We start from the raw sequence: 144,179 nt of genomic DNA, 5'->3' as shown, positions 1-144,179 counted from the left end.
CATAAGTTATTTATAAATCTGTTATTTAATTTCCAAATATCTTGAGATTTTTCTAAGAGTTTCACTATTGATTTTAAACTTGATTCTACTTTGGAGTCTTTTACTCTTTCTTTTTATTCCCCAGTCTGTCTGCCATTTCTAAAATTAAAAATTGTGATTCCTTACTTGCAACTTTACACCTTTTTCACTTCTCTAGCCAGCAAACTCCTCTGCATTCTTCAATGCCCACCTCTGATATAAATATTCTCTGTAAAATTTTCTCAAACCTTGCCAGAGGAAGCTTGCACTATTCTTTTCTGTGTGTGCCAAGCCCTTTCCATGTACTTGCCTAAGAATTTTCGTCACAGTGGGTGCATTTACAAGTTTGTCTATCCCTTTAAACTCGGAGGGTCTTCATGTGTGGCAATAAAATTCTGTGCAGGTCTGTGTCCAGAAAACCAGCCTACAGAGGCTTCTGGAATGAATGAATGAATGAATGAAGTCAGTAATAAAGTCACTTTTTGATTCCTCACCTCATCCCTCCTGTTCCCAGAATGACTCAGTTACTGAAGACAGAGAGATATGAATATCAAGAAAAAAGAGGGAAGAGTAAGTAAGTTTCTTTTCATGAAAGAACCAGAGACATGAAGCAGGGCCTCTCGGTACGGCAGGATGCCTGCTTTATATCCAGGTTACTCTGTGCCCGCAGGCGCTGGGCTAGCGGTTGCAGGCCTGGCCTGGTCTTACCTATGCAGATGGTAACCAGGCTGCGATGAGTGAGTGCAGCCGATACAAAGCAGACTCATGCAGGTGCTCCCCACTCCAGCTGTGGGAAACCTTGGGGCTGGATTTGGGAAGTCATGTCTACACCAGACTTAGTCCCCAGAATGCAGCAGTTTGTGCACATGTGTATAATGAGGGGGGGGGGCTCTCAGTGACTAATAATATCACAGAAATGTACACTTTCATAGCACCCCGTAGCACAAAAGGGGGGGCCCTTGCACTATAACATGTCCTTTAGAAAATTCATTTTATAAAAAGAGATCAGAATATTGAGTTTCAATGGGCACTTAAGACCTCAGCCACCAAATAGGTGGCTTCCCAGGTCATCACCCTCTGTGTTTTACCATATTCTTTATCAATTATTAAAACTGGCACTTTCTGTTAGTCAATATTAGTTCTAAGTACAAGAGCCACCAGGATACCATCCGCAGAGGGAACATCTTCCTAGCAGTTTTGGACTAGCCATGAGAATGCATACCCAGGACAGCCCAGGAGGAAGCCCACAGAAAAAAATGGCTGGGCCGAGTAGAACCAAACCCTGTATCCCTCTCCACAGCCCCGTCTCCCGCTATTGCTACATGTGCTTCCAGGCTCCTAAAATATCAAACCTTTTACTATTCTGGAAAAAAATGCTTTGTATATTCCCAAGTCTTTGATCAATGTGTAAGATATCCAGGGCAACATCCTGCAAAAAAAAAAAAAAAAATTACAAAGAACTGTCTAATTAATTTGGCCCTTCCAATAGGATGGGGATGGACTCCATCCAGTCCATATCTGGAAAAGCTTTTAGTTCTTTAATTCAAGAGCTAAATCGGGCCCACACACTAGCATGAGAACTTGACAGAATTTATCTGGGTTCCTAAGGATGATGGATGACAGGTGAAGGATAAGGTGGATATATCAGCCTCAGTCCCATGGCCCTTCTCTGAGGAGCTTGAGAGAATCCTTAACCTGTATGACGGAGGTCCAGATGTGTGTGTGAATCCTGTTGCGCATGGTCTGTGTGGGAGCTCCATGAAGTCAGCATGGAGCAGCTTGCTCTTTCCTCTGGGCTCAGTGTTTGAAACCAGATAAGATGCTGTAGCTTTACTCCAACGTGCTTATAAGCATGGCTGCCTTCTAAGAAGGACCCAGAGACCAGATCTGTCCTCTGAAACACTCATGTACATCTGAAGCACAAGAGAAGCAAGACCTTTTCAGTTAGCTCTGAGCACATGACTTACCTGTGCTTCCAGATGCTCACCCTGAACTTGCAGCCTCCTTCTGCATCACTATTCCCAAAGACAACCCTTTATATCTTTCTGTTTATATTTTTATTTCTTTTTTTTTAAGATTTATTTATTTTTATACAAGAGCTGGGGTACAGGCTAGAGGTCCGGGAGAGTGAGAGGATTCACCAGAGACAGAGTGGGGAACAGAACAGGCAGGCAACAAAATACACTGCTGAGGGGAGCAGCAGGCATGATAGGAGAGTTCTGCTGTGCCATGTGGGAATCTCCCTGGCCGGCCGGCTGGGAATCGAACCCGCACTGCAGAGGCTGCAGGCAGCTTCCCAGCGCTGCGCTCCACCCACTGTGCCACTGGGGAGGCCCTATATTTTTATTTCTTAATCATTTTTTTTTACATTTAAAAGGATAGGCTTATTAGGGAAAGGAGAAAGAAAAAGAGAGACAGCTGCCTATTTCTTAATCGTTTTAACAAGAAAACTGATTTGATATCCACATCTAAAAAGCAAAATAAGCCAAAAAGAGAAAGATAAATACCAGATGGTGTCACTTATATGTGTACTATAGAGAACCCAAACAAAGTATTAGACAAAGACAAACTTTAAAACCAACCCTTGAAAACTGACCATGGATCTGAGGCATCCAGGAGAGGAGAGGGAAGGGGTAAGAAGGAGAGGAATAAGAATGAGGGGGTGCCAAGGGACCATGGGTGCTTTGGTGGTGGGAGAGATACAGTGACCACAGCTGAAGGGGAAAATCCTGTATTGTCAAAATATAAACGTATTGTTAAAATATTAACAAGGATGTAAAAAAGGGTACTTCATTAATAAAATTTTAAAAATTAAAATACTCAGAAAACAATGTGCTATTTTTCCCATCATCTTTCAAAGCAAACTGCAATACATTGGAAATATACATTAATGTGAACTTTCACCCAGATGATTTTTAATAAAAGTCCATGAAATGTGGAGTAGCATGAGATAAAAGGGTATTACACAACGTATGTAAATACATAGATCAAAGTTTTGGGCCTAAAAAAAATAAATTCAAATCCTACTACGTGACTTTTTCTGGCCATGGGCAGAGATGAGCAATAAAGGACTTTCAACAAAACAGCACTTTACCAAATGTTTGTTTCATTTACTTGTTTGTTCCTTCACCCAGCATCCATGTGTCTGTTCTGTGCACCAGATACTGTGTGAGACCCTAGCCAGGCAGGGGTGTGCGTACACGGACTCCTGCCTCCCAGGCATCAGCCACCGTGGCCCGCACACGCATACATCAGCCTCTTGGATGTGCCACGCTGGCCCTCCATGGACACAGAGTGGGTCCTGGTTAGAGTCAGGAGTGGGTAATGCAAGCTGGGCAGAATAGGCCCTCAGTTACAGGGACACTTGAGTTAGAGCTCTGGTTCTGCCCCTTCCTAGTTGTGAGATGTTAGGAAAATTATGTAACCTCTCTGCCCTTTGGCTTTATTATCTGGGAAATCAAAATAATTATAATGGACTTTTTCAGAAGATAAAATGAGATCATATTTATAAGTCACTTAGCACCGTTGCTGACACCCGATAAGTGTTCCGTAAACGTGACCTACCCATTAATTTTATCATTATTATTTTCCATGAAGTCTGGGTCAACTTCTGACGCACTGGAAGAGAATCCGTTGTGAAGTTGAGATCCAGGGAGGCAGACAGTGACTTCCTACCCAGATTACAGAGAAGACCTATGTTCTGTTTATTGGGAACTGTCAGTTTGCCTCGGTTTGCTGTAAAACCCACTTCTTTTCCAGTTGCTGGTTGGGAAATCCTACCCCGAGTTATCAGTTTACGAGGTGTGTGACAGAAGCAAGACCACAAACGGGCCGCCACCTTATTGGCTCTCTGCCTTAGCAATGCCCTGTCCTCAATCCTCTCTTCATGCCACACTCAGAGTTTAAAGCAGAGATCGCTGCCATTCCTCCTGTAACTGGCGGGGCTGTGTCTGTCTCCTGGACCACAGCCAGTGGTAAATGTTCTGACTTCCCTCCCATTCAGACCTCTGCTGCATGCACGCCTACCTAGGCCTTTGTTTAAGTAAGAAGAAGGAGGGCATCCAGACAGTACGCGCACAGAATGTTGCCTCGTGGCCAAGAAAATGAGTGTGACTGATAGAAAAGAGGGTGGGGAGTAAGTATTCAGAATCTGAGAAGTTGTGAAGATCCATGTTGTTGTTTGTAAGCCACAGATGTATTCAATATAATGGGAAGGTGGAGGAGCCTGCAGTCCCCAGATACAAACACAAAGCTAGTGAGAGTTTTCACAAATACTCTGTTTATAAATGCATTCAACATGCAAAGTTGCCACCAGCCATTCTTTTCTTTCACAAATCCTAGCAAGGGATGGAGAGAATGGGAAGCTAGGCTTCATCCGAGATCACTCCAGGTCGCCTGGATGCTGGAATCACCTGCAGTCATTGCCCCAAACATACACCCTCTGTCACCTCTAGATCCTGGGTCCCAGGAGTACGACCTTGAAGGACAGTGTCCAGTCATCCCTTCATTCAACCAGCAACAATGGCCTATGACGTCTGTGTAACATTCTATAACAAATACATAAATAAAATCAATCCTGTCTCCAGGGAGCTTGTATTCTGAAGGGGGTTGTGTTTATTATCAGACACAAAGGAATGAAAAAAAAGCTGCAAAGGTGAATCAAGGTTATTAAAAGATTCCTATGTCTATTGTGGTCATATATAGTAAATGAACTATCACTGGCTCATTTTTTAATTGAGCAGATGGAGTGTTAATTATATAACTTTAATAAGTAAACACAAATGGCAACTTGAATGAAAAGTTGCAAGTATAAGCCAAATATTTTGTCTGACATCCAATAGATATTTGCCATGCTAAGAAATAATTTACTCAGATCATCAGAAATATTTCTGGAATACTTTATTGTAAAAGTGTTTTTATGTTAAGTTTTGTATATATGGCGAATATTAATATACAATACATAATGCACTGACATATATTTTAGATTTGGAAGTGTATTAAATTATAAGGCTACAACTTCCAAAATATTCCGTATTTAGAGTTGAGTAGAAATCATTGCTATAGAAAGGAAAGATCAAAATATTTCCCTTTTCCTCAGATTAAAAGTATACAGCATACCAGCCTGAGAGTTGATGAAAATGCAGATTCCTAACACATGCATACACAAAGACCATTTTAAAAAAATGTCTGATATGTTAAGTTAAAACGTGAAGAATACTGAAATCCTCAAGTTTGTCACCAACCGATACCACATATAACCTACCCTGGGAAGCGAAGGACCCCAATGTCCAAGAGCAGAGGCGACAGTGGAAAAAAACTTCAAAATAGGATGACCATATTTACATGACTTGCACATTGTTTTTCTTAATTCTGTTAAATCCTGAGGCTTCTCCTAGCAGACATTTGATGCCGCACCTGGAGCAAAAGAAAGCACAACTGGGACTTGAAAGATAACAGGGTAATATGTCTTTCCTAAAATGAATATAATTCTGACAGACTTGTTCCAAGTTACCCCGGACTGTTGAGGTTTGACCTGATTGAGCCAATGTGACACATTTGCTTTGTCTTGGGGGAGTAGCTTGACCCACTGTGTTCTGTGTAAGGACAGTGCTTTCAAAAGAAATCTCAAAAACAACTGTGAATTCAGCTCATTCCTCCCAAAATCAACCTTGTCAGCTTGTTTGAGATGATCGATTGAAGCAGCCAGTATAAAATCAATGGAGGAGAAAATACACAACATTGTGATACATTCAAATTAGCATTCGTTCTTAAAAATACCAATAATAATAATAATAATACCAAAAATACCAGTAATAGTAATAGTAATGATCTACTTAGGAGAATGTAGAAACAAAAAAGATTAAATTACTAAATGCTGATAACAAGAAAGAGATTCCGAAGGAAGATGAGGACATTGATTATCCTTGAAAACTGTGTAACTGAAGCTTGTGGAACATTAACTCTTTGTTAATTGTGTGAAGGGGTCAAATTTTAGAGTGAGCACTTAAAAACAGCAAAAAAGAGTGTAATTTTCAACCTACTAGAGGAAGAAATAGAAAAAAATATATAACCTATCCAATAAAAACAGGAAAAAAAAAAAAGAAAATACTGTGCTAAATTGAAAATGCAATATTGCTTAAAATATAATAGCACTGTAAATACTTAGAACTGAATTATAATGAAAGCAATATGTATTAGTATGTACCACACAATTATAATTATACTCTTAATTGTGGTGATATGATTATTTTTGTCAGCTATCTGGCATTTAAGTTCTCAGAGGAAAATTTGGTCTTACATTTTCTATTAGAAAAGAATATGGAATGCTAATATGTTTTTAAGCTCTTAAAATAATAAATCCAGAGAAAATTCTAGGAAATCAAAAATAGAGGCAAGAGAGAAAGCTCATAAAAGAAAATTATAGATATTGACAAATGTAAAAGATAATTAAAATAGCAGAAAGAAGGAAAGGTAGAAAGAGAAAGAAGTAAGGAAGGGAAGGAGCAAGAAAGGGGGAGATGGGCCTCTGGCAAGGTTAATCAGGAAAAACAACAAATAAAAGGGAGAAAACAAAATATATATGGGTGAGGCGGACCTCTCCTGTCTTGCCTGCTGCTCCCCTCAGCAGTGTACTTGGGTCCATCTGCCTGTTGTGCTCCCAGCTCTTTCTCTGGTGAATCCTCTCACCCTCCTGCACCTCTGGCCTGTACCCCAGCTCTTGTATAAATAAATTTTTTAAAAATCTTAAATAAAAAATAAAAACCTGTTAAAAAAAAAGCAGAATATATAAACAACATGAGGAATATAAATTATGCCCAAACTATAAATGCTTTAAAAATTACTTTATAAAAGGGTATTTAGATTAACTTTGTCTCAAAAACTTAAAATACATAATAAAGTATTGTCTCAAAGATATGGTAAGTCTTAACTTCATGTATAACAAACTAATTGTACAGGTAGTCAAAGATAAAAAATGCTCCAAACCAAGTCACCATTTCAAAAATTTTATTAAACCTTCAAAAAATTGCTAATTCATATTTTACTAAAAATATACAAAAATAAAAATATATTTATTAAGCTAGCATACATTTAATTCCAAAACAGGAAAATTAAGAACATTATAACCAACCCCACTTACTTAAGTGTTATGACTACCCTAAAAAAAACTATCAAAAGCAGCAGTGTATGTTTTAAATGCATCATGACTAAGTCAAACTTTTTCCAGAGATGCAAGATTGTTTTTCCACACACACAAAAAAAAGAAATGAATTTACCACATTAACACATTAAATGAGAAAAATATATTTAATAGTGGCATTAAATGTATTGGCAAAACAACAAACTACTCATGATTTTAAAAAAAAATCACAAAGCAATCCGCTTGCGAGGAGCAAAAAATAGCTAATTTACCTTGATGAGAAATTAAAATCTAAATTAAAATTTAAAAGCTATATTAAAGCAAATGTTCTACTTACTGGTGAAATGTTACCAGCCCCATTCAGGTCAGGAACAAGACAGAGTCTCCCTATCACAACGTTTAGCTCACTGTATACTCGAGGATCTAGGCTAAGAGAAATGAATGTGTTAAGAATTAATAGAGAAAATGTTCCGACAATGGCATGGTTGGCTATCTAGAAAAATCCAAGAGTGCCAACAGACAAACTACTAAGACAAATAGGAGAAACCAGCAACCTGTGGAGAGTCTTCCATCCATACTGCCCTTCTACTCCAAGTTTCTTCACTCTCTCTTGTGCCTTGTGAAATGAGCTTCGGATGGATGTGGCTGGTGTGAGAGGGCGAATAAGGCAAAGGCAGATCTGTCCGAAGGAAAGAGAGGCCAGAGTATTAGTTCCCCAGAGCTGCCTGCACACTGAGCCCTCCATGGGTAGCTTAGTGCTTATTAGGCAGACCTCCTACTGGGACCTCACTGTCTCTGGTTTCAGTCATGGTTCTCTGCTCTGACCCTAGAAGTAGAGAGCTGGTCAGGGATCCTTGCTAATGTCAGGCATGGACTGCAGCATCAGCCCCTGTGATTTTATATACCCTTGCTCACAACTCTGTAAACAGTTCCTTTACTAAAGTCTCAAATTATTCTAACCTACGTGTTCCATCTGTTTCTTGCCAAGATACTGACTTATATAAGCAAGTCTGTCAAAGAATCAGTAAGTAGAAATCGGTATTTTTCCATCAATCAGCAGGAATAAATCAAGATATGATTTTTTTTAAAGATCCTGGAAAGAGCCAGCAAAAAAATAAAAGTGAAATAGTTGCAAAGAAATCACTTCTACTAGAAGATATTAAAGACAATCTGTAATGTTCACCTTTGGAAAATCCACTCTTGCAAAAATACCAATTGTCTTATCAATTGTCCCCAAAATTTACCTGTAAAATAAAGGTATTGATACCCAAGTTTCAACCAGATATTTATGAAATGAAATATTTCAAATCAATTCTAAAATGCATCAGGAAGTATAAATATTCAAGAAGAGAAAGAAGGATGAGGAGGCAGACCAAGTGGAATCGGAAAAAGGAGATTGCCTACCAGATATCAGAATGTACTTATTTTCTTAATTTTCTATATTTTTCAGAATATGTATAAAAGTCATTTATCATAAAATTTCTCATTTGTCATTTTGGAAGTCCTTTATTGTAAAAACTATTCATTTGCCTGATGACAAAGAGCAGCCACAATTGTGACTGATTATGCTGGGCCTCCACACTGGATAAATTCAGTTTACTTAAAGCTAGAGCACAAACCAAAGTTCAAACTTCTGCTGTTTACAAGAAGCTCACCGTAACAAAAACAAACATAGCCTTAGAGGTAAAGGGTTTTTGGGGTTTTTTTAAGTTTTTTATTTTATTTTATATATTTTTACATCATTTTTCATTTTTGTACAATGTATGCATTTTCACCTCGGTTATTGTCCCCACGAAAAGTTATATAAGCAGTCTCACTCATAGCAGGAATCTAGAATACTTAAATAAGGGACCAGGAAAATGAATAACTATAAGAAAGTGAAAATCAAAATCAACAAAAACTATGAACCAGAGATACTTTTGGGGGGTGGGGGGCGGGAGGGGAGGATTGGGGTCAGAATGGGGGGGCTGCAATTGTATGGGGAATATAAAAATAAAATTTATTAATTAATAAAAAAAAAGAGTAAATGAGAAAAAATAAATAAATAAACCTTAAAAAAACAAAAAAGAAAAGAAAAGTTATATAAGCAACTGGCAACCAAATTAAAAAAAAATCAGGAAGAGCTATACTTACATCTGATAAAATAGACTTCTAATTAATAATGGTAATAAGATAGAGAAGGACAATACATAATGAATAAAGGAGTAATACAACAAGAAGAAATAACATTCATATATATAAGTATATATATGCATCAAATAATGGAGCAATGAAATGCATAAGTCTATTAATAACAAAAATTAGAAGAAATATGATAAAATACAGTAATATCAGAGGACTTTAACATTCCACTTATAACAATGAACAGATCAATAAGACAAAGTATAATAAGGAACCACTAGCTTTATGAGGAGCTAGGCTAAATAAGTAGGCTAAATCTACAGAACACTCCACCCAAAAACCACTGCATACACATTTTTTCAAGTACATCCAGGACATTTTCAAGAATACATCTTATCTTAGTATACAAATCAATTGTCAACAAAACTACAAAGATCACAATTATACCGAATGCATTTCAGACCATAATGCCATAAAATTAGAAATCAACTATAAGAAAAAAACAAAAACAAATCAACTCTAAGAAAAATGATGAGAATTTGGAGATTACACAACATGTTCCCTAATAGCAAGTGGATAAAACAGAAAATCAAAGAAGAAATTTAAAAATACCCTGTGAGGAATGAAAATGATAGAAATTTCCAGAATCACCAGGTTGACTATGATGATCTCAAGTAGATGGAGGGGTCCTTGAAGCAGTTCCAGGAAGAATGCTTAATGAAAGGAGAGGGCAAAAAAGGCCAGTTTGTCTCAGGCAGGGCTGACGTCTATCAAACCTGAGCTCTCCTGAACATCAGATAAGAGACACCTGACATCATGACGATCTTTCCAGATCTAGATTCTTTCTCTAAGTGGGATGCCAAGAGATCCACTAGAGAACTAGACTGAGACTAGATACCTGGATATAGCCACTTCCATCCCAATATATAATGGACATTTCGAAATTTTGAATTTTTTTAATTGATTCAAAACTCTTTTGTGCTCATCTCTCCAACCCCAGATTTTCAAAATTCACTCCCTGTTATGGGAACAGTACGCTTTTATCTAATAAAAAATTCTCTTTACCCTTTAAATATCAAAATTTTCAAACTCCAGAACTGGAAACTAGGTGGAATGTAGAGCATCAAGTATCCTGATTATTTAATCATCTCTCTACCAGCTGTCCTGGTCTCTAAGTTCTAATATGTTCTATGTCTAGGAATCTTCCAGAATTGTCTAGTACTTACCTAGCTGTAGTGGAGCCTCTCAGGTGAAAGTGAGCATCCTTTTGGAGGGTCAGGGTAAGAGAGGAGTCTCACTCTGTGACCTGGATAAGGTCAAAACTTTAGCTGGGGCCTCCCAGGTGGCACAGTGGGTTGAGCACAGCGCTGTGAAGCTGTCCACAGCTCTGCAGCACGGGTTCAATTCCTGGCCAGCCAGCGAGATTCCCACATGGTGTGGCAGACCTCTCCTGTCATACCTGCTGCTCCCCTCAGCAGTGTATTTCATTCCATCTGCCTTTTCTGCTCCCCGCTCTGTCTCTGGTGAATCCGGTCACACTCCCATGCCTCTGGCCTGTACCCCAGCTCTTGTATAAAAATAAATAAAAATCTTAAAAAAAAAAACTAAATAAAATAAAATTTATTTAAAAAAAAAAAAAAACTTTAGCTGGAAAACCTCATGATGGAGGCTGATGAAGCCTTAGACAAAGCCAGATGACAGCCGTAGTTCAGGGTCAAAGGCAAGTGTGTTTGATTCCTTTGTACCTAAAATCAGGACCTGTAAACATGGCCACCAATGTGTTTTCATTCTTTGTTTGTCTGTGTCTAATGTCACCACAGCCCATTACTTCAACATTTACAACAAGCCCATTACAACAAACATTTGGGCTGGCTCATTAGAATACTCACTCTAAGCCACTGTGGAGACTAGAAAACTAGGAGCTGAACTGCCCTCTCCCCTTCATATCACCCCTCCAGCCACCTCTGGCACATCTGCTGTTCTATGTTACTGGATTGCAAGGTGTGAGGCAGGCGGCTCCACTTGAGAACTGGTGAGGGAGCAGAGTGGCTTAGCTGTTCACGTGATTTGATCTGCATTCACTCCCAATGAGCCCCATGGCAGCTGGACAGTCCTTGATGACATTCACTGTACTTGAACATATCTGCTTTTGGTCCAGGGCTGGATGAGGATCATTATTGCAGTAATTGTTAGCTCATTTGCAATGATAGGAATTTGCTCTTTATCATCAAAGCATTAGGCCAACACTCACTTGAGCCTCTAAACACCCTCTACTTGGTCTTTCATACCGGTCAACTATTACATACATTAATCTTAGAACAAAGCCAGGGAATTACCCCCCCCACCCCACCCCGCCGCGTCGTCGCTGTGTTCCATAATGACAATCTTCTGAAGTTGTGGCCGCCCTTTATCTGTTGCTGCCTTCTTTCTGGCATTGTGTTGACTGAATACCAGTTGTACCCTTGCTGATGGGTGCAATGTACAGAACTTAGCAGACCACCTTCCAGTATATATTTTGCAAGTAAAAGTGGCTTCCTGAGTATGCTGGGTTTCATCTGGAAATTTGAATTATAGAGATTAGGAAGAAAGTGGTCACATGGACACGGAAAAAGCCACAAAGCTGCAGAAATAAATGAGGTCTGGGGGCACTAAGCAGCTCAGCTGAAGCATGAAGAAAATCGAACATCGTTTTCAGCCTGCAGTGTGTTTGCACTGGTGAGGAGACCAAATCTACTTTTTAGAGTTTTTTTTTATTTTTTTTTTAGTTTTTTTTTTAGGTTTTTTTTTTTTTTAATTAATCTAAAGGAGAAAAAAAAACTACCTTCACATTTTAATTTTAAAATCTTGATTGGTTCCTCTCAAAGATTTGTTTGATCATTTTATCATTATAGATTTTCATGTAATAAGTTAATTCCTGGGCCTCCCTGGTGGCGCAAGCAGTTGAGCGCCACACTGTGAAGCTGTCCGCAGCCTCTGCAGCACCGGTTCGATCCTGGCCGGCCAGTGAGAATCCCATGTGGTGCGGCAGACCTCTCCTGTCTTGCCCGCTGCTCCCCTCAGCAGTGTATTTCGTCAGTCTGCCTATTCTGTTCCCTGCTCTGTCTCTGGTGAATCCTCTCACCCTCCCACGCATCTGGCCTGTATCCCAATTCTTGTATAAATAAATATTTAAAAAAAAAAAACATTTACTAAGAACATTTTTTAAAAAATATGTTAATTCCAGTAGCCCTTAATGGCACTATGATGCAATATTATCAGGAATAAGGGCCTGATTAGCAACTAAGTTTTAAAATGTGTTTTCCTACACATACTAATACTACCTGCATTTTTTTTTCTTAAGCTGAGTGACATTTTCAACTAACAATTCTATTCTATTTATTTATAGAACATATAATGAAATGTTGGCTATTTCAAATTTAAAATCAGATTTCTTCTTTTAATCTCTTCTTCATAGATCAGGTACATAGTCTCCAAAGGGAAGACACTGTTATGAGAGCTTTGGTTGTTGTGGTGAGTGTAAAGGTCACACTGTCTGCATGTAGCACAGGCACTGGGTAAGCACATCATCCGGAGTGTGGCGGTTTGCTGGAAGAAGGGTGTCCGAGTCTGACATGAATTGGGCGGTCATGAACCTGTTCATCATCTTCTCTACCTTGTCAGGAAGCATCAGGTGGTTCTCCCCAGCAGGTGTCTTGTCCTGCTAGTTCATTCCTGCAAGGTGGCAGGAAGCAGTCCAATGCAGAGATCTGCCTTCAGGTCAGTTTCTGAGCACATGGGGTCGGTGACAACTCCCAGAGCTTCGAGTCAGGAAGCCTCAGTAACCGCTCAGGCTCTGGAACAAGCTCACTCCAGGCCTCAGACAAGACACTTGCCCCCCTGAGCCTCAGTTCTCCATTAATAAAATGCAAAGAGTGCTGGTAAAGATGACATATTTGGCTTTTCTCTAGTACACTTTGTAAGTTTTAACACATCACAAAGATAAATTAATTATAAAAAGAGCAATCCAAAAAGACAGAGTTGGGCTCAAAAATAGAACAGTGTTGCCATGGACTGAAATAGAATTTAAATTCAAAGCAGTGAACCATGATCCAACCAAATCATTGGCATTAACCCAGGGCCCCTTGGTCAATTGGACCAGGAATACCCCAACAAGACAGGAGATTAAAGGTAGTTTCAATACCTGAAGCAAAGTGCTGTAGGGACAATTCCCAACCATGACACAAGAACAAAAGAAGCTGTTATTGGTTCACCCTAGGGCTTTGGCTCTAGGGGATGAGGACCATAGAGGTTTGGGAGAACACAAAGACAAGAAACAGAACCAAACTCCCTGCTGGTGAAGAGACAGGGCTTGATTTTTCATGAGTCAACTAGAGAGGAGGAGCTAAAATACCATTAGAGAAACTGGGTTGAGCTGCAGGATTTTAAAAAGGTGCTAGGCCTCCCTGGTGGCGCAGGTGGTTGAGGATTCACCAGAGACAGAGCGGGGAGCAGAACAGCTGACCTACTGAAGTACACTGCTGAGGGGAGCAGCGGGCAAGGCAGGAGAGCTCTGCCGCATCATGTGGGTAGCTCCCTGGTTGGGGATGGAACTCAGGCCCTAGCAGCAATAGCACTGAGACTTAACCCCTAGGCCACCAGGAGGCCAGTTTTTCCATTCTGATGTGTCCATTTCCACCTTATACACTGTGTTCCACTAGTCAGGATTAGATTATTTAGTACCAACAATCAAATTACACTGGTCTCTGCTGCCCTTAATAGATCACAAGCTTGTTTTGGGAACTTGAGTCAATGAAACCTCTGGGTGCAGAATCAGAGACGGGATTCCAAGTTCAGATCCTCCTAGGGAAACAAGAAGTCTCCGCATCTGTCAATTCCCTGAGGGACTGGGAAAAATCTTTGGGGAACTGTTGTACCCTGATGCTCTTGGCTACTATCAGAGGATCCAGGTGTTTGGTGAGTTGGGGAGAGACTGCCTGGCAGTGACTGACTCAGCAAAATGATTTCCAGGGAAATGCGCTCAGGGTTATGCTTTTGAGACCAGGCTACATAGCACTTAAAAAAAAAAAACTCAGTGGCCCGATTAGATTGGGAAATACATTTCTTGTTCCAGATATTTATTTAAAAGTTTCATTTTCACTTAATAAATCCATAGCCATGGCAACATGGAAGGTTCCCCCCAAGTGGTAATTTATGCTTATTGAAGAATTGCTTTTGAAAGTTCATGTGCTGCCTGTCACTGAGGGAAATTGTGGCCGCTCAGTTTCTAGACTTATTGGCTGTTACAGATTTGGGAGTTGATATATATTTGAAATGTTTATGCCTTCTCCTTCTTGTTAATTATCGATCTAAACCTTTATGGATTCCTCGACATTTGTGAACAAGGCTTTCATTAATCCCCCAGGTTGCCAAGGGGTCTGGGCAATGGAATTCCCAACTCGCAGATATGCAGGAAACTTGGGAAAGAACAGGCTGATTTCCAGGATCACATAGTGGGTCAGGGATGGCCACGCTTACAGTTTATAACAGGGGGCATCTAGCTTGTTCACCCTTTAGGTGCCTCCAGGCACCCAGTCAAGCCTTGCCCTAGAAAACATAAGAGGTGGGCACATCCCTTTATCATCCTGCAGATCGCCCCCAACCTCAGTGCTCCTCTGCTCTGTTCCAACCCCCACCACGTCACCTCCACTTTCTGCTGGGTTTATCCCGCTATTCTGAAGCATCACGGAAACCTCTTACCTTATGCTCCTCTTACCTTATGCTCCTCTTCCCTCTCCCCTCCTGCCCCTCCCCACTCTAAAGCAGTGGAAGGTCATAAAAATACAAACACTGGGGGCCTCCCCGGTGGCACAGCGGTTGAGCGCTGGGTTGTGAAGCTGCCCGCGGCCTCGGAGGCGCCGGTTCGATCCCCAGCTGCTCCCCGGCCACCGGAGGAGGGTCCCACATGGCGCGCAGACCTCTCCTGCCGCCCGCTGCTCCCCTCAGCAGTGTACTTCAGTCCTTCTGCCTGTTCTGCCCTCTGCTCTGGCTCTGGTGAATTCTCTCACCCTCCTGCACTTCTGACTGTACCCAGTGCATGTATAAACAAAAACAAACAAACAAATAAATAAATAATAAAAAAAAATGCCTCTAAAAAAAAAAAAAATACAAACACTGGCTGATATCTCTCAGAACTAATGTCCCCCCGCATTAGAGCATGGGGGGGGGAGCGTCCAAGGGGGGCGTGTTCTTGATTCTCGCCACGGATGAGGCAGAAATGGGAGCTGCATGGCCCACACCAAGTTCTTTATCTCCTTGGCCCGCAGGAGGAAGACAAGATGAGGACGGTGCTTCATAGAATTTTCCATTTCATGTTCCTGAGGGACTTGAGGGGGAGCCTTCAGCTTCTCACTCACTCCCAATGATTTCTGAAGATCTCTCTTGTTAAAGAGAAAAACTGGAATTTGTTTTTTATATTATATGTCAAGACTATCTTCACCTGCCCAGCCCCCAGGAATATTCTAGTGACTCTGAGCTCCGGCTTCAGAATCTCGCTGGCACTTCTCTTACTTTTGTCTCCTTGGAGAGGAAGACTTTGAGGTAAACATGCTGCACTTTGGTGGTAATGATGGAAAGCTGACATTGGGCCGTGAAGTTTACGTTACGATGAAGAAACAATCTCATTAGATGGAGCCCTTTTTCGAAGTTCTTGCTTCAGCCTTTGGGATCCCGCAGAAGACGCAGCCTCCCTCTGTCATGGGCCACAGGCCCGGCAAATCCTCCAGCACGCTGTCCCCTCCCTGAGAAGCAGAAGGAGCCCAGGTCTAGACAGCCGGCCACTCCCTGCCACACACGGGATGTCCCGTCACATGTACGTTGAGGGTGCAGAGGCCCAGTGAGCAGAAAAAGCTTCATCTCTCAATCACATGCTCCTGATTACAAATTCAAGAATGAGGGGCCCTGATGGAGGGCCCCCCTCCAGGAGGCCTGTGGTTTTATGTGTGTGAGCAAACACATTTTGTTTAAGTAGACCTTCCTCCTGCCCCCTCCAGCCCCACCTCCACCACCCCGTCTTTATTCATTGCTAACAGATGCCGCCCGGGCTGTGGCCAGACCAGAGCAGCAGCGCCCGGGCGCCCACGCGGCTAGAAGAGGGGAACTGATGAGCTGCCGAGAGCGCGGCGGGCAAGGGCCTTGGCTTTGAATTTTGATTCCCCCTTTCCTGCTCTCCATCACCCCCATGAACCAGACCTTCTGACAATTTCTGTTCTGTGTCCTTCACATGTGAGCACGGCTGGATGAAAGGAGGCCTTGCAGTGTGGCGAAGAGGGCATGTCTAGTGGCCTCTCTCCGAGGTTCCCAGCTGGCATGAAAGAGAAAGAGGCTCCTGGTGCCAAGGACCAGGTCACCATCATGTGTGGACCACGGATGCCAAAGTGTGCGCTGTCTGGGAGCCAGACCATCCTGAGCCAGAGCCAGAGCAGGCCGAGGCCTGAGAAGGAGGCTAAGAAGGGACGCTGATGAGACTTGAGCACCAGCCTCATGACCCAGGCCCTCAAGACCCCCTTCCCATTCATCTGAATTTAATGTTTGACATTGCACCAGGATGCATGATAGTAATGACCTTTCCTGAACGTGTCATCCGGTAATAATCAGTCCCCTAATCTCAGCCTAACTCCTCGACATCCTCAGGGCATAGTCAAATGACATCTCTCCTTTGATGTCCCCAGCCCCAGTCAGAGTTGGTCGCCTCTGCCTCTGAGCCCTGTGGCTGGGCTTGTACACACGGGGTGTAGTGTCAGGGACTTGCGTTTGCCACGACTACCTGGGGAGCCTCCCCCATGCCACATTCCAGCTCCCTCAGGCAGCGGCTGCCCAGTCAGCCTGAGCTGGGCCCATCACAGCCTGGAAGCTTGAATGGGCCTGTGTCGTAGAGCTGAATTGGGACCCTGGCTCTGCTGTGTACACCTGTTGTGCGGCCCTAAGTCCCGCGGCCACATAAGACTTGGCCTCCTCATCTGCAGCGTGGAATGTTGGCCCCACCCCTGGCTGCTGTCTGTATCTCACTCCTTTGAGATAAATAAGAAAGTGGATCTTAAATGGCTGGCTCGATCAAACCACACAGCACATTAGCAAATGGTGTTACAACTGCTGTGCCTTTGCTGCTTTGATTAGTATTACTCCTCGTTTCATTACTATTAATAATGACTATTGGGAAGGGGACCCTTTGCATGAAATCTGTTTGCATTGCAGAATCATCTCCTCTAGAAAAAAGTTAGTTTCATTCACCCTGCTCTTGAGGTCATTTTCAGAACGGAGTGGAGACTAGACATCTCTCCACTGTAAGGTGAAAAGATTGAGGCAAACTCCCCCCCACCCCCACACACCTACACGCACGCACGCGCGCGCGCGCGCGCACACACACACACACACAGACCCAACCCCACATGAACTGACCCAGCAGGGTGCACTTATAACCTCAGGCACTTCGAGGATTCAAGTGTGAGTAATAATTCTTACTATGGGAAACATCTATCCTCCAATATGTCATGACTGAGCTGTCCCTGCCACCCTGGGCCCCGCATCACCACGTGGACCTCACCCCTGCCCAGGATCCAGGGGCTGTGTTTACATCTCTGACTTCCTCAGCAAACCGTACGCTGCTCGAAGTCAGGGATCCTGCCTGGACGACCGGTTTGTCTCAGCCAGTTTGTGTTGTGACCTATGGGCTAAACAACTAGCAGGTGCTCAGTCGATGACTGTGCCATGAGGGAGCAAACAAAATCTTTAAGGAGCCAGGCAGTCACAACAGAGGTGTGAAGGGCCGCTAGAGCTCCAGGATCCAGGAGGTGTTGTGAAAATAATCAGTAATAATAACATAAACGGATTGACCAACAGACGATGCACACAATATGCACATCACCTAGTGCGTGGTCAGGTTTTCAGACACCATCTCCTTCACCTCCCCTATAGCCCAAGGAAGTTGGGGTGTAACCAGCCTCTGCCACATCATAATGTGGGCTTGGAAATGGAGCTGCTGCCTCCGCCTGGAGTGACCTTGGGGACGATGGCTTCCCTTTCTGATCATCTGAAGACAGCTTGTTGTCTACTGTGTGACCACTGCGTGCCAGCCAACAGCCGAAGAGCTGAGCATGCCACACACACATCTAGAGTCACGGAAGTTCTGGGGAGTTGTATTATTTCACCTGATTTAATAAGTGAAAAAAGCCAAGATTTCAAAAGAGGATGAGAAAAAGCTGCAACAAGCCCAGGCTACAGGCAAGGCCGCAGACTGCTCCATAACTGACACTGACAAAATGTGTATTGAATTAAGTGGAATGGGATTAAATTGAATATTCTCTAGCCACCAAGTCCAAGTCTAATTTAGGGTGTCTCGTGGGAACAGGCCTGGCACACTGCCGCCCTTCATCCCTCTTTAAAAGGCTACCATGAGCCCCAGGAGCCACTGGGAGAAGCGAGAGCAAGGACTGGTACCTCCCACCGTAATGAAAGTGTGTGGTGGTCATGGATTTGGGTTGAAGCTATGGCCTATAGGCCACAAAATCTCATCAGCCTTGTAAAGGGAGATGTATTTATGCAAAAGATTTGCCAGTTGGAATGCACTGAGCTCTTTCTCCCAGAACACCTTAGGAAGGCAGTTCTCGTGGTAGCAAGGGTGGCTGGGAGCCAGCTTCCAGCTGTGTGAGGCCCCCAGAACATAATTGGAATGCTATTTATTATATTTGACATAGCAGCCTATGGAACGTGGATGCCTAGGTCTCCAGCAGTGATCTGGAGAGGAACAGGGTAATCATTTTAAATAACTGAGAATAATTTGCTAAAAAAAAAAAAAAAGTCTATATTGGATGTCTCCTGCCTAGAAATCTCTCTCAGTGAGGCAATGATAATGTTGGATTTCTGCAGCTTGCTTGGAAAAGAGCACTTATAATGTTTTCAGCTGGTGGCACCAAAAGTCTATGTAGTTTAATATCATCAGATTTAATATTTTAATTGGAGCATGAGCTAGACATTCCAGTGCATGAATCCTGAGAGCCTTGCCATCCCCTCACCCAAATAATCGAGTTGTGGAGTTGGTTTCATGTCAACAAAAAAGTCAACGAAGGCCACACCCTTTGGACTGTTTTTCTCTTCTCTTGACTGTCAAAATGTTACAAATGTCAGTTATTCCCATATTCGGGGCTCAGACTGGCTCAATAATGAGTGACTCCCCAGCTGCAGAACAAATGTGGGGGGAGGTAGTTGCAGGGGCGAGGAGAGCTTACGGTCTTGGAAGCGATTACAGTCAAAACAGGTCACCTCTTTTGTTTCTGCAACTCTTGTGCACAAAGTCCTTCGTGGCTACCATTCCCAGGCGCCAAGGCCAGCTTCCCCTTAGAAGCAAGCAACAGCTTGCAGCAAGCTTTGTTGACATGAATTCCATGTTGCCTGGTGCTTTTGTTTGTTTCACACATAATTCACATTTTTCTATCTTTCATGCATTTTTCATAGTCCATCCTGAAGCAATGTCCTAGCTTCCTTCTGGGACTCCCTGTCTAGGGTCACAGCCCTTGCAGATAACTGGGTTAAGGGTGTTGATGGAACTCTAGGCGGGATGGAGATATCACACCAGGAACTAAATTCTTGCAATACGGTGTTTTAAAAGCATCTTGGCTCAGACCCTAAAGCAAACATGAAAATGAGCAACCGTTCAGGTCACCCTGTCTGAAGGGCACTACCAAGAGTCAAATTTGCTTTTTTCTTTTCCTTTTGGAGAGCAGTTTTCACAAAAGTCAGTGTGGGGAGCAAGAGGAAGGTGTCAGTTTTGAATGAGTCTTAGCTGGGTCTCAAGGAGATAAGAAAGGGCAGCCCAAGGGGCCAGCACCTCGCCATGATGGGCCCTCTGATTTGTGCAAGTCACTTAACCTCCCTGCAACCCACTCGCCCCTTTCCTAAGAGGCCACTGCTAAAACCCTGCCGTGAGAGGCGGGATGCAAACACGTGACATGCACACCTGTGCACACCTGTGCACCCGTGGCTCCACGGTGCAGCTCCAGTGCAGGCGTAGGCAACCACTCAGAGCTCCATAGAAGCCTGATGACTAACTTGCATCTGGGCTCTGAATGAAAGATTAGGCGTTGCAGATTGAGAAGGAAAGAGGCTTATTAGATGAGGTTTACCATTTGGCAGGCTTGTCTGGGAGGATAAAGGCCATAGAAAGCAGAAGGTGTGTGTTTGCGCTGCAGGAGGAGGATCTGGGATCTAGGAAAGGATTTGGGTGTTACCTGTTGTAAAAGACCCGGGAGAACAGGAGTGATGAAAAATGCAGCTCTCTGGGCTCCGGAAGGTACTTAGTGGTTGTCTGCGTGGTGCTGATGAAAGAAGCTTGAAGGAGGGAGAAGGAAGGAAGAGCCTCGTGTGTGAGGGAGTCGTGTGTGCCCCGCCATCAGCTTCCTTGGTCCCGCTCTCATTCCCCAAGTTTTGGTTCCTCTTTTAAGATCAAGCTCAAGTTGAACCTTTCCCGGAAATGCTTCCCTCATCCCTGGAACTACAAAAATTTACCTCCTTTTCTATATTTTTTTTAAGATTTATTTTATTTGTTTATGCATACAAGAGCTGGGGTGTAGCCCAGAGGTGTGGAGGGGTGAGAGGACTCACCAGAGACAGAGTGGGGAGCAGGACAGGAGGATCTACTGAAATACATTGACACAGGAGAGGTCTGCTGCGCCATGTGGGTCACCTCCCTGGCTGGGAATCGAACTCATGCTGCAGTGGCTGGCAGCAGCTTCATAGCGCTGGGACTTAACCCCTTGCGCCACCAGGGAGACCCACTTTCTATGATTTCTGTAAGAACTTCGGCCAGATGTGAGTATGAAACATGACTTATTGACAATGTATGTATTACTATCTTGAAATAAGATTATTTTACATTTTACTGGCAAAATACACGCTGTTCCCGTTCGGCCACCTCGCATCTGCTGGAACACGCGTGGGACACTATGAAAGGGGCTTCAGCTCATCTCATTCTGCCCTTCACACTCCCGAGCTTATGGTTTGCTCCTCCACTCTAACTCTTGTGCACATGTCTGAAATAGCAAGCAGCATCCTTTGCTGGCGATGACGTTGCCTCCTCAGTGTCCTTCCCAGGTGTCTCCCAGGAAGCCCCCGTGCCCTGCCCCACCTCCTGGAAAGCTTTCACACCCAGAAAGCAGCCACCTCTGCAGCGTGACTTCCTGCTCTCGGGGAACTCGAGGGCCAGCTCTGGGCCTCTTGTTTCTCTCATCAAGGGGAAAGCAGAGTCCCCACAAGGTAGTCACTAAATAAAGGCTGGTAAGTTTAATTTTCCTTTAAAGGAAGCGACGAAATGTTCGGCGGAAACAGCAGTGGGGAGAATCAGTCTGGGAATGAGTCTGAGGGGTTTCCCTCAGTGAGAACATAGCTCAGTCAATCTCTGGTGATTAATACCTGGAGACTTAAAGCAGAGGAATAAATATTGAACCCCCACGTGGAAAAGTGGGTGGGGCTACAAGAATCAAGAAATGAAGTGTTTACTTGTTGGAGACCCCCTGAGGCATGAGGTGCTGAGACAGGGAGAATGTCGGGGTCATGATTAGAAGACTGGTCAGCACGGGCTGGAAGACTGGCCCGTGGCCAGACCACAATGTCCTTTCTTGTGTCAGCAACGCTAAGTCTGAGAAACAGGCAAGATTAGAAAGGGAGTAGAATATACCTGATAACGCAGAACCTTGGCGGTAAATGTGTGCCCGGACAAGGCTAAATACTGAGAAAATGATTCATTGTCTAGTCACTAACAAGGAGGGGAGGGGAGAGGTTTGTATCAATAAAAATGAGTTGCACCAGGCACTGGGGACGCTTGAGCCTGGAATGAGAGGCCTTGAGTCCCCTGTGTCCTGCTTCTCTTAAACTCTATTTTGTGGGGCCTCCCCAGTGGTGCAGCAGGTTGAGCGCATCATGATGAAGCTGTCTGCAGCCTCTGCAGCATAGGTTCGAGTCCCAGCCGGCCAGGGAGATACCCACATGGTGCGGCAGACCTCTCCTGTCTCGCCCACTGCTCCCCTCAGCAGGTTTTCAGTCTGTCTACCTGTTCTGCTCCCTGCTGTGTCCCTGGTGAGTTTGCTCACCCTCCCGTGCCTCTGGCCTGTACCCCCAGTTCTTGTATAAATAAATAAATCTTAAAAAAAAAAACTCGGGGCCTCCCTGCTGGCTCAAGGGGTTAAGATGGAACCTCTGAAGCTTCTGCGACCTCTGCAGCACGAGTGCAATCCCCAGCCAGCCAGGGAGCAACCCACATGGCACAGCAGACCTCTCCTGTCTCACCTGCTGCTCCCCTCAGCAGTGTATTTCAGTCAGTCTGCCTGTTCTGTTCCCCACTCTGTCTCTGGTGAATCCTCTCACCGACCGCATCTCTGGCCTATACCCCAGCTCTTGTATGCATAAATAAATAAATCTTTTTTAAAAAGAAAAAAAAAGTTTAAAAAAAAAAAACCTCCATTTTGTGACTGTCATTTCATTATTTCCAGGTTCTTGTGGATCCCTCCCCTCAACCTGTTCCCCGGAGATGGCCTCCAGCATTACTGACAATGGAAAAGCCTTGCAGGAGGCAAATGCTCACCTCGGCTCACCGCAAACATGGAGCAGCGTCTGCCTCCTGCCTCCTGGGCCTCCATCCCCCAGGGCCACGGCGCTCCTGGTGCTGCGCTGGCCGCTCCAATTAGGCAGATGGTTAACAGGGGACAAAGAGCAGTCGCCAGGGTGGACCCTCACTCCACCCCACCTTTCCACCTCCCCTTGTGCTAAGACTGGATCTTTCAAGAGGAACACTTTTGAAACAACTGACTCCAACCCTGTTAAAAAGTCACTTTGCTGGAATGCAGGTGCCTGCTGCCTTTGGCAGCCTCTGCCCTAAGAGGTAGGTGATTCATTTGTTCATCACACGGGGGGCTGGGGTGAAGGAGCAGCTAAGACCGGGACTCCTGGAGCCACGGGCAGTGTCCATCCTCAAAAGCTATGGCCGTTCTGAGAAGCCAGCGGCCCGCTTACCTTCCATCTCCACTGCTAACATTCCCAGCCCTCACACGCCCCTGTCAACCTGCCCTTTTTGCACTGGAGCGTGCGTAGCACACATAGACCTCACCTCTAAATGCCAAATTCACATTTTTGTGCCTTCTCCTCACAATTATTTATTAAGTGCTTTCTTCATGCCTGACATAGTGCTAAATGCTTTCTCATATTTTGTATATTTCGCCAATTTAAACACAGAGGTTATATCACTTACCCAAGGTCACACTGCTAATAAAAAAGTTAGAATCCATATTTTCTGAAGCAAAGACCAGATTTCTTTTCATGGCACCACATTTGCCTTTAACAAGGACATCGTATCACTTATGGATTCATAATTATGAATAATATTTGCCAGGTCCACGGTAGGGAAGATGACTATGGTGGTAGGTACTTTGGTTAATTCATTAAAATTATTTTAGTGTTTCAAGAATGGAAACCTGCTGTTGTCTCCATTCTGTATTGTGCAAGAACGCCATTCGTCCAGGCAGCACTTCTGGACACGATGCTTTAGACGTCTGCAGTAAGGTACGCACTGCTTTCCATCTACTCTGCAACGCCTCCTCCTATTACAGGTAAGAACCCCACTGTTTTCTCCAGTTGTAGCCCCCAGGGCTGGTTTGCAGTCTTGGTGGTGGCCATTCACATATATTAGGGGTTAGCCCTACATCCTTGGAACTCTCCCCAGATGAAGCCTATGTTAACGACTCGCCATCTTGGGAAAGATTAGAGTCCCTGGGCTGTTAAAACCAGAAACGACGCAGGTGGAATGTTTAGATCTCGATTTCAATCAGTTTTGACATAGACCTGGGAGTAAGAGGCTATTCCCTGGCCCAATCATCTGGCCTGTAATCTAGTGGGTTTGGAATATGTGCCGTTTGGGCTGAAAAATCCGAAGTGTCCAATAAAAACAAGAGCTTAAAATGGGAGACATTGACATAAAGTAGTGTGAAAACATACTCCGTTCCAATAAAGACAGCTGAAAGAATTCCCCCTTTTGTAACACTGAGGGAAAGTGATGACATATTTGGTCTCACACTGAATTCATGAAAACAGAGAGTTTTTGCAGAGGGTGAAAACATATTATTTGGTGTCCTTTTCCAGCAGCAAATGCTAGCATTTCACAACAGGTGAACTGTGGAAATCTGAGAGGGTGGTGGGAGAGGGCAATCTTTCTAAGAACAGAAATTTGGGTTCTTAATGTTCACATCAGAAATTTCTGGAGCCCTCTTGATTCTTCTACATTGTGCCTGCCTGCTGTAAATTAAGTTTGAAATCCCCTGTCCTGACATGAGGCATTTCACCTCGGTGCTCCTTCTCCATGGAAAGGCTTGCCCATCTGTTTTGAGGCAACTGGGCATCAGAATCTGATTCCTCTTGGCAATGTTGGGAGAGGACTGGCCATCAAAGCACATTAATCTCAAGTGGGCCTGCTGCTGGCCACATGCGTCCAGTGCCTACTGCCCGATGCCAAGCGGGGCCGCCACGCAGCCCTACGGTGGCCTCCCTCCCAGGCCTGGCCCCGCCACCAGCATGAGAGCCCCTGGCTTGTTTGCATATTTTTGCCTGCCCAGGCTCCTGTTTAGCATTTGTTTTTCTTGGCCTTTCAAAGCATTATGTCCATTTTTATTATACCCTTGACAGACCAAACCCTAGTGCCAGCAGACCACAATGAAACCAACACTTAAAATTTATAGAATATATTTTCCATGGAGCCTAGAAGTTTTGTCACCTGGTAAAATACTGCAGGCAGGACAGTTGACTTTAACTGTACTGCTGTGACCTTCAGAACTGCCTCTCATATCTGAATCTCTCTGTTTCTGTTTCTGTCTCTCATACACACACCCCTAGTTGAAATTAACTCTGATCTAGTTCCCTGTTAGCTTTCATAATATGGCCACAATCTACATCCTGAACTTTATAGAACTGGAAGCCAAATGTTATCTTTAAACAGTGACGAAACACTCTGAGTCCCAATCATTTCAACTGTCTCTATGCAAGACACAACCCGGCCTGCCCACTCCCAGGCTTTTCTTTATATTTTTAAAAGATTTATTAATTTATGCATACAGGAACTGGGGTACAGGCCAGAGGTGTGGGAGGTGAGAGGATTCACCAGAGACAGAGTGAGGAGTAGAGCAGGCAGATCAACTGAAATACACTGCTGAGGGGAGCAACAAGCGAGTCTGCTGTGCCATGTGGGTTGCGCCCTGGCCGACCGGGGATTGAACTCGTGCTGCAGAGGCTGAGGATTGCTTCAAAGTGCTGTGCTTAACCCCTTGCACCACGAGGGAGGCCTCTCCCAGTCTTTTCTTTATGATAGATGGTGAGGGAAGTGTGTATCTTCTCATCATGACCTCCTACCCCCTTGACAAATTCCACCTGGGCTTGGAGGCTGTTCCTAGTACCTAGTTGAGTCGTGGACCAGCCCAAAGTGGATGCCATCATGGTGCCTATGCAGTGGCCATTCCTGGACTTAAAGCTACAGGGCCCCGAGAAAATCATGAGACAAGACCATTGCTCTGACAAGAATTCATCTGGTTGAGAAGGAAAATCTTAATATACCTTGACCAATCAATGTTTCACTGACATTCATAATTATATTATTATATTTAGTTAGCACTTTCCAAATGTCTTTGATTATGGCAATAATAAAATAATAAAAGCTCATACAGGAGAAGGAGCTATGATGGGGTTCAGCGATTTCTGGGATGCTAGCGTTGTGTTCTTTAGTAATTCAGGTGAATACCCCATGGGAATTTGCTCCCTAACAACTGGTTAAAATGCACATGTGATTATCTGTTTCCAAGTCCTCTAAATCATCTCTCAAGGTCTGAGAGCTGAGATAAAACTTGATAACTGGCAGGAACATCAGATGACTCTTGTCAGTCCTCCATGTCTGACAAAACTGAGGAGGGCAGGAGTCTTCTTAGATAGGCCACAGGGTCTCCGCTCCTCAGATGCTGGGCTTAGACGCCACATGCAACAGTCAGATGCATCTCCCCAAAGGCTGCTTCTCTCACACGTAGTCTTCTTTAAAAAAAAAAAAAAATTATTTATTTTTATGCAAGAACCGGGGTACAGGCCAGATGCATGGGAGGGTGAGAGGATTCACCAGAGACAGAGCGAGGAACAGAACAGGCAGACTGACGAAATGCACTGCTGAGGGGAGCAGTGGGCGAGACAGGAGAGGTCTGCTGCGCCATGTGGGATTCTCGCCGGCCGGCCGGAATTGACCCCACACTGCAGAGGCTGCGGACAGCTTCACAGCACTGCACTCAACTCGCTGCGCCACCAGGGAGGCCCCACGCGTAGTTTCCTAAGAGCTAGAATGTGCTTTTTCCTGCCCAGGACACTGAATGCCATTTCTCTGAAAGGCACCTTTTAGATGCAATTCACGCCTGTGATGGTCCATTGTGCGTCTCATCCAAATGTGGTTTGGGATGATCAACATTGTTAGCATGAACTGTGACTCAGCAGCTGCCCTCATCCCATCATGTGAAGGGTGGACTAGAACACAAGACCAGCCTCGAGCCGGAGGGCGCGCCCCAGCAGGCTGTCTATGGGCTTCGTCTGCACCTTCATTCCCTGGGGCTCCTCCTGTGGGCCTTGCAACTAGGGCTGCCCCCTGGCTCTTCTGGCCTCCGGCCTGTAGGCCCACACCAGGTATGTTACTCACCAGCCTCCATGATCATGTGGACCAATTCCTTATCTATTTTTCTGCCTCAAAAGTTAGATGGACAGACAGATAGATAGATACAGATATTTTTGTATTTATTATTTGGTTCTGTTTCTCCAGAGAAACCCACCTAATAAAATATGCATTTTTGCATTATATGTGACACCAAAAATCAAAAGAGTAAAACAACACACACTTATTCTCTCACAGTTTCTCTGGCAAGAAATCTGGGCATGGTCCATCCGGACCTTGGGCTGTAGAGTCTCACCAGGCTGCAAGCATGGCCAGGGCTGAGCCTGAGGTCTCACCCAAAGGCCTGCCTGGGGAGGGGTCTCTCCCATTTTCAGTTGGTTGTGAGAGTCCAGTTGCTTGTGTGCTGTTGCAGTGAGGGACTTGGTTATGCCCTGGCTGCTGTCCAGAGGCCTCCCTCACTTCCCAGCCACATGGGCCTCTCACTAGGCAGATCATGACATGCTGGCTTGCTTCATCAGAGCACGCTTGCAAAAGGAGTCAGAGAGGGCTTGCAAGAAGGAAGTCTCAGTCCTTTATAGCCAAATTGTGGGCCTCCCTGGTGGCCTAGGGGTTAAGTCTTATTACTATCACCGCTACACTCTGAGTTCAATCCCCGGGCAAGGAGGTGACCCACATGGCGCAGCAGACCTCTCCTGTCTTGCCTGCAGCTCCCCTCAGCAGTGTATTTCAGTCAGTCTGCCTGTTCTGCTCCCCACTCTGTCTCTGGTGAATCTTCTCACCTCTGGCTTACACCCCAGAGGGCATGTAAGGGCAACACGTCATTTTTTCCAATTTCTATTGTTAAAGCTAGTCCCTTCAAGGGAAGGGGATTGAATGAAGGCGTTTATGCCAGGAGTTCTCAGGAGCCACGTCAGCAGCTTTCTACCCCTCCCATGTAACCTGCTCCCTCTGGTTTTCCACACGGACACACCACACAGCACGGAGAACTCTGAACTGCCACCCGGAACAACTTGCACCTTTGCTGAGCTGTTGTTCCATTCATGAGGTTCTTCCTTTTTTTCCTTAGCAAGTTCTATCCACAAGTCTAGATAGATCTGCATGTCAGGGTTGTCATTCATCTCATGCATCTGAACACTCTGGCTTAAAAAAAAAAAAAAAACATATTCAGAGTTGTGCTATTTATTCTCAGGAGATGTGTAATTTCAATCTGAATAAGCCATCATTAGTGTCACTCACATAAATGTACCTGATTGTATTAGAGAATTGCTGCTCCGGAATGTGGGGATTTGTTTGGGAAGCATCCAGGTCTTCTGGACCATCTGGAAACAGAAAACTGACCATCCTTATCCAATGTCCATTGCTAAAACCATAATACTAGAAACTAGAAACAACTCCAATTTAATTTGAAGGGAAACATTTTCAACCCTCAAGAGAATGACTGGTTTTAGATTCTGGGTTCTGTTTCAAGAAGGCATTTTGTTTTCATATTGCCTTCCATCTGTTCCATGGAGGTCAGTTGCATTTCAAAGAGAATAGTATTTAAGGTTGGTTTTCTGTATGGTAAGGAATTTGTAAGCCACCTCATCATGAAGGTATTTATCTTTCTCAGCAAAGTAAAAAATAAAATGATACCAAGATAGGCTTGCCAAAGAAAGCTAAAAATTCAAATGAAGGATCAGACATACATGATTGCTATAATCCACAGGTTTCTTTCTCTCCATCAGAGAGAGAAAGCATTTATGCTAGAAGGTCTCAGGAGAGAGAGAGAGAGAGAGAGAGAGAGAGAGAGAGAGAGAGATTTTCACTTCCCCATCATTACCTTTTAAAATTAGTTCAGGAATTAACAATTTAATAATATGGGGAGTTCACTTTATTGCTATTATTCATAACATCTTACATTGTTTTTCTCAGGTTTATCATTTCTCAGGTTTATCACATTTATCAAGTCTACTTTTACTTATTTTTCTGGATGAGAAGTGAGTAGAAAAAAAATAGCATTAGTAATAACCCTGAATCACAACCTTGGAGATAAGACATCAAATGGAAATGAGAATAAAATGGTACATAAGTGCACACACAAAGGCAGTGCAACACAAGTGTACAGAGGTATGTATGGAGGAATGAGAAGGATTCACTGACATTAACAGAATTGAGGTGATTTCTTTGGCTCTAGCAACATTTGAGATGATTTTTTTGGCAAGAATTACATTTCTAGGGATGCTAAGAATATAATATTAAAGCTACAGAAAGAGTTAATTCTTCCATTGCTTTGGGAGCCTTCTCCCAGTGGTGGACTATTATAATGTGTCACAAGATTAAGAGTGGAGGGGACTGAAGAGGAGAGGAAGCCAGTCCAGTCAACAGTCAGTTGACTAGAAGCCAGTCCAGTCACAGTCAACATGGAGAAGAACTGTTAAACGTCTAGTTTAACAAGACCCCACGATCACTGCTGGTAGCAGTGACAGTGAGTCAGTCTCTTTCTCTTTTTCAATTGGAAACCACTCAGGTTTAGACTGGGGAAGTCAAGTGCAAAAAAAAGACCATCATCTAATCAGATCTGTTGGAAATGATTTTGTCTTTATTTTCTAAAAAGAATTGTTTTTACATATTTTTGTATTTTTTTTTTTTTGCAGTGACACTGATTTACAACACTGAATATGAGTCAGAGGTATAGGGCCACACCTCTTCAGATGTATGTGACCACATCACACCCACCACGAAGATACTTAGTCCGCCACCACAGTCCATTGGTACCTCTCCCAAATATTTTTGAAGCTTTTTTATTAGCTCCAGTATTTTGAGATTTTGATAACTTCAATATGTAACCAAGAAGCAGTTCTGCATGTAATCTTGTCTTGGTAACAACTGCTAAAGGGCTGCTCAATGAAAATTAAAAATATAAAAAGCTGTAGCATCAAGGGCAGTTGTTAGGGGACTTCAAAAAAACCAAACTCCCTGCCCTCCAATAATAGCTTCACACAAACCAAGGTTATCACATTGTTTTGTTATATTTCTTTGTATCATTTTCTTTCTTCTGAGAGAATTGTAAAAATAAGATCAGTATACTAAAAAGAGATACATAGATGTCTGTGAGAAGTTAGAAGTGATTCTTTACACATTACTTGTTGGGGAGAAAGGGGTTGAAGGATGTGGTCACAAAAGCTGGTAGCAAAAGAAAAACTAGAAATTATTCCCTGCAAAAGTTTCTAGGATATCAAACAAGTCTTCGGAAATTCCCTATCCCAAGATAAAACATCAGTAATAGCTAACTGCTATCCAAAGAACCAGTCTTAGGGCCTCCCCGGTGGCGCAGCGGTTGAGCGCTGGGTTGCGAAGCTGCCCGCGGCCTCTGCGGCGCCGGTTCGATCCCCGGCTGCTCCCCGGCCACCGGCGGAGGATCCCACATGGTGCGCAGACCTCTCCTGCCACCCGCTGCTCCCCTCAGCAGTGTACTTCGGTCCTTCTGCCTGCTCTGCTCCCCGCTCTGGCTCTGGTGAATTCTCTCACCCTCCCGTGCTTCTGACTGTACCCAGTGCATGTATAAACAAAACAAACAAACAAAATAAATAAATAAAACATGCCTCTATAAAATAAAATTAAAAAAAAAAAAAAAAAAAAAAAAAAGAACCAGTCTTAAATTATGGAGGCACTGATATTAAATGATTATTTATGACAAAGATACAAAATTTTACCTACTTGTTGCATTTTCAATAAATGTGCTATAATTACACACTTACTTTATTACTATGTTTTTCTTAAGACAGTCCAATCAGAGTTAAAACAAAAAGTTCTGTGGTATTTCATCTCCAAAACAGAAGGGGGAAGACATGCGTGCAAAAATAAATATTTTTTTAAAAGCCAAACAAATTTTCCAATAATCAGTTTCTTACCCTGAATATTTACTGGAATCTTGGTACAGGGTCAAGCATTTTACGTAGGTTATTTCACTTCACACAAAAACACAAAAAATGTAGTACTATTATCTCATTTTACAGATGGGAAAAATCAAGTTTAGCCTAATTGATGGTCTAATCAAGTATTCCCAGCTGGTGAGTGCAGGTTCTCTGAGGGCTATTTCCTCCTCCCAGCTGTCCAGGTAAGCTCCAAGTCAGAGCACGGACCCTCCACATCATGCGGCTAGACTTGGAGATTTATGCGGTCTTTGATATTTTAACAAATTCAATATGGGGTGAGATCTCTGGAATAGTTCACTGTTTTATTAATTCAATGGGCTATACGCACTCCTACATTCGTTGCAGCACTATTTAAATAAACAAGGCATGGAAACAACACGAGTGCCCAATGATAGATAATTGGTTTGAGAGCACATGGTATTCACACAGGGCGGAATACAACTCAGTAATAAAAAACAAAAACACCACCAAATCCTGCCATTTGTGACAACGTGGATGGAACTGGAAGGAATTATGTTCAGCGAAATAAGTCAGAAGCAGAAGACAAATACTGGAGGGTTTCACTTGTGTGTAGAATATAAAGGAACAGACAAAACTAGATGAAAACAAATCCTAGAAATGTGACTGCAGAGTTGAGTTACCAGGGGGAGGTACAGCATGGCCTGTATCAGGCCAAGGGGGTTCCATGGGCGATGGAGGAGGTTTAGGGGTGCTTAATTGGTGGATGAGGTATGATAATGTACATCTGCAGAGGTGTGAACCTATGTAGGGGAAGGTAAAAAGTATCAGGCCTTTCTGCCCTCCCGCCATTAGGACAGATGATGGAACCCTGCGGTCCCGAACGCATGCCTGATGGCGGGCACCTGGAGTAGGGGGTGGGCCTATGGAGATGGGATTCACCTGGGCTAAGACTGGGCTGTTAAGGGCTGCGTCAAGGGAACACCAGCAGAAGCCAAGAGAAGAAGAACAAACAGAAGCAGAGAAACAAAAGCAGAGAACCACGGGAGAGCGCCCAGAAAGAGTGAAGACCTGCTGGGGGCTGGGAGGCCTGCCAGCCTCCCGGCCCCGCGGCACCCCTGCCTGCCCTGTACCTGGTAAATCCCACTAAAAGCCTGCAAAAGCCACCGAGGGCTCCAGGACTGACTCCTCCCTTACCCCGTCTGCTGGGATCATAGAAAACCTGCGCTGTGGCCCATCCCTGCCCTTACAACCTATAACCCCATATCATAAATAGTATTGTAAACCAATGTTACCTCAATAAAAATAAGACAATTTAAGAATTGTGATGTCATAGGAGATGTTTCAAAGTGCTTGCTCTAATTTAAAAGATTAATAATAATTTAAATAAATACATACATATTCTACTGTTTGATTCCAACTCATTGGTAAGTGAGATGTGTTTGGAACTCAGATTCACATTGAAGGCTTATGTGAAGCCAAAACGGAAGAGCTGCTCCCCACCCTACCATTAGCATAAATGTGCTCTAGGGCAGTGGTCTCTAAATCCCACCACCTGGAACAGTGCCACCCCTGATGAAGTTTTCACCAGTCGGCAGCAAAGTAAGAAAAACAAAGACAATAAATTAGACATATAAAATATCAGTAAGGATGTCAGTCCTTTCACAGGAGATTATATTCTACACTTTCTGGTGGTAAACCATCCTTTCTCATAAAAATAGAGAGAGAATAACGGGGGCAGAGGATGATTGACATTTGTTTTTAAATGTTCTTACTTATTACAATCAAAACTTTCCAATTTTTTTGGCGTACTTCTGTATACTCACTACACTTTTTTTTTAAAGATTTATTTATACAAGAACCGGGTACAGACCAAATGCGAGGGAGGGTGAGAGGATTCACCAGAGGCAGAGTGGGGAACAGAACAGGCAGAATGACAAAAGACACTGCTGAGGGGAGCAGCGGGCGAGACAGGAGAGGTCTAACTGCACCATGTGGGACCCTCACCAGCCCGCCGGGATCGAACCAGCGCTGCAGAGGCTGCGGACAGCTTCACAGTGCGGCGCTCAACTGCCTGCGCCACCAGGGGAGGCCCTACACTTTTATTTTTAGTTTACCTTTTCTACTGGTTCATGAAATCTAAGTCGTAGCATTAATGATTCATGGAGCACAAAAGTTAGCAGCATGGTAGATTGCAAAAATGCCTGAAATTCTCCATTCATCTCTGTATTCATGTCACTTTGACTTTGCAGCTCCTCCCATGGAGAAACAGGAGCATCCCCCATGAATCTGCTCAGTCTTGTGACTTGGCAATACAATGTCATGGAAATAGTGATGTAACAGTTCCAAGTCTAGGTCTCAGGAGACCTTGATCCCATTGCTGTGTCTCTTGGAGCCAGCAGCAACAGCCTGAATAAGTCCAGGCTAGCCTGGAAGAGAGGAGACATCACGTGGTTCCATAACTCCAACAGCCAACAGTCAATTAAGCCCACCCCAGCCCCAAACAGAGTCATCCAGTATAGCCGCCAGTGAGAGTAAGCCCAGCCCAATCACAGAGTCACAAGTTAAACAAATGACTGTTGCTCTCAGCCTATATGTTTTCAGATAGCTTGTTAGGCAGAAATGCCTAATCCATTCAGCAGAATCTAGAGGCATTAAACAGAAATCGGATCCTGTATTAGCAAATCTCATCACTCATCGATAAAACCAACCACTCTTGGATTGTTCCTAAAACCAATTTCAGCATAATTTCTTAACACATACTTTTATTTAAAGGGTAGCTTTGCAGTCACCCTTCTGATCTTACTTTGAAGTTGAAGAGATTTAGGTGTATGGCTTTTATGAGAATCACCTGCAAGTTCACACATCTAATTATTGGTAGAAATAAGCTAGACACCAACAACTATTTCTCTACGTGCAGCAAGGGTGACAACACTGCCTTGTTTACCTATCTCATAGTGAGTGGTGATGCTCTGAGAGACACTATGATTGAGAGAGAGAGAGAGAGAGAGAGAGAGAGAGAGAGAGAGAGAGAGCTCTACTGAATTGAGGGGACCCTGGAGATGTTTATTGGTGATCCAATTAAAGGAACAGAAACCCCTCTCTTCAAGTGCCCCGGTAGCGCCATTTTAAGTCAGAAATGCTTTTAATCTCATCCATCACCTAGAGTAGTTTGGATCTAGAAGACTGAAATTCAGAAGCTTGGGTCCTAGTCCAGCCTGTGATGGTTACTGGCTCTCGGACAAGCTATTTTCCCACTCTGCTTTTCAGATTTCTCATCTGTGAGGTAAGGGGACTCGGTGAACTTTATAGTCCTCACCATTCCAACCGCATCTCAAGCCCTTAATCTGGTCACTCAACGCTGGGAAACAAGGTCCAAAAGATAAATGCATTGAGACCCCCTGGAGACTAAAAGCCTGGTATCGCCTTTAGTGGAGTCAGCCCGCTGTTTTCCCAAACTCAAACAAAAGACAATTTGGTTTACAGGTGTTACTGTTATGAGTTGCGGGTTATTCTTAGAGAAGCAAGGCCTGTACATCTTTTTTCACTAAGGTTGCTGTTGTGCACATTTTGAGCCTGCTTTTCCATGGTCGTTAAATGTATTCTGTGCCGTGAGTTAAAGTGTATTCAAGGATCCACATGAAAATAAAACCAGGCACATTGCAACCTCTATTGTGATATTTATCACTGATGGCGCTCGCTTGACTGCAGAGATCCATAAAACTCTGAAGGGGTTACCTTCCCTTAATGGCGTCCTTCCCTTTCACTCACCAGCCACTTCTTATTGCAAACAGCTGCTTGGAAACGAAAAAACATTTTCTATTTCCAAGGGACATTGTTGGCTCTCAAAGTACTTTGCTCATTTTATTTAACAAATGTTTAAGTTTAATCAAATTTCTAATTCCAAAAATGAGCCAATCTTGCATCTTGAAGCATTAGCTCGTGAGACCCGTGCATTTTAAACAGTATAAAAAGAGTCAGGTTCGAGAGCCAAGAAAAAGTGAAGTGTGTGGCTCCGATGGCTTCAGCTTCTGCATGCCACCCCTTGGACCTGCTGGCTTCAGTCCATTCTGGGATCCTGAGGGGAGGGAGCGACCCAGCTCATAATGAAGGCTCCCCTGCGCTCAGAGAGAAAGTCCTTCTAAACAACCCAGTGAAACTGCATCGGCACCAAAGTAAGGGAGGAAAACAAGCGTCATATAAACTTTATTAGCACCCTTTATTATGAAATAAACTAGGCTTACACTTCTTTTGGAGGGGAAAATGATGAACACAAAAAATATACCGTATTTTTACTTACTAACGTGCACTTGTAAAAGGCATGGCATGCTGTTTTACAGGCAGTAGCATATAAAATACTTTTTCCAGATGTGGATTCATAATTCTCCAAAGACTATAATAGTTATCATAAGATTTATGGAGGATAATTTATTAATCACATTTTTTTCTTTTAGAGATCTGTTTAGTAAGATGAAAGAGAACTTTAAAATGTCATTTTAACCAAATGTAGATGGCATAATATCAAGTTACTCCTTTTGTTCAAATTATTTTTAATGACTTTATTTGTTTTATTGCCTCCACAAGTCAGTACCAACTTGGTGGTAATGATCTATTCAGGAAATCTCTCAAGATTTTTAAAGTAAAATAGCATTGGGTTATTTAAAAAACTAAATGAACTGAACTGTGTGAGTTGATTAGTGTCCATTTATTTGAGAGACACAGGAGCTACTAAAGCTTATTTTTTTATAAGATTTGGAGGAGACAAATCTCGTGAAAACTGCAGCTCACTGCACAATCCTGCAGCTTCCTCAACAGAAACTTAGAAGCCCATGTGTGTCTGAAGTGCTACAAGTAACACGTTGTTAAATAAAACACACATTTCAAACATGGGTCCCTTTAATCTGGCTTAGATTATTAAAAACACAGCTGTGCTAAATCCATATTGAGCACCCAAGTCACATGATGAGTAAAAAAGTCCAAATGTTTCTCACTTTCTGTCATCACTTTATTGGAAGTAAGTTTGGTTTGAAGCTTAGCAGTGCCCAAGAAAAAAGATAATTCTGCAATAGGAAATATCATTAGGTTTCTGTCTAAGGTTACTGTCCTCTCAAACACTGCCCTCTCCTCTCCTATCCACTGCTACTGGTATTTGGGTCAACACTGGCCCCTGGGTACAGACCAAACCCATGTAGGGGTCGTCAACACAGAGAATCACCTTCTTTTTTCTCTAGCCACCATCTTACTACCGCCACGAGAGCTTCCTCGCCTCTCATATAAGGATATTTACTCTGTGAAGTCATCACAGGCTTACACTAAAGTGGCACGTGAAAGTCATTTACAGTCTGGCCCATTGTTGGTGCTCAATAAGTAGGAGTTAGGGGGCCTCCCTGGTAGTCTAAGGGCTAAGTCTTAGCATTGTCACCCAAATGGCTTGAGTTCGAGCCCCGGCCAGGGAGATACCCACATGGTGTAGCAGACCTTTCCTGCCTTGCCCGCTGCTCCCCTCAGCAGTGTATTTCAGTAGATCTGCCTGTTCTGCTCCCCGTCTGTCCCTGGTGAGTCCTCCTATCCTCAGCACCTCTGGCCTACACCCCAATTCTCCTATGCATAAATAAATCTTTAAAAAAAATAAATGGGAGCTATATTATAAGGTGTACAACTTTGTTTTAACTTCAGAAAATCAATCTATTCAAGCAGTATTCATTGATGGATTTAAGGGCAAAAAGCTGTAAGATTATTAGAAGGTGGGAACAGAACCATATTGAGTCACTGCCATGTGCAACCCATTATTCTCAAGACAGCAAAATGCAGGAGAGGAGACCTATGTCCTAAAGTGTTTATGACAAATGAGACAGTTCCAGCACAAGTGGGGAAAGTTCCAGCACCACTTTAAGTCCTTGGCAATGTGAGGCCACAGTAGCAGAGGTAGAGGTGGGGTGTGAGTGACAGTTTCCACATGAAGGGGATGGCAGTGACTCCTGAAAGGCAAGAACAGGTTGAGAATGGACGAGTAGACCTTGAGAAGTCCGTGCAAGTTGGGCTCCAGCGAGCACAAGATGGTGGGGCACCACCGGGAGAAAGAAACTCAGCAGCTTCTGATATTTAAATCAACCAGGTGCTGCCAAAGAGCTGAGGAGTGAAGTCAGGAGGTCAGAGAGTAGAACTGAAAAGCTGAGAACCAAGCTCATTTCTGGGTGGAGATAGTAGGTCTTTCCAGAAGCCTGGGGAACTAAAAGTCGGTCACAGTCCACACCAGTGTCGATCCCCAGGGAGATGGCTCACCCCGGTGAGATGTGTATCCTGAGGGGACCCTGACTACGGTTGTTCTCCATGAGAAAGGACAGCACCCCTAAGGGGAGGCCACCCAGCCTCACTGCACCCCCCCCTGCAACTGTCTCTGCACTCCCAGCTGCCTTCTCCCTGCCTCCTGCCCCCATAGACCGAGCTGCCAGACAGCAGAGGCCATTTTCTGCTTTCTCAACATGGGAGACAGAGTGGTGCTCTCAAAATGTCCGCCAAATGTGTGTCTGGACTGAAAGGCTGGTGGTAGTTGTCAAAATAAGGTGTTTCAAAGTGCCACATAGAAAGAGAAAAAGAGGAGGCAGGGAGGAAGAGAGTCCTAGTGTCCACTTGGGGGGCTGAATTAGAGCTTCCCCCAATCCCTTATTTAATCTAATAGCACAACCTGGAAGCACTCGCCGTGGGGACACTTAACCAGTAGCCAACTGGCCACGTGACCTGCTCACCAGCAAACCAGCTTCCGTCTGGGCACTTCCTCCACGGAAGCAGAGAGGAGAAGCTCTTACTTGACAGTCAGAGAGCCCCACCCAGTGCCTGAGGGGTGTCCCCTGTGGGGGCCAAAGGAGCATCCTCAGCTCCCAGGAGGAGACACTGTCCTACTGGGGCAGCTGCCCCCACCTGGAAGGCAAGCGGACGCTCAGTGCCCACGGCACAGCCGCCCCTCCCTCGCCAGCACAGGGCGGCATCCCCAGGTCTGGTCCATCCCCCTGGAAGACATCTTCCAAGTGTGGGGAGGTGCCCCAAAATGGATATTTCTCCCAAGCCTTGGCTACTCTTACTAAATCCTTCTTAGCTGAGACAGTGCACACAAACCAGACGCTGACAGATCACAGGAAAGCAGGGAGCCGAGTGGGTGGCGGTAGACAGAGCCTCATAGGCTCCCTCAGAAATTCACTTTTGCAATCAGCCCGACCCCAGGACAAATCCACGACCCAGAATGCACGTTAGAGAGTTTCAGAGACAACAGAGAGAGCAAGGCCTGGGTGCACGCTCCCTAAGAGGGCAGCGCGCCCGCCCGTCTTTCCAGAGCCAAACAGGACAAGAACTGTCTCTCCTTTCGCTCATTTGGGGCCCGATCATGGGCGGCCTCGAGCAGTTGCTGAGGGTAGAGGCAGCAGCTAACTCGCCTCCCTGTTGGAACCCCTCCCTCTCCGTTTCCTCAAGGAAACCATAGCTCACACATATATAGCAATTTGTCTCGGGTGATATTCTTATTGCTTTGCTCCCAACCCCCTATCAGCTGTGTCTGTTTTTATTCCCGTTGTCACAGCTGAAGTGCCATGAAGCTTGACAGCCGTCCCAACAGGGAAGCTGGCGTCTCCAAAAGTGATTTAGTTTCTAATGGGCAAATGCGTTCCAGGACCAGAGTTTATGAAAAAAAAAAATACATAAACTAAAAACAAAACAAAATAAAACTGAGTCTCAGCTCACTGCTCTTGAAATGCAGAGAGCGGGGAAAGGCTGGAAGAAGTGGCATTTAACTCATTAGTTTGGAAATAACGCCGCTGCATATTCTCTTCACCAGCTTCAAGAACAGAAGTCAGAGCAAAGGTGGAAGGCAGGGCATAAATTTACCATCTGCGACGAAATGTAAGCAGATCCGAGGAGTTTCTACTTTGAAGTCTTCCTGAATCTGTGTGGGTTACAGGTCTGAACACATCACCAGCTTTGACAGGTGGCTTTATTTTTCATTTCAAAGAGGAAGAAAGAAAGGCAGGGAAACCCAGGAACACATGCACTGTGCGCTTTGAACGTTGCCCCAACGCTCACGGAGGCTTTTCTGAGTTCAGGTCACACGTTCAGAAGAGCAAAAGCTGCTGGGTTTTAGCCCACCCCAGCCTTCGCCCTTCCCAGCTGTGAAATGCCTCCTCCACCCTGGGGTGCCCGTCTTTCTCCAACTTGACCTGAGCTCCCAGAGTCGGGCATCTGCCAGTGGAGCAGTGAGGGGAGGCTCCAGGCTCCAACCCAGCTGCCCACCCCCCAAGCTTTGTGCTCAGGGCCTGCCAGTCACCAGCGGAGCCTGTGACACCCCGAGCAAAGGGTGCGTGTAGCCAGAGGCGCACGTCACTAGCATGCGATTTCAGTCCTACCCACTCCACAAGGATCCCGGTTGTTTATTCATGAAAATGCAGCAAGACAGCCCTTGGTGTTACCAAGCGCTCACTCAGCTCCTCAGATAAGCACCACCATGTCCGGAGCCTCCCAGCATGGTCCCTGGGAAGCCCCTGGAAAAGTCCATGCTGATAATGACCACACATAATGACCACATGGCAGAATCCTGCAACCTTGGGGAGCAAGGAAGCGCCTCTACAAGGTGGTGCGGTGGGTGGGGAAGAACTTTCTCCAGGAGGATGACTCTCCTGTCACACAGGTGACAGCCTCTCCCGCTCAGCTCTCTCTGGGCCAGTAGCAGACCCGGGAGGGTGGGGGGGTGTAGACAAATGTGTTCAAGAGCTGCGTGGGCAGCGCACCAGTGTCAAGTCAACAGCCAAAGCAGCCTGACTCCTGGGGATCCCGGGCTGAGGCGAAAGGGAGGATTTGGCTTTCTATCTTTAATAAATGACATCCGGTTGCTTTTTTATTTTTTTTCCGGTTGCAGAAGTAACACGTATTCAGTACAGGAAAACTGGAGAAAATGGAGACTCACCCAAAAGCATAAAAAAAAAAACAATCACCTATAATCCTATATTTTAGTATCAAGAACAATTTGTTCACCCAATTTCTTAACTGTGAACATACTTTTCAAAAATAAAAATAAATACTGCTTTGTCACCTGTTGCTTCCCTTAACAACAGTCAAGAAGTGCTTGCCCAGCAGCAGTCAGTCTTCACTCCCCCTCCATGTGGCGGTAGGACTGGCAACGGTTCCATAATTTACTCAAACTTCTAAGACCTGGTTTTAGTTCCATGTTTTTTGATATTTTAAATTACACTGACGTAAACATCTCGCACATCTGATTTTGTGTATATCTCAGATTCTATCCCCAGCATAAATCTTTTTTTTTTAAATTTTATTGTTATATTCCCCATACAATTGCAGCCCCCCCCATTCTAACCCCAATCCCTCCCCTCCCGCCCCCGCCCCCTAAAAGTGTCTCTGGTTCATAGTTTTTTGTTGATTTTGATTTTCACTTTCTTATAATAGTTATTCATTTTCCTGGTCCCTTATTTAAGTTTTCTAGATTCCTGCTATGAGTGAGACCATCCGTTATTTTTCTTTTTCTTTCTGGCTTATTTTGCTGAGCATGATCCCTTCCAGTGCCATCCATGTTGCTGCAAATTGCATGTGTTTATCTTTTTTGAATGCTGAGTAATATTCCATGGTGTATATGGACCACATCTTCTTGATCCAGTCATCTATTTTTGGGCATTTGGGTTGTTTCCAAAGCTTAGCTATTGTAAACAGTGCTGCTATAAACATAGGGGTGCAGGTGCTCTTTGGAATGGATGTTTCTGTGTCTTTTGGGTAAATACCTAGGAGTGGAATTGCTGGATCATATGGAAGCTCTATGTTTAGTAGGTCCAGAAATCTCCACACAGCTCTCCATAGTGGTTGGACCAGTTTGCACTCCCACCAACAGTGCAGAAGAGTTCCTTTTTCTCCACACCCTCGCCAACATTTGTTGTTGCTAGTTTTTTTAATATCTTTAATAAATTTTTTAAAATATGACCGTGAGAACAAAGTGTTTACATTTTTTATTTTCAAGATTTGTGTTACAATTCTAAGCCTGCGTGGCTGTTTCACCAGCCTCACCCATTCCTTCCCATGAAAACCAAAATAAAGGCTGTGGCCACGTTTTCCTTTCCTTCGGCTTCCTGGTCAGCGCGGTGCCCTCCACGTGGCCCTGTGTGGCTGTAATGTCTCATCTTCTGGGAAACGAAGCAATCAATCCTTATTTTAAAAAAAAATTGGTACCTATTCTTATTTTGAAATGGCTGCAAAATCCATTTAGGATGACTCAGTTGATGGCCTTGGCTTCATGGAGGCAGGAGCGTCAGAGCCTGAATTTGGGAGTCAGCTAGTCTAGGTCTGGATCTCTGCTTCTCTTCTTGCTGTTTCATGACCTTGAACAAATCTCTTACCTCTTTCAGTTTCCTCTTACACATATTGCTGTTGCTCTGACGGCCTGCTCACCACAACCATCCCCAGCTCCACCCTGAATTTATAGCTTATTGATGATTATCTTATTTTATGATTGAGCTAAAAGTTTTGATGGCTTACTGTATCAGAGCTTGCTGGGTGTCGATGAGCAAGATGGCAATTAAAAGTCAAGGGGAGGGGCCTCCCCGGTGGCGCAGCGGTTGAGCGCTGGGTTGCGAAGGTGCCCGCAGCCTCTGTGGTGCCTGTTCGATCCCCTGCCGCCGGGAGAGGGTCCCACATGGTGCGCAGACCTCTCCTGCCACCCACTGCTCCCCTCAGCAGTATTTCATCAGTCTGCCTGCTCTGGTCCATGCTCTGGCGAATTCTCTCACCCTCCTGCGCTTCCCACTGTACCCAGTGCTTGTAAAAATAAATAAATAAATCTTTAAAAAAAAAAAAGTCAAGGGGAGTCATAGAAAGCACCTCAGGAATCTCTGAACCCCACTCTTTCCTGTGGTTTTGCAATTAGCAAAGGCAAGGAAGGAAAGATGAAAATCAGCCTAGTTTGTTTCACAAGTCCTTGCACTCCCGCTATTTTCAAACTGCCTCCCTCACCAGTAGTAGGTGCCCCTCTAAAGCCACAGAGGAAATGCAAATTGTATTTCTCACATGATTTCAACATGGAAGGATTCGAGGTGTTTGACATGTTCTGATGGGAAATAGTGGGAGAGTGTGAGCTCTCCCCAGGACAAAAGAGGTGCCATCTGAGTCCTATCATTGGCTAGAACTGGCATTTTCTACAAATGAACTGAGCCGAGACAAGGATGGGGAGGGGGGCGGGGCTCAGTAACAAATGACAGGCATGAGCACGCATTACCCTTGGGCATGACTTCAGCTTTTTTTTAAAGATTTATTTATACATAGAAGTACTGGGTTATAGGTCAGAGGTGGGGGGGGGTGGTGAGAGGATTCACCAGAGACAGAGCGGGGGGCAGAACAGGCAGACTGACTGAAATACACTGCTGAGGGGAGCAGCGGGAGAGACAGGAGAGGTCTGCTGCGCCGCCTTGTGGGTTAGCTCCCTGGCAGGGTTTGAACACAGGTCACGTTGGTGCTAACACTAAGACTTAATCCCAAGGAAGCCCAGAAACCACCTCACTATAGGCCTATGTGTCCTGGGCATCCCAATTAAAAATGAAAACTAGTTAAACCTGGGTTCTTGTCAACTATCATAAATCCTATGAAGGCTCACTAGGGTTCAACCTTGAATACATCCAACAGGAAGGTCCTGCTAGTGCGTTGTTTGTCAGGACCTGGTCTGAGTAGTGTGCTCAGGGTGGAAGGGGTGCGTGCTTGCGGGCTGTGAGAGGGACAGAATGCACACAGAAAGGTCTCTTGGATGGAATCCAGAGCAGGAGAGTCTCCACTGAGGCTTTGCAATCATCAGTAGCACTGAGACCTTCCCAGCGTGGCACCTTACAGGGCAAACTTTTAAAGATTTATTTTTATTTATTTACGCGTACAAGGGCTGGGATGTAGGTCAGAGGTGCAGGGGGGTGGGGGTGAGAAGATTCATCAGGGACAGAGTGGGGAGCAGAACAGGCAGATCTGCTGAAATATGCTGCAGTGGGCGAGACAGGAGAGGTCTGCTGCGCCATGTGGGTCATCTCCCTGGCCGGGAATCGAACTCATGCCACAGTAGCTGGCGATAGCTTGATAGCACTGAGACTTCAACCCAAGCACCACCAGGGAGGCCCATACAAGCAAACTTTTAAAGGAAGTGAAGAAGTTGGAGTCTGAAGCTGTAAGTCCATCTGTGCCCATCTATCTTACAAACTAGGGGGATTTGGAATATAGACTCCAAATTGCTTTCAGGGCTCGGGGGAAGGTGGTGCTAGAGGAAGATGCTGATGAACAGCAGGGGGCGTCTGCTGAGAATCCTTCCTTCCTAGTGCAGAGGACCTTGCCAGCCATTTGTGGGCACCCTGAGTCCACTTACAAAGCAAGTCTGGCCTCAGAGCTGAAAGGACCCCCCCCCCCAGAGGTTTCCTGGGCAAAAACGATGACAACTGGCTACATGTCCGTCCTCCAAGACCCCTGGTTCACCGCTGAGGGCAAAAGCAAATTAGTGACACCGAGAAGCTGAGAAATCAGGTCTGCCGGCCCTCAGATGAAGGACTTTGTGTAACTCCACTCCGTTTCCATGGCCTGGGCCTCAGTGTTTGTGGAGGAAACATTAGCCCACAGCGTCAAAACCAGTCACGGGTTCTCAAGCATCACAAATAGAAGCTGCACCATGATTTACCAAGCAACTAGCCTGTGAGCGCCTTGTAAACGCCTCTCCTCTCCTCCCAGCACTTACACACACACACACACACACACACACACACACACACACAGAGAGAGATTTGTATTTTCTTGTCCCTCCTCAGTATCTTCCCAACCAAGCCCACCACAATGGCCTCTCCATTGTCTGAAGGAACTCATTATTCTCTCCGCTAGACACTTCTTGTCACTCCCCAAAGAACCAGAAGCTCTTCACAAAACCCTTCCCTGTCTTTCATTATGTTTTGCATTTAGTTGGCAATTACTTTGTCAAGACTTTCTGACTAATTTCAGCATAGCAAATAAGCACATTGAAGTCACCCTCCTCCTCTCTCATTCCGTGTATATCCCTCCCCCTCAGGCCTCCTGGCTAGTGAGATTTCAGGAGACCAGGTGAGCTGTGTGAACAGAGGTTGGTCCCATCCCCTCTCTGTCCCTCCTGTACTAACATGGAGGGACTTCAGTCTGTCAGAGCCTTTTCCAGTTGAGCCCTATGGTTTTATATGACACTAGACTTCTCAGTTGTTCCTCAGGCAGCAATTTCTTCATTTCACTTTCAACTTTTGAACAAAGATTTTAAAATAAGCTTTTTTCATGTAACTGTTCCTTGAGACCCTTTGTTATTATGATGAGTTCCTTTCTGCCCCTGGAAGGATGTAAAATGCTGTCCTCAGATTATCCTCTGACCTACAAAGAACCCGCTCCCTCTCCTCACACCTGCACCCTGACCCTCCCTGTTGGGAGTCATGCAGAACACCCTCCTCCTTTGCCAGGGCAGGACACCATACCCCACCCAGCCCTCTGCACTGGTCTTCTCCCCCCTTCTGTGGGATGACCCCAGGCTCTCATACTGACCTCAGAATGATGCCATCTTGCATTTGAAAGTTTTATTGCTTCTACAGAGTATTTTTGATTGACCATTTAGTTTTTAATTCATGGGCCTCTCTTGCTTCCCTCTCCACACATGGCTTACCCACCCCTTGCTTTCCCCCACATGCCCACAGGTGCCCCACTGGATCTCAGAAGACCCTCACGCCAAGGTGACCACAGCTGTTTGCTAGGTTTCTGCTCTCCAATCCCCTACCACCCAAAGCAATCAAATGTACCCTTATAACTACATCCTTCCTTCCCAGTGTAATTTCTTTCTGACTGGAAGCTGGAAAGTCAACTGGAATGTCTGCTAACAGCTCATCAACCTACTCAGGAAGGCCTGGTATCTTCCAACGAGGAGTCACAACTGCCCAGATTCCCCTGTCCTGGCCCTGCTGCAGGTCCCCAGGTTATCAGAATGTTCCTGTGATTCTCACAGCCATCCCTGTGACCAACCCAGAGAGTCCCATCCCCCCTAGACTACACATCCCAGAAAACCCCAACTACATCAAAGTCACACTTTCTAGACTGGCACATAGTCATGATCAGCAAACCTGGCTGAGTGAATGAATGAGTGAGTAGCCATGTGGGCCACTGCTCCTTCCTCCACAGCAGACTTCTCATTTCCTCTGCCTCCTAAGCCCATCACACGCGGGCTGTGTGGGCAGTTCTGGCCCTGTCCCTCCCCATTCTGTTCTCACTGTCTGCTGTAATAATATTTGTGAACTGCAAGTTACCCTTTCAGGAGTTACACTAAGCAGTACCAACACTTGTGCCTTTCTTCAAGAAACTTGCCTTTATCTTCCTTCCATTTGGATTCCTTCCAAAGGGTCCACCTCCCTTCTGAGCTGTAAAGCTGAGAGAGAAGTTAGGTTTGGGAGGCCAAACCATTAGGTTTTATCTCCTCCGATGGGAGCCGCTGAGAGTTCGGCCTCTTGCTCTCAGAGGGTATCGCACATTTCAATTAGCCGGACTGACAAAATATTCCCCCCAAACAGCCCCTTCTTCTATGTGGTGTCTTCTCTGGGAGGGAACCCCGCCGGCCATTTCAGGGGCTCTGGGACACGGGGCGGCCATGCCTGCAGCCCAGGTGGGAAGGAGTTGGCGAGAGCGGGAGGATCCAGGATGCTGCTGTGGTCTCAGCGCTTCCACAGAGGGGCTTACCCTCCTCTTCTGCTTACCAAGGTGTTTTACAAACTATTATTAATATTAAACACCTAGGATTGTAGGGTTCATGCGCTGCGTGATAGGAAGGCTTAAGCTCAAGTTGTCTGAGTTGCTTTTGGAAGGGGATCAAAACCCAGGCTGGAGCTCCTTCCCGCCTGGCTCCCTGAGCCGTTGTTATTGTGTTTAGCTTGGGATAAACTCTGCGATGGGAGGAGACTGCGCTCAGCAGTGCACGCGCTTAGATCTGGCTTCACGTGTGAGCGCGGCTGTCATCGTGCCGTCCAGGTCACTCTCCGAAATGAATTTGTCTTTCCTCAACGTTCCTCGGAGCCGGGGAGCAGACATTCCTCCGGCTTTGCCCTCATCCAATTACTTAACACCTGCAGACAAGCAATAACAGTGTGGGTGCCAAGAGCCTTAGAAATGGTTTTCTAGCCCAGTGTAATCTGCTGCCCTGCTATCAGGAGTCACATTACACACCTGCCAGGAGCCCAGCCAAGAAAATAACATTCCCGGTACTCACTGCAGGCGGGAATGCCCAGGGCACCTTAGAGAGACGAGTGACAGGCATGTCAGCCGCTGCCACAGAGCCCATGAAACATTTCGACTTTCTTAGTCATTATATTCAAAGTCATCGGAGGACTAAAAGATGTACAAGAAATTTTCTTGTAGATTTTTCTTCCAGGGACAGTGCAGGCAAAATCATCTCCCCGCAAAATGACTCAACAAGCATGAGGACTCATGCTGACCCCTTGGGGGGGCTTGATGGACCTGGGTGGACAGGATGCCCGAAACAAGAAAGACCTCCCAGCCTGCCCGTGCTTGCTACCGCACACTAAGTGTCTGAATAGCTCAGCTATCCCGAAGCCAAAGACAGATGATTTGCCTAAAGGACTTGAGTTTGAGCCCAAAACTGCCCAGGCCCCCTTCACTAAATACAGCCACCTCAGAAAGAAATGGAGCCAACTCTGGAACATTCTTTTTAAGAACAACCCCAAAGAGACTTGATCAGGAATATTTTTTTCTGAACTGGTTTTGAAAAAATTCTATGGCTGCCTATGGTGAGAATTAAATAAATCATTAGCAGAAATCTCTTGGTTCCATGTTTTTCACAAGAAATAGATGTCTCTGCTCCCAGAGCTGCCAGGTTATTTAATTTTCACCAACCTGAGATCTTAAAAGGTGGGAACAGAGTACGCAGAACCTGTGGCCACATGCCCTGGGAGTTGAGGGACCCCTGGAAATGTCCTGGGTCAAGGGTCATCTCCCACAATGCACCACTTGGACATCCTTTCCCTTGGTCACTTACTCCAGATGGAGAAACCACTGGAAACCTCAGTGACCAGGACCCAGAGAGCAGTGAGCACAGGGCGGGGGTGTTGGCGGGGAGAAGGAGGGAGAGGCCATAATCCCTACACAGCCTCCTTTGAGTTACCCCCCTTGCCTTTGAACAAATCTCACTTTCCACTAAGATTTCCAAACTCTCGCAGACAGTCTGCTACTTTTCACATCAGCGCACTTCAGCAGCAATAAAATATGACAAGTGATTGATCTCTGCATGTGTGTGAGTCTTGTCTCCCCCCTGGAGCACCAGCTCCCCAAGCACGGAAGTGGCATTAGGTTTCCCTCCTCCAGGGTTCTGCCCTGCACAGCACCAGCCGCCAGGCACTGGGTGAACGGAGAGGGTCCTTAGCGTTTGCTCTCTCCTTGGATTTTCTTTCTAGAAAAATACACTGCTCAGAGCCCTCCGCTGATGCTGACATGGTTTCCAGCTAGATGCTACATCCTTGCTGGTTAAAGTGTGTTTTGTGGACCGGCAGTATTGGCATCACCCTGGAGCTTGTTAAAAATACAGATCTTAAGCCCCATATTAAACCCATTAAATCGGCACCTGCATACCTACATTTTAGCAAGATTTCTAGCAGATTCAAATGCATATTAAAGGCTGGGGAGCCAAGTTAAACAATACCTCTCTCTCTCTCTCTCTCTCTCTCTCTCTCTCTCTCTCTCTCTCTCTGTCTGTCTCTCTCTCTCTGTGCAGAGTCCAGAGGATACACTATCTCTGGCAGGGAAGGTCTGAAGGCAGAGTCATTGGTGGGACCCACAAGTTACACAGCTCATTCTAGTTCCCCATCATGGAGAATGACACTGATGACTCAAGAGGTCTGAGCTGGATGAAAGGAGACAGCAAACAACAGTGTCCCCACCCCATGCCGGAGAAGATGCTTTCGTGTCCAGAGAGTACAAGCACGTAGCCCGTGGCCAGGCAGCCAGAGCCGGAAGAGCATTCCAGGCCCGTGGCTCCATCTGCCAGCCCCTCCCGTGCAGCCCAGCACTCCCAGCCCACATGTAACCTTCAGCCCCTGCCCAGAACAGTCAGCGTGACAGTAATAATAGTAGTCACAAGAAAATGCAACCTCGATCACGCTAACAACTTTTGAAAAGTAAAATGCTGGGGATATGATTTCAATTAAAACTCATATTGTCTGACTTGTCTCTTTGCACAGCAAAAGCTCAGCTCCTCTTGCCCTCTTACCTCCTCTTTGCAAAACCAAGGTGGACAGGAGGAGCCAGGTCAGTGCCGGCTGCCACCTCAGGGGTGCTGGGGCCTGTGTGCTCGCTGCTCCCCATGCCCCAGTCAGCAGAGCCCTTCACATAGTGGTCTCTGTGCTAATTCACCCCAGATAAATCCTAACCAGCGATTTGTGGATTCTCTCTCTCTCCCACCTTGCCAGAGCTGGTCTCAAGCAAACAGTCCTAATGATCTACCGCATTTGCACTGAAGGTGAATTTTCCAAATCTATTCTGCTCACCACAGATGAGGACCAGACAGCCAGTGCTGGTGGGGAACACAGGCCTAGTCAGAATCCTGGTGCATAATTTCTGCAAGAAAATAGAGCTGCTGTCATCCTGGGAGCTCTAATGCTCACTTTCAGAAGATACTAAGCAGAATACAACAGACAAGGCCAGCATCACAGCCATGTGGTGATATATAAATGAACAAACATGTTTCCTTAGAGATTCATGAACTGATGCAATGGCTGTTCAGTGGACCCGTGACTCTGAATCTTCACATCTTTTCTTTCCTAAGTCATGTCTACTTATTTTTTACAATTAACTCAAACATTATCTACAGCAAAACTTGTGCACACTTTTCCAAATTTCCCAAAAGCTCTCCCTTTCTGCTTGGAGCAAGGATCCCCCTCCTTGAAGGGGGTTTTCCAAGAAAAAAAATTTAGCAATCATTGCTCAGATGGTATCTGTCTATTACTGTGAGGGGAATTAACTGTGAATCTGAAAAGCAAATGAAGTAATTTTTGTTCTGATATCATATCCATGTTTCTGATAAAGCTCACATTTTGGGAAACCACACATTAAAAGCAGCAGGACATTTTAGGGAAACAAGTTTAATGGCAGACCACTCGAAAGATAGGAAATTTTAGCCAGAGTACTAACATAAAGAGTAACAATTAATAATGCAAATAATAAAGAAGTCAGACAGCCATTGGAACCTGCTCTTGGCATCAAAGTCACCCCATTCTTTGTATCTTTCATTTCTTTAATATAATTTTTAATTTAGTTTCTTTAATTTCTGCCTTTTGAATGTTAGGTCCTGGAGGGCATTTACATCTAGTAGAGACAGAAATAGAGGCAGAAACCCTCTTCAGCAGTTCATTTTTTTAAATGTGCAAATGTATTTGCAACATTCCCATTTGCATTTACAATTTCCCCAAATTGCGTATAACTAAAAAAAAAATTTGTTGACTGGTACTTAAAGTCATCAAGTCAGTCACTGCTTGACCTAAAGCAAAGCATTCTGTGGGATTTTCAGCTTTTATAAGGTCTTTCTATATCTCAAAGTTTTTCTCTTATGATCAAGCTTGCCCTTTTTTTTCTAAACCATTAAAATGTTAAGTTAAAAATCACCATTATGCTAATATCACTTTTCCTATTAAAAGAAAAATGTTGTAGCAGATCAGACTGTACAGACATTTGTGACTAATATGATGTGAATGGGGCCTCCCTGGTGGTGCAGGGGGTTAAGTCGCAACACTATGAAGCTGTCCGCAGCCATTGAAGCACCAGTTCAATCCCCGGCCAGGGAGCAACCCACATGGCGAGGCAGACCTCTCCTGTCTCGCCCCCTGCTCCCCTCGGCAGTGTATTTCAATAGATCTGCCTGTTCTGTTCCCCACTCTGTCTCTGGTGAGTCCTCTCACCACCACCCCCACACCCGTGGCCTGTACCTGAGTTCTTGTATGCATAAATAAATAAATCTTAAAAAAAAAAAAAGATGATGTAAATGCTTCAAATAACAATGAAGTGGTAGACAAAATCATGTCCCTTAAATAGCAAAGGGGAACGGATTGTGCAGATGTGCTTAAGAATGTTAAAATGGGAACATTATCTTGGATTACCTGGGGTGCATCCTAACCAGGAGGGATCGTAAAGAGGGAGATGTGAGGCCACAAACCAAGGCATTGAAGGCACCCTCTAGAAGCCAGAAAAGTAAAAGGAATGGATTCTTCTCTTGGGCCCTCCAGAGGAACACAGTGCTGTTGCCCTCTCTGACACTCTGACCCCCAGAACTATAAGTGAGTAGACCTGTGTTATTTTAAGCTACTTAGTTAATGGTTATTTGTTTCAGCAGCAACAAGAAACTAATACAAACAGTAAAACCATCTCAGTGAGGTCTACATGACTCTCTATTACCTCATCTATCATGTCTGACATCATTGTGCCCCCCAATTTCCCAACTAGGGAAACATTATCAAACTTTTCTCCTATGAGCATACCACCTTAAGAGTTTCTCCAGCATTGTTTCACAGTATAGCCTCATGTATTCAAAGATTGAGATAACAAAATCATAAATAACAATCCAAAGAAAGGGCCTCCCTCATGGCACACGCAGTTGAGCGCAGCACTGTGAAGCTGTCCGCAGCCTCTGCAGTGCAGGTTCTATCCCGACCGGCGCAGAGATACCCACATGGTGCAGCAGACCTCTCCTGTTTCACCCACTGCTCCCCTCAGCAGTGTATTTCAGTCATCTGCCTGTTCTGCTCCCCGCTCTGTCTCTGGTGAATCCTCTCACCCTCCACACATCTGTCTTATACCCCGGTTCTTGTATGCATGAATAAATAAATCTTAAAATAATAATAATAATAATCCAAAGATCTTTGCCAAATATTTAACACAAACTGAATAATCCTTGCACTTAATTGTATGAAGCTCCAAGTTAAATAAATCCTCAATGCAGGGTACTGAGTCATATTTTCAACAAAGGAATTCATCTAACTACTGACTTTAAGGCCTTTCCATGTTATTTTTTATCAATGTTTCTCAGTTACATGCATAATACTGAATTCACTTTTCTCCAGACTGAGAGAAATACTCCTTATGCTTATAAAACTGTGCCCTGCTATTGTCAAAGAAATCTGAAAATCAGGCACAAGCTGGAGGCTCACCCCAGACAGGAGAAATAGGGAGACCACATGCCTTGAATCACCACTCAACTTCACCTCCCTAATCCAAGCCCACATCTCCCGGTGCCTTTTCTTTCGAGAACTAGATGCAAGCAGCTTGCCAAAGTATGTAAAACATAATGCATCCCACAAAGCATTCTTAAACTAACTCCATCAACTCTACTGAAACTCTTTCTAACAAACAAATAGAAAAGATAAATGACAGAGGCCTTTACTACCTCCTCAAGGAAGTTTCTAGGCCATTCTGACTGATCCCTGATTTCATGGTATTCTCTGTGCTGCTCCAGGGGTATTCCAGCATGGAGTTTCCTCTCCTCTTTCCTTTACTTCCATTTTTCTATTTAGAATATATTTATAGTATCATTTTTGGGTATTGGACAGAAAAGCCTCAATTGTCCTCTGAGTTGTGCTTACTCTACGCATTTCCAGATCAAAACTAAACTTTCTGGGTAAGGTAATCAGCAGTCACTCAGCAAACAATATGTGTCCCTGAGCATTTTATGCAAGGTCCAAATAGGAACATGAATTTGACTTATTTAATAGATGTGGGTAGTGACTGGCAGAGCTCAAAATGCATGGCCTTTTCCCACCTCACCCCAATGCCTCATCATTACTGTTTTCAAGTCAGTCTTAGAAGAAATGTAATTCCTTCCTCAAAAGTAGGAAAAGTGAGTTATTTTCTCCTGGAACTCAGAAACCCCCAACCACGCGGACAATCCATTGCAATTCTCTGCAAACATGGAGTTTGGTAGATTGTCTGCAGAGAGGTGTCAAGCCTTCCTCCACCAGGAGGTTGTGTCTCCTCTACTTGAAATGGCTGGTTGCTAGTGATTTGTTTTGATCAATAGAATGTGGTGGAAGTCAGTTCTGGGTCACGTCTAAGAGGCTGGGCAATTTCTGCTCTCTGTCTTTTGGAAGCCACGCTCCGTGTGAAGACACTCAGGTTAACAACTGAATGGTGAGTGGCCACGTGGAGAGATCATGGCCATGTGGAGTGCCAGGTCTCTAGCACACCCACCTGGCATAGAAAGAGATAGCTCACCATGCCCTGCCCACATCACAGAATTATGAACAAATAAACAGTGGCAGCTGATTAGTCATTGCATTTGGGGGTGACTTGTTATGGAGCCTTAGGGAGTCAGGGGTGGTGATTCCCTCCTATCCTAAAATCATTTATTTTTCATTGTTTACCATTATACTGTGCTCATCTGAGACTGCCCAAATGAAGACGGGATAAGCCAAGGGGACTTTAGTTCAAGAGACATTTTGCTACTTCCAGCCCAGAGGAGCTCAGAATTATCCAGCCAGACACAACTGAGTGTTCAAAGACCTAGCTGGTTTCCGTCAAGTCTTGGTCCCCAGCATCTTACCAGGCCAGGAGATGACTATCCCAAGTCAGATGCCCAGTGTTCTTGACTAGGAAAAGAAGAAAGAAGCAACCGTTATGGGAGGGGAGGGAGAGAAGGGCAGATAACTCAAAGAGGATTGCATTTCATAAAATCTTCAGTTCATAAGTTCACGACTGGAAACAAGGTCTCCGCGTGAAGCAGATAGCTCAGCCATCTGGAAAAGCCAGCAGAACGTTGAAATCTCTGCCTTCTCTGCTGTGTGAATACGACCTGATACATGACTGTAGTCCAGCCGGACGCCAGTGGAGAGAACTCTGGCCCAGGCAGCACAGAAAAGCAGCTGCCCACCTGGGGGACTTAGAGACTCAGTCCAGAGAAAGGAGGCAGAGGGTGTGACCCATCCGCAGTGTCCGCAGAGCAAGAAAGCCCGGAGACCAGTCAGATCCCAGGAAAAAGTAAAAACAAAATGAGCATCGACAAAAAGAGGTCAGAAGGGCATTTCAGAAACACCCTCAACACACGTTTACAGTTTAGTGATTTCAGCGTTTAATGATGTCAGAGGTTGTTTCGCGGTTACCTGGCAGAGGTGGGAAGGCAGTGATTTGGGTAATAACAACCACATTGCTCAGGCGGCCCTCACGGGAGGAGAGGAGGCCCTGGGAGCCGCCAGCCTCTGCCCTGGGGCCAGGAGCAGACTCTGCCCGGTCACCACGGTCACCTCGTCCCTCCAGCCTGGGACCAGCCGCCGGGCCGGCACGCAGTGTGCCTGGTCTTTGATTCCTGACAAACTCCTCAAGCAGCAAAAGGCTTGGAAGTGAGGAAGTGAGACCCCACCAGGAGATCGAGGACCAGCCAGATTTTGTTTGCCTTGAGACCTGGGACAAATCCTTTTCGGCTCTGGATCTCCATTCACCAGACTGTAAGAAGAACACGTGGGGGAAAATGATGGCAGAAGCTTTCAAACTCCAGAGTTCTTTTTTAATCCGATGATCTAGTTCTTTCTAAAAAATTAGCGCAAAGTTGCCTGCAGTAACTGTCTATGCTTCACTGCTGGGATCTCCAATTTCGTGATGCTCCCCTTGTAAAGACCGTAACAGCACAAATGAAAGGCTGACATGGTCTGGTTGAAGAGACTAGGGGTTCACGTGGAGAGCTCATCAAACAACCGAGCACTTCCCCCCCGATTTGTTTTTTAAGATTTTAGGCGAAATGTTGTGGGCAGTCCACTTTCTGCTTAGGGCTTGAGAGGTGGTTTTTTATGGAGATGTTCTTTGTGGCATAGTGTAGGAACAATATGATGTTCTAAGCATCCCAAGGACACTTGAAAAGAAGGAACCTTATCTGCAAGGGCATAAAATGAATCAGTCATGTAGACAGTCAACCTTATTCTTAATCTCAGACATCCGGGTTCTTGCTTATGTGTTCCTGTTTCATTTTGGGTTACTGTCTATTCAGACAATGTTATGTTAAAATCCAGCCTAACGGTAGCGTTGATTTTCCCTCAGATGTCTAAGTGTTAGCAGTACCAGTGTGTGATACTAGAATATTATAACACACAAATTCAAGAGCCCCCCGACACTAAAGGGTAAAGGGAAGGGAACGGCAATAACTCTTTTGTTTTATGCTTCCTGATAAAAAATGTTGTTCATCCTTTTTTTAAAATCCTTTTGTGTTATTTTTCTGGACAAGGGTCTTATGGAACATTCCATTAAATTTAAACCAATCTGAGAGTTTTTCTCCCCAGTAACATCCATCTGTTACATTCATTCTCATTGCTGTCATCTTATTTTGTTTCATTTTTTTCTTTCGTTTTTGTGTCATGTCTTCTAACCAGGAAGTTTTGTCTATTATTTATTTTCTTTTATTCTGGCTCCATCTTTAATATTTTCTCTTATGGGAATTCTTACTGTGCTTGGACTTCAAGACATAGTTCCTCTATCTCTTTTTCCATCTCTTATCACTTTCCTTCTAATTTTTCCTCAGAGTTCTGGCAGTTTTTCAAGCTCCTCATGAATTGTTTTCTATCATATCAAACCTGCCATTCACTGCTTCAAAATTTTTAAATTTTCTCATCAAGAACTTCATCTAGATAAGGAATGTGCCCACCTCGACTTGCCCCCTTCTGATGAGCTATTTCAGAGCCCCTGAGTTTAAGACGCCTCATCAAATACTTCCTCAAATATTCTTGGGAGGTTATTTCAGAGCAAGCAGGGACCCTGGCAGCCACCCCCCAACATTCAGAAACCCTCAAGTTTCTATAGCGTTGCTCTTTCTATCAGCTCACAGAATTATGCTCTGTTTTCCTTGCAATTTGTGCCTATTCTCAACCTTAAATGTGTGTGGAGGTCTTTCTACTTACTTTTTCCTCAGGACTACCTGGTTGAAAGAGCAAACTCGTTGAATGAGGGCCGCAGAGAATACAGCAGAATGGAAAGTATAGGATGGGGGGAATTGATAATCTAGCCCCAGCACCTTCAGCCTTGCTCAGGAGCCCTGTCTACGCCATCATTCACCATCTAGCAACACAGTTAAGAGCCAGCTTGCTTGGGTTCAATTTATGCCTCACCACTTGTTATCTCTGTGACCTCTCACCCCAGTTTGTCTACCTGTAAAATAGTTGTGATGCCAGCATCTACCTCATTCCTGCATGGGTTAAATGAAGCAACATACGCTTATTACAGCATCTGGCACATGGATGACCGTGTTAGCTAACACTGGCTACAGTTTGGCTAGGATTAAAGTTGGGATTTGTGAGAATCCGGTCTGCACCTTCCAGGTGGGAACTTTAACCAAAGAAACCAAAACAGAATAAAAGCTCAGCCCAGCAGTGGATTGCTGATTCCAAGAAGCGCGGGTCCTGGGTGGGTATGATCACTTCCACCGTGAGCCAAGCTCTGCACCAGCTCTGCTTTGGGAGCTCTGCAGGGTGGGGGTGCGTGGGGATGCTTTGGGGCTATAGTACTGGTTACCATCACTTCTTCACTGAGGCCTTGTTGCCAGGCCCTCTCTCCACCCCGAGTACACAGGAGGCTCTACCAAGAGTAGCTCTCATTGACTTCTTGTGTTAATACTCCTTGGTTTTGCAAAGAGCAATGATCCAAATCACTCTGTCAAGGGAATAGTAAACAACACAAAAAGGGGGATAAAATTGAGCTTCCTAAACAACGGGATCCCAGCACTCGCCATCCTGAGACTTCCCCGGGTTCTCTAGCTCCACCTCCCCTGTGTGTACCCTTTCCTTTTAGATAAGTCTGCCCCTTCTCCCCAGCATGGCAGGGGAGTTATTGTAGTTTCAAGATCCTCTGCTTTGTGACCTAAGAGCCAGTGGCAGATCCTGTTAAAGGAATAACAACATTCTGGCTTATTTCACTGAGACGGTCTCACTCATAGCAGGAATATAGAAAACCTAAATAAGGGCCCAAGAAAAAGACTAATTATAATAAAGTAAAAATCAAAATCAACAAGCAACTATAAGCCAGAGGCATACTATGGCAGGGGTGGAGGTAGGAGGGATTACAGTCAAAATAAGGGGGGTAGGAATTTTATGGGGAATACAACCAAAATGAAAATATATATATTATGCAAAAATGAAAAATGATGTAAAAAATATATAAAATAAAAATAAAAATAACTACAGATAACTGATTTGATTGGCCTGGCTTGTATTACGGGTTCATCCCAGAACTAGCCACTAAGCCCAAGGCAGTGGGGAGCTGTGCGTGTCATCCCCAATCTGAACTATATATCTGGTGTAGAGAAGAAGCAGTTCCCACAAAGAGGGGGGACATTGTGTTGAGAAGATAAACACTAAAAGACAATAATATCTCCCTCATACACCATCTCAGTTGGAAATCAATAGTGCTGACATTCAAACTGTAACAGGGGGGTCCCCAGGAAAGGGGGAGGTTCCAGGTTCCCTGCCCCACCCAAGAGAGGGTGGAGCTGAGCAGGAAGAGAAGAGGATGCAGAGGAGACTAAGGAAGGAAGGAAGCAGGATGGAGCCAGAAGGAGACCTGGAGGAGGCGCATGGAGCCGAGAGACACGTGAAGAAACTGCGCTTGTCTTTTGGTTGTGGACTGGGTGACACAGATGTGGGTGAGACCCGTGGGGAGGTGACAATGGCAGCTTTTATCTTGATGTTGATTTTGCTCTTTTCCTACCATGTTTGTCTGGTTGTTTCTGACTCTTTTCTGTGGGTCCTCACTGGAAGATGCTTTAGACTTGGGGCAGGCTTTGGGGCTTTGCTCTGGGCCAATCCCATTTGGATGGAGTTTTACACACGAGGGGACGGGTAACTTTGGGTGCTTGATTTAGAAACTAGATTCTTTGCCTTTCCTGTGTTGTTTCCTAATTGTATTAAAGTTCCTTCCCATTAAAGTCTCATGTTTTGTGTTAATGCGGCGATGACAGAACCCTATATAGAATAGGCAGGTTTGCAGGGCTTGGGCTGCCCCTCTCCCTGCCCTGTAACAAAACCACTTAACAAGTGAAACAGCTGGGGCAACTGCAAATGTCACCAAAACCAGAAACCATATTCTACAGAGACCTCCCTATTGTTCAAGCATTGTCCTGTTAATTGCTGTTAATTTGGGGGAACTGAAGGGCTTCCAGAGGGGGGATGACAAGAGTGCTCGAGGGGCTCCGGGAAGTGGCTCCTATCAATGAGTAGGACAGCTTTTCTACAGGTTCACAGTGGTTTGCTCACTGAACTGTGGACTGCACTGGGTTCCATGGATATTGCCTTTACCCGAATTCCCCAAGCGCCAGCACCTGGATGACACCCTTCAGTGTTCACTCACGTTGATGGCTTCTTTTCCCTTTGGGATGTTTTATTGTTTCAAGGTGAATTTGAGAGGGAATGAAATGTTGGTTCTCATGTTAACAGCTTGCCTAGAAATCTCTGGAATGTTGAAGATAAACTTTTTCACTAAAAACCAAACCTCATGACGCCTGAAACTCAGAAAACTGATCTGGTTCCTGCATCTCAGTGTGTCTCTGCTCCCAGGAAGCCCAGGGACACCAGGGAGAAAACTGAATTCAGATTTCTGAAGGCAGTTCTTTTCATCATCATCCAGAGTCCCAAAGATCTGATGTTGCTGCTTCTAGAATCTAAAAAGCAAAGATGTGGGCCTTTTAATGTTTTGGTGTGTTTGTTTTGTCAATGTTCATTCGTTATTTTGCTTGAGATTTACCAAAAACTAAAAGCCAGAACTCAATATCCCTCCCAACCCCTAATTGTTCCATAGACCAATCTTGCTGTTCCTTAATCTCCATTGGACTCAGCCCAACTGGAATAAAGAAATGAGCTTTAGCAAGCTGATTAAACCTCCCACCACACACATGAGTTCCTTCTCATTCCCTAAAAGACTACCTACCTTAAAGAAAAAAGACTGCAAATGCTCTCTCTAAGCTATTTCAACTTGTTTAACATATATCATATCCTTTCCTGGGTCATTGTTTCCTGCTCCTCTGTGTCTTAGAGCTGCCGAAATTCTCTGAATTTTTTCCCATAAAGATACCTTCAACATGAATAGACCTTTTCCCCACTGTGTCGATTTTTAAAATAATAAAGTATTCTCTGTTAGCAAAACATTGAGGAACTTGTAGGTTATTGAGGCATTTTTGGAATTTCTACTTAAAAATAGGGGCCTCCCTGGTGGAGCAAGGGGTTAAAATGCAACACTATGAAGCTGTTTGCAACCACTGCAGCACGAGTTCGATCCCCGGCCAGGGACCTGACCCACATGGTGCAGTAGACCTCTCCTGCCTTGCCCACTGCTCCTCTCAGCAGTGTATTTCAGTCAATCTGCCTGTTCTTTTCCCCACTCTGTTTTTGGTGACTCCTCTCACCACCCTCCACACCTCTGGCCTTTACCCCAGTTCTTGCATGCATAAATAAATACATCTTTAAAAAATAAATAAAAATAGAGGAAGTCCTGATGCTCTAAGAAGCATGTAAATAAGTGGGAAAGAATACTGGTCTCTGAGAAAGGATTGCCCGGCTCTTCCTTCGTCCATGCATTGGCTGTACTTGTTAATGATATATTCTAGGACCTCATCAAATCCATCTTTCCTGGAACCATCAAAGGACTCTGGGTTCCAGGACTGTCACATAAAGCTCGAGTGAAAGTTTTGCTGCAGATCATGCAACTCCAGAGAGCATCTTCCAGGGCTCTGGAGGAGAGATGCCTACACCACATGTCTATCCTGCTTAATCTACTGGGTCCACTCCCACATGAGTAGCCAGAGGACTCTACATATAACTCATATCATTCATAGAGTATTTGGCACTTTTTGTTGATCTGTCCCTAGCCTTCTTTCAATCTTATGTCATACCATAGCCTTCCATGTATCGTGGACCATGTGCACACCAGTGACTCTCAACTCTATACTTGCAACACGCAACACATACACATCTCTTCTCATACTCTATTGGCTTGTGAAATCCTCTTCATCTACTTCATTGATTGAAACATTAACATATATATACTCTGTTAGGCAAATAATATGATTGGGTAAATCACAGGCATTCAATGGCTGGCAATTGCCTTCTGCATCATCACAATCACCTGTCATGAGATTCAAAATCATATCCTCAAAGAAGCCACTTTTCTAAAAATCTTATGTATTTCCTTTATAAGAAGCTACCTCTTCTGAGAAAACTTTCCTGATCATCTAGTAAGAAGTAATTGATCGCCCCTTCCTACTCAATGCTTGTCTCAAAAAGCACTGAGCATTATTGCAATAGTGTCAGTTTATTGCTGTCATTGCTATTGTTATTATTTTTTAAAGATTTATTTATTTATTTATACAAGCACTGGGTACAGTCAGAAGCGCCGGAGGGTGAGAGAATTCACCAGAGCCAGAGCGGGGAGCAAAGCAGGCAGACTGACCAAGTACACTGCTGAGGGGAGCAGTGGGCGGCAGGAGAGGTCTGCGCGCCATGTGGGACCCTCCTCCGGTGGCTGGGGAGCAGCCGGGGATCGAACCAGCGCTGCAGAGGCTGCGGGCAGCTTCGCAACCCAGCGCTCAACCGCTGTGCCACCAGGGAGACCCTATTGTTATTATTTTTATAAATAAGATTTAGTGTCTACTGTCCCTGAGGACAGGTATCAGGTCTGATTTTTTCAAACACCATTCACATCCTGGTTTTGCTTTATGCTTTTCCTTAATAAACACCTGATAAATATTGCTAAATTGGACTGGTATGATTTTCTCATTTTGTTGATGCTTTAATATTTCATCTAGGTCTGTGGCTTTGCTGTACTATCAATATATATCTCAGATTCTGCAAATTCCTTTGCAAAATTAAACATGCTTATATTTTCAAGTATTTATTTCCGATATTGAATTTGCCACACTCATGTCCTCAATCAACAGTATAACTTGGCTACTTGGGAATGAACTTCATGCTGTTCTTCAGATGTGCTTTCCTTCTGGATCCATGCAGAAATAAAAGGCTGGGTTGATATTTTTACAGGATATCCTCTGACCCCTAAATTAATTTAACTGTTCTGTAGGAAGCAGTGAAAGGTTTGTTTGGGTTTCAAATCCCAAAACCTGACCCCTGACTCTCAGCCCCAAACTACACAGGAAATTTCTAGCAGTAAATCAAGAGCCAAAAGTGCATTTATGACACAGTCAAAGAAAAGGGAAGTAAAGACTGAGAATGACCAATAGGATCATTTGATTGTAATTTAAAGGCAGTTTTTCAGCATATCAGAAATCTAGTCACTGACTACTCCATGTGATGGTCTCACTCTTTACATGAAGACTCAATTGTCCCATCTTTATCCTTAGCCATCTCAACTAAGGCATGCATACTCCCTGGGGCTGGGGGTACAGAGAATATGCAGGATATGCCCTTTCCTAACCAGAGGAGTCATTACCCAGGGTCCAGACCTCAGTTCTTTGCTTCGCCCACTCTCTATCTCTATCCAGTCTCCACATTCACATCTGGGCTCTATGCAGTTGACTCACAGATTTGCAATTTAAACCCAACTTCATCAAACTCAAGACTACATACCCACTCAACACTTCCAGTTTCATAATCCACAAGGACTCACAGTCAAATATGCAAAACCCATTGTCCAAAACTCAGTCTTCACTGCAGTCCTCCTACACGATATTGACCCCATGACCAAGGTGTCAAGTCTCCCAGGCTGGCAGTCTCAGCGCCCTTTCCAGCCCTTTTTCCTTCTTCACATCCAATTTGCTGCCATAGTTTATCATTCTTGGACCATGTGTCTCATCATGTGTATCAGCAACCTGACTATCTCTTCAAATTTTCATATGTGGCTGCTCTCACAACATAACTCTGGTCCTGTTATTCTCCTATCCAGACATATCCCCTGGCTCTTTGTTTAAGACTGACCAAGTCATCTAAATCTCCATCCTAAACTTGCCCCGTTGCTGTGAACACTAACACGTTGCTGTGAACACTAGAGGCTTTTATCACATTATGTACATTCTGTAGGAAGGCATGATCCATGTTTGCATCATTTCTGCACCGTCACAGCCTTGTACTGTTGTAAGCACATAGTAGGTGCCAATAAATATTCATAAGTTCAATCTTACATGCTTATCTTGGTTCCAGAGTTTATGTTTGGAGACTCTCAAATGAAATCCTCTTTTCTTCATAGACTATTTCTTTCCTGCCCCAGAATCCCTTAGTTTGTGATAATTTGGGCAGAAGCTAGGCTAGAGTTCATCTTTGCAACAGTTACTTGAAATGTTAATTAAGAGTACAAATCAGCTATGCAGGGCACGTTTTACCTACTTAAAAATAAACATTTTAAAGCATTGAGAAGGATTGTTTATGCTTGATTAATATATGTTTTGTATACACTTTTCTTATATCACTCTAACCCTGAATGCATCCTAAATTTATCAAAATGCATTTCTTGTTAAATAATTTAGAATTACATCAATCCCAACCAAATTCAGTCAGTGAGGCTTTATTGACTACGTGACAATTACGCAACTGTTTCTTTTCCTTTGACCTCTTACATTTCCAGTGATTTATGAAAATGAATCTCTTTTGCATGACATTGAAATCAACTATTCCACTTTATATTCATGTCAAACAATTGCAACAAGAGTGAGATATCCTCCTAGAGGTAAGAGCAGCACCTGCAGAGGCTCAAGCCCCATGCCGTGGACTGCTGGGGTAGCGTCCTGGAGCCTATGTGTGCAAAGGGGCCTGATGCGCAGTGCTTTGGGGTCTCAGCTCCAGCAATGCCTGGCCAAGTGAACCCAGAAGCCTTTCCCTTTGACCAAACCATGAAGATTGGTTAACTGAGTTGCTAAGAGTCCATTTTTACTCCCTGTTTACTGCCAAACCAACCAAGACCAAGATCAGGTTTCACCTTTTTAGCCCAGTATACCGTCCATGTCTCCTCAGCTGACTGATGAGGTTCCTACTAGCCCAACTGCTCACACCAAATAGTACTCAGTCATTGCTGCATGTCGTCCAGTGGGAGTGACATGGAGAGTTCTAGGCTGCAATTCTGACAGACGTCGCAGACTAGGGCAAATGCTGTGGTTGGATGCTTCCTATGGAATTAATTAAAACCAATCTGCATTTTTACAAATGCAGTTGCACATCCCACGAGCCCTCTGCTACAGCTTTCAGCTAGCAGCCACCCCAACAGCCTCTGTCCCTTTAACTTCACAGAAACAACATAAATCACTCCAAGGCACAGAATTCCAAAGGAATGAATTCTTAAGCTGAGCAGGGGAGACATTTTCCCATGCAAGAGACCAAGTGAATGATAGCCCAGTGTTGCAATATCCCACTCCACTTGCCTTCATATCCACACAAGCAAGGAACTTGAGACCTAGGAAAACTAGCAACTCCTTGGAAGACAGCCATCCACTCTCAAGTGACTGCAGTCTGGAGGCTGCCCTTCAGGATATATCACTTTAGGAAGGATTTTCTTGGGAAAAAGGTGGTCTAGGACAAATAATGCAGTGCCTGCTCATGCTTGCATACATGGGTATTTAGACAAGACCTTGACATGTTCATATAACTCTCTAGACCTCTGTTCTCTCATCTGTTTGATAAGGCTAGTGATTTCTACTCGCTTCATAAAGCTGCCAAATGAAAGGACATTGTTAGTCAACAGCAATTCAATATGACATTCAGAGGATGCAAACACAAAACCTTCTTTGCAAAAATGAGCACTTCACCAATCATATGCCCCAGCTTTCTCAAATTCTTTCTCCATCATCACACACAAGCATACAACATAGAATGGCAAGTGAGTGTCGTCAGATACTTCCATAAGAAGGACAAGAAAAATAAAAATTATAAGACATCAGTGTAAAAAAATAATAACAGTATAAAACACAACAAAGCAAAAGCAAACAACTATAAACCAGAGACATCCTGCAGGGGAGGAGGAGGGAGAGGGATCAGAGGGAGGGAGGGAGGAGCCCAGAGGACCGAGGTGATGGTGCACGGGTGCATTGGGGAAGGAAACTCTTTGGGGACTACACCTGAGGGGGTGGGGGAAGAAAATATTGTTTTAAAATGAACAATGATGTAAAAAAATTTTTTTAATTAAAAATAAAAGTCTATCCCCACACAAAAAAAGTGATTTTTATCTTTGTACCTAATATTCTTAACATTTTAAGAGAAGAATAAAATGGGTCAGGCCATGGATAGGAAGCACTCTGTGTTTTTTTAAATCAAACCATGAAGATGTAAATGGTAATAATCTTGAACAAACACAATTCACTATTCCTAGAGAGGCATTGGGCTATTAAGACAAGAGTACATACACAATGGTAAGTTATCATTTAAAAATTGTTCACGGTGAACACTAAGGACAACCTGGGAAGGTAGATTCATTGGAATCTGGCTGTCTGAAGACAGCATGGAAAAGGATGAGCAGCTCAACTTTATGGTTTGTGTTGGGAGTTGCTAGAGTTTCTAGGATTTTTGTAGGGCTGGTGTTTCTGTTCTTTTCAGTGACTTAATTATTGAGCCTCCTCTTGGACACATACTAGAAGCCTCTCTGCCTCTGCCCAGATGCTGACTGTCACTTTTAGTAGTTGGGGGTTTTAGTGGTTTCACAATTAAAATGGTCCTTAACTGGTAGAAATGCAGAGGAGAATGCGACCACAGTTATGCCTTGTGATGGTAAACACTGGGTGAGTGTTTAAGGGACTGAAGGTGCATAGTAGTGTTTAAACTTGGGAAAAGTCAGATTTAGGAGAGTTCACAGAACACACAGTCCAAGTTCCTCATTCCTCACTGTCAGATGGAGGTATTTAAAGCTCAGACAGAGGAAGACATCTGACCAAGGTCAAAAAGTCCAGGCAGGTGAAGGGTAAAGTTAGTAGGAGTCCACGGAGTCAGGTTGGCCTCACAACATACCTGAGAAGAAGGAATCACTGCTATTTTCCCAAGGGCTGACACTCAGAAAGTTTCATGTCATTTTTACTCCATTGAGTGAGCAGCCATTGAAAATAAGTAGTTCAACAAAAATTCAGAAGAAAATGAAAATCCTTACCACCAGTTTCCGCCCCGCACCCCTTGGAAATGTTGGTGCATCATATGGGCAATTTTGCCAAAATTTAAGCTTTTTAATGCCGTCTGATGTACTTCATGGCACCCTTGGTTTGAGGTGATAAGATTATCCTGTGTTTTCACTGTTACATTCTAGAGTTTCCCAATACCTATTGCCATTCTTTCTTAGCATCGTTTGCAAATTTCTTCTAATTTAGCTTCCATTTCCAAATGAATACTCTCAAAGCTATTAGTCAAAAACAAATGCTTGGAATCACCACTCACAATCTTGAGGCCGTGGGTGATCACGATAATGTGTCATTTCGTCATAAATTTCTGACAATCCTATTTGCTTCCTCAGTAATTTTGCCTTTTCCCCTAAATTTAGATCCATTGTTTTAGATGGATTTAGATCACTTTTGCCTACTTTATGTTTTTCCCATTTTACCACATTTTCCATTGCACATTCCTTTCTGCCTTAGAATCTCTTGGGTAACTCCTCTGCAACATTATATTGAAATCACGTACAATGTACGAAATTGATTTTCTAAAACTTGAGGCTATTAGAAAAAGCATGAACAACCTCAACAAAGATTTAAGGACAAACTTACTGAGGCTTTAGATTTGTGGGCATCGAGGGCCCAAATAAATGGCCAGAAGTCATATGTCCGGTGAGTGAAGGGCGGGTCACCAGTTGGGTATCCTAGAGAGTCACACTGTCACCAGGTTGGGTTAGAAATTGCCATCAGGAGCTGTGGAGGAGTCAAGAGCTGAAAACCCTGATACATGTTGGGAGTTGAGAAGAGACAGGTAGATGCCACAGCTTATAAAGAAATAAATCTGTCTACACAAAAACCTGCACACAAATACTTAAGGCAACTTTATTTGTAATTGCTACACCTTGAAAACAACTAAGTTGCCCTTTAGAAAGGCAATGAATAAATAAACTGTAACTGATCCAAAGAATGGGATGTTATTCAACAATAAAAATAAATGAGCTATCAAGCAATGAAAAGATAAGGAGGAAACGTAAATGCATATTAATAAGTGAAAGAAGGCAGGACGAAGAAGTTCTATATGATATTCTAGAAAAAGTAAAACTATGGCGGCGGTAAAAGGATCAGTGTTTTCTAGGGGTTTGGAGTGGAGAGGATTGAGTGGGCAGAACACAGGGGTTTTAGGGCAGTGGAATTATTCTGCACGATGCTGTCACAGTGGATATGGGCCATTATGCGTTTGTCCAAATCCACAGAATAAATGCCACCCGGCGTGAACCCTAATGTGAACTATGGACTTTGTCTGTTTCTGGCAAGCCAATGTAGGTCCTTCAATGGAAGCAAAAGCGCCACTGTGAGCAGGAGGGCAACAGGGGAAGAGGCTATGCCTGGGTGGGAGGGGGGCATACAGGCAATCTCTGTACCTTCCCCTCAGTGTTTCTGCAAACCTAAAACTACTCTAAAAAATAGAAGCCTATGGGGCCTCCCTGGTGGCACAAGGGGTTAAGCCACAACCTATGAAGCTCACCACAGCCACTGCAGCACGAGTTCGATCCCTGGCCAGGTTGCTACCCACTGGCAAGGCAGACCTCTCCTGACTCACCCGCTGCTCCCCTCAGCAGTGGATTTCAGGCATTCTACCTGTTCTGCTCCCCACTCTGTGTCTGGTGAATCCTCTCCCCACCCCCCACAACTCTGGCCTGTACCCCTGTTCTTGTATGTATAAATAAATAAGTCTTTTAAAAAAAAGAAGTCTATTTTTAAAAGCCTTCATAATCATTATTAGTCATTAATTATAATAAAGTAATCCATCTTTATTAATAATATGTAACACAGGGGCCTCCCTGATGGCTCAAGGCATTAAGATGCAACCGATGAAGCTATCAGCAGCCGCTGCAGCACGAGTTTGATCCCCAGCCAGGGAGCTACCCACATGGCGCAGCAGACCTCTCCTGACTCACCCGCTGCTCCCCTCAGCTGTGTATTTCAGTCAGTCTGCCTGTTCTGTTCCCCGCTCTGTCTCTGGTGAATCCTCTCACCCCCCACACCTCTGGCCTGTACCCCAGTTCTTGTATGCATAAAATAAATCTTTAAAAAAAATATGTAACAAAGCATTTACTCAGCCAGACATTATTCTACTGATTCATATAAATGGATACATATTTATACTTATCAATTCACTGAATCCTCAAAAGAACCCTATAAGGTAAACCAGGGACTTGCATTTCACAGATGAAGAACCTAAGAGGCAGAGCAAGTCCCTGACTTACATAGTCAAGCAGCTATTGCTTTACATGCAAGGAGAGGACTCTGCATTTCTGCTTCCTCCACTGTCTCCAAGGTTTTATGCTGCAACGTCAGCTCAGAAGAGCAGTTGCAATATGAAGGGGAAGGAGGAAAGACTGCAAAGCCAAGAGAGTATCCTGAGCAAAGACAGGGAGACCTCCCAGCTGCGGCTACACTTTGGCCTGTGCTGAGGGTCTCTGACCCCCACCCCACATCAGCATGGCCCAGGCAGGAGGCATGTGCAAGCACCATGGCCCAGGCAGGAGGCATGTGCAAGCGCCATGCCCCAGGACACTGCCCCTCGCCCACCGTGAACTCCGGGTGGACGTGCAGGACCTCACCCACAGAAGGCCCTGATTGAAGCTGTGCTGAGCGCGAGAAGCTCCCTGGGATGTCACGGCCACGTCTTCCGTCTTGGGCAAAGGGCACTGTTGTTTGTTTTCATGAGACTGAGCCAGAGGAGCAGAAGGTGTTTCCAATGAAAACCCACCTGCATCACGTTAAGGAATGCATAAGGAACCATGACTTTGAACTTCAGCACCGATGAGTGTTTGTTTTTCATGCAAGGAACGGAAAGGCAGCCTGGGAGTACGTACAGGATTCAGAGTGAACTCAGGATCATTACTTTCACCCCCCAGTGCAGCAGGCATAGCCACCGGACTGGCTCTGGGCTGACCTCACCAGCCCAGGGTGTGTCACTTCCACATAGAAAGGTGCTATTTCCAAAACCAAGAATCCAAGATGGCTTCTCTCAAAGTAAGCACATTCCCCACAACCCAGCATACTTCTTTCTCAGGACATGCCTAGCTGGGTACACTCCTGCCTGCCTGTCAGCCCCCTATCTCTTCTCAGAAGAAAGCCCTCATCCTGTTTTGCTTTCTTCCAGGAAGCTTCAGAAACATGGGGGTGATTTCTGAGGGATCCCCTAAGGAGCTGATATCAAGGATCAGACAGACTGCAGAGACTGCTGGACCTGGAGATAAAGCTTCCCTGGACTCTCCCTAGCACCCCCGCCTGCTGCCTCCTGCCGATGTGACCCACTGGTCTATCTCCTGAATCATGCAGTAGACTCCAAGGTCTTCCTCCAACAAAGAAACAATTCACATCACCTAAGGGTGGGTCCTTTCTCAGGCAGCTCTGCAGAGACATTAAGTGGTACCTCTTTTCTAGGCCATCTCTGAAGTCAAGACCGAGGCAGGCACATTTAACGGAAGCCGTGGCTGTGCCAACAAGGGGATTTCTGGCTTTCTGAACTGAGACAAGTGTTGGTGGCATGATAGTCTCTTCTGGGGCCTCTGGAGCCCCAATGGGCCCTTTCATCACCTGCAGTGGTGGCTATGCATTCAAGCTTTCTGAAGGCCAGCTCTTGGGATGCACACTGAGTTCTAGATAAAGTTCTGATAAATTGAAGGGTCCCTGCGCCAAATCAGGCCAGGAGAGCGGCCCCATCCTGAATGCCAACTTGTGTCTGTTTCACCTGGGTATCCATCCTGCCCAGCAGTGGAAGTGGCACCATCCACTAAAAAAAAAGTGGCAGGATAAACAAGTGAGAACATACGCTACGTGATGGATAAATGTGCAAAAAAGTGAGACCCAAGGCCAGAAACCCAAAAGGTACATTTATGGCTACAGTGCCTGGGCCAGGTGCAACCTAAAGTACTGGAGCTCCCAACTGTTGGCTCTATAGACTCCAGGTTTTCCCACTGGTGTGGCCAACCCCAGTGAGGACTGGTCCAAATAAAATGGTTCACACAGCTATGCCTGCATCACATGAGTTGAACTAATATCAACAATTACATCAGGAAAAATGTGTTTACCTTGGTTGCCTGCCACCAAAAATGGGTCCAGAATGATGTTGAACATAAGCCTTTCATTCCTGCTTCTATTTGAAGGACAAATAATTTAACAGGTGGGACTCAGAATTCCACAGTTCTTCTTTTTTTTTTAACTGTAGAGTATTAAACATTCCACTTTGGTCAATAGAATCTGGAACCCTTCTTAACAAACCTCGGCGAGCTGTATTTATTTTGCAAAAGCCCTCCTAGTGTTCCCATGAGCAGTGAGTTGGAAAGGCCTGTGAACACAATCAGACTGTCCTTCACTTGTTATCAGTGCAATATGTTGCTTCCATGAAGGACCAAATTCTCTAACTCCTCCAAGAATTGATCCAGACAGCAGAAAGAGAGGAAATCCACTCTACTTTAACAAGGCAATTGGTTCAGACTTCATATAATATCATTTCAGTCTAGAATTTTCACCATCACTGCCAAAAACATCAAACAGAAACATTACATGACTTTCACTCAGTTTTCACTCTATGAAGAATAGTCATCTGTTCCAGGCCTGAGCAAGAAGAAAGGAATTAAAGAGAGATGGCATGGAGGAGAGACATATGGCACATTTAACCATTTCTCACTGCCTGACTTCTAAGCTTCACGAAAATTGTTAATCAAATGTTAATGAAGTTTTGAAATGAAGGACTACCAGAGTTTCCCCCTATGTCCAATGCTACCTCTCAAACTTTCTCCCACCACAGATACCAAGTGATCCTACTAATCTTTTCTCTTTTACTTATCTGTTCTATGTAATTTAATAAATTTAATAAATTAATAAATTAATAATAAATTAATCTAGGAACTGTAATGTTTATGTTAGATATCAATTAAAAAGTATTCAGTAATCTATACAAATTGGACTACTTTTGTTAAGATAATTCTAACTACCATAATGAACAATCTCTGAAATATATAATGTATCAAACACAATATTCATAAATAACTTGCTCACATAAAGTCCAAACCAGGTGGACAGATTGTTGTCAGGCTTTTGACTTGGGGTTCAGGGACCCATGTTCTTTGCCTCTTATGTTTATTTCTACACTAGGACAACGGGGTCCTCTGTGTCCAGCCAGCAGACAGGAATTGAGAGAATATTCAAGTCATATTCACTTCTTAAAAGCATCATCCCAGGTTGACATGCATGATTTCTGCCTTGAGCCATTAGTTGGCACTAAATCACCCAACAGCAAATACTGACTCTCTACGCATTCGAGAAAAAAGGCAAATCTTTTAATGAAAAGTTAGTCACTGGCTGCTACAAACAGCCAGCTGGAAGACATAGTTCTGCCAGTCTTATCCTCATCCTCAGAAAAGCTTACAGCCTTTGCACCAAGTAGTGAATATGGGTCAAATTGGTCACCCCAGCCTTCGAGACGCCTCCTGTCTCACCCATTGAGACTGGCCTATCCTGGGTTCTCTTATTTCCTGTCCACTCTCGTCACATTAGCCTGTGTGCTGTCCAACAAACATCCCAAATTTTGCTTCTCCTGTCCCTCCCACCTGGAATCCACGTCTCCCTCACTATCGCATGTTCTCATCCATCCATGTTCATCCTTCCAGGAAATTGTTGCCAAGCCCAGAAACTCTCAATCCTCTCAATCCTTCCCAGATCCTTCCCCACTTGTTGGAGAGTCTAGTCTCCGCTAGGAGAAAAGGACCCTCTTTTCTATCCTCCCATCATCTTGTCCAATGCCACGTACAAAGAAATGACTAGCTGGCAACTACCAATCATTTATCACTTCGCAATTTTTAAATGTTGAGCAAAGTAGAGACATTCAATAGAAAATAAGTACTTTTTCGAAAGCCTGACTCTGTAGGTATTTTTACCATTTTATAGATGGACAAGCTGAGGCCTAGCAAGGATGGGTGATTTGCTCAGGCGTATCCATGTCATAAATAATAAAATCAGTCTCCAAATCGACTTTGGATGTCTCTAAAGCCCCTGTCTTTCCTTGGCCCCTTGCCGCCTTCCTAACCTGTCTCTTAGGTGATCTCATTTAATTCTCACATTGCTGCCTCAATACCTGTTGATTGATTGATGACATGTTCAGTAGCACTGTGGCCGGTTAAAGGGTTTCCAACAGCTGAATTTGATGAAAAGCCCCTGCTGTGTTCAGGGAGGTTTACCCTGCTTCAAACTCTGACTTCCCCACAAGAGCATCCATCTCAGTCCCAAAATGCGTGCAATGCATAGCATGAAGTTTCCCATATTTGCAGAGCTTAAAAATAAAGTCTCAGTGCATAGAGTTCACACTCATGCCCTGGCATCTGGGGCAAGGCTTCCGTGCTGGGGAGCCCGCCATCACTGTCTTCCTGAGGTGCTCCCCGCCTCCGTGGGACCACGTGGGTTGGGCTTCTCGGTCAAGAGGCTTTGATTTCACCTCCTGAGATGTGGATTGTCCTCAACATAAAAGGCTGGAGCCTGGGGCACAGTGAAGACACGAGGCAGCACCGGTCCCTCCAGAGTCAGCACCCTGGGTTCCAGGCGCAGTTCTCAATGTTAACGACCCTGTTCACTTGAGGCACTATGGGGAAAATAGTACCTCCCCTGCCTACCTTTGAGGATCAGAAAATTCCTACTAAAAAGTGGCATAAATCACAAGTCCCTGCCTGTGGACCCGCTGATGCAGTCAGGTCATGGAGAAGGTGGTTTGCCAGCAGATACCTAAAGCACTGGGCAAGAGTCCGGAGACACAGGGTCCACTCTGGCTGAGCTCCCTAACAACCAAGATGCTTTGGACTCGCCAGTCCTGTGGATCAGAAAGATAGATTTCCAAGTCTGCTTCATCTAAAAATAACATATTCTTAGTAGAAGAAAACTCCAGAGAAGTTTAAGGAGCTGAGATGTGTGTAGATGAGCGATGGTCTTTCGTGTTGATTTCAGTTTTAACATCCTGAGACTCTGGGACTCCAGACATAATTGACCTTCAGTGACCCACTCAGGGCTGGTGCCTGAAACCTCTCTTGCATAGCTTTTTATTATTTTTGAGTCTGTCGTTATTTTTAACCATCCTGATTTAAGTGCACTATAATCCTATAAACCATCTCAAATCCTTCGTGAACCATGTCATCTATAAAACATCAATTAACGAGCAATTTGACTGATCTTAGTAAGTCAAAGAATTTCAGGGCTGAAAAAGAACTTTGGACCAAAGTCAGCCCTGTAGGTTATAAATGGTAAGAGAGAGACCCAGAGGAAGAAAAGGATGTTCCCAAAGTCACACCGCTCGCTGGAGGGGGAGTTGGAAGGGACAGAGCAACCGGGGTGGGGGTGGAGATCAACCCTCAGAGCACAGCAGGGGCTCAGAGCCAATGGGAAACATATTCAATCTCTTAGCATTGAGGACTTGGTGTTAAAGGCCGTGAGCTCTGCCTGTGCTGTCTGCAGTACACACCGGGAGTCAGCCTGGTCTCTCCAGGCATCTCTAGAGTCTATGATGCGGCAGCTGACAATTCTGCTTCCTATGAGTATAACCCACGGTTGCTGGCTCGCCCACTGCTGTTGGGTCTGGGTTGTGCCAACCACGTGTGGCCACTGAGGACACAGTTACTAAGATCTTTAAATTAGATGTTAAATTTAAAAAGTTGGCAATATAATTTCAAATACATCATGGGAATTGCTCCAAAGAAAAGAAAGCAGAGAAATGTTCTAGAGAGTCATAGCTTAGTCCATGATGTGCCTCCTGCCTGCACACTCGGCCTCACCCATTCCCACCACACATACACACACACACATACACACGAACACACACGCATACACACCCCTACATGCTGCAGGCATGCCCAGTCCAGCAGTTTTATAAGCTCCTGCTTGTGTCCATGCTGCAGACCTCTGCTTAGACGGAACCGTCTCCGACTCTTTAGGTAATGATCCTATCCCTCCCACGCCCTTCCATGTGGCTCCTCCCCTTCTACACTCAGGTCCCACATCTCTTTATTTTTTTTAATATCTAAAAGGGCAGGCGTGGCACAGGCGATTGGACGCAGTGCTAGGAAGCTGTCCACAGCCTCTGCAGCACCGGTTCAATCCCCGCCAGCCTCAGAGCTACCCACATGGCGCAGCAGACCTCTCCTGACTAGCCCGCTGCTCCCCTCAGCAGTGTACTTTGGTCAGTCTGCCTGTTCTGCTCCCCCCTCTGTCTCTGGCGAATCCTCTCACCCTCACGCCTCTGGCCTGTACACTGGTTCTTGTATAAATAAAATAAATCTTAAAAAAAATAATAAAAATAAAAAAGCAGGTTTATTATAAAAGGGGAAGGGGAGGAAGGGACGCCCGCACAGACACAAGCAGAAGGGACAGGTTTGGTGAAAGAGACGCCTGCACAGTCCCAGGTGGGCAGTCTCGGGAGGGGCTGCCGCTGCTGCTTTGCAAAGGGAGAAGGCTGGTGAAAATACAGCTGCGCAGTCACAGGCAGCAGGAGAGCTGCCCGCATGTCTTCAGCTGAGAGCATCCTTGCCCAGCCCCTCTGCCTCCACCGCAGGGTCCTCAGCACTCGCAGAGCCCCGCGCGCAGATGCACCTGCTAAGTCCCTGCCACATGGGACTGTTGCTTTGAACACCCACCTGCTCACGGGGCGCAAGCTCCACAGGGTGCCCCCAGCCTGGCTCACAACATGTGGCCTCCAACATGCCGCAGCAAAGCAAACCCTCACAAAGCCTATCGGTCCTGGTTTTACTAGCGGTGAAGCAGAGGTCCTGGGGCACGTGCTGCTGCCCGGAGGTCATGAGGGGTCCGGCTGGAGTTTGAAACTGGGTGTCCTGGAGCAAGTCCTACAAGTAGAGGGTCAGCGCATAGCTCGTTAGGTAAAGCGGGGAGCGGGGCCTGACAACCAGAACCCTGGCGGCCCGTGCACAGGTGTCACTTTGAGCCTCCACAGATCTCTGCATGAACCCCGTTCCCACTGGCCAGAAACTGAAGCTTATCTGTGGTATGTAAAGGTCCGAGAAAGTGGGCAAAGTTTCACAATGGGGATGGAAAGTGTAGCCGGCTTCTGTCAAATTTCAAGGTCTTGCAGTAGTTGTCTTTTTTTTTTTTTAATGTCTAAAAATATTCTCCCTCCTCCCTACTCCAAGAAATTCCATTTTGTCATAGAAATGGCTGAAGAAAACCCTGAGGAGATCAAATGCAGCCATGGTACCAAAGGCTTGGGTTCCAAAGAGCAACCCTATATCCGGACCCCTGTGGTCCCGCCGAGCCCCCGAGGCCAGGCACCCAGGGGAGCAGCCACCTTTCTGCGCTGCAGGCCTTCGGGGGACACCGTCCCAGGAGAGCCTGGTGCCCGTGGGGGTTTCAGGTGAGATCTCCTCCCTTCCCTGCCCCTCCACCACTTAAAACACCAGACAGGGGGACTCCCTGGTGGCACAAGGGGTTAAGGGCAACCTATGAAGCTATCCGCAGCCACTGCAGCTTGAGTTCTATCCCCGGCCAGGGAGCAACCCACATGGCACAGCAGACCTCTCCTGCCTGCCCTCTGCTCCCCTCAGCAGTGTTTTTCAATAGAATAGAGTGTTTTGTTCCTATATCTGTCTCTGGTGAATCCCCTCGCCCCCCGCATATCTGGCCTGCACCCCAGCTCTTGTATGCATAAATAAATAAATCTTTTTAAAAAAGCCAGGGCCCCTCTATGCCATGTCTTCACCCCCAGAACCTCTGTCCCCCCACAACTGCTGTCTCCACGGATCTCTCCTGCCTTCACATCACCATTCCCTTGCCTCTTTTTCTCTTTTCCAGCCCGACCCTTGGAAGCCAGTCCCTGCCTCACACCATTGTGCTCCCTGCAGTGTTTACACACTGTTCCATGCAGAGTAGGTCCTCAAGAACTTCAGGCGATGGGCTGACCCTCCCCATCGACACGCAGACCTACGAGGCACTGTTCCACACCTGAGGCCAGCATCAGACGCAGAGCTCCCCATCCTCATGTCACCTGCCAAGAAGGCACTGCCTGGAAGAAGTAAAGCATTTTCCCAAAGCTCCTGCTCAGTCCAGAGTGAAAAAGAGGCCCTCAAAGCAGTGTCCCTCACTCAAGTGTGTGTATGTGTGTGTAAGCGTGCGTTGGCATTGACACAAGACACAGCCTTCTCTTCTGTACACTCCTGTATCCGGGTGACATTACAGAGTCTGCTTCAGAGTGAGCAGGACTGAGCTGGGTCACATGGCAACTGCGAGAGGCCAGTTACCACATGAGGGTGTAGAAAGTTCTGCATCTAGACAGGTGATCATCTCAAGATCGGAGCAGTTTGAGCCAGGGGCTATTACTCTACATTTAGTACATAGCATAGTTTGGAAAACTGAGAAAAGTTTACAAAAATGAAGAAAGATTTTCTATCAGGCCATTTTGTGGGGGATGGCTGAAAAGAATCCAAAGTCCACTGGAGCCCCTAGAATGCCTGACCCACGCCAAGTCGATGAATATTCCTCGCTTTGAGTCATCCTCAGCCTCTTCCTCTGGGCACCCAGCCATGGAGTGTGGCCCTGCACCGACTAGGAGCACACGCCTCACCAACTTCTCATGTCTCCTACTCTGTCCTCCAGTGCCAGCCACTCCCTGCAGCCTTTTGCAGATTTCTTATGTCTAGATGTGCTACTTTTCCCTACCTACCTCAGTCACTGGGCCACCGCCCTCTTATTTTCTATCTTCCTGGAAAACCCAGACCTTTGGTGACGATTCCATTAACAAGACCAAGCAAACATGTTTTATCTTTAAAATGCTGCTTTATTGTGCATTTTATGGACGATCTTGGCAAGAAGCTAGTTGTGGCTGAGTAATATCATTTTCTTAGCCCAAGACAATTGCAAAAACTGAGCTCTGGAGAAAAACGATGTTGGAGGGCATGTCCGCAAGCCTGGATAACGTTTGGACAAGCAGACACAGGAGGTCTGCTTCTTGGATAGACTCCTATTCCTCCCGCCATATAAAAGATTCTAAGTCACACAGGATCCTGAGGAGGGAGCATCACACAGTAACCAGCTCCTCATCCTGCTGAAGAGGAAATAGCTTTGAGTGAGCACTGGGCCTCCTTCTCTCAGGAAAAAACTAGACAGAGCTAGGCCAGACCCTGGAGCCATACTTGTCCACCTTTGCTGGTAGAAGTTAACAAAGGACCTGGCCTCCATTTTAGAAGGTTTTATTCCATTATGCTTCCAAGGTTCATTTCATAAAACCTTTGGGAACCAGACTGATCTGGTCATCGTATAAAGTATTGCCCTGTCTTCTGATGGTGGCTGGGATCATATGACACCATTGGCAAAGAACCCCCCCTATTTTATGTGAAGATGATTAATGTCTAATGGGGCATCAGAACTGCAATGAAGTCTCATGGCCCTTGAGTCCTATCAACTGAGTTAATCTAGCCCAGACCCATAGACAGCACTACTGCAGCATGAAGTAGAACCAGACTTAGTTTGCTTTATCTTGCCAAAAGAATGGTATGATAATTCCTGTTGCCAATGGCGCAATCTGCAATATTATAGTAAAATAAAAATCAATGCCTCTTGGTCCTAGACATAACCACAATACTTTTATGGATCCAAATTCTGAAAGCTATGATAGTGAACATCTTGTTCATGTTGATTCTGGCAGCTTCCAAAGATGTTGTGTATATCTTCCTGCCACCCATTAAATCTCCCACCCTTGCCACTTCATCAGTGACTCCAAATTTATAAAGAAAATCTGCATAAGGAAAATTCCCACTCCTCATAAAAGCAAGATCTCTATACACAGGAATGTTTTATGGAAAAAGGACTTTCAAATGAAAGTTCTAAAAAATATTTAAACCACGATTGTCTCACTCTTTGGGTACCAAATCAAGAATGAATGTGCATAACATTGAATAACTGTCAAGCTCTATGCTCCATATACAAGAGTGGAAGAAATCCAGCTGCGATGTAAGCACCTTGAGGGGATAGGACATAATTAACTTGTAGCCCCCAAAACAGAGTTCCTGGAACATGGGAGAAATAAGTATTTGTCGAAATACTAAATATCAGAGCTAAATGACACAGAATTCACTCCCACCCTACCCTTAATGGTTACTACTTAAGCCCTACCAGTATCCTCAAGTGTGAAATGAAAACTACATAAATCGTAAGGTAGATTATAAGTATTAAGCAATATAACCCATGTTTAAAAAAAGTATATCTTAGTACAGTTACGGTCAGATAGTTGATATGCAATAAATATTAACTATTACTATCAACTGTTATAAAATCAGACTTTTAGCTATATGTCCCCAATGTAACCTTATATTTTATCTTGGATTTAAGTACTTGTTAAGTTTCTTGAGATTAGTAGCTTTGAGAAGTCATTGACATATCAAGTAGAAGGAGTTTCTAGAACACGTGTAGAACTTAGACATAGAAGAATCTCTATCATCCTCTCTTATCTGGTTACTGCAACAGCCTCCTAACTTATTTCCCTTTCTCTGTACTTGTTCTCCAAGGTACATTCCTATGGGGTAGAAGTCTAACTGGCTTAACAGAGTCTGTCTCCGTTCATCACCCAGGATGATTCTTTCAAAACACTGATCGTGTGACCGTAAAGCAAGAACTTTGCCCCAATACTAAGAATTTCTTCCCTAATTGCTTTTCCTTGCTCACTGAAGGAAGAAAAGTATTACTGTTTAAAGGGAAGTAAAATCACAAACACATTCAGTCACTACAAGAGCATGGAACATCCTTGTGACACATAGTCCCAACTCCCCACACGCACACAAACATAAACACAGGCATAAGCATATGTAAACACCTACCCCCAAATGCATATACACACAGAAACACACAAATACACATGCACACATACACACACCCACATGCACACACCCAAATGGCCATAAACATAAATTACTTGAATGTTTTCTAGGATGTCAGATGTTAATTTGTATTTGATATCTGCTGATGATAAGGGCACATTTTAAAATGTTTAAGATCTAAAAAGCTTTCAGATATTAAAAAGTTTTTTGAAAGAATCATCAACATGTGGGGAAGCGTCACTTCCTGACAATGTGTGTGTCCTTACAGTTCTTTACACACACACACACATTCACACACACACAGTTGAACTCTGATTTTTGTTCAATAACCTTTTACATGGATAGGTGTGCCCGATTCTGGAAGGTTGACATGAAGTAGCTGCCTATAACACACTGAGGGAATTATCCGTAAGCAGTAATAAGATCATGCCCCCTAAATCGCTACTAAGAATGACTCATGTGAGGACTCCAAAGCATGTTTTCCCAATCAGAACCCTCCTCAGAATTCACTTCCACTTTGCCTCATCCTGAAACCCAGACTCCAGAGGCAGAAAAGGAAAATATTCAGCTCATAACCTAGAAACAAATGCAGCCTGCTGGCCACCAGCCTGGAGGCAGACACATGGCACTGATGACATTGACGATCCTATCACTTCCCAGCTCCCCCCAGTTGCCCTGAAGAAAGGGGGCAAGTGAGCCACATCCCCCATGGGGCTGGAGGTATGCCCTGCCCAGTCAGACTTTCGGGCTGAGTGGGCAATCTGGTTTAACAGTGGGGCGCTGGGAGCAGGGACACCGGACCCCAAGACTCTCCTGCTCCTGTTGATAACTTCATTTCCCAAGCGTTCATAATTAAACAGCTTTTATTGAAGTCATCAGCATGAGCTCCTTAGCTTTGTTTTTGCAACCGATATCGTGTTTATGGAGCCAAATATTAGAAACTTTGATACTGAATACCTCCTCGGATGTGTTAACATTGGCAGGGCCTCAGAACCTGAAGATGCCGGCTGCCTCAGCACAGCCTCCCCTCCCCCTCCTACACCTCAAGCACCCCCCACCCCAATCCACAAAGCAGCAGTTCTCCTATAAGACTACTTACAATATTTCTCCTGGAAGTCCCAGGGAATGGTGTGCAATTGAAACAGGGTGAAATATGATCTCAAAGTGTCTGTCGGACCAGAAGTTTTCAAAGAAAACATTTCTTAAATCTTATGTTCACTGCTGTTTCAGCAGGCCAATTAGATTGGATGGGACTTGGGGGGAGCTGTCGCCAGTCACTGCAGCAGGAATAGCAAACAAGACTTAAAGCAAATAAACGAGCCCCAAACTGGCATCCCAGGGGCCCCTGGCCAATGACCTCCTCCGTTCCCCAGGCAGGCTGGTCAGCCCACCCTCAGGCCACGCTACAGGTTAATCAGATGAGACATTAGTTAGCAGCCTCCATTACTAGAAAGCAATTAATCAGGGAAAGTCTCCAAACAGGAGGAGAATAAATAAACAGGCAGGCACTTGCGGCCCTATCACGGCTGTAGGAGAGGCTGCCTCGCAGGTGTCCTGCTGGGGAGGGGGCCATCTCTCTCGCCTGCCCGGTTCCCCTGAGGAAATGTGGTGACATTTCTCACTTCTGCCTAGAAAATGTAAAACCAAGAGGGCTTGGAATAAGATGAAGAGAAGGGACTTTGAAAAAAGAAGGGACTTTTTGAAAAAAGGGGAGAGCCTCGCCTCCTGCATTGCAGGTAAACTCTGCCTCGTTTTGACATTTCACAAAGAAAGCTTGTCTTTGGAAACAACCCAAATGCCCAAAAACAGATGACTGGATCAAGAAGATATGGTACATATACACCATGGAATATTACTCAGCAATCAAAAAAGATAAACACATGCAATTTGCAGCAACATGGATGGCGCTGGAAGGGATCATGCTCAGCGAAATAAGCCAGAAAGAAAAAGAAAAATACCGGATGGTCTCACTCATAGCAGGAATCTAGAAAACCTAAATAAGGGACCAGGAAAAAGAATAACTTTCAGAAAGAAAAAATCAAAATCAACAAACTATGAACCAGAGACACTCTATGGGGGGGCTGGTGGAAAGGAGGGATTGGGGTCAAAATAAGGGGGGTGCAATTGTATGGGGAACATAAAAATAAATTTTTTTTTAAAAAAGAAAGCTTGTGGGGTCTCCAAACTCCTATCCATATGGCAAGGGCTTCAGGTGACTTTGGGGGTGCACCGCTAAGGAGCCCTTTGGAGACTCTATCTGGGGACCTCAGGGATCCCGCATAAGCACCGCAGAATTTGGATCATGTGAAGTGACCAGCTGCTGCTTCCACACTGATTTGGGGGTGAGGAAGGTCAGGAAGAAAGGGAAGGAGGTGTCAGTTAATGAAAGTGGAAAGTCAACTCTTGGTCCAGCTTGACCTCACAGCTCCCATCAACTGGGGTCACTCTCCTGTGTTGCATCTTTTTCTCTCTAGGAACCAAAAAATGTCAGCGAGGGGGGACAGTGCCAGCCTGGCCGCGGCTGTGTTAGCTCAGCGTTAGCTCAGCGTTAGCTCAGCGTCAGGGCGCGCACACCCGCGAAAGTCAGCGCAGGACACGCCGCGAGAGCAGAGCGATGATTTTAACCTACTGACCTGCTCTTAAACAGCTCTACAGCAAATCACAATTAAATAAATACCACTTAATAGCAGAGATTTGTTTCCCTGCCAGATTATGGTGCAGAGAGAAAGAGGTTAGTGAGTCACTACAACTTTAATTATCAAATGGAGGTAGTTTCCAAATTTTGTTAGGAATTCAACCTCAAGCTGCATTTTAAAAAATGCCACAAAAATGAGTTATTGACCTTCTGGAACAAAGCAGAGAGGCGGAGAGGAGAGGTGAGGAGGTACAGCAGGACCTGAGTTGGTTGGTTTGTGGCGGTGAACTGAAGTGGAGCCTGACAGTCAGGAGTAACTGACCTGAGCTGTGGGAATCAGGACACACACACCAGGGAAGGAGTGAAAAACGCAGGTGTGCGTGTTATGGTGGAACACACAGGACAGAGCTGGGAAGGGCGGGAGCCCAGGCCAGATTCTGGAGCACCAGGAAGGAATTATCTGGACTGGAAGACAGATCACTGCCATAACTCAGAGCCAACAGCGAGTGACCTGGTCCCTTCCCCAAAGGGGGCCTTGGGGCAGAGTTGACACCTTCCTCCATTCAAGAACTTAGGCCCCTTCCTCCGCCCTTCCTTCTCTGGAAAGTCTCGCCCCCTCTGTTTCATTCTATTTCATTTTGAGCTGTGATGTTTCGAGGTATCTGGTTTTTCACGTGGGTACCCACCTTTGAGTTGGTGACCTCGTGAAGGTTCTGTGACCTCCAAGAAAGTGCAATCACACTTTATCTTGCCCCCCAAAGATCCTTAACCACCTCAAAAACTTGGTGATTGTGTCCCAGCTCCTTTAAAAGCCAGAATCTGTAAAACCTTTATCTCTTAGTGGCTCAAGTATGTTGTAAAAATCCAGACTTTCCAGCTCCAAGTTCATCTTCTTCTGTGTCCCATTTTGCAGATCAAACAAAGACCTGAAATTGCTGCAGGTTAAGGGATGCCTTTCATGGGGCCCAGCAAAGCCTGAGGTGGGGAGACTTGCCTCCCCAAAACCAGCTTCCCAAAGTCATTTGCTGACGATGTCCTGAGAACCCCCTGTCAGTCTCCATGAAGCACCTAGAATGAGGCATGGCCAAGGTAGTCGACATTCAACTGCCCTTGAGATACATAAAAATAAAATTCAGTCCCTCTATAAAGAAATGCATAATTAAAATAAATCTCTAAATGGATAATACCCAGGATGTGCATAGTGTGCTTGATGAGGCTACACCCAAGTCAGATACAGCTGAAGAGTGAGTATCTTCTCCCCGTTGGGTGTCAAAGGGTCTCCAATGTTTGGTGGCTGCTAGAAGTCACTCACCGAGGGAAACCTCAGCAAATGTCTCTCCATGAGGGCTGCAGCAGCCAGAGTTCAAAGTCCAACTGGAGATGAGAGCCCCGAATCGCTCTGAGGAGGGGAGATGGTGCTTGGCAGCCCCACACCCGCAGAAGGACACTGGTGCCGACAGCGAATGAAAAGGAGGACGAACAAGATGGCGGGAAGATCCCAGCCTCAGCCGGACGGCCAGACAATGGAGGGCAACGCAGAACAGCCTGCGTGCACAGGTCACCTCAGGAACGGAGCTGCCGGAGCCTGCAGTAACTGCTGCAGAATCCCACACACCCGCCCAGGCCTCTCTCTCCACTGACGGTGCCCAGCCTCTTGGTGGAGGTTTGCAAATGACTTTGAGAAGCTGGTTTTGGGGAGGCAGGTCTCCCCACCTCAGGCTTTGCTGGGCCCCATGAAAAGCATCACTTAACCTGAGCAGCCTCTGGTGGCCATTGGATGAAGGAAGCCAGGGCAACCATCTTGTGTGCAAAAAGCTGCTGGCAAGGGCAGAGAAGGCCTTTCATCGTTTTCATTGTTGCCCAAGATGGCTGAAGTAAGGACTGTGGGTACCAAAACATGAGGGAGGTTCTTTTTAAGATTTTTCAGTTTTGGACCTCCCTGGTGGCGCAAGGGGTTAAGCACCACACTATGAAGCTGTCTGCAGCCTCTGCAGCAGGAGTTTGATGAGTTCGATCCCCGGCCGGCTGGGGAGAATCCCACATGGCGCAGCAGACCTCTCCTGACTCGCCCACTGCTCCCCTCAGCAGTGGATTTCTGTCGATCTGCCTGTTCTGTTCCCCACTCTGTCTCTGGTGAATCCTCTCACACCCCCCATCTCTGGTCTGTACCCCAGCTCTTATATGCATAAATAAATCTTTAAAAAAAAATTTCAGGTTTGAAGAACTTTCTAGAGAGTGAAGCAGTTTAATAATGACAGGGGACGGTGGGAGGACCCTGGGTGCTCCCTCCACACACACTTCAAGCAGAGAGCAGATCCTTAAATTTGGAGTTTGGGAGGAATATTCTACTCTTAGAAGAGCAAGAGGGGGGTTGGGTCCTGAAGACAAAACTGCTGTGAGCAGCACCCCTGGCAGGTCCCCAAGCCTTGCAAGAGGCAGCTCAGCAGGAGCCAAAAGAGTTAAGTTTCTCCTCAGTTCCAGAACATTTTTTAAATTATTTCTTGTCAAATCAAAATGTTTCCAAATGACTCCTAGGGTCAGAAAATGCAAAGTATTATGGCCACATGGGTTTGCTCAGCAGGCAGCAGGGCCTGTAATGTGGCCAGACAGCATTCTGCACCCAGTGGAAGAAGGACATGTCCTGTCCTCCTAATCTGATGAATCCTTGTCATAAATTCTGCACGGGCAGTCAGCGGGGCGGCTGCTGGCACAGGGCGAGGGAGCGGCGGGTGTTTTACAAGGGCCGGAGGAGACAGCAGGCCGCCAAGCCCTCTGTGAGAGCTAATAAATCAGCCACGAGTGGGGGCTCTGCACGGAGCAGGAACCACGTCCAGCCTGGGCCTGAACACAGGTGACCAGAGTTGGGGGAGGCGGTGCAGTGAGTCGCTGGCAGCTGTGGGGTATGGACCAAGGTGAGGGGGGTGCAAGGAAGCCCCAAGGTCCACTAACTCCCCCAGAGTCATGCTTCCCCCTCTGTAAGCACCAGGCTGGGTATCAGGAATAGGGAGCCCTGGACAGAGAGGGTCCCTGGCAGTAAGGGAGTCACATTCCAGGAGGAGGCCTGTCCAGGATCCAGCCCCACCCTATTCCTCTGCTAGGGCCGCCCTAGTACAAGCTGGGGGCTTCCACAGCAGCAACTTACCTCCTCACAAGTCTGGAGTCTAGAAGTCTGCCTACAAGGTCCCACAAAGTCAGTTTGTGGGTACCAGATGAGGGTGCCTAGCCAGAGCCAAGCTAAGCTACTCCCTGGTTTTGCTGCCTCCACATCCATTTTGTCTGGCCAAGCATAAAGCAACCCACAGGGTCCTTAAGCCAACACGAGCCCCTAAGCAGGCACGTGGCCCCGACAGATGGTCTCCACTTGCCTGGTATTCCATGACCTCCCCCCACCAGCTCTTGCTTGCCTTATGTGCCCCTTAGATAAGCCCCTGAGGGGTTTACCAAAACTCTGTGGTTTGGGTTTTCATTAACCAATCACGGAGCAGTTCTAAGACCCCCAAAGCCCTCCACCCAGGGACTCTAATAAAGGCAGGTGCTGAGGTCCTGCCTCTCGCTCAGTCAGCACGCTGCCTCGACCTCCCCAGAGACCCTCCAGGTGTGCTGGGCACCTCCTGCAATGTGGACCTACAAGTGATAAACTTCTGTATTTCAATTACACAGCCTGTTGTTGAACGGAGGTGTGCACCCTGGGACCTGCACCACTAGCAAACGTGAACTTACTAATTTAACAAAGTTATGACAACCCTCTTCCTGGTTTAAAGATAGCCACCCTCTCCCTGCGTCTACACGGCAGAGAGAAAGGCGTGCACTGTCTGGTGTCTTTGCTTCTAGGGGACGCTAATCTCATTGTAGAAGAGCTCCAACCTTGTGACCTCACTCAGTCCTAATTACCTCCATAAAAACCCTGTCTCTAAATAGAGTCACATGAGGACTGGGGTGTCACCATATGAATTTGAAAAAAGGTATAAATATTCAATCCATAGCAGGGTTCTAGAAAATCACACTAATAAAAGATGATTGACGCTGTTATAAAATCTAACAAACCCTGTGGAGTGACTCTTCTAACAGAGAGGCTGGGGGATACGGGAATAATCAGCTAGAAAGCTATACTGGAGACCTCTGTCCACCCAGTGGAAGAACACAGGAAGACACCCCAGAAGGTGGTGAAGGCCAGGCTTGGCATCAAGCTGTCTGGCTGAAAGTGTTCCTCTGATCCCACTACAATATGACTTGACCTTTATGAATCTCAGTTTATTCTTCTATAAAGATGTAACTAACAGCATCTGTTTGATGGGATCGTGTGAAGCTAATAAATTAAAGCCAGTGTGGCTGACCACACCAGCTAATAAAAGATGGCCTTGCCGGCACAGCATGTCCATCATGTGGAGTCTGGAAAGCAGGTGGCCTGTTCTCGGAAGGGTATATGGTCCAACATGGCAGCTTCAGGAACATTAAGAAATAGGCAAGGCCATGGGATGAGTCCAGATTAAAAGTTTATTCAATGTTTTACTGAGGAGTTTGACCTTCACTCTGAGAACTCTAAGGAGCTATTGGAAGACATGAGGAAAAGGGTGACACAAAGAGGCCAAGATTTCAGGAAGATCAGTCTGGTCTACATGAAGCAGGAGCTAAACATCTGACAGGGCATGCAGGGCTGAGGAGCAAGGCATGTATGTCCAAGATGGCGGCCAAGAAAATGCCCTATCACCATTTCTCTTGGCAGTGAAATCCCATTCCACTTCAAACAGCCTCTGGAGAGCTTCCACAACAGACAAGGCCCAGTGCCAAGAGCTATAACTGAGATACCAGTCCCATCCCAAGCTACTCATTATTCAAGACCCTCCACAGTCTTTTCCCAACACACCTCTCCAAGTCTTTTTGCCAGCTCCCCCTAGTAGGCACACTGGGCGCCAGCCAAACAGACCAAAGGGCCATCCCAAGGGAATGGGCTTCAGTGATCTCTTCCCTTAGTGCCCTGGTTTTTGTTGTGGGCACCTGAGTTTGAGTGGCTCCCTTCTCACTCATTAGCACTGTGTGACTCAAGCAAAGCACTTAGCCGCTCTGTATGCCCTCTCCTTGCAGCGGACTCACCTCGTAGGAATATCACGAGACGCCTTTAGCACAGGAGCTGGTATATTTGCTGCCCCTTGCCTGCAGGCTCCTCCCCCAGGATCTCTTGTTCCATGAGCTCCTTCCAAACCCACAGCCTCCCGGGGGCCACCACTGGCCCTTCTGTCTGACCCCTCACTCTGCTCCCAGCAGTCGTCACACAGCACACTGTTTTCTTCCCTTCAAAGTGCTCCCTGATGAAGAGGTGTCACAAGGCCCATTTCTGTCAGGCCGTCTCTGTGTCCTCCCAGCACCAAGCATGTGAGGCCATATAGAGGTAGGGATGGGGTGGATGTCAGTGCAAAGGAGAGAAAACAGGACAATAGAAGATCCAGACCCACCATCCCTTAGGAGGGAACTTGGTCCTCCATCCATCCTCAATACTTTCTTCCTGCTGAGCGACCCTGCTGACTGGACCCAAAGAGGGCAGAGGCCTAATGGAAACCTGCTCAGAAAATGACCTGTCCCATTTGACCCACACATGACCCGCCCAAGCAGGAGCTAGGACACCGGACTCTGTTCAGAGCATTGTTGGAAACACAAAGAGGAAAGTCAGACCAGGGCAGTAAAGTGAAACTGAAGGGGTCAGAGAAATCAGAATTGACCAGTAATGACAAATTAGTATGCACTGAAGATCTATTATACCCCATCCACGGCACTACACAATATATGGATTTTATCTTGTTTTTTTTTTTTTTACAAAAACCCAGAGTGGGTAGTTTTTAGCCCCATTAGAAGAAATTGAGGCACTGAGTAGTTAAAGCCGCCCTTATATCCCCCTCAGTTCCTCACAGTCAACCCCACGTTACCCCCTATGCCCACTGCCATTACCACCACTAGCTGGTACCTCTCTTCTCCTCAGCAGCAGCAGCAAGGACTGAACGCAAGATGTGGAGACAGGAGAGGAGGTGAGGAAGCAGCCATGAAACACTACCCAGACCAGTCCAACTGTCCCGAGCGCCCCCCCAGCAGCCACTCCTTCTCGGGACCCTGGTGGTGGCCATGCGTGACTCTGCACCGCACTGACCTTTAGTGACCTTGTACGTAGTGTGCCCAGCCCTCTCCAGGGCGCCTTGGACAGAGCCCACGCCTTCTTGTGCTGTCTGTGCTTTGGCAAATGAGATGCCCTGACCCTCAGAAGTCATCACCCCAGCTCCAATGAGCGTACCCGTAGCCCCGCCCATGTCCACACAACTCTTGGCCTCCCAAAGAAATCAGGGCCCTAGACGGTAACCTGGGAAGCAGCAGCACAATAAACACTTCCCCGCCCTGTGGCAAGCACTTCCTTTAGTCCTTCCCCAGAGGGCAGCTGCTCCCAGCCCCGCTCTCAAGTGCTCTCTAAGGGGCTCCTTGTTCACTTCCTTCTGCATAGCTCAAGTCAGAAGGAAAAGGAGAAAGGCCACAGGATCCACCTTGTCCAGCACACGGCCGGGTCTGGGACTCTGTGTTTCCTCCTGCGGCCAGATTTGAAGAGGGAAAACCTGTGTGTTTGAAATGAGGCTGAGTGACTGGGCAGCAGGAGGCTGTGGCCCTGTCCAGACACGCCGCCTGCGGGCTGGAAAGAACACGTGTTCTAGCTGGGACCCCAAAGGGCCCCTCAAGGGGTGATCAACTGGTCCACACCGTCAAGTGGGGACTCAGCTGCTGGATCAGCCTCAGAAGTTGCTTCTGCAGGGCTGGGCTGGGAGACGTCCTCGCCTCGGGAGATGCAGAGGCCGGGACTGCAAAGCTGGAAACTCCATGCAAAGTCCAACACAGCAGAAAGGACACTATGGAATCCCCAGAGCCAGGGGTCAAAATCAAGGGATGAAGGGGGGAGCCTGAGCAAGCAGGTGGGGTCAGCCAAGAGGGGGCAGAAGTGAGAGGCGACTGTGGGTTCTCGGAGTGAGTGTCTAGGCAGAGGTTTGTGGTTTCAGTAGATGGACTCTTCACAGATGACAGCAGCCGCGCAACCCTGGCACGTACACAGAGTTTTTAAACCAGTTATCAAAAGTTAGTACATTTACTGTTTATAAAAACACGTGATGGGAACAAGAAATTTAATTGTATTAAGATGGAGATGTGAGGGCCTCCCTTGTGGAGCAAGGGTTTAAGATGCAACCTGAAGCTGTCCACAGCCTCTGCAGCACGAGTTCAATCCCCCACCAGGGAGCTACCCACATGGCACAGCAGACGTCTCCTGTCTCGCCTGCTGCTCCCCTCAGCAGTGTATTTCAGTAGATCTACCTGTTCCGCTCCCCACTCTGTCTCTGGTGAATCCTCTCGCCCCCTACACCTCTGGCCTGTACCCCAGCTCTTTTATGCATAAATAAATAAATCTTTAAAAAAAAAAAAAGATGGAGATGTGAACTGGAGAAGCACAGCTGCAGTTGCTATCATTTTATTTTAGTATTTTGCCTCAGTTCTTTAGTTTGAAAAGAAAAAAAAACCCTGCTCAAGTGATGAGCATGTTTTTTAACCAACTGCCCTGCAATGAGACTAATCTTCATTTCCACAGTAATGGTAGGAAAGACTTTATTCTGAAATCAGCAAAAATTTTTAAACATGAGCAAATGTGTTACAAATGAAATTTGCATAATCACTCAGGGAGCGTTGCCTTCCCTTTAAAAATCCCCAACTTGGGACCTCCCTGGTGGCCTAGGGGTTAAGGCTATTACCTCTGCAATCTGAGTTCAATCCCTGGCTGGGGAGCTGACCCACATGGTGCATCAGACCTCTCCTGTCTCACCCACTGCTCCCCTCAGCAGTGTGTTTCAGTCGGTCTGCCTATTCTGCTCCCCACTCTGTCTCTAATGAATCCTCTACCACCACCCCACCCACATCTCTGGCCTACACCCAAATTCTTCTATGAATTATTAATTAATTTAAAAGCCCCAATCAAAATCATCTGCTCACATCTGCCCACTGACTCCAGAGGCTGGCACAGAGGCAGGAAGCACAGGCCAGCCCGCTGTCTTCAAAGCTTCCCTCTGCGTGCAGTGGACACACGAGGCAAAGAGGCCCCTGCTGGGGAGCTGGTGAACAACCCAGGAACTCAGTTTCAGAAGAAAGACACCACCTGATCCATGCCACCAAATGATGCTGAGGACAGAAGAAGGGAGACATGCAGAGTGGGACAGGCTCCAGACCTAACTCCAGATGAGTCAACTGCTAACTATAATAGATGACCTTGGAAAAATTATTTCAAATTTCTGAACCTGTGTCCTCATCTGTAAAATCAGGATACTAATGTGCTTTCCCTAGATTGCTACTACTACTGAGATGTAGAGTGTGCACAGTCCTGGCCATGTGGCCTCAGTAAGAAGGAGCAGTGCTGACCTGAGGCAGGAGGACACAGTGATCATCTCCAGGAGCCTGGTCCACCCTGGGAGGTCTCAGGAGCAGGTCTGTCAGCTGGAATGGGAAGGAGAGAGCAGTGGGGCCCACTTGGTTCTTCCTGCACCCCTGGGGACAGGAATAGGGACAGACTAGAGCCCAAATGAAGAACCAGAGAAGGTAGAGGCTGAGGAGAGGCCAGCAGTAGACACTGGCAAGCCCAAGGGGCACCCTTATGCCCCACTGGTCACTCTCCAGGATCCCTCTGATGCAGATTTCTGCAGAAGACACCCCCATCACCCTCCTCCTGAAAGTCTGAGGTCAGGTCGTCCAGAGAAGGAGCGAGGTAGTGCCCACGCCAGGCTCTACAGCAGACCATGCAGGAGGGGCAAAGCAGGGCAATGCTACGTGGAGGTGCAGCCCTAGCCCCATGTCACATCTGGAGTACACAAAGACCCCAAGATCACCACTTTGAGTTAATGGGAGTTCTGGGCACCTCTCCCTGTTCAAGATCAAAATCCTGTGTTCTTTTATCTTTTCCCAGATTAAAATTGCTGTTTGCCCTCTATCACATCCACAATTCCCAGAGAACTTGCTTTCTAGATTCAACCCCCTTGATTCCTTCTTTAAACAGGATCCTACATTTTCCTTGCCCTGGGCTGTGCACCCCCACGCAGCTTGCTGACTTCCACAGTCCTCGCCAAGCTCTGCTAGATCTACGGAGGCCCTGATGGGCAGGATGCCATGAAAGAGCAGATTCTTCATGGAAACAAAGAAAGGGAAACCCCAAACACTGCAGCCTTCCCCACAACGCACAGGAAGAAAACACCCTTCAACTCAGTCTGATGCCTTCCCTTGGGCACAATTCGTTAAGTCCTAGAGGTCCTCTCTAGCCCCACACTGACAACCCAGGATTTCGAGATCCAGGCCTATGAGTGAAGGGCTTCATGGGCATGTCGCTTCTTGCTAGAATAATATATCAAAGGAGAGAAAGACTCCACGCCCCTCCTAATAGACCTTTGAACACACTGACATAAGGATGACAGGTTCACAGAGATCATTGTCCCAATGACACAGATTCATGATTGATGACCTGGCTTAGATACTCAGAGAGTGACTCACGGGGTGCCCACCCTCTGCCATTTCTAGTAGAAAGAACTAGGTGGCACATGAAGACAGTTATGACAGGTAAGGAAAGGCAAACAAACCAGAGAGTGGGCCTCCCCGGTGGCACAGCGGGTTGAGTGCAGCACTGTGAAGCTGTCCGCCCCCTCCGCAGCACGGGTTTGATTCCCAGCCGGCCAGGGAGAAACCTACATGGCGCAGCAGATGTCTCCTGCCTGGCCCGCTGCTCCCCTCAGCAGTGTCTTCGGTCAATCTGCCTGTTCTGCTCCCCACTCTGTCTCTGGTGAATTCTCTCACCCTCCCGCACCTCTGACCTATACCCCAGTTCTTGTATAAATAAATTAAAAAAAAAAAAAAAAGACCAGAAAGAAAGAACCACAGAGGTCCCTGCAAGGTGAAGCCTAGTTTTCCAGAAGGATAAGGCAACGCTATCAGCGATGCCCTTCCTGACCAAGTGTCACTGCAGGACCTGAGCAGGGCAAGGCCACACCTTCTTCCCAGGCAACACAGAACAGCAAGCAGGGAGCTCCATGAGAGACACACTCATGGATAGCTGGGAGGTATGGTTGTATTATTTCTCAAGCACCCCTGATGTGCTGAGAGGGCATCCACAGGAGAATTTACAGTCCTGTGAGCTCTGAGGGTGCACCCCAGGTCAGCAGCTGATGCACCAAGCCCTTGTGCTCACTGTGCAAATAGAATCACAATAACCTCCAAGGAGCATGACGCCTTACTGTATGGAAATATCATTTCATTGTGATCTCTAGAAAAAGGACACACCTTGGTCATCTTGAATCCATCTCATTATCTAGCATAATGTCTGGTTTAGAATGAATACTCCAACTTGTTTAGCAAAGTACTAGAATTTGGTTATGTAACTGGTATTTCTCACTTCATCAAAACAGTTATTTTTCTTCTTAACATTTACCTTGACTATTGAATCCTCGATCATATCCAAATTATCAAGATATCAGGCTTCTCTATAGAACCGAGACCACTGCTGAGAGGGTGGGGGGGCATACAGGGAGGAGGGAGACCCAGTGGTCTTTGGGGAAGGGATAGGAAGGGTGTGGAGTAGTGATAGACCTCTGATCAGGTGTGACCCTTTTCCATGGAATCACATACAGTGAGGTAAACCAATGTCACCTCAATAGTAAAAAATAAAGTAAAATAAAAACAAAGTGATACAAACAGAGATAATGTGGTTTCCAGAGGCAAGTGGTGAGGGAGGGAGACACAGGTAAAGGTAGTTAAAAGGTACAAACCTCCAAGTATAAGTTCCAGGAAGGTAATAAGCATGTGATGAATACATTTAACAACACCTTACTGTGCAACTGAAAATTCTCATCACTAGGAAAAAAATCATAAATGTGAGGTGATGGATGTTAACTAGTCTTCTTGTGGTAATCGCTTTGCAATATATACATATAGCAAAGCATTTATATACCTTAAATTTATACAATATCAGCTGTCAACTATATCCCAATAAAATGGGGGAAGATTTTTTTGCAAAAATAAAAATATTTTAGGGGCCTCCCTGCTGATGCAAGGGGTTAAGACGCAGCACAATGAAGCTATCCGCAGCCACTGCAGCATGAGTTTGATCCCCAGCCAGGGAGCTACCCACATGGCGCAGTAGACCTCTCCTGTCTCGCCTGCTCTTCCCCTCAACAGTGTTTTTCAGTACATCTGCCTGTTCTGCTCCCCATGCTGTCTCTGGTGAATCCTCTCACCCCCTGCATCTCTGGCCTACACCCCAGCTCTTATATGCATAAGTAAATAAATCTTAAAAAATTAAAAATTAAAGTATTTTATTCAGTATAAATATAAAAGAAAAAGAAGAAATGAGGTACCAGTTTCTCTTTCTTGGGATTTCCTTTGCCTAAAATTGTCCATGAGTCCAATGTTTGTTCCAACCAAAAAGACTGCTCCACCTTACAGACTCCAGTTCAATTAAAGTGAGACCTAGAGAACCAGATTTGTCCAGAAATATCTCCCAGCTTTCATCTGCTGTGACTTTTGTCTTTGCCATAGAGATAGATCTCTGTCCAAACAGTCTACCTCGGTGTATTGCAGGCATGACACCCTGCCTGGTTCAGGGCCCCTTGCAGACAGTAGGGACTCTTCAAAAGGAATATCCAGACTTGGGTTTGTCTTCCCAAGGTCATAGCCCTTCACTTGAGCCTCTCGTACGTACTCAGCTATTGTTCTCTGGAACAGAAAGAGCTGGATAAGGCAGCAGCTCCCTGGCTAGCTAACTCTGTGCCAGATCCAGTTTTATCCCTCCTCCCTCTCCAGCCCAGTCCATTTCTCTCACTCTGGCAGTGAGCCTGGATCAAGGTCTCAGACACCACTGAGCACAAGTTTTGTGGAAACTTTGTCAAAAGTCTCCCAATCCAATCTTCTTGTTCCAAAAAAAGAAAGGTTAGGATTTCAATCATTTATTCCTCAAGGAGGATTTTTGCCCTGATACAAATTATTCAACAGCAACCCTATCCCCCAGTTCTGGGAGAGACTGACTTGGTGAAGCTACAGAAGCTGACCTTGCATTTGCATAACAGAGATGTCACTCAACTGGTTTTCTGAAAGGAATAAAATCTGCTCCAGAACTTTCCCTGATTCTATTTAGAAAGACAAGCAGCGCTATGAATCTGTCCGCAGCCTCTGCAGCACAGGTTCAATCCCCAGCCAACCAGAGAGAAACCCACATGGCGCAGCAGACCTCTCCTGCCTCACCCGCTGCTCCCTCAGCAGTGTATTTCAGTCCTTCTGTCTGTTCTGTTCCCGGCTCTGTCTGGTGAATCCTCTCACCCTCCGGTGCCTCTAGTCTGTACCCCAGCTTTTGTATAAAAATAAATAAATCTTTATAAAGAAAAAAAAAAAAGAAAGACAAGCAGAAGAGTTGGTGACTTTTAGATGGAAATTTGTTGACTTTTTCCTTCTTCATTTTTTTAAGATCCAAAATGAGACAGAGTCATAAAAGGGGAAAAATGATAAAAGGAGGCTTGTGGATGATGCTGATAACGTGCCCTAAAATGAAAAGAAAGTCCACAAATGGGTTATTTTAATTTGGGAAGAGATAAAAGAATATAGGACTTTGATCTTTGATATTTTTCTATTTAAGTTCAATTAGTTATTTATTCATGTGCTTTAATTCTTCCATATAATTTTTAGAATGCATTTATCAAGTTCTTCAAAATATCCCACTGGAAGTTGAAATTAAATTTGTAGATCAATTTGGGGAGAAAGCAGTTCTATAATATTAACTCAGCCCATACAAGCATAAGAAATGGTTTTCTATTTAAAAAAATCATCTTCTGGGCCTCCCCTGGTGGCGCAGTGGTTGAGTGCTAGGCTGCGAAGCCAGTTCGATCCCCGGCCACCGGGAATGATCCCACATAGCATGACAGACCTCTCCTGCCACCCACTGCTCCCCTCAGCAGTGTATTTCGTTGGTCTGCCTGTTCTGTTCCCTGCTCTGTCTCTGGTGAATTCTCTCACCCTCCCACGCTTCTGACTGTACCCAGTGCTTGTATAAATAAATAAATCTTTTTTAAAAAAACATCATCTTCTATATACTCTAATAGAATGTAATGCTTTCTTAAACATCTTTTGTATAATCTTGATAAAGCTAATTCCTAGATCTATTTTGTTGTTTGTATTGATACTATGAAGTTCCTTCTTATCATGATTTTAGTTGGTACATCTATTTTACAGTTTGTATTGATATTATGAAGTTTCTTCTTCTTATGTTTTTAGTTGGTAGTTGATCATTGCTGATGAAAAATAATGCTAAATATATTCAAGCTGACTTAATAGCCAGCAAATTTATTAAACTTTCTTATTACTTCCAATAGTCTGGATTTAGTTTTAACCTTTTTGCTAGTTACAGATTATAGATTCAAAAACTAAATAAGCCATTAAAAAAAAAAAGCTACATGGCGGATAATGGGAGCCAAGAAGAAAGATCTAACTGTATTTCAATGAGGAACGTGTCCTAGATAGAAGCTGTAAGTGGAAGTACACACTCTCTCAGCAATTAGAAGATTAGTGATTAATCTTCTCAGGATAAACTGTTTCTAGGGCAAACTTGTTAACAATTGTATAAATAATATTACACATCGGTGACAAAATTAAGACACTGAAGTTATACCAGGGTTTATACAAACAAGTCTTTCAACAGCGTGTGTCATGAGAAAGAAGAGGAAAAGCATCTGTCACGAAGGGACAGATCACGAGGACAGTCACTCAGCTGAGTCTCCAGGGTCAGGACACCAACTACTGCTACAGTCCTCCCAAGAAATGTCTCATAAAACAGGTTTCTTCTTCCAATCCACAGTATTACCTCTTCCATCCTCTGACCTTTTCATACCTTTGGCTATAGTATATAGAGGTTAAAGTTATCCCACTCCAAACATTTGTGGAAAACGTATCCAGGTCATTGCACTTTTGTTACTTTTGCTGCATACATTTCAAGCAGGGCAGATGTTTCCCCTGGGCTATTCATAGCTTCCTAGCCAGACAGGATGAGCCCGAAGCACATACGAGCTCTCTTCAGCTGAAGGCAGGAATATTATAAGCTAAAAGTAAATTCAGCTTGGAGAGAAAAATGTCACAAAGTTCTAAATCTTTCTGTGGATTTTTAAATGAGAAGGACGATTCCCATCACAGGGAGGTCATTGGGAAGAGTCCTGCTCTTTCACTCCAACTAAACCTTTTCTAATTCTTTTCCTTCACCTATCACTGAGCAGCTGGGAGGCATCTGTAGCTCCACCCAATGGCAAACATGAGATTCCATCCCCAACTTGGACAAGGGGCCAGGAATCACCCCACTTTGGGGTGAGCGGAGGAGTCCTCTATCACCAAAGCCAGCTCCCTGGGAACGAGCTAGGACAGAGAGAAGGAGTGACTTGGACTGGGACATGAATCTAAAGACGGACACATGCGACCACCTGGTCCCCATTACAGCCTCGGCACAGCGAGAATCGCCCACTGAGGCACCCAGGTGGAAAAGGGAGGCTGCGGCCCTGTGAGCTGGGAGCCCGAGAATGTTCCCAGCGTATCACAATTACAGAAACAGCTGTGCCCAACAGCTTTCAGCTGAACTGCTGTGAAAATTTACAGTGTTCGATTGCTTTCAGAATTTCTCACTTCTCAGCCTGTGAGGCAGGGTGGTCTTGAGGCTGCCAGTGAGTTGCTGCAGGAAGTGAGAGCAATCACAGTTTCCAGGGTTGGATGAAATGTGGCATAAGGGTGTGAGAGGTAAGCCAGGAAGGGCCCTGAGTGCCTGGGTTTCTATCAACGAATCATTGCTTCCTTCGTTTTTATTCGATCAACATGCTCAGTCCTGAGTTTGGTGTGAACTGACTTTACAATGGATGAAGATATGCGTAAGCGTTGATCTTCAAAGGGCCAACGCCTCCATGAGAAATACTAATGGTTAAAAATAATTCAAATAATATATTATTTATTTTGAAACCACAAGACAATAAAGAAAAGCTTCCATGTGCTATACTAAAAATAAACAGACTCTTGGTTTGGAAACCACCTAGAAAGCACTACTCTAACTAAACTAGCAACAATAGCATCATCCGGTATCTTGTAAAAATGCAAGTTCTCTGACCCTATCTCAGTCCCACTATCTAGAAAGAGGACCTCAGAAACCGCATGTTAGGAAGTTCTTCAGGTAATAATCTCTAAACCTTCAGAAGAAATGGCCAAGAATATAGACAAACACAAAAAACAAATCACAGACAAATAAACTATCCAAAACAGCCCAACTTGGTTTTTCTAGGGAACCAGAAGAAACAGGCAAGACAGGTGGACTGACTAGTTCAGTGTAGCAAAGGGCCATGACATTCAGCAGTGCAAGTGGGTTGGGAATTACACTGCAGGAGTAATAGCAGAGCTAGCAAAGGTAGGAACTGACACAGTCCTGGAAAATCACAAGGATTTTGCATGAGGATATTTTCTTAAAACACTTACATTGTTAATATGTGATGTCATGCCATGCAAAGATCCCCAAAGTTAGAGGATAAACTATGACTGTGCATGATTGGGAAAACTGACTAATAAGGACCCTGTATCAATTTACACGACAGTCCTACAACATCTTGAGTATGATATGAACCAAGACTTCCATTTTTTCCTCATCTTAAATATTGGAAGACTTGTAATGGTAAATTTTATATTTACCACTGACTGGGGCAAAGGGTACCCAGATGCTTTGTTAAATGCTATACTAGTTGTATCTATAATATTTCTAGATGACATTCACATTTGAATGGGTAGACTGAGAAAAACAGATCACCTGACCAATGGGGGTGGGCCTTACCCCATCAGGTGGAGACCTAGATGAAACAAAAGGCCAGAATAAAAAGAATTCCTCTCTGCCTATCTCTGAGAAGACAAGGGTGTCTTCTCCTGCCTTCAGAACTACCTTGAAACGGAACTTAAAGCATCAGTTCTCCTGAATTTCTCCTTGCTGGTTGTAGCACTTGGGATTTCCCAGGTTCCATAATCACTTGAGACAAATCTTGATCATAAATCTTTTCTATGGGAGACATTTTCTACACTATCCTTAACCTAAGAGGCAGGGCAGTGAGCTGGCATCAATCTTTAAGACTCATTCCCCTCTCAGAGGGAGGAATATGACATGTGAAAGGAGTGTGTGTGTTGCATCAAACAATTAATCTTTGAGTCACAGAGAACAGAGCTTTAAGAGTCATTAGGGAACTTTCAGAACATTCCCCATTTAAAAAATAGGGAAGGGCCTCCCCAGTGGTGCAGCGGTTGAGCTCCACGCTGCGAAGCTGTCCGCAGCCTCTGCAGCACCGGTTTAATTCCCCACCAGCCAGACAGAAACCCACATGGTGCAGCAGACCACTCCTTCCTCGCCCGCTGCTCCCCTCAGCAGTGTCTTCGGTCCCTCTGCCTGTTCTGCTCCCCGCTCTGGCTCTGGTGTATTCTCTCACCCTCCAGCACTTCTGACCCGTCCACTAGTACTTGTATAAAATAAAAATAAATCTTTTTAAAAAATAAAAATAAAAAAATGAGGGCCTTCCCGGTGGCACAGTGATTGAGCACTGGACTGCAAAGCTGCCCGCAGCCTCTGCAGCACTGGTTCAATCCCGGCCACCAGCAAGAGCCCCACATGGCGTGACAGACCTCTCCTGCTGCGCCTGCTGCTCGCCTCAGCAGTGTGTTTCGTCAGTTTGCCTGTTCTGTTCCCCGCTCTGTCTCTGGTGAATCCTCTCACCCTCCCGTGCTTCTGACTGTACCCAGTGCTTGTATAAATAAATAAATCTTTTTTTTAAAAAAAAGAAAAATAGGGAAGATAAGACTATAAGAGAAGAAATGGGGGGAAGGGGACAAGGACTTTACCTAAGAGAAAAAGCAATTAACTATATGCAAAATTGTTGCATTTTATAGGAAATACAGTTGTTAATTGAAACATATATTTTGCATTATTCATGATTGCAAAAATATTTAACTCTGACAATACCAAATGCCAATAAAGAAATGGAAATTCTCTATTCTCCCAGGCAGAGAGTAATGTGTTATAGAAAATTTAGAAAGCAGTTGGGCATAAAGTTGAACATACATAACTCAGGTGCATGCCCTGGAGAAATTTCAGCAGATGTGCCTCCAGGAGGAAAATCTGGTGATGTGCATAACAGGATTGTTTCTAATATCAAAAAACTGCAATTACCCAAATGTCCATTGAGAATGACTACATAAATTAAGATAAAGTCATATAATGATATTCCACTTAGCACTGAAAATAAATGAACTATAGCTACATAGTTGAATTTCACAAGTACAGTTAAAGGTATAAAAAGCAAGTCAAGAAAAACATATTACCATATTTCTCAGTTTAATAAAGAAAACAAGCAACATTAATCAATGTATTATTTAGAAATGGTGTTTATGCATGTGACATATATGTGTATAGCACATGAATAGAAAAGACAGGAAAAGTAATATAAAGTCAAAATTCAAGATAATGGATGGGTATAGGAATATCGGAGAATCATGGGAGGTTTCAAAGTATCAACAATGTTGTATTTCTTATTCTGGTTGAAGGCCATCCAGGCATTTATTATTCTATAAACTATGCTTATGTCCATTTGGATGTCTAAATATCATTAGAAATGAGATTAAAGTTGCAACTCAACATAGACAAGTGGTCAAAAGGTTAAGTACTTATCCCAGATCACACCACAAATAAAGAGTTAAACCTGGAGTTGAACCCACATGACGTAGTTTCAGTATCCAAGTTTGTAATCGCTATTATTCAGCTGATCACTCTGCTACACAGTATTTATGATACAAGTCACTTAACCTTGATGATTCTCAGTTTCTTCATCTCTAAAATGGAAAAATTAGGGCTTCCCTGGTGGTGCAAGGGGTTAAGACGCAACCTATGAAGCTATCCGCAGGCACTGCAGCACAAGTTCAACCCCTGCCCAGGAAGCAACCCACATGGCGCAGCAGACCTCTCCTGACTCGCCCGCTGCTCCCCTCAGCAGTGTATTTCAGTTGATCTGCCTGTTCTGTTCCCCGTTCTTTCTCTGGTGAGTCCTCTTACCTCCCACACCTCTGGCCTGTACCCCAGCTCTTGTATGCATAAATAAATCTTTTTAAAAAATGGAAAAATTATATGTATATGTGTGTATGTTTGAGTATCTATATGTATGTTTGTGTGTGTATAAATATATACATATATACACATGTGTGTGTGTTTGTAAAGTTCTAAGTACTTTGCTTAGTCCATGATAAATGCTCACTGAAAGATAACCCTAAGGGGAGGGAACAAGAGACAGGGAAAGAAAAAAGATAGGAAGGAAGGAAGTAAGGCAGGGAGGGAGGGAGGGAAGGAGACGAGATGGTGTGAGAGGAAGGGAGGGGTGGAGGAAAAGATGAAAAAGAAAGAAAGAAGCACCAACAGGAATGGCATCCTTCAAGGAACAGCATGTGCCCAATTTAGAAAACACACAATGTAGAAGTGTAAACTAGAAAATCTGTTTTCTCTTCATGGCTGCAGGCCCCAGAGCATCTGGTCTCATTAAAGGTGCAAAAGTCGAATATCCTATTGAAAATTCTCTTTGGTGTAGGAAATTAAGTTAAATTAAAAACATGACCTTTCTCTCAAGCTGGCAAAAATGATCCGTTCTCTGAGCATGATCGTATCCATCAGCAATACATCAAAACCAGACGTCGCTGTGGGACTTGTATGGCTGAGCCATCAACCTCCTCAGAGACTCCTGTTTATTTGGCTCCATTCAGGCAAAGAGGATCAGGTTCTTTCTAAAATCCAAAAACGAAGGTGATATCCGCCCAGGGAGGAGGGCTTCAGGTCTTCTCTAACATTCTGCAGGCCGCTCACGACAGGCAGAGCTGCTCACCGCCTGGAGGTGCTGCCTGCTCTTCCCTTTGTACACAACATTCAGTGGGAGGGTATGTGTTGGGGGGTGAGGGGTGCAGAAAGAATTGCTCTCTCTGTCCGAGACTGAGCAATCCTATAAGGCCCACCTGGGGAGAGCCCTACAGATCCCAACAGGGACTCTGAGCAGGAACATTCACCCAGAGACCTGATAAGACTCCCCCCCAAGGCCATCTGCTCCCTGCATTGCCCATCTCAGACACAGCCTACTCTTTTCCTGGACCAAGATCACTGAAAGCAAAGTATCATCAGTCCAGTCCTGCCATCCAACAAACCACCGAGCCCATTCTCTTGCAACTGCATTTATGCCCTGACTATCCTGAAGGCCCTTCTGGAATCCAGAGAAAACGCAATGGGGAAAGGACACTCTGAAGAAGAAGGCAGCAGCCCTGACAAGACAGGAGCCCAGGTCAATGGCAGCCCTGCTAGAAAGGGACCAGCCTCCTGGAACCAAACTCCCAGGAGAGGTTCAGAAGTGGAGGAAGTCAGTGTGCAGAGGTGCCAACTGCTTGTTCTTTGGGTGCAAATAGTCTAAAACAATTTAACTGCCCAATTTAGAAAACTGTTACATAAATTGTGACCTAACTATCCCATAGCACTTAAAAAAGGCTTTATTGCATAAAAAACTCTCCCCCCCCCCAGGGGACTATTACTATTACTAACTTACATATTAACATTAAAAAGAACTTACAATTTATAATGAATGTCTCTTGTCTCTTCTAGTAAATTTATTTGACAATCAGCACAAATATATGAACTAGATATTATTATTCCCATTTTATAGCTAAGGAAACTGATAATCAGAAAGATTAAATGATTGTCCTAAGACCAGACACCCAATGAATAGCCAGGAAGAGACCCCAATCTGTGTTCTCAAATCCAAACCCCAGCACTCTAGCCACGACATTATGCATATACTTTTTTTTAAATAAAGATTTATTTATTTATTTATTTATTTACACACACACTGGGTACAGTCAGAAGCACGGGAGGGTGAGAGAATTCACCAGAGCCAGAGTGGGGAGCAGAGCAGGCAGAAGGACTGAAGTACACTGCTGAGGGGAGCAGCGGGCGGCAGGAGAGGTCTGCGCGCCATGGGGGACCCTCCTCCAGTGGCCGGGGAGCATCTGGGGATCGAACCAGTGCAGCAGAGGCTGTGGGCAGCTTTGCAACCCAGTGCTCAACCACTGCGCCACCGGGGAGGCCCTATGCATATACTTTCAGTGGGAGTTGTGGGGAGCCTCATAGGAAGGGCCTTCAGATCATTGGTAAATGATCATTGGAAAATGTGTTGAGTCAATATCTGGGCCAAAAAAGGCTTGAGACACAGGAATGCTGAAGGAGCAGGATGTTTACAACACTGGAGAGGCTTCCTCCCTATACCCCTGCAGGAGTCAAAAGGATGGGGATGCTGGGTCTAAAATAAGGGCCTCCCTGGTGGCACAGGCAATTGAGCAGCCTCTGCAGCATGGGTTCAATCCCGGCTGGCAGGCAAGAATCCCACATGGCGCAGCAGACCTCTCCTGTCTCGCCCGCTGCTCCCCTTAGCAGTGTATTTCGTCAGTCTGCCTGTTCTGTTCCCCGCTCTATCTCTGGTGAATCTTCTCACCCTCCCGCACATCTGGCCTGTACCCCAGTTCTTGCATAAAAATAAATAAATCTTTAAAAAAAATGGATGAATGAATACATGAATGAGTGAGAAAGTAAGTAGAGGGAAAGTAAAGGAGAAAAGGAGGAGAAGAAATTAATGGTGGAAGATATTTCCTAGTTTTCATAGAGCATCAACTCCTGAAAACCCCTTAAGTATTATATAATAGGAAACCAGAATAACACAAACCTTATTTCCTTGTCATTTTCTTTTTTTTTTTAATATTAAATTTTATTTTTATATTCCCCCATACAATTGCAAACGCCCCATTCAAATTCCTCAGAATAAAAGTAGAGAAAACTTCTTTAAATATCTTAGTTATCTACTGGTCTTATTGCATTAATAGGGATGGTGAAGTCTGAGGCAGTCATTTGGCGGGTTAAAAAATATGCAGTAACAGTATCCACAACAGCTACAACAGGGAAGCCATGGCTGGGTCCATCAGTGGGTAAATCAACAGATAAATGAATAAAGAAAACTACACACACACACATATAAAACCACGGACTAGGCATATAATTTTATATACACATCTGCAGGTATAGCCAATGAATTATTCAGCCATTAAAAAATAAGGAAATGCTGTCATTTGTGACAACATGAATGCAGTCAAGGGATAATACACTAAGTGAAATAAGCCAAACACAGAAAGATAAAAACGAATGGATGTAACATACACGTGGAATCTAATGGGTCAAACTATAGAAATAGAGACCAGAATGGTGGTTACCAGGGGCCAGGAAGTGGGTAAAATGAAAGATGTTGGTCAAAAGGTACAAACTTTCAGTCAAATGATGAAGCAATCTAATGAACACACAGCACGGTGACTGCAGTTATTATGACTGAAATAGGCTAAGAGAATAGATTTTAAGTGTTCTGACCACACACAAAAATAGGTAGCAAAGTGATGGGTGTGTTACTTAACTTGATTTTGGTCATCATTTCACAATGCACATGAATATCAAATCATCACCTTGTAAAGTTTAAATATGTCCAATTTTTGTCAACTATACCTCCACCAAGTTGGAAAAAATACATGATACCTACAGATGCATTTCTATTTGCAAAAATAATGTCACTATGATTAATTATAATATTATTTTATTAATCACTATATTAATGCCACTATTATAATTATCATCACATAATTAAAACAAGAAAACCAAACCACACATTAAAATCCAAGAGAAAATTATACTATGGCCATACAATATGAACTATGTAGATGTATCCATGTACTAAAGAGAAAATGTAGTGAGAAAGCAAAAGGGGGAAATGAATACTTAATTCCATTCAAGGATAAAAAGATGAAAGCTACTATGCAAAACACTGTTACACTAACAGGTTTCAAACAGATGCCTAATTTCTGGAGGTCACGGTCAATTCATACTTGTTCATCTGGCCCTTTCAATGGATCCAGCTGCTACTCATGGAAACCCACAATTGTTGTTAATGAATCCAATGTTCTCCAAGTTTTCTATAAAAGGCTCTTTTAAATAAATGGAACTTGAGTAGCTAAACTGTTTTTAAAAGAATAGACCCCAGATCGGGCAGCAGTGCTTCCCCCCCACACCCAACCAGGCACTGAAGTCTTAATTAGAGCTGGAGTTATCTGAACTATTTTGGTCTTTGACTTTTGGCACAACATATAATTCCTATTGGTATAGTAAACCAGTAACTTCAGTATTTGTTAAAACTAAATAAAGTTTATAAGTCTATCAAAATACCTCGTGTTTCTTGTAAATGTTTAGGAAACATTTCTGAAATGTTTCTGAAAGTTAAGGTCTTAAGAGTTAGCAGGAACCAGTGACCTCACATTGCACTTTCTTTCCTTCCCAGTGAGGCAAGTCTTTCCCTCCATCAGGGACAGGGGCAAGGAGAGCCACAGGCATCAGAGAGCAAATCCGAGAGGAGGCTGATGGCAGCAAGGCCCTGCCCAGCCTCATGAGGTCCCTGAAGAGAGCAGGCTTTACCTATCCATGACCTAGCAGCATCCATTAGAAATGGCACCTGCGTGCCCTAGAGTTATGGGAAACAAGTAAAGAAGAGTCAGGTCTCAATCCACATAGGAAACTTGGGGAAAATGACCTTTACTTATTCCTACACCACTTCTGAAACCTCATTTCACCTCACTGCTCTTTAGCAGGGTTGTGAAGTGATGCCCATATGGAAAAAGCAATAAAGCCAGGGTCTTAGCACTTATTCTGAAGGACTAAACATCTGCCTAGATGCTAAGTCTGTAAGATGGAGATAACAATGAAACTGACCTCGTTGGGTGTGAGCATTAAACAGGATAACCTATGACATGTATTCAGTATAATGCTCAGCACAGAGAACTCCAATATATTATTATTCATTGTGTCTATTACTGTTATTGCCGTTGTTGTTTTAAAAGACTATGTGACAAGCCTTGAGTTACTTCTAGAGGGGGTGTAGGTGATGGAACCTTTTGCTGACTTGACACTCTCATAGTTAGTTTTGAGAAATACTCACACCTTGATGCCTAAGTCTCTTTGGGTCAAAGCAATGTTTGGAAATGATAGAACACAGTAATAGCAAAGCTATTTATGGCTTGCTTGTGTCTAGCTAAAGCTTTGAAAAGTCATGCCTTGACTTATTCCAAGTTACCTTAAAAGTGTTATCATTACTCACTGTCTCATGTCCTCTCTTCTATTCTCTTTTGAACACAATTTAATCAGACTTTTGACTCCACTATTTCCTCAAAACAGCTCTTATTAAGACTCCTGTGACTCCCAGAAGTCAATTCTAAATCATAATCCCTCCCTCCTTATTGAAATATATTTTTCCCTTGATACAACTCAGTTGGTTTGCTTCCAAATTCTTCACTTTTTCCTATTCAGCCTCCTTCCTGAGACTCCTTATCTTCCCAACTTCTAAATGATAAATACTCTAGAACTCACTCCTATGAACTTTTCTTTGCTCTGCATTGGCAATCAGATACAGACACATGGATTTTAACGCCCTTATATGCAAAGGACTCCAAATTCGTATCTCAAATCTGAATTCCAAACTTGCACATCCAAATGCATGCTCAGCAGCCCCATTTAAATGTCAAATAGACACATCAAACTTATCATATCCCACAAAAGATTTGGAATTTTTCACTTCCAAATATGCTCCTGTAAGTCTCCTCCAGCACAGTAATTGGAACTATCTTTCCAGATGCCAGGGACAAATTCTTTGAATTTATTAGTGGCTCCTCTCTTTTGCTTATACTCACCAATCTGCCAGTGAAGCCCCATGGGCTATGCCTTCAAAATATAGAGAGAAAATATGAATTATTCTCATCACCTCCATTATGAACTCTTAACTGCGATGAGAGGTTATTATGAGACTATGAGCTGAAAACAGACATGACATGTCTGAGGTTTAAAAGAACCTCAGAATGTATTGATAATGAGAGGCAGGAGGTCAATGGCAAAAACAGGGAGCCAATCAGAACCGTTTTTCAGTAATCCAGACACCGTCTTTATTGTTATATCCCTCTACCTGGCATATAGTAAGTTCTTAATAGATACTGGTAAATGAAGGAATGAATACAGCACCAGAAGGTTCTGAAAGGTCTGGGTCAAATGACAGGGTTTGTCATCAGAGCAGATAAATTGAGCAAGCTACTGTCTTGATGCAAAAAAACAACGGAGCTCTGGAGTATATAATATACAGTAGGTGCCTACTAGTTTGCTAAATGGATAGATGGAAGGAAGCATGAGAGGAATGATGGACAGACAGACAAATGGATGGATGTAAGAAAGGATGATAAAGTGGGTGGTAAGAATGATTGATTGTGGAAGAATGAATTAATGGGCAGACATTAGGAGGCAGGGTGGGCAAACTGTTTCAACAGCTTAGGCTTCTGTTAGAAGTAAATGGGAATGGAGAAAAATGGTCCAGGAAAAAAACAAGATATTCAAAATCGTCCCCAAAATACTCAAGGAAAGGAATGTGGGAGGGAGAGACACTTGCTTTTCAAAGACAGACTCTCCAAAAAATACTACATTCAGAAGAGTACTTGAATTTTCAATATTACATGAAATTGACCATATACATTACAAAGTAGTGATTTGTTCTGTGACAGTGTAAGAATTACAAATATCTTAAGATAAAATTTTAAAATACCTATTAAAACACTGTTAACCCAACTGCTAATATAGCATTGCACTTAAATGGTCTCTACCCTTCTACAACTCTGCTGACTCCCCAAACTCATTTTCAGTATTAACACTTGCATCACAAAACACCCCCAACACACAACACGTCTTACTTTCATCAGCAACTGGCCCCATCAATTTGGATATTATTCTTTAGCAATATAAATATCCAAAAGAGTTTAAAACACCTCTTCTACACTCCGTAGAATTTTCTCAGTGACTAATGCAAAAGCTACTATCATTTTGCCTCTCTATTCTCTTAACTCACTCGGCATTCATGGCTCATAATCCTGGAAGAGACTGAGCAGTCATCAGTGGTGGCTTGGGGTTACAGTGACAGCCATGCCCCATGTAATTATAGTTCAGCACTATGGACAGCAATGCATACGTTTGTATGCCCCCCCCCCAACTAAAAGATTTTAAATAGGTTCTAATTATACTCATAATGTACCTATATTATATCAGCTTGTGCAAAATAACAAACAAAACCAGCTGGGATGCACTGAATATCTACTAAGCGCCAAATATGAAACTATTTTGTTACTATGTTTAGTTCCCTCAATAACTCTGCAAGACAGTCATTACTTCCATTGTGAATGAAGAATCTAACTTGCCAAATGTCAGCTGCCTCCAAAGTGGTCCTGCACCCCTCATATACACTACACCCAAAAGGTTTGCTCCCAGGAGTCTGCTGAAGTTGAAGTTTAGTGGGTCACCAGTCCACTTCCTGCTAACAACCAGTGAGAAGATGGTCCTATCTTAAGAAATATAATATGGCAACCATCAGGTGTAATTCAAGGAGAGCCATCATTGTTCCAAGGAGAGAGAAGGGGCCTCCAGAGACATGTTTTCCCCAGTCATATCTACACGTCGCATATAAGTTCTCCTGGGCACGTAAACCACAGTGATAGGCACATACCATTTACCAATGCTTGCATGTTTTCATTTTTATGTCTCTGATGTCTACATTTTCCCCAAGCATAGCAGTTTCCTAATCAGTCCCGCATGTCTGTTCCCAACCATGTTGCTAAGAGCTAGACAGACAAGCTGCGAAGTCCTTGGCCACAGAAGCACCTGGCTCCCCAAGGATGTGTGCCTCATTGTCTTAAACCAAGTAAAGACTCTTTGATCTCTCTGCTTAAACAAGATTGCAGCCAGACCTTTTTACAACATCCTTCCACATCCAGCATTCTTCCGTCCCCAAGGCCCCTTGCCGATGCACTGACACGAAGCTCTTGGACCTCCCCTCTGCATCTCCCATAACACTTGACGCTCACTCGCTCACTCGCTCTCTCTCTCTCTCCCCACCACCCTCCCTCCATCTCTCATCTAAATGATATCTCAGAGATTTGTACTTTCTTTTATCCAAAGATATGTATGTAACTATGTAACTCTCTCTAACTAGAGAGAAAATTTGTCAAGGACGTGATGTTCCTCTTGAGAAGAAGCCTTGATTCTGGGACAAACCCAAATTTAAACATCGTTACTTCAACTTTCTACAGATTTATGTTCTTATCAGTCTATGAGTCCTAATTTTGACATATAAAACATGTCACCACCCTCACAACTTTGGACCTCACACATTGAGTGTTTCCCCTTACTGTAGACACTCCCTTCCAAAATACATACACACACACACACACACACACACACACACACACAGCATATTTATGTGTTTCTATGAGTGTGTGTGTGTCTATAGTACTTTCTTTGCTACTCAATTGTCTTCCTAAGCGTAGGGGATGTGTCTAATTCTTCCCAGAATTTCTGAACCTTGTTAGAGATCCAGGCACATAAAATGTAGGCAGGTATTTGAAAGGTGGATGTACAGGCAGAGCACGTGGGTAAAATGACTCAAAAACTAAAATGAGAATAACTCTCCCGTGAGCGTTATCTTGAAAGAGCCTAACCAGCTGAGGCCAACCTCAGCTGCTCAAGAGCTGGGAGGCGGGAGACAGTCCTCAAGCCCTTCCCCACTACTGCAACGAGGGACTTGGAAGGTAACACCTCTAGACCAGGTCACCACAAGCAGCTCATCCCACAAACCCACAGATCATGTGCCAAACCCTCTAATTAAGAATGAAAACAATGCTATATTCATGACTGCCTTTAAAAAATGAATTTTTAAAGCAGGGGATAAAATATGAAGCGCAAACTCTTTGCAGAATACCTATTATATGTCAGGTTGATCGCACATGACACGTAATATGTGTCGCAACCAACCTAGGGGAGAGAAAGCATTTCCTCCACCTCAGGGAGCTCTGGAAAGACCTGAGCCTTGCTCTGAGGCCTCACATGCGTGCCCATACTGTGGGCCCATGGCCCATGGGGGACACAAGACTGGTCATGCTGCACCCCACGCCGTTCACTATCTGTTTCCATTCCTCCTGCAGTTCATCAGAGATGGTAAGCCAATTTGAGCACATAATACAGTGTAGTTTAGTAATGTTTCTTTATGATAGAAAAGCAGTAAAGATTTCCTGTCATAATATGAAATGCCATTTAAAGGAGTTACAGATGCTGAATCTGAGCAGATTAGCCAAATTATGGTATAAACTCCAACTCTCAGAGTTGTATCCCCAAGGCAAAGTAAAATGTCTGGTGGTGGTTACCCCATTCCCCAACAAAAAACAGCTTTCGAAAATGTGATGCATATAAAATATTACATTTCTTAAACTATGTTGGCTTTGGGCTGGTTGCATGTTTTCTATTGGAGTTAATAACACATATTGAGGTGTAGGAACTTAAGACAGGAATCTAATACAGTGGGCCATTTGGGCACGCCAAAATTTAAAAACAACAATACACTCCATGCAACAGAACTCGTGTTACATTGCATTTGGTGCTCACTGAATCTTTGCTTAGCAATGTAGACTTCCCCTTTGGCCACAGCTAAAAGGCAATCAAAGAAGACAAGCACATATTGAGCCCATAGATGAATTTGGTACCTGTCCTCTAGACCTTGCTCTTGGGGAGGCCTTACCAGTGTCCTCATGACACCACCATATTCCATTTTTGCCTCAATCCCAAAGGTGCTCTACCAGGGCTCTGGACTTCTACCATCCTCCTCTGCAGATTATTCAGCACCCACAACTCATGCCAAAGCAGCGCGGTTCCAAAAGAGTCAATAATCAGACTCACTCACCACGGTGTGTGATTTCTATAAGTATAGCTAACGCTTACTGAAAATCATGATGTGCCTGGCTCTGGGTTAAGCTCATTGCATGAATGATTTTATTTATTCTTCACAACTTAATTAGGCATGTACTTTACAAAGAACAAGATTGATGCAATTCTAAAAGATAAATTCCAGGAAGAAGTTATTTTATGTTGCCCCAGAATCTGTCCTATAAACTCTCAAGAAACAATTGTTGAAGAGTGATATTATCAACATGGCAGAATAAAAGGTCTCTATTGTCTTCCTCCCAAATAATGATGACTTAGACAATCACCAACAAACTAGAGAGGATTTGTGGACATCTGGAAGCCTACTGCAGAATTCGCAGTACAGTGTTCGAGGAAAAAAATCCAAGATTGGACACATTAAAGAGAGAAAGAGGAACAGTTGTGCTTTACCCACATCACACCTTCCTAAGGCAGCACAGCATAGTGAAGAGACTTCATACCTTGGGATTTCTCCTGAGAGGAAGTAAAACATGGGAGTGGTCACCCAACTTCCCCAGCTATGCAGGGTAAACCAGTGAGATCACATCTTTCTCACCCCACCCAGAATACAGAAGGGAATAGCTGGGGAAAACCATCCTCAGGGCTCCTGGAAGGCATCAAAATGATATGGATTCTACTAACCACTATAGACTCCATCAGAAAACTCCCCATGGGCCACTGGGAACACCTCACTTACGGATCCTCCAAACTGATCCACAGGTACCTCTTAGACTCACACACACAGCTATGGCTGACTCCCTGGACATACATGCTATAGTAGGAATAGAAAGTGAGCACATGCAGAAAGTCATCCCAACACTGCAATCATATTGCAATAGATGCATGTATCGAGTTATCACACTGACACCTTAAACTCACCCAATGGTATATGTCAATTATCTCTCAATAAAACTGAGGAGGGAGAAGGAATTGTATGTTAATAAAAGAGTCATTCAGTCAATAAATGAATGAATGAAGCCAAGGAAGATTCACCTGAGTTGCCCAAGTTCCCAAGGGTAAGTGTTGAGTGCAGTAAACTTCCCACATTCCGTGCTATGCTCACGTTGACATTCCCTGGTTAACTTGGTAGCGTGGTGTCAGGATCAATGCTTAAGACTGGAAAGGACACACACCTGAGTCTTGGTCCCAGTTCTACTGCTTATTAACTGATGTTAGACAAGTCATTTTACCTTTCTTAGCCCCAATTTCCTCACCTGTAAAATGAGAATAGTAAAACCTACTTTTTAGTGGGTTGGTGTTATATAATAACATTCAAACTTGGACCTCTCTGGAGGCCTAAGGGTTAAGGCTCAGCACGATCACCACTACAGCCTGAAGTTCAATCCCCAGCCAGGGAGCTAATCCACATGGCTCAGCAGCCCTGGGAAAGACAGACAATCACAAGCAACATCTGAAAAATCTCAGGGTTTAAACCCACATCCTCCAGAGCAGATGCGAACGTGAAAACCTACTTTACCTTCATCAACACATTGTGGAAAATAAAATAAGATGGAAGCCCTTACAAGAGAACTCCTCAAATAAAAAAAAAGTTTTGTTTAATTATATATCTAGAAATCTCTACCTCCTGGGACCATTTAGAGCAGAAGAAAACATTTCTACTTTATAATTAATGCTGAAAATGATGCATTTAATTAATCAAAAATACAGAAATGATTTTTTTCCAGCCAATAAAGAGTAAGAGGGACCATGTTTTAACCATCTGCCTGAAACAACTGAAAAACCAGAGAAAACATATGAAGCAACAATTGGGGACATAGAACACCAGGCAACAAAGGCCGGTGAGGTGAGCCCCACTATTTGCCTTGAGAGAGTCTGCAGGCCACAGAACAGGGAGGGAGGGTCCAGACAGAGACCAGTGCCCCCATGAGTTGAAGGATGGAGCTGGAATCCCAGGGAGCAAATAGGGAGAGACTGAGACAGGGTGTTCTCACAGTGCCAGAGAGACCCCCCTCACATCTTCGTGCACGTCAAGAAGCTACCCAAGGCAGCAGGAAGGAGCAGCAGAAAGATTCCGTGCACTCTTGTTTGCAGGGCAACGGGCCGTGTGTCAGAGAAGGCAGTGGTCCAGCGGCTGAGGGTGCCCAGAGCAGTTCCCAGCTAATAGCCAACAAAGATGTGAGGGCCTCCGTCCTACCATCTCTCCAAGCACTGACCTCTGCCACCAAGAGCCAGCTTGGCCGCCGTCCTCACACCCTCCACAGAACCTTGCCCAGCTGATTCTTTGATTTCAGCCTTGGGAGTCCAGAGCAGAGACACAGCCAAGCCAGGCCTCTGACCTACGGAACCAGGAGCTAATAATTGGATGCTGTTTAAGGTGTTGAGTTTGTGGCCATTTGCTCCACATCAGTAGGAAACTAATAGAAATACCTCGTAGGTGTTCCAGATAAAAGTGCAAAAAAATTGATAAAAGCCTATGAGATAATATGCAGTTATTTTACAAGGGAACAAAGTCAAATATACAAAATAATCAGTTTTAATACATACTTAGAAGACAGCATGAAAACATATGAGAACGGCATCCCAGGTAATATCTGATAGGAGGATTGTATAATTTTCAATTCCCCTTTATACTTTTCTGATCCAATTTTTCCCAAAGGAGGGTCCATTACTTCCACAAACAGAAATAAAACCAGCAATATTTTAACAACTGCCAAGAACAAAACGTTTGGTTTTGAGGAGCTGCTGATGTATTTCAGCTCGTTAACTAATAAAATGGAAAAGGACGCTTAGAGTCTCTGCACAAATTCCTAAACAAGCTCTGCTGTGGAACAGACACGCCTAAACACGGGCCCGACACTAAGGGACCCTTGTCCCTCTGCCCACTTCAGGGTCAGCCCCCATGTGACATCAATCCTGAAGCCAGCACCGGCCCAGCCGCAGATGCCTGAATGAACTGCTGAGAAGGCCGTGCTATCGGCCTCCCTGCTAATCCTGCTGATGCCCTCGCAATCTATGTGACAGGCCGCCAGCACAGCCCCTCTGTCAGAGCAGAGAGCCTCGGAGGTGGCCGTGACAAGGGATTACTGAGCGGACACTGGGGAGACACACCAGCTGCTCTCCTGGCATTCGGACCAGCCTTGCAGTTAGGTGCATACCACCGAGGCACTGGGCAGAGGCCCGTCCTCGGAACAGACCCGCTGGCACAGAGTCCGGGAGGGAGACATTCCCCAAGCCGGAGCATGAGTGCTGCCTCCGCTGCTCCCATCCAGGAGAAGGGAAACAAGGCAAGCTGAAGGGGTGTCACGGCACACGGGGCTGCAGGGCTGTCCTTTCACAGCAGAGCTCCCCTCCCCCTCAGAGGCTCTGTGAGCTTGGAGAACTAGAAAAGGTTCTGGACGCCTGACCTGGGATGTCACCCCTTACCGCCCCCCGCTAGGGTGTGGGTGACCTCCATGAAAGGCCACCCCAGCCCCACCTTCACTAAGTCGGCACGATGCTTTAGGTGCCTCCTCAGTTTTCAGGGGTTTCATTTTAAATACAAGAAAAAATGGAAGGCAAAGGCGCAGCCTCCGTGCTAGCGGACTGTAGTCATTTATAAAAGCAGCACAGGGTTAGTTCCGAGTGAGGCTGCCCGCCCTGACGTGAAAAGCCCCTTCCCGCAGCGCCCTCGCGGGGCTCAGGAACAGCAAGTGGCTCTTGGACTCCAGCTCACAGGTCTCGTTCCCAGCCCGGAGGCTCGAAGGAGACTTCCAGAAAGTCCATCGTCACCCTCTTTCCCCCACTTCCCATGAAGTTTTCCTCACTTCTGCAGCTGGGTCAAGGCTGTTCGGTTTCCAGCTTCTCAGGTGCAAAGACCCCAGGTCGGCAGAACTGGCCCGCAGGACCCAAGCAACCTGCCTTCTCTGCTCTGTTTTAGCCACACACGTGGTTTTCGCGTCAACAGCAACATGAATCCCAAAGGGCCTGGAAAGGCTTTGCCATGTCTCACCAGGGCAGCACCCAGAGACCCATCAGAGGCTTCACCCACCACTCACTGTCTGCCAGCCCTTGACATGCCCCACTCAGGCGCCCCAACATAATTCAGGCTCGCGGCTCACGGTAAGCTGGGCGAGAAGGCAGTGCGACATCTAAGGGCCCACGCTGACCCTCAGACAACTGCACCCATGCCCTGCTGAGGAAAACCCGAGAGCCACGTGCAGGTGGGGTGGGCCACGCGCCTGCCCACAAGGGGCTCCAGCCTGAACCAGACTCCTGATTCAGGAAGCAGGAGCAGGAAGCCGGCAAAGCTGGGACTGCGTTCCTGGGTCAGCACACAGCACAGGGGACACTCAGCTCAGGGGAGGGCCAATGCTTTCGAGGCCTCTTAGCTCATCTTCCCCACCCGGGCCCCCTCCAGGAGGGGTAAAGCCCAGCACTCCTCAGCTGGCTGGGCAGCGTGGACCAGAGTCTCCACGATCTGAATCTCAGTTACAGGGACACAAGGGAGCCTGGGAGGGTGTGGACTCCACAGGGTAAGTATCTGGATCTGAAAGCTGGTTGGATACCTGCTTTGTCACCTTGTGCCGGTGATTCATTCTGTACCTCTGTTTCCTCACCTCAACGATGAGAAGAATAGCATCCATGCATGTCCACTCTGGGCGCAGACTGCCTTTGCTTCCCTTGGGGATCTCCTGGGAAAACACCTCATGAAGCTGAAAATATCCTAAGTTGAAAATATATTTTAATAAATAGAAAATGCATTTCATACACCCAGCCTAACCATCAAAGCCCCCCAGCCCACCTTATAGTGCTCAGAATACTTACCTTTGCCTACAGTCGTGCAAAACCGTAACAGCCAACACAAAGGCCAGCTTAGAACAGCGGGCTGGACACCTCGTGGTGTTGTTTGCTGAATACCGGACTGAAAGGAAAACCAGTCTGTAGAGGGTGCTCACATGCCCTTGAGATCAGAGAGCCCTGAGCTCCTTGCGGCTGCCCAGCCTCACAGGGGAAATTCTTCCACATATTGCAAACCTAGGAAAAGACCAAAATTCAAAGTTTGAAGTACAATTTCTAGTGAGTGCGTAGCACCCCTGCATCACCGTTAAGTCAAAAAATTGTTAGGATGAACCAATCAAGTCGGGACCATCCAGTGTTTTGTGTTCGGTCAGGACTCAACCAACAGGCACTGTGCAGAGTGTGTCCTCCCTCAGCTCACCCCTCACGAAGGACAGAGAATTCTCCGGAGTGGGTGAGTCTCCTGGGCGTAGGTAAGGGGCGCTGGTGAGGGTTTGCTCTTAGAGGCATCTTCTCAGAGGTGTCTCTCTCTGCGGGCATCCTGCCAACAGAGCTCCCAGGTAAGGAGGCTTCTGTCTGACCTCCAGGCAGGCCCTCAAGCCCCAGGAAGCACCCTTCCCCCACCCACAGGCCACACGCAGCCCAAAGCTGCCTGTGCCCATCTTCCCCGATGCACTCTTCTATGGGGGCTCTCTGAGCACCTCATAAAATCTGGTTTCAGACAAGCAGGCTGAGGCTGTGAGAAAGCAGTGAAATCAAAAAACGAGAAAGTGGATTTTACGTGGCTTGCCCGAGAGGCCGTGTCCTCGGCCAGTACCCCCCGGGCTGTGGAGAGTGATGTGATGGCAGGGCTGCAAACCATCACTGGACACAGAGAGAAAACTGGCGACACTGCTTTACCTGTTTCCCGCCAGTCCAAGGTGTGCTTGGCCACCGACTGACAGCTGAAGGCAGGTGACTCCAAGTTCTTGGCTCACTCCCTAATTTCAGATTTAGACGGTTATGAAGAGAAGATAAAATCTGCAGAAATTCTTTGTTACCTCCTTGCCACACTGCAGAACCCGTCACAAAGTGAGGGGAGAGGTCCTGCCTGCCACGGGAGTGGCCACAGGCCTCCTTGCCTCCGGACGTGGCCTTAGTGGCGAGGCCCCCCTGAACTCAGTACCGGCATCGGTGTGGTCTGACAGCCATGGAGCCCTCTTCATCTGAACTTTGAAATGAGTTTGCCTTGTTTCTCTGGATATAAATATTTACGATTCAAATCTTTGTGTTCATTATTTCAAAATTTGTGTTTTTATAATTGTTCTTACTTTGAGAGCAGTTGGTTTACTTTTATTGTGCTTCTGGGACAAGTCAGGATATCCACATGCTCCAGCGTATTTCCTAAATGTGAGGTCGTTTTCTAATTAGAGCTATTTCAGGCCATGTATGTCTGCTGCACAGTTCTGGAAACCACGTGCAAGGCTTCTGCCTGAATTTGCATGGGTGACAATACTTAGCCCCCCAGCTAAGAATAAGAATATCCAGGAAAGACAACTAAATTTGGTTCTCACTCGTTGCAAAAATGGACCTAGCCAACCCTCTAAATAAAGTCCAAAAAAATCATTATGGCTATCTCAAGCAGTTTTTTGATTCTCTTTAAGACATTTTTGAAAACAATAGCAGCTAAAGAGCTGGGAGTACTGGCAGATGAGTTTTAAGATTAAATAAAAAGAGGGAGGGCCTCCCCAGTGCCACAATGGGTTGAGGGCAGCACTGTGAAGCTGTCCGCAGCCTCTGCAGCGCAGGTTCAATTCCCGGCCGGCCAGGGAGATTCCCACATGGCACAGCAGACCTCTCTTATATCACCCGCTGCTCCCCTCATCAGTGCCTTCGGTCTGTCTGCCTGTTCTGCTCCCCGCTCTGTCTCTGGTGAATCTTCTCACCCTCTTGTGCCTCTGACCTATACCCCAGTTCTTGTATAAAAATAAATAAATTTTAAAAAAAGAGGTAGATGGTCTACAGCAATTATATAAGGTACAGATTTAAATTTTCTCTGACAAAACTGTAGATGTTAGAAAAGATAAGTATTTCTGTTCTCCTTGACAGGTAAGGAAATTAAGGCCTCTGAGATGCTATTGAATCTGATAAGGTGACCAATCAAAGTTCAGTAGAGACACTCTTGCTGAGACTAAGGTCTCCTGCCTCCCATTTCCTTTGGTCAAGTTCATCTAATTAAGTCTGTCCAGATTTACTAAAGTAAATGTTGTGGTGTAGACACAGTTATCTGGAAAAAATAAGAACTCATCTCAGGATGTGTGATATCCATGCTCAGAACAGGTCAGTGGGCCTCCCTGGTGGTACAAGGGGTTAAGTTGTAGCACTATGAAACTATCTGCAGCCACTGCAGCATGAGTTCAATCCCCAGCTGGCAAGGGAGCTGACCCACCTGGTGCAGCAGACCTCTCCTGTCTTGCCCACTGCTCCCCTTAGCAGTGTATTTAGGTAGATCTGACTATTCTGTTCCTCACTCTGTCTCTGGTGAATCCTTTCACCCCCCCACACACCTCTGTCCTGCACCCCAGTTCTTGCATGCATAAATAAATATATCTTTTAAAAAAAGAAGACACTCATATTAGAATTATCAACAAAATTTTAAAGCAGGCCTATAAAAATGCTATAATGAGCAATTAAGAATTCTTGAAATAACTATAAAACAGAAAGTCTCAGCAAAGAAATAGACTATATATATATATTTATATATTTATATAATTTTTCTTAAAAAAATGGAAATTTTAGGATATTTTATCATTAATTTTTTTAAAAAAAATACCCCAATAGCAGAATGGAGGAGACAAAGGAAAGAAACAGTGAAATGGCAGCTAGAACAATAGAAATTACCTCATCTAAACAACAGAAAGAAAACAAGACTGGAAAAAAGTAACAGAACCTAAAAACAACCTAAAAAACAGAACAGAACCTAAAAAGCAACTGTGGAGTTATAACAGAGTTGTAATATATGTGACAATGGGGATGAAAAAGTGGAAATGAAAAAAGTATTTGGAGTGATTAATATTTTCCAATATGAAAAAAAATGATGACCGAAATTTCTTCAATTATGGGAAAAGCCATAGACCTATAGATTTAAAAATCTAAGCAAATGCCCAAAAATCCATAGAAAGAAATCATACCAGGAACCATCATAATCAAACCTCTGTAAATTAAAGAATAAAGACAAAGAAAATATCTTGAAAGAAATAAAAGTGGCACCTTACATATAGAGGAAAACAATTCAAATGACAGCAGTTTCTCATAAGAAACAGCAGTTTCTCATAAGGTTTATATGAACCTTATAATAAAAAAATGAATCTAATGATACATAGATTCCTCTAAGAATTTAGAGGAATTCCTCTAAGAATTTAGGAGAAAACTTCTAACTGCCCCACCCACTCAGGGTGTCTCTGATCAAATATTTCAGTGTTGGTGATCCCTCCTTGTCCTTGGAGGGAATAGCTACAGCACCACACCTGCTCGAAATAGCTACAGCACCACACCTGCTCATAATAGCTATAGCACCACACCTGCTCTGGTTCTTGGCCCCCTGCAAACCTGAATACCTATGTCAACTGTGAGATTGCCCAAAGATGCTCAGCTCTTCACCTGGGTTAAAAAGTAAAGTAAGCCAACCTTTCAAGAAAATCTCATCATCTAAGGCAATACTCAAATTCTCTGGAATCTCGTTTTCCTCTCTGCTCTTTTGAGAGGTAAAAAAAAAATAAAATCAAATCTAGCCATTCCTGCCCCATTTCATCAACCTTTCCCACGTGTAAAGTTTCTCATCTCATGTCACCATCTACCTACAGGTTCCAGGGGGCACCCCCTTCTGAAAAGGATGGAAAGCAATCCATCCCTGACTATGTCACAACAAACTCCTTAAACTCTTTATCTTATCTCCCTAGCAAAAGAGTTCAATCAAGCCAAACACTGAAAAAAATTAAATCAGCTTTATACTTCCCCAGAGACAGCCAAGCTGCTAGCCAGTTCTGTGTTTGGAAAAGAGAAAGTTCTCCACCGATTCATCCTTCCCCTTCCTATTCTGAGCCAATCCTGCTCCACTCTCATCACTGAACTGGGGCAGGCACTGACCAGGAAAAACAGCCAAGAGAGGCAGCAGATCAGGGGACTTCGTGGGTGGCTGGGTGACAGGGCCATTCTGCAGATGGGTCTGTGTGATGACATTGTTTGGCAAGCGTTCCTTCAGGCTAGGATGCCCTCACACGGGTCCAAGGAAGCTCAGAGCCACGTGAGATTGTAGCAGCGGCTCTTTGGCTCTGCAGAGGGGTGTTTACAGAGGAGAGACCCCAGGAGGGCTGAGCCACACTTGCCAGGTCACATTGTGGCCCTCGCTTGGCCCCCAGCTTTGTTTTCTTCCTAGGCAGGTGTCACAAAGCAGTGGTGAGCAGGCACTTACATCTTGTCACCTGACTCCTCTCAACCAAACATGGTTATGTGTGAACTGAGGAATCCACTGGTCTCCACCGAGTTTTTAAAAAAAAAAGCTTCTTTCCAGTTTTCAGGGAGATTTCAAAAAACAAAACAAAACAAAACAAAACAAAAACCACCCGTCCCGGTGCTAACCTTCCATCCCATTTCTGATCCTTGGGCTCTGATAAAGGGAAGGTATAGGAAAGCTTTTCCCAGGAATCAGGCAGCTCGGAGGCAGAGAGCCCATATTTCCAAATGCAGAGAGAAGCTTCTCAAATAACGCTCTGACCTGGAGCTCCACAAACGCCGAAGCTGGTCTGCAACAGGCTAGAGCCCTTTGGGGCTCAAGAAGTGAATCACGGAGTGAAAATGCCTGTGGCCGGGACCTGCACGTCACCTGAACGAGGCGGGCGGGAAGCGCACGCTCCCCTTGAAAGGAAGGAAGCCCAGACGCTCGGGTGAGGGCGGGACTGGCCCGGCCTCTGCTGGGGGCCCGGGTCGGCCCTTCTGCCCCGCCCTTTAAGGGAACCCCGCGCCCGAGTCTCCCTCCGCCGCCCCCAGAGGTCTGGCCTCTCCTTGTATCTCCGCCCTAGGAAATTCTTCGTCGGAAACTGCAAACCATCAGCTGGACCTAGTGGCGGCCCGGGAAATCGGATGGGACTGGCAGGGCCGGTGGGGGGCCCACCTGCGCCTCCAAGGGCGCCGCCCGGCTGGGGGGTCCCCCCGGGGCCCCCACCTCAGAGACCCGCCTGGAAAGGCCGGCCCGCACTAGCTTTGTGCCGCAGGGCAGGACCCGCCGCGCCGCCCGCGCCGCCCGGAATCCCAGCGACGTCCGTGGGGCTCCAGACGCCACTGGGGCTCAGGCCCCCCGCGTCCCCCCAGCCGCCCTGCGCCGCGTCTGCACCTCTGGGCTCGCGCGCCGACGGCGGGGCGCGCCCGCGGGCGGGTGTCTGGATCCCCGAGTGCGGGGCGCGCCAAGGGGAGGCGAGGTCCACACGACCGCGGCCCGGCCCCTGCGCGGAGGGGCGCGCCCTGGGCTCACGGAGCCTGCGCAGCGGGCGGGGAGGCGGGCGGGCGGGGTGGGGAGTTGGGCGCGGGAGGCGGGGCCGGGCCGGGCCGGGCCGGGCGGGCCGGGCGGGCGGGGCGAGCGTCCGCCGCGCCCGAGGCCCAGAATCTTGCTGGCCGGCGCCCGCCGAGTCAATTCTAAGCCACCAGATTCCTGAGGGGGCCGCTGCCGGGCACCCTCCGGCACCCAGTGCACCTGCCAGAGCCTCGGATCGCGGGTCCCGCGGGGAGGAGCCGCCTCTGGGCGCCCCTGGGGCGGGATTCCCCCGGCAGCGCGGGGTGCGTTGCAAACGTCAGAGAACCGCGTAAACGCAGTGCCCACGCTGAGGGCACCCACCCCGGCACTTGGGCCAGAGGCCTTGTGACGTCACTGTGTCCGCGGGAGGCGCGAAGTCACGCGCCGCGGGGCCCTGGGGGGCAGTGCGGGGTGCGCCTTTCAGGGGAATCTCGTGACACCAAGAATGGGGGGGTGCTGGTATGTCAGGGACCCCACGTTCTTGGACCCGAGGTGATGTCAAGGAGCCCGAGATCATGCCACTTCAGTTCTCTCCGCCGCCCACCCCCAAGCCCCTGTGGGAACCCCGAATCCCGGGGTAAGAGGTACGCGGGCAAACGTCCATCTGTGGGCCCGGGACTTGGAGCTTCACAGCTGAAGGAAGCGGAACCTGCGCCTCTACCCCCAGGCACAGGCTGTGTGGGCTGCCCGGGCGCGGCTGCCCCGAGGTTACTGGGACTCTCAGCGTCTGCCCCGGGCAGCTCCGGGTGCCAGGGGAGTCGCCCCCAGCCGCACGAGTGAGCACCCCCGTGCGCAAGAACTGAGGGTCCAGAAACCCTGGGAAGGTTCCCGCCGAACTTGGGCAGGCAGCGCCAAGCTCGTCTGCTCAGGAAAACCGGCCCCGACCTCCTGGGTGCCCGAGACCCAAGAAGGTTAATGTCTGGCAAGGCGGTGGACGATGGGCAGAGAACAGGATTTTCTAGGGATCTAGCGGGCAAAAGTCGACCCTTGCAGAGCCTGCAGGCAAGAAAACCCACCCGGTGTCTGACCCTGTCAATGGCCTTTCCTTGTGGCCCACACTGAGCACGGGTGGGCAACTGTGCCCAGCCCGGGCACCCTGAGATTGCAGCCCGTGTGGAGTTCGGGTGGCCGGTACCCCAGACTTTCCCTCCTTTTGCAGATGTAGTTTTTGCACATCAGTGCCATCGCTGTCGCCAGGACAGACCAGCGGCGCTGACACTGACCCTGACTTCTGGGGCCACAGGGTGACAGGACCAGTCCCCAGAGCAAGGCAAGGCCGAGGCGGGAGGTGCCCGGCGGTCTCTGCGCAGCACCTGCCCCACTCCCTGGCCCTGTCATATCCGTGCTGGGATCCGATCTTCCAAGAACGCTTGCTTGATATTGAAAGTCTCTTAGATGCTGAGCCTAGGGATGGGGGATGAGGAGGGAGCGGGGAGTCGTGGCACCAGAAGTGTGCGGGCCAGGAGGGAAAAGCCTCGCCTGCAAACTTCCCAATTCACAGCCCTTACCACAGCCCCGAGACTGGCCTAACTGGGGGGCCCCACTGTCCCGGGGAAGGGGAGGTGGAGGAATGTGCAGGGAGAGCGCACAGCGGCCACCAGTCCTTGGAAAGACCGAATACGGAAAGGGAGCGAGGAGGGACTCTTTCGGGTCCTCAGGGGTGCGCAAAACTCCCAAAGTGTGTGTGTGTGTGTGTGTGTGTGTGTGTGTGTGTGTGTGTGTGTGTCCTCTTGTCGTCTTGGAACAACCACGGCCCCCCAACTCACTGAGTAACTCTCCCAGCTTGCACAGCGGTCACAGCTCCCAGGGATCTGGGTGCCATTCTTTCCGGGGTGCGCCCTGGTGGGCCCGGGTGGAGGAGGGTTTGGAGTCGTGCCAGCCAGCCCCGCAGCGCGCTGCCGCCGGTTCCCGGCGAGCCTCAGGCGGGGAGGTTTGGGCGGTTAAGCCCAGTCTCCCAGGGGCTGAGGAACTGGGGTTGCGGCGGGCGGGGAGCCGCCGAAGCCGGCGCGCAGGACGCGGCGGGAAGCGAGGCCCGTCCAGCAGGGGGAGCGCAGCCCCGAGCGCCGAGGCTCCTCCGCGCCCGCGGGGCCAAGGCCACACCGACAGCCCGGCCCGGACGGCGGGACCCCGCCCGCGCGGGTCCGCAGGGCGTTCCCAAGGGGGCTGAGGCTGAGGCCGTGAACACTTGGGGTGTTTTTAACTCCTGAGGCCCATGCGGGCTTCCTGGGCTCGCGGAACCCGCTCGCGCTCCGCCGGAGTTCAGGGCTCCCCTTAGGGAAACTCGGCCCGCGCTCTCCGCGGCGCTGGGCACCCCGGGCCGAGAGGCCGCGCCCCGCCGGGGAAGGGCCGCGGCGCCACCGCCTGCGCCTCCCGGCCGCGTGCGCGCCCCGGCGGGGAGACTCCGCGCGTCCCGGGCGGGGGAGCCCCGCGGCCAGGCCTCTCATTGTGGGAAACCAAACGCCCCGGGAAAGGTTCAGCTTGTGCAGGGAGGACTCAGCTTTCTCCCCCTCAATTCCTCGGCCTCCCAGGGCGCCCGCCCCCGCCATGCCACGCAGGGTTTTAAAACTGTCGGGGATCCTCGCGGGCGCGGGACCCCGCTCGGAGCCGGAGACCCGCCCCGGCCAGAGAACGGTGTCTGGGGGCTCCGAACAGAGGGAGGATGTCAGGGTGGGACTTTGGGGAGGCTGCGGTGACTACATTTGCAGCCGCGTGGGGGGACCCGGGGAACAAGACAGCACAGGTCTGAGGCTCCCGAAGGCGCTTCCAACCGCCCCCCTTTCACGCCCATCCCCAAAGCTGCAGCCGGAGGCCTTGGGCGAGGCTTGGGGTGGGGAGGTAGGTGAGTGCCACTTCGTTCCAGCGGCGGACCCTGCGCACCCCCAGCGCCCCAGACGTTGGGACTTTTCGCGGCCGGGGTCGCGGCCACTGGCTCAGGGTTTGCGGGAACCCGACATCCTCAGAGGACACGGGGGGGTGGCCGGCGTGGGATCCTGAGACCAGAGTGGAGGGAAAACGTAAGAAAACAAAGAGTGTGGAATCCACGGTAGCCCACGCCGGCGGACGGGGGTGTTTCCACCCGTCTCCCCCCTGTATCACCCCAGTAAGGCGGAGGCCGGACAGCTGGCCGGGCAGGAGCGGGCAGAGAACCCTGGAGCTGCCCCATTTCTTGCGTTTGGGACGGAAATCACCCACCCTGCAGTGCCTGTAAAATAACCGTTTATTTAATATTTAAAAAAACTCCAGTGATAAATGTCCGTTACCGATGGTCAGCATAAAGTGCCAATCGCAATACAACGCCCTGCTCTCCCGGCCGGCGGCTCGTCCGTGGGCGGCGACAGGAATGCGGAGCTGGGGGGCCAGAGAGCGGCCCCCGCCAGCCCCGGGGCCCGAGGCCCCCGCCCCGTCGCGGAGTCGGGGGGCGAGGCCGGCTGCGCGCGGCGGGGCGCGCGGCCCGGGGCCGGCGGCTGAAGCAGATACACGGATTACACTTTTGCAGGCTCCCGGGGTGGGGCTGGAGCGCGAGGCGGGAGGGTGGGAGCCGCGAGCGCGCGCAGAGCCCCTTCCCGCCCCTCTCGCCCGCAGTCAGACTTACAAGCTTATATGGTCAAAGGAAAAAAGTAAAGAAAACGTATAAAATAACAATAGAAAAAGTAATACTTCTGGGAGAGGCGCCGCGGCGGCTCCTCGGAGCTTTCGGGTTTTTGTTTTTTTTTTTTTTTTTTTTTTTTTTAATGCAATTTCCTTCCGCCACGTGAGAACCGCCTTTTGGCCAAGAGCTCAGCCGCGTCCTGGGGGAGCCGCCCCGGCGGCCGCGGGCTTGGCCCCGGCGGGGGCTCTGCAGCTCCGCGCGCGCCCGGGGCGCAGGGGACACTGTCCCGGGCGGGACGGGCCGGAGCCCTCCCGAGGCCCGCCGGAGGCGCCTGGCTTCCAGTCCCTCCGCAGAGGGGGCGGCCGACCCGGGGTCCTCCTGGTGACCGGAGGCTCCACTTAGCACTTGATCTTGGAGGTTTTGAGCTCCTTCACCTGTGAGTGTAGCGTCTTGTGGACAGCGAGAGTCCTGGACTGGCAGAATCCTTTTCCGCACTCCTGACATTTGAAAGGCTTCTCTTTGGAATGAATATATCTGCGGGCACAAACAGACAGAGCATGAAGCCTTGCAACATCACGCAGGGTTACCAATGGTTGCCCGAGGGGCGTCCCCACTGCTACGAAAGCTTGGCCTTCAAAGGAAGGGGGTGCGGTGTGGGGGACGCTGGGTGTGGCAGGGAAACGCTGAGTGTGTGGATGGAGAGGGAGGCGAACTAGATCTTGGGACACGCAGGGCCCCTTGTAAGGTCTGGGTCAACTCTGAAAATGAGGGGCCTGGGGTGGAGTTTGCTGGCGCGCTGCTGTCAAGAAGGCAGGCACCCCGGCTCCAGGTGCTTATTAAAGCTGACAGGTTGGTGTCAGTCACACTGATGGTGTATTTCAAGTTCTCGACTGTCACGTGTCACAGTTTCTGTCATGGTAGAAACTGCCATGGGACAGTGCCAGGGGTGGAGGTAAGAGCGCAGAAGCCCTGGGTGCTTGTCTGGAGCTCTTGGGGCCCAACTTAGTCTTGGGTCCTCGTCATCCCCATATTCTCTGCACCCCTGCTCCCAAACCTATCGCTGAGCCTGGCAGGGTTAAGGGATTCCAGGAAGCGTGGAGCCCCGGGGTGGGGTGCACAGGGAAGAGGGGACATTATGAACCTTCTCGTTAGAGAGAAGGGTGAGGACAGAGGCAAAGGGACAGCTCCCTGGGCCACCCGCACACCCGCCGCACCTGTGGTCCCGTAGGTGGTCTTGCCTCCGGAAGGCTTTGTGGCAGATGTCGCAGGTGTAGGGCCGCTCGTCTGTGTGCGTTCGCTCATGGATAAGTAGGTTGTAGGACTTAGTGAAGTGGCGGCCACAGAACTTGCAGACGAACTCCTTCTTGGTCTTGGAAGGCAGCCGTCCCCTCGTGGGCTTTTTTTCCGGCGACAGCTTGGTCACGTCCAGGAGGGCACCCAGCCCACCGGTGGGCGAGCCGGGACCCTCCCCCCGGCCAAGCTTGGACGGATCTTCTTGCGTGGCCGCCAGGGCCAGGTTGGCAAAATCGAAGCGCGGTTTGGTCTTGAGCGCTGCCGGACCGCTGCCTCCAGCCGTGATCTCTGGCTTGGGCTGGATGACATGGGGGAACCAGGGAAAGGCGGGCAGCGGAAAACGCGCATCCACGAGGCTGGACACGGCGCTGGGTACTTTGGAGAAGGAGGAGCGGGGCAAGTGCATGGCGGGGTAGCCCAGCGTCCACTGGTGCAGGTGCACAGCATGCAGCGCGCTGAAGCCGTACAGGTTGGGCAGGTGGTCCGAGGGCACTGTGGGCAGTCCGTTCACTGCCTGGAGGAAGGAATAGTTGGTGAGCTGCAGGGATGGGTGGATGGGCACAGGCGCTGGCAAGGTCTTGCTGCCCATTGCTGCACCGGCGGTTGGTACTCAACCTCTATCTGTAAATAAAAGAAGGGAGGGGGAGACAAAAAGAGAAGTTCAGGGTAGGTGGAACTTCTGAATTCTAGTCCAGCCGCAGGAGCTGAGAGTCTAAGACCTGGTATGTGGACCCCACTTCTCTCAGGGAAAAATGGAAACCATCTCTAGCCCACAGGCGCCTCCAAATGGCCTCTGGCAGGGACACGGAACTTTACATAGAAACCTCCAGGAAGATAAATCCTAGGCAATGGGGGTCTACAGCTTACAGGTCACAGAAAGCAGGAGCACAGGGGAGCCGGCATACAGAAATTTCCATCCAGGCTAAGGTGGGTCAATGCAGAATTATACTCTCCTGCAAAGATAACAAAACTTGGACACAAGCTTACACATTCATGTGCAGATAAACAAACAGAAATGCACACTGACAGATAAACACAGATTCACACATTCTGAAGCAGAGTTGACACCCTGCAAAGATAAACTGGGGTGACCGCGGCTGTGCTACAAAACAAAATTCAGAGACTAGGGTAAGCACACGTACACACACACACACACACACATACAGGGGATCACAGGCATCTGTGAAGAGCCTCACAGACAGGCAGCACACATACAAATGCACGCCTATCTGCACGTTTCTTGGTTCCTGTGCAGTAAGGACTACTCCCGTTTGGCTTCTGGAAGCCCTGTCATCTTTTCCTCAAAACTCAAAACCTTGGCCTCAAACCTGCTTTCCTGCCTCATTATTGATGAGCCCTGTTGACACCACCCTCTCTGCAGCTGCCAGTGGGCTGACCCCCACCAAATGTCCTTGGGTAACACCTTCATGAATGTGTGATAGCCACATTCATTCACTCACTCAGGCAAACATCTGCATGGCATACAGGGGGGCTTCTGTGCCCTCCCTACTCCCCGGGAAAGGGATATGGGTCTTGGGTTCTCAGGAGATCTGTGTGTGGTGAGCCCTGGGCAGGTGGCATGGCCGTGGACAAGAGCACTGAGGCTGGATCTCAGCTGCTATGGGTTATGCACCCTCTAACCGCAAGGTCAGGGAACTGGAGCCATCAGAGAGAAGGCAGGCTGGAGTGACCCGCAGCCCAGCCTCTCCTGGCCTCCTTGGTCAGTGTCCCCAAACTTCTTGGACAGGTCGAAGCTCTACCCTGCCCCCCTACACTCCAAAGGTAGGCCTGGCCAGCGAAGGGGATTTAAACTTTAAAAATAAATAAATAGAGGAAGAAAGCAGAACGTGCAAAGGGACTTTGGGAGCCCTGTGCTGAAACCCTTGGTTCTGAGCTGAGACTACTAAAGGAAGTAGGGACCTGGCGGCCCTTCACCTCTGCAGTCCTGATCCTCTGCTCCTGGACACCTCTGCTCCTCCTGGGATCTCTCCAACCTGCAGTAAGTCCCCTCCCCTGGGAGGTGCAGGACCTGCTCTGCCCCTGCTTCCACAGCGCACACTGACACCCACCAAGGAAGCCTCCTTGGCCTCGCTGACCCAGGCCGCAAGGCTCAGGCCCAGAATGAGCTGCCTTACAAGTGCCGGGAAGCTCTCAGTGGGAGGGAAGCGCCTCAACATCCCTGTTCCAGAAATCCTTTCCCCCTGGCCAGCTGTCCAGAAGGTCATTCCAGAGGTGGGTAACAGGGAAAGAGGCTCCGCTGGGGGCAGGGGTGGGGTACAAAGTGCCTAGAGCAGGCGGACCTTTGGAGGCGCAGGCTAAATTAGCAAACGAATGAAAACCAAGTCTGACCAGGGAAATTTATTCAGCCCCCGGGGCTGGGGAGGCCATCGCCGTGCTGCAGCTGGAGCCTGGGCGGCCAGGCCTCGCGCCCCTCTTAGTGCTAGGAGCAAGGTCGCGCGGGGGACAACCGGGGCCACCCCAGAGAGCCAGGACATCGCAAAGCAAAATAGGAACCGGGTCGCAGAGAACGGCCAGAGCGGTTAGGGCTCGGGAGGGAGGAGGGGAAGCTGGGGCAGACTCGCCAACTTCAAAGGTCGGCCCAGACTTAGGCGAGGTGAGTGCTCTTTGATTTGCTGTCACCTCTTCACGGCCTCTTGGAGCTGCCAGCCAGATCCTTATCACCTCGGGCTCCCCGGGGCCCGCGGGCGCCACCGAGGCCTCTGCCTCCTGGTCTCCGGGCCGGGCCTAGCGCGGCCAAGCCAGCGGCCGTGGTGGCGCAGCGCGGGGCTGCACCCGGCCGGCGCTCGCTCGGTGCCCGGGCCGCAGCCGCCGCAGACCTCGCCTAATAACCTGGCCTTTCCTGGCTTCCCCCAGGAGCGGACACGGTGGGGGTCGGTCGGAGGAGGGGCGCTTGCAGTCCCCCGGCTCTGGGGAGCCAACCTTTCCGGGCTATCTGCACGATCTTGTTTCCCCCGACACTCAATTTATTTTCCTGAGCTGCGCAGCCAGCTTCTTATTTTTTGCTCAGGCCGGGGCTCCCCAGGCGCAGGCCCACGACTTTCCCGGAGACGAAATTCGTTGGAAACGTGGTTCTTTGCACTAGCACCAAGCATGGGCCGAAGGCACGATCCGGTTTCAGGCGGCCAGCTGAGCGGAAAACAGCCGCACACTCGCCTCAACAGCCCGAGAGGAAGCGAGTCCCCAGACCCTCTGGCTAGCCTCGCCCGGACCCCAGACCTCCAGGGTGAGTGAGCGCTTTGGATCTTTAAACCCAGAGAGAAGACCTCTCCCCCGGCCCGGCTTCCACTCCATAGGATCTTGGGCTCCGGAGCAGGAGGGCGCCCTGAGCGCCCACTGCCCACGGCTGCACTTGGCGCGTCCAAGCCGGTCCGCTCGGTGCCGGCACTGCTTCCCTCACGCGGCGAGCTCCGATCCCGGGTCCACTGCCAGTCCTACCCTGGGCATTAATGAAGTGTGCAGAGTCTATTAAAGTGGTTTATTCGGGGCTAATTGAGCGTGAACGAGTTAACTGCTTGCATTAATGAGGATGGAGCGAACTCCAAGAGCTTGCGCCTGGAGGACCCCGGCAGCAGCCCCAGAAAATCACCCTGGACTTCGAATCCCCCACAGGAGCGGTGACAGGCATCTGGACCCCCTGGCGGGAGGACGGACCCGCTAGGACACTTCTGTTGAATTCTCCCGAGCAAGGAGACAGAAGGAACCCTTTGGTTAGTCGCCGGCCCGACGCACTTACACACCCGCTGAGAACAGAGAGATTTGCACCCCAACGTTAATGAAACCATAATTGCTTGGAGGAGCCTCGCCTAGAACATCCATCCGCGGGTCGCCTTCCGACCCCTGCCAGCCCTTCTCTAAGAGACGGTGAACCTGGAGGACTCAGGAGCTTTGCACGTGGTTTCTGTTCCCAAGAGCCAGCGCGCATCCCTTAGTCTGGGTAAAACGTACTAAATTGTGGCAACAAAGAAACCCTCTCGGTTCCTGCACTTTGGGGGCGCCTACCTCGCGTCTGCCCCAGAGGCTGCAGAAGGACTGGACGGGGGTTTTTACTGCATCGAGACTCTACCGGGAGAAGTTACTCGGCGGACAGCCCCTCGGCTCTCCCTCTCTCCTCGGGCTCCCACCTTCCCTGCGCAGGTTGGATTAGGAGACTGTCGGGGGAGCCAACGAATCCTTCCCCGCCACCCCTAAAACCACCGGGACCCTCCGCCCCACGGAAGCGAAAACCACTGCGGCGCGCGGCTTCCACCCGCGGTGCTCGCGCGCCCTGCTCGTCTCGCTGCGCCGGGAGGGCGGCGGTGTGCGCGGCAGCTCCGGCCCCAGACAGCGGCTGTGCCCCGGGGAACACCCCCGGGAGAGCGCGCAGGGGCGAGGTGGGGCGGGCACGCGCCCCTGCGCCCCGGGCCGGCCGGCCTCGCACCGGATCGCCGCTGAGAAGACGAACTCGCACAAAAGCGCGACCCGGCCGGGGCATGCACCTGCCCTGGGGCGGCCGACCGCGGCCGGGGCCAGCTCCGCTCTCGCGTCCGTGGTCCCGAGCTAAGGTGGGTCGGGCGGGCGCGGCGCGCGTCCCGGGGAGTCCGTGCGGCTGAAGTTGCGCGCGGTCCTGGGGTGGCCGCCGGCGGGCTTCCACCGCCCCGGCTCCGCGCCCGGGATTCCGCCGAGCCGGGCCCGCCGCGGGCGGCCGTGGAGACCCGCCCCCTCGTCGCCCAGAGGTCGGGGGGCCGAGGACCCCGCGCGGGAAGCCCCGGGGCCACCCTCCCCAGCGCCCTGGGCTGCAGCCGCTCTCACTTTCACAAAGGTCCCGCAGCGTTCGTTGGGCAAGAAGAGCTTCCTTCAGGGACGCGGGGGGAGCGAGAGGGGAGCACCCGCCGCCCTGGGACAGGGACCCCAAGATCCGGCCCGCGTCCCCTCGCCGAGCCGGGGCGCGCGGGGCGGCGGTTACCTGGCTCCGCGGCGGTCCCGGGCTGCGCGCGCCTCTGGGGCTCTCTCGGCGGCGCCCGGGCAGCCAGGGGCTCCGGGCTCCACAGGCACCCCCGGGGCTCTGGGGTCCGGGTCCCGCTCGGCCGCGGGGACTCGGCGCGCCCCACACGCGGGAGCGTCGGCCGCCCGGGTCCTCCCGGCCGGGGTGGTCACCCCGCTCGAGGCGCCCTCGTCGGAGTGGAGCCGGGAGCGGCCGGGAACGTGCTGGGGAGAGGCCGAGCTGCGACTCACTCATCCCTGCGCCCCGAGCCGCCTACTTATTTTAATCCACCCTCCCTCCTCCCTCCCCCCTCCTCCTCGGCCTCCGGATTCCTCCACCCGCCCCCCCCCCCCCGCCCCGTCCCGCGCCTGCGCACAGAGACGCAAAGTTTTGCCGACCCGGGAAGCCCACTTGGGCCGCCGCGCCCGCCTGACCCGGACCTCCCGGGGCCGCTCCCGGCCCTCCGGCCCCGCGCGACCCTCTCGCGCCCAAGGCCTCCGGGGCGCGCTGGAGAAAAGAGCCCTTCGCGGTGGAGACCAGGCTGAGCCCGCGCGTGTTGCGCTCCTCTTTCTGCGAGTCGGGGACGCAGCCTCGCGGGGTGGCGGGGTGCGCCAGGCTCCCGCGCGGTAGCTGGGGCTGCGGCGCACGTCTGCCCTGGCAGAGCTGCCTTTCTCCTAGAATCTTCCGGAGAAGGCAGGCCCTGGGTGTGGAGCTGCTCCTGACATCCAAGCGCCAGGTCGGTGACCCAAACCGTGCGTCTGGCTGACCCCGGGCCTGGGCTACGGGGCTCGGTGGAAAAGTCAGACATCAGGGCGGGGAAAGGAAATCAGAGATGTTTTCCCGGGCAGCGTTATTTGTTGGGATTGCGCCGTAACGCACCATCGCGCCCTCGAACGAAGTCTTCGCGCGTTTGGAGAAGACAGGCGTTTGGACAGCGCGCGGGCACGCGAGGCGAGCTGCGGAGGGCCTCGGCGCCAGGACCTCGGCTCCAGGACCTCTGGATCCAAGGAGCTAGTTCAGGTGGATTTGGGGTACTAAGAGGGGTCAGGTTTCTGTCTTGGGGAAATTCTGGCTCCCCTACTGAAGCCTTGGGGAGAGAGTCAGGACCCTCCTGACCGCTCGGGCTAAGGAGCTGACCTCCAGCTGACCCTCGCCCTGACCACTGCCGCCACCTTCCAGTCCGGGTTTGGGAAGATGAGAGTCCCCCCTGCACGGGCGCATCCAGATTCACACCACTGCACTCTGGGAGTTTCTTCCAAAGTTGCTGAAGTGACCCTGCCTCCCGCCCTGGGGCCTGGATTCTGACTTGCTGGGTCTCTAGCCATAGGGTTTGTCTCTGGGGAGAGCCGCTGCGACGACCAGCTTCAGTCTGCAAGTCTGGTGGAATTTTTTCAGAGTGCAGTTCTTTGACAGAGAAAACAGTACTGGAAATGCCCCTGAAGCCAAGATGGGGGAGACCACCTCTTATCCTCAGGTCTTTAGAACAGAAATTGAGCTGTACCTCTTAGGTAACTATGGCTTGGGTTGAAAAGAGATGGGGGGTGCAGCCTTTGCCCCAAGTGACTGCCGCATCCCCTTCGCGCTGGAGTAAGGGACTCAGGCAAGTTTGTGCAGCAGGAATTCTAGCAGCTGCCAGAATGGGGCGACACTCTGGCCCTTGGGAGCAGAAACTGAGATCACTCCCTTCCCTGAGAGTCCGGGCAGCAATTTCTAAACAGCCGGGAAGCTCTGGTGAAAGGCCGTGCCTGGAAGACACTGGGTCCCACCTTGGGTCAGGAAACAGGTGTGACCAGTATCAGGGCGCCTTAGAAGACAAAGCTTGGAGAACCTTCCTTACCAGTAATGAAAGAATCCAAAAGAGATCTCCACAATAGGAAATGACCCCCCCCCCCAGGAAGAGGACATGCAGGAGGGATGGAGCCTTCTGGGGTACACAAACCCCATCTCCTGCTCAGAACTCCACACAGCACAACTGTACTCCCCCTCCCTTTTTTTTTTAATGTGGCTTTTTCTTCTGAAGCAGGACCCGTGGTCAACATGCCTCCAGGACTTTCTAGAAAACTCTGAGGAGAGGGATCCTAGAGAGCTCTTGGAGAGAGTGTTAGTTATGCCAGGAAAGGCCCCTGCCACCTGGCTGCCTCCCGCCCCTTTCCCGGGTTATCTGGAAAATTGATGCTGACTTGGGCCAAATCCTGGAATTGAACTGCGAGGCGCAAGCTTGGGACTGGCCTCTTACAGTCCAGCAATGCGAGCGGTGCCTCCTGGAGCAGTCCTGGCTGTTGTGCCTGGAGCTAGTCTGAAAGCGGGGAGAGGGTACACAGTCTGGGCAAAGGCGGGGCCTGATTCGGCACCCCAGGGCCGGCCAGCTACCCAACAGTGCACAACCCCAGAAAGCAGGGACAATGAAATTCAAGATTTACTTGTTGCTTAGGAGTCCTCCATCCCAATCCAAGCTCCCAAAAGGGTGATCCCCAAATTGTGGTGGTGGCCCCCCTAAGCCCAGCCAAGGTCCTGCTTCCCTCCAGTCTGGGCAGGGCAAGAGGGAAGAAGTCCAGAAGCAAAGGGCCCCTGTGCCCCTTGGTACCAGGGAGAGCAATGGTGGGGTTCCCTTCCCTGCCTATTTAAGAGAAATTGACCAGACTGAGGGGAGAGGGGCCTAGTCACAGCTTTATGTCTTGACCTGCAGGCTCAATGGATTAAGGGGGGTAAGACCTAGGACACCTCAGCATACTACTAGGGCGCTTCTTAGTGTCTCCAGATTAGGAGTCTCAAGGACTTCACTTTCCATCTCGGGAAACTTGCTTGGTAGCTGGAACCCAACCAAAGGGCCAGAAACCCAGTACAGGTGGCAAAGCCTCTGAACACCTACCTATTGCTGAGCACTCTGGGCACTCCGTCACCCACCCACAGCTGCAGCCTCTGCTCTATTTGTACCTACAGCTCTATTCAGCTGCCAGACCCAGCACGTTCTCTACCACCGCCCCCCTGGCTCTCCAGCCCACCGCAGCAAGGAACTGCACCCCGAGGGGTGTAGGCCAAAGTGACCCGGCAGCCTTGGGCAGTGTCCCCAGAGTAATCAGCAGCCTTCAGCTCCTGGATAAATTTGGCCAGTGCTGGTGGGATCCTGCAAGGACCGACCCCAGGGCAGGGTGGGCAGAGTCACTAAATTGCTAATCCTACTGTTCCTAGACTGAGTGGGCCTTTGCCCCTGCCTTTTCCAGGGGGCGCTGGGACAGTGACAGCCCCTGCTGACCTCCCAGCCCCCACTCCAGCCCAGCTCCCAATTCCTGCTCACTGGGAAGGAAAGTGCCCCAATTTGTCTTTGGAGTAAAAATTGAGCAGCTTCCAGAAAATTAACTCTGTGGCCTATATTGCTTTGGGGGTGTTTTGAATAAAAAAAAACAAGCCCCTCCTCTGCCCTCTCCAGGCCACACAAAAATGACCTCATCTTTAAAAAATGGAATTTTCTCAGTACTTGTGAGACTTTCCTTCCATGCAAGCTTCCCTGTCACTACTTTGCTGGCGAGCAGGGGCGGCTTACCAGACACCCCCCCCCCTTTACACAGGGACAGAGCTTTCAAAGAACCAGGAGATTTAGGTATCCCTCTGTATGCATTTACATGATGGATTGTAATGGCTCAATAGCTCCTCTGGAACCATTACGATCAATCAGATCCAAATCCAACGTGGGGGGAAAGTTTTTCAGCAGGGAGGACAACAGGAGGGAGTGACGTGGACATCCTCACACACTTGTGCAAAAAACACACTCTGAGAGCGTGCAAGCAGCTCCCGGGTCCTGAGCGCACAGAGCTTTTAAGCAGCAGAGCTAGTATTTTTGGTGACAGCCACAGACAAGTTACAGTATCAAAACTGAAAGGGAAAGTGAGCTGTGTTTTTCAGGCAGTTCCCGGCTCCTGAGTTCTTTCCACGCATCTATGCATCTTCTAACTATTTGTCATCTTAATACATGCAGCAAGCCACGCATGCCTGTGCGCACCCTTGCTTTATAGGAAGAATATGTAGGAAGCGCAGATATGCAGTGGAATGTCTGAGTTCTGGCCACACCAGAACTCAGTGGATTAGCAATTTAGTGACTCTGCCCACCCTGCCCTGGGGTCGGTCCTTGCAGGATCCCACCAGCACTGGCCAAATTTATCCAGGAGCTGAAGGCTGCTGATTACTCTGAGGACCCTGCCCAAGGCTGCTGGGTCACCTTGGCCGGCACCCCTCGGGGTGCAGTTCCTTGCTGTGGTGGGCTGGAGAGCCAGGGGGGCAGTGGCAGAGAAGGTGCTGGGTGTGGCAGCTGAATAGAGCTGTAGGTACAAATAGAGCAGAGGCTGCAGCCGGGGGTGACGGAGTGCCCGGAGTGCCCAGCACGGGTGAAATGAAGCGAAAATGCCTTCTGCTGGGGATCAAGTGTGAAAGGAGAGGAAAAGGTATAGTGAGTTTGTACAAATAGGAGTTGTCAGAATTATTTTTGACACATCCCAGATCTACGTTCCAAGATGGGTGAACCATCCCCTCGTCCAAAGGTGCAAACAAGTGTAGTAGAGACGCGTTGCATGTCACCAAGCCTGCATGGTGCAGGGAAGTCCTGTCACCTGAGCTGGGCCAGCGGGAACCTGCGCGCACCATCACCCGCGGGGCTCGGTCCGTGAGGGCTGCCGGGGCGGCGGGCCGCGCTGGGGGAAAAAGAGCTTTCTTGGTAATTTAACATTTCCAGACACCCAGGCTTATTATCTGCAAGGCGATTTCCGGCGGGCGAGGGCATCAGGCAAGTCTGGCTGAGACGTTTTAGCGAGACTTGGGGACGAATCCTAAAGAAAACGCGCCACCTGCTGGTGCCCAGGTGACATCTCGGGGTGCCCTGCCTTGAGATCGATTTTTCTCATTGCATCTTACCTGAGCGTTCTTTCTCCCAATTTTTCTTTTCTAAGCTAGAGGGTCATCTTTCGTCCTTGAAACGACACACGCTTGACCTTGCAGAGAGCAAACAAAAGAGGAATTCCTCTCGCCACGGGGTGTCTGTTTTCCCTGCTGCAAACCAGATTTGCCAGGCACCTATCTACCACTATTCCTGTCCAGTCCTGGGAAAAGCGATGAGCTCGAATCCGCTGCGGCACTTTCTCGCACAGCTCGGGCTGGGTTAGAGCTACCTGCCAGGTCGCTCCCGAGGTGCCAGGGCAGAGAGGAGCGCTGGGCTCTAGAGACTTAGTGACCGGGCTCCCTCCCCTCCCCTGCCCTGCACACCTCTGACCCCTGCATGGCCACGACATGCTCTCTGGCTTTCTGAAGAACCTTAGGATTGGGGACAAGGAGTCTGCTATTGTGACTCAGTTTCCCTGAAGCACTCAACGCTTCCAAACTGCTTCCTCCTCCCAAGCATTAGATTCCAGGTCCCTTGCTGTTGGGAGAATGTTGTAGCTGGGCCACCTTTCCCCCCAGTCATCAAAAATGTATCTTTCAAAACTTAAAAACTCATAGAATTGACATATAGCATTGTGTGCGTTTAAGGGTCCAGGGTGTTGTTCCATTTATGTATTGTAATATGTTTACCACTATAAATAACATTAGCTGGCAGCTCTGTTATGCCACATAATTATTTCTCTTTTTGTGATGAGAACAATTAAGCCTCTTAGCAACTACGGTGCTTCTAATCCACTTCATCTTGTATTATTGTTGTGTATAACCACTGTGCTGTGCATTAGCTCTGCAAAACGTATTTTTTATGTATTAGTTGCAAGTCTGTGCCTTCCACAACATCTCCTAATTCTTCCCACACCCCTGCCCCACAACCAATACTCTATTCCCAGGCCGTATGCCTTGGGCAAGACACATCTTTATGCTTTTTCCTTGTCTTCAAAGTTCCAGCTTTCCAGCCAGGGAGCAGAAGGGGGCCCTGGGAGCATGGCTGTCAACATGCTATTGTGCTGTCCTCCACCTGCAGAAGCAAACAGGATGTCAGAGATTCTGGGAGCTTCAGGGCGCTGCTCACATGCCTCTAACCATCTTCCTTACAAAACTCCTTCCAGGCACACTGGGAAGTTCAGGTGTGAAATCACACAATTTCTAATAAGGAAGAAAACAGAAGCTGACATCACTGCAAGCCACACATCATAGACCAGGTTCCCAGGCAAAGTGTCATTTTTCATCTGCAGGCTTTCCAAGGCTGCTGTTAGCTCTTAATGTCACTCCTGGGAGCAGAGACTAGAGAAATACAGGCAGAGAAAACAAGCCAGAGACCGGACGAGGCAAGGACACACTCCCACCCCTGCTCAGAGCTGTTAGAGGAAAACTGCTCTCTCCTCCCATCCATCACTCTCTTTGCCCCAGCAGGACGCAGAACCTTCCAGTTCTTCATCCTGAACTTGTAATGAAGGGTAGAAAGGAAAGGGACTGGACTAAATGTTCTAAAGAGCTCCTAAGGCCACCAGCAATCCCGCAGTGATGGGGAGTCGGGTGCCTCACCTGGATTTGTGAATAATGATACTGGTATGGAAGGGGACCAGAAGCTTCTGCCTATTAAGTGTTTATGGCAGGGGGCTTCTCGCTTCAGACCATTACTGAAGAAGTGTTGGGACCCGGACCGAAAGCAATAGGCCAACAGGGAGGGAAGCAATGGCCCCTGGGGGCTTGGAAGGCAGCCTGACTCCTCCATGATATATGGTCCTCCACCATCTGCAGCTGAAACTCAAACACCCGCTTTGGGGTATAAGGGTGTGGGGAGAGATTGCAGTGGAGAAAGTTCCATAATATTTGTCCCTGGGGCAAATCCAGAGTGGCCGGCAAACTAGGAGGAGACCGCCCCCCTCTGCTAAAGAGCCTGATTTCTCTGATTTCTGTGAAGATAGGTGTGGGAGGGGGAGGCATGGCTGGGGTTGGGGTGGGGGAGCCAGCGGAATAGCGCAGAGTAGCACCCACACTCCCCATTGCATGGGGAAGCAGGCGCTCCTTGCTCCTCCTCCTTGTTCTCAGGGAAGTTAAGGTGGCACTTCTGATGCCAGATCCTGTGGGGCGCCCTTTATTCCCTGGTGATTCCAGAAAGATCCCTCCACAGATCAGCTCTCCCAGTCCCTCCCTGAAATCCTTTCCTCTGGAGAGGAACGAGCCTGAGCCTGCTGGGGTACTGGGTGCTGATCCAGAAGACAGAGCTGGAAAACCCACCAGCACATGATTTTTCATTTCAAAATGACTAATGGTTGGATTGCCTCTGTGTGTTAGGTATTTGTTTGCATATTACATGCACCATAGTAAGGAAATAGAGATAAAACCGAAAACTAAAATATTGCTATCATCTATCTATCTATCCCAGATAAAGAATTTCTGGAATCATGACTTGGTTTGCCAAAAATTCAGCCTGTAACAAACATTGCTGGAGATGGCTCTAACAAAGATAAGCCATGTACTTAAGTGGGCCTTGTTCGCTCCTAAATTTTTGCATGGATCCCCAGGGGGCCCTCCCTGGCCCACATGGATGGAAAAACTTGGTTGTTGATGCCCAGGGCCCTGGGCAGACAGCAAGGGGGCCGGGAGCATGGATGCCAGGTAGGAGTCTCCACTCCACTCATTTCAGTCTTTGTCAGGCTGGTTCAGCAGACATCCTTTAAAGAAGGAGGTGCTGGGCCCTCACCCCCTACTCAGCTTAGGAGCTGGTCAGTCAGCTAATTCCTGCAGGGTGGTGACTGACAGTGCACGTGTTCACGGTTTAAGTAGGTGCTTTTCAAAAGTCCTGTGCCCATCACAATTGCTGGCAGAGGGACCCCGTGCTGATCCCCAGGCCCTGCACTGAGTTTCTGATTCAAGAGGCCTGCAAGGCACCCTGAGTGCAGACTTGTTTTCAAAGTTCCATGGACAAGGCAGATGCCAGTGATCTTTCTGGCACAAGTGAGAGCTGTTGGAAAGGAAGACCCTGCCCAGGGCCGCCTACCCTGCCTACAGACAATCCAAGGATTGAGAAGTTTCCCAGATTTGAAGACGTGGTTCGTCTTCAAAGTGATGCGGATACTTGAGTAGGTGATTCTGCTCATAAACTCCCCTTTATTTGTCAAAGGGAAATTCCGAGCTCCTAAACACTGAGATCCCGGGGTCTGCTGTGGAAGGGTAAGTGACCTGGGGGGAGGGACTCGGCCCCTCGCCTCATGTGGGAGGCTCTGGTGACCACACAGGATTTGGCCCTGGGAGGGACACATCCCTCTCGGCCCCCTCCTCTACAGGCAGCTGCAGTGAATGCAGGGGCACAGGGGGCACAGCAGAGCTGCCTTGTAAGGTGGCGCAGGGGTTAAAGTCTCAGCACTATGAAGCTATCACCAGCCGCTGCACTGCAACCAGTTCAATCCCTGGCCAGGGAGCTGACCCACATGGCGCAGCAGACCTCTCCTGTCCCACCCGCTGCTCCCCTCAGCAGTGTTCTGCTCCCCACTCTGTCTCTGGTGAATCCTCTTACCCCTGCACCTCTGGTCTACACCCCAGTTCTTGTATGCATACATAAATAAAAATAAAAAAACATAAAGTGGATCACAGGGGCCAGAGGGTGTCACTTCAAGCAAGTGGGAGTTAGCTCTGCCTGGGGAAGCTAATCATGTTTCTGGTAAGTGGAAGGGAAAAAGCCTCTCACGACACCCCCAGTGGGCTTTTTGTTCACCCCATAGTGTGTCTTGTGAGTGTGGCCAGAAGCTGCAAGCAGGAGGAAGGCCCTGGGGCTACGGAGCCAAGGCTTCAGCACTAGCTAGGAGGATTCTTTTTGTAACTTCTTTTATTTCCAGAGTTCTTTTCAAATTTGTTTTGGTGAAAACTCACTTCACATGCCTATTCATTTTCAAAGCTGTGCAAAGTCTCCCCCGTTAGAACTATTTCTTTTAGTCCCCAAGTCTCTATCCAGACAAGGTTGTGCCCCCATCTCTATGAAAGCGCTTGTCCTGATTCCCTTAATTGGGTTCATCCTGGTCCTGGGGTGAAGTCAATGGCTAGTGCCATCCCAGCTGCTCCGGTGGCAAAGGAGCCACGTTCCTGGCGCATACATAGTCCAGGCAGTGAGCTGCTCTCAGAGGGGGTATCGCTCCTCACAGTGACTAAAGAGGTGAGCCGATGACCACTCTGAGATTTGGCTTAGATATGTCACATGACTTGCCCCCCAAGTACACAGTGTGTGATGCCAGGTCAGCTGTGTGGTTCCAGAGCCCGGGTCATAACCCGGGCAGCCTCATACTCAGCCTGTTGGTGGCCTGCGCTTCCCGGGGAATTGTTAGCAATGCAGACGCCCAGCCTGTGGGGCACCCGCCACAGGGAGCAGGCGTGAAGACGTATGCACTCAGGTGTTTGCAGCACATGACCCCCACCACCCCACCCCGGCCAGGGCACCAGCCCCACTCATGGTCCTAGCACCAAAGACTGGACTTAATATCAGTTTCTAGAATAGAGGGGAAGCTGCTGGGAATACAAAAATCAAAGCTGCCACACCAGACCAGTTATGCCCTGGGGACCACAAACCCGAAAATTTGACCCCTGTGCTTGGGACAGTGAGCAGTCTAGGCCGGCCTCCCCCCGGGTCACTCTGCTCTCAGGGCACCAGAACTCAGACAGCCTGGGCAGGCCGAGCAGGCAGTTTCCTGGTGAGAAAGGGTGGCCCTCCAGCCTGCTCCAGCAGAAGGGCGGTGAGGGGCGCAGGGAACCTGATGGTATTTGGGGACCTACTTCTCCCTCCCACCACCTAGAAAATGAGAAGAGAAAATAAGAAGGGGCTCAAGGGGCTTTCCTTGGCGAGGCAGAACTTGCACAGTAATGTGCACATCTATCACTGATACTCTTTGCAAATTAATCATGCCTTGTTCCAGGGTAATTTTGGCGCAGTTCGTATTTTTAAACTCAAAAGGCATTCAGACGTAGCGATAGCTTGTTCAAATTAGGCAAAGGGTTGATTTCTCTTGAATCAGGGTTCTGCAAGATGCGCTCTCGCTTGATTGTCCCGGTCTCTGCCAAACGCAGCGCAGGCTGCGTATCATCCCCACACGGCTCTCGGCCAGTGGAAAGGAACCAAACTGAGCCAAGGTGCAGTGTCTTCTCCTCCACTCGTCTTTATGGTCAAACCCAGAATATGCTCCCAAGAGACCCGGGGACCCACCAGCGTGGGAGTGACAGCAGGCCCCGGGGACCTCAGGGCCGCGGGTAGCAGGACCGTGTCCTCGAGGTGCTGTCCTCCTGCGGGAGCCCAGGGCCTTCGGGCTGGCCCTGTCGGACTCCCTCCCTTCTTCAGAGGCTAGCGGGGTGGCTGGCACCCACCTCCCGGAGAGGTGTATTTTAAGAGCAGGGTCTGGAAAGAAGCTTGCTTAGCCTGCGGGATTGGCCTCTATTGCATGGAATCACCTGTAGTGCACAAAGCTTAGAGTCTAAGGTCCTGGAGGAACCACACACACATCACCGTTGACACCTCCTTTGCACAGAGGAGAAACTCGAACCTGGAAATATGATTCACCCAGGAACACGGCCGTGGTCTCTGACCTCTGGTGGGGGTTCTTCACACTCTGCTCACAGTGGCCCACAAGCCGGGTCTTCAAGGGACCACCCTTTGTCCTCCATCTTCTGGGCAGAGCCCGTCGGGGCCGTGATGTTAGGGTAGGAGCCCTTCCCACACCCCAGGACGCCTCGCACGCCGAGACCCACACCACGGCCCGGGTTGGATGATCGCTTCTCAGGCAGCAGCTTTATGAAAACATTAAATGTCATTACTTATTTCTTCATGTCCAAAATGTATACTTCAACATTTTCTCTCTGTAGACAAGTGTCACTTTTACTGCAATCTTCAGGCCAGATGTTCCTGGTATAAGTGGTAACAGCTGCCACGCTGGCAGAAGTGTGGCTCCAGCTAAGTCACTTTCCAGAAGAGCCTCAAAGCTCTCTCTGCAAAAACACTGGCCTGACAGGAGAAACCCATACCTGGCCCGCCCTCCTGAGCTGCCCGGGAACCCACGGGGAAGGCTGGGATCAGGGCCCTCGACGGCAGCTTGCCAAGCCGCGGCTGCTTTTCCCCTTCCTCGGGATGAGCCGAGGGCCCAGGGTTGGGAGAGCCCGCTCTGCCCCCTTCTCTTTGGGCTTCCTTTCAAAGCTGTGTTTGTAGTGCCACCCCCCATTATCCACGTGCTTGCCTGCCTCAGGACCGAGTCATTTCCCTGGCTTTCTGTCACCCTCGCCACAGCCTCCTATGATCTCCGGTTGACATTCTATTGTTTTTGAGTTTTGCTCAAGTTGCAGCCGCCTGGTAGCATTTATCTTCTCAGTTCCCCTGGGCCTCAGTGAATTCCTCAGTAAGGTCCCATCTCGGCGTCAGCGTTTCCAGAAAATACAGGCACAATTTGCTTCCATCTTCAGCTAAGACCCGAGACCCGATTCAGCCAGAAAATAACTCGTGCCTTTGCAATTTTTGCCGCTCTGGCTGAATTGTCTCTTATCCAAGAATGTCATCTGTTGAGTAAGATTGAATTTATGAGACACACAAATACATGGACAGACACACAGACGCGAGCACTCCGGAGGAAACACACTGCAGCCTTGGGTGACTGTAGCACAAGATTTCTCCAAAAGGGGGCGAGCTCATTCAAAGTTCTGGCTCCTTCTGTGGGAGTGTTGCTAGTGTGCGGTTTGCTGTGAGCTCGGAGAATGGAAACCCTGCTGGGTCTGCAGAGTCCAGGGTCTCCAGGAGTGGACTGATCACTCTTCCTTCATCCAGGGTCATGGGTCTCATGAGATGGAAGCTGGTCCCATCTTAGGAGGACCAAGAAACAGCAGAAGAGTTCAGCCTTGGGATTCCCTAGCAGTGGTTTCAGGTCCTGACCTTGCTTTTGTAGTGACTTCATCTTGGCAAACTGCTTAGCGACTTCAAATTTCTCTTTCCTCATCTGCAAGGTGAACGAACACTTCACCAACGGGATGATTGTGACTCATGAACCGGCATTTCTAAAGCTCCTGGCACAAAGGAAATAACTGATAAAAGTCATTTCCTCCCTTAGCAGAAGCCAGATGGTGGTTTCATCACTCCTTGAGCTGAGTGGCCTTTTAGAAGAAGTCCTTGCTCAAAATCAGGACCTTTTTCAAGCCTGATGTTACTAGTCGAAACGACTGCCAGTTATTACACCAGCATTGCTCAGTTCCAAACCCACCTTTCTGCACTCTGCTATGTGATGCTGGCACTTGGATCCTGCAAACTTTCTTTCTCTGCTCCCTGATTTTCTGTTAGGCTGTGAACAGGAGGTGTCAGGGGGAGACTGGAAGGGAGTTGCCCACGTTTTTGTCCATGCCGCTCTTCACTCCACACTGCCAGGCAACTCAGTCTCCGGCTTCTTCAAGCAATGCAAGAATAAACCTCTGCAGGCCTCAGGAAGGTGCCACCTCCAGCTGGGCAGCGCCCACTTCCCAGAGGGTCAGCCCCTGCTTTATGGACTTCTGTTTCCGAGCTCTGACCTTCCAGAACCAGAGGGAGCTGACCCAGAGGCCTCTCCCCTGAGCTTCTAGTCCTGTGAACCCCAAACCTTTGCTTTTGTTTCCTTTATCCTACAGAGGTGCCCTGCTTTGTGTCTTAGACTCCCCAGCCATGTAACCCATTTGCCATATTACATTCAAGGTAAAAATAGAAATGAACGGAAACAGAAAACACTGAATGAATGATGAAACACAGGAGTACATGGCCAATAAAGCTGAAAGTTGAGCCTGGTTGGACTGGGGAGGTGAGAGAGATTTTCATACCTTATTCAGTTTACCTGTGAGTTGTTTAAATCTCTTCTAATGAGAAAGCATCATGTATTAGGTGTTAAATAAAATGATTCTCGATACCATTATAGGATGCCTGAGAAATTCTAATAAAATGATTCTCGATACCATTATAGGATGCCTGAACGCTAGAAATAATAAAGATTTATTCCAAAAATAGCTGCATTTTCTCTGTTGAAATGCCTAGAATGGTCTCTGCTTTCCAACTGGACCCTGGTGGAGGCAGGGGTCAGGGGTCCCGCTTGCCTGGCTGTCAGGATTTGCGCTAGCATCTCCAGTTATCTCCTCTTACTTTGCACTGGCGCCATCACCTTGGTTTCCATGGCAAAGCCATGGTAGAGAAGCCACGGAGGACTTGAAACGCCAGCCTGGATTGCTCTCCCTGCTGTAGATTTCTGTCATTTCTCCTTGATCCTGACTCATGTTTGTATTCTCTCCCACCGAACAGGCTGTTCTCATTGCTTAACAAGGGCGAAGACTAAGGCAGCTTAGTCTTAGACGATACAAGCATTGCCTGTCCCATCTTTTTCTAGTCATCCCATCAATAAACCCATAAGCCACGAGCTTCAAGCTTCCTTCCCAGCCTGAGGTGCCAGGGAGCTCTCGCCACGTTGAATGGATCATATACAAAGACCTGTTTGTTTTTATTTTTATTTTTTACTTTGAAAATGTTCTCACACCTTGCAGTCTTACTTCTCATGCAGTCCTAAAATGGCGGGCATCCGCGCTACCTCACATCTTTGATCAAGGTATTCTCATGCCTCAACATGGCATTCTCCTTTTTATCAGCTTCCTCGTAGATTATCTTCTCTTCTTCTCACTTACCAGAATGCTACCCCCATTCAGCGATTTCACTTATGAATTCTAACTCATTCCTGGTACTTTACTGCCTCTGACTGGACTTAATGTCTTTTTACAGCAGGGTCTTAAGTGAAGTACAACCTCACGTGCCTCTTTAAGTCATCAATTTTTTTTTAAAGATTTATTTATTTATGCATATAAGAACTGGGGTACAGGCCAGAGGTATGGGAGGGTGAGAGGATTCACCAGAGACAGAGCGGGGAACAGAACAGGCAGAACAGGCAGAACATGACTGCCAGACTGAAGCACACTGCTAAGGGAAGCAGTGGGCGAGTCAGGAGAGGTCTGCTTCGCCATGTGGGTTTCTCTCTGGCTGGCCAGGGATCGAACTCATGCTACAGAGGCTGCAGACTGCTTCATAGTGCGGTGCTTAACCCCTTGTACCACCAGGGAGGCCCTGAGTCATCAATTTGACCAAATGATAAATTCCTTGACAGGACTATCTCTACTTCCTCTTTGATCCTTCACTGTCCTTATCAATCCCTTTTTCCTCTAATAACATCAAACTTCTTCTACTTAGTGACTTTATGTCTGTCTCTCTCTCTTTCTCCAGAACTCACCTGGATGCACTTGGGTATATTCGCCACTTCTGTGCTTTTGCTCATGTTATTTCCTCTGCTTGGGGTCTCCTCCCCCTTCATCTTACTCATCTCCCAGACTCCTTCTGTAGAAGCTTCCTCTGGTACCCCAAGATGAGCTCAATACTTTCTCTGTCTTCCCACTGTGCCCTGTCACCCTCACATCATTGCACATTATTCTGGAATCTCCTCTTACACCCCTGTCTCTGATGGACTTCTCCATAAGCTCCAAGGATAAATGGTGTGTCCTGGTACCCTGAACACACCGGACATACATACGGGACGTAACAGGACTCCTGTTCACACAGGAGGCCCTTGATAAATGTGTGCTGATCCAAACTTAATACGTTTTTGCTGAATGATTGAATGACATCTAGATGGTAAATCCATGAGCTGCCATTTTCTTCCCTGGACACATATTTATCTCCTTCTTCCTCTGCCAAAGCCCCAGTGACTGCTTCACTGTGTTGTATAATCTTTCTGTCAGGTCCCTGACACACAAAACACATGTAATCATTCCATTAGAAGGCCTGGCACTAAGTTTTTAAGCTGTGAGTGCAGATTTATTAGCTCTTGTACCAGGAAACCAGTGAGGCAGAGAGTTTAAGGGGATTTTCAAAGGGGATATAAAACCTTCACAAGCCCCTGTACTTCGAGGCAATTCTATGCTCCTGTGGGGACCTCAACTGTCCTTGTAAATTGTTTCTCCATCTTCTTTTGCGATGTACAGGCGGGTCACTGTCGTTGACTGATGGAGGACAGCCAGGGTCAAGGCAACTGGCAGCCTGCACTCGGCACTGTCATCGCTGCTCTTGAGGACTCATTCCTGGGTGAAGACCAGGTGCACCAGGTTGGGACATGGGTCCCTTGGGAGTACCCTTGGCACACTGGCCCGTTGCTCTGCTGAGGTGACTGGGTGTCCTCTGCTTGGAAGGACAGGTGTGGGCTGCAGCCGATGCGTGTGCTCTGTGAGTATATTAACATCCCCCATGTGGTCCCTGTTGCCCCAAATTTCCAAATTCTCCCCAAACTCTAAGGCTCAACTAAGCACCCACCTCCCCTAAAAAAATCATGAGCAACCTGGGCCTCCCCTGGCGGTGCAGCAGTTTGAGCACAGCACTGTGAAGCTGTCCTCAGCCTCTGCAGCTCAGGTTCGATTCCCGGCTGGTCAGGGAGATTCCCACTTGGCACGGCAGACCTCTCCTGTCTCACCTGCTGCTCCCCTCAGTAGTGTTTTTCAGTCATTCTGCCTGTTTTGTTCCCCACTCTGTCTCTGGTGAATCCTCTCACCCCCCGCATCTCTGGCCTGTACCCCAGCTCTTGTATGCATAAATAAATCTTTAAAAACAACAACAACAACAACAAAACAAACAAAGCCTAGGGACCAACCCCTGATTCTCCCATGCAGGTACAGACAACTCACATCACTCTGACCCATCACTGAGAAAGGCCAGGATGCAGCGGGAAGAAGGCGCAGGCCCTGTCCTTCCTGGAGTTTCTAAGGGGCTGAGAAGGCAGCCTCTAGGGCAGGCATGGCGGTGCAGTGGTGGCATCACAAAAGGGGGAGCATGGGCACTGCTGGAGGCCACAGGGGGAGCACTTTGCTTGGACTGGAGGACTTCAGTCCAAGCTGGACTGGAGGATCTTCCTAGACAGGGTGACATCAGGCTCAGGGGTATTGATTGCCCCCCAGAATCAGAGACTGAGCCCTCAGTTCAATCGAGTGTCCGGTGAGAAATTTACCATGAAACAGACAAAGCTGAAGCTTCCGGTCCCCTCACTGCCTAAACCTTCTTCCAAGACTGTGGCCATGACAGGAAGCTAGCAGTCTATAATGTGCATTTCAAAAAATTGACATCTTTGATGGAGATTGGTTGAGACTGCTTTCCCTTTCCACTTGGACTTGCCATCAGCCTTGCCCAGGGAGGGCTGTCTGCCAGGAAAATGCCTCTACCCGCTCTGCAGAGTGAGCAGGCTCTGCCACCCAGAGGGGAGGAGCAGAGGAGATATGCACCATTCTGGGAGGTCCTGCCAGAGCTGGTGGGTAGAGAAAACAGTGCCCTGGATTATAGTGAGAAGCAAGTCTAGGCGATATTCATCAAACCCTTACACCCTGTGAGACACATGCTAGAGGTTGCCCCAAATCTTAAAAATGTGTAATATCACCAAGAGTAACTTGTAAAACTGAAATAAAGTTGCCTAAATATACTGTGGTTAATACCAAATTTGATGTTTTTTCCCCAATGATACATGCCTATGCTAAAGTTTAGCTTATAAATTAGGAGAGTAGAGTAAGAGATTAACAATCATAACTGCCCATAGACTGCTCTCACCAGATACTGTCACGAAAGTCAGGTGACAGTGCTTCCTCGCTCTCTTCCAATATATCTCAGCTACGTAATATTTTTGGATTGTGAC

The 144,179-nt window shown here is 47.3% G+C and overlaps 1 protein-coding gene and 1 long non-coding RNA gene across 16 annotated transcripts; both read right to left on the bottom strand.

Annotated features, from left to right (window-relative positions):
- Positions 1 to 25,398: 25,398 nt before the first annotated feature.
- Positions 25,399 to 117,948, bottom strand: LOC119259527 (uncharacterized). 15 transcript variants are annotated; one of them, XR_008554149.1, is made up of 8 exons: positions 116,284 to 116,595; positions 113,059 to 113,138; positions 112,186 to 112,395; positions 111,978 to 112,084; positions 52,449 to 52,494; positions 28,228 to 28,300; positions 27,998 to 28,121; positions 25,399 to 26,362 (listed from the first exon to the last, which is right to left on the bottom strand). It is a non-coding gene; the product is annotated as an uncharacterized LOC119259527 (long non-coding RNA). The 15 variants fall into 15 exon arrangements; XR_008554155.1 differs by lacking the exons at positions 113,059 to 113,138; positions 116,284 to 116,595 and adding an exon at positions 117,884 to 117,948; XR_008554158.1 differs by lacking the exons at positions 113,059 to 113,138; positions 116,284 to 116,595 and adding an exon at positions 117,527 to 117,577.
- A 3,224-nt stretch (positions 117,949 to 121,172) lies between these two features.
- Positions 121,173 to 127,609, bottom strand: OSR1 (odd-skipped related transcription factor 1). The gene is made up of 3 exons (XM_037528470.2): positions 127,549 to 127,609; positions 122,507 to 123,206; positions 121,173 to 121,826 (listed from the first exon to the last, which is right to left on the bottom strand). The coding sequence occupies exons 2-3, from the start codon at positions 123,172 to 123,174 to the stop codon at positions 121,691 to 121,693; spliced, it is 804 nt and encodes a 267-aa protein (XP_037384367.1). The 5' UTR covers positions 123,175 to 123,206; positions 127,549 to 127,609; the 3' UTR covers positions 121,173 to 121,690.
- Between the last annotated feature and the right edge of the window lie 16,570 nt (positions 127,610 to 144,179).

This window comes from Talpa occidentalis, unplaced genomic scaffold (assembly GCF_014898055.3).
Source record: "Talpa occidentalis isolate TD23 unplaced genomic scaffold, MPIMG_talOcc4v2.1 talOcc4.5, whole genome shotgun sequence".
NCBI lineage: Eukaryota > Metazoa > Chordata > Mammalia > Eulipotyphla > Talpidae > Talpa > Talpa occidentalis.
This window is presented reverse-complemented; position numbering and strand designations above follow the sequence as displayed.

What these genes read in the sequence shown, in the direction of transcription:
- OSR1 (XM_037528470.2), bottom strand. Translation starts at nt 123,174, where the DNA reads ATGGGCAGCAAGACCTTGCCAGCGCCTGTGCCCATCCACCCATCCCTG. An exon ending in GACCACCTACGGGACCACAG is followed by an intron (nt 121,827 to 122,506) that starts GTGCGGCGGGTG and finishes TTGTGCCCGCAG; the next exon opens with ATATATTCATTCCAAAGAGA.